Source organism: Sturnus vulgaris, chromosome W (assembly GCF_052056855.1).
Source record: "Sturnus vulgaris isolate bStuVul1 chromosome W, bStuVul1.hap1, whole genome shotgun sequence".
In the NCBI taxonomy this organism is placed as follows: domain Eukaryota; kingdom Metazoa; phylum Chordata; class Aves; order Passeriformes; family Sturnidae; genus Sturnus; species Sturnus vulgaris.
The window spans coordinates 45,846,349-45,975,028 of NC_142282.1; the positions used below are offsets into that span (position 1 = coordinate 45,846,349).

The following is a 128,680-nucleotide window of genomic DNA, read 5'->3' on the forward strand; positions in this document are numbered from 1 at the left end:
GATGGGTAACCAGGATGCCTGGAGGAGCTGTGCTTCAGTACCAGTCACCTCCAAATTGGCTCAGACACCTTCATAAGCTGCCAGCATCTCCTTTTCCATTGGAGTATAACAGACTTCAGATCCTCTGCATCCCTGACTCCAAAAACCTAGAGGTTGACCTCCAGTCTCCCCTGGTGCTTCTGACAGAGGCTTCAGGTAGGGCCATTCTTCCCAGCTGCAGTATAATGCCCATTTTTAACATCTTGCCCTTTTCAGACTGGCCCGAGAGCTACAGCATAAACTATCTCCTGCTTGATTTGTTCAAAGGCTTGTTGTGACTCAGGGACCCATTTGAAATCATTCTTCTTTTGGGTCACTTGATAGAGAGGGCTGACAATCAGGCTGTAATTTGGAATGTGCATTCTCCAAAACTCCACAACACCTAAAAAAGCTTGTGTTTCTTTCTTGTTAATTGGTGTAGACATCGCTGTTATTGTTAATGTCCATTGTCATCTAGCAACGTCCATCTTGCTATTTTATTCCCAAGAACTGTGCAGGTCCCTTGACCTTACTCTGTTTTATGGCAAAACAGGCTTTTAGAAGGATTCAGATTATTTTCTTTCCTTTCTCAAAACCTTCTTCTGTTGTGTTGCCCCACACAATGATATCATCAATGTATTGCAGGTACCTTGGAGCTTCACCCTGTTCCAGTGCAGTCTGGATGTGTTTCCAACACTGGGGCAGTTGATTCCAGGTATACTGGACACCCCTCCAAGTGAAAGCAAACTATGGTGTGCGCTCTGCTGCCAGAGAGATTGGGAAAAATACATTAGCGATATCAGTTGTGGCACCACTGGGCTGCTTTTGACTCTAGCTCACATTGAAGTTCCAACATGTCCGGCACAGCAGCACTCAGAGGTAGCATGACTTAATTCAGGCCATGATAGTCTCCTGTCAGCCTCTACTCAACTTTTGTAGGGGCCATATGGGGCCGTTAAATGGTGAGTGGGTCCTGCTGCTCACTCCTTGACTCTCCAGGTGATAAATTAGTTTATAGATGGAAATTACAGACTCTGAGCTGGTGCGATACTATTTTCGGTGCCCGGTTGTGGCACCATGTCTTGGTTTGAAAGACAGGTATGGTCTAAGGAAAGGCAAGAGCCCCTTTTCTGCTATGCAGAGTGCAACCCCCCTCCCTTTTAATTATTTTAGGTCCAATTCAGACACCTTCAGGCAGGAGATATGGGGATAAGAATAACAGTTCTTTACTGGTATCTAACAAAACAGAAAAACAACAACAGCTATAAAAATTGGCAACAGAAACAGTCTAGCTCCGCTCCAGTCCCTTCTGGCCGCAGGCTGTCTCCCTGTGCTGTTACCAGTGCCGTGGGGGCAGGGCAGGTCCCGCGCAGTTGAAGAGGGCTGGGTGATGGCAGCCACGGCCCAGGGATGAGAGGGGATGGGGAAAGTTACTCCCCCCTCACGGTGTCGGTCGTGGTGCTCAGCAGAGTGTCCGGAGGTAGTAGGGTGAGCTAGGAGAGCAGCAGAGCGATGTCCAAAGGCAGGGAGCGTGGATCTCAGTGCTGGGATGGCAGGGGAAGATGCCAGAGCAGAGCCCAGGTTGTCTTCCCACTCCATGAGCCAAGCGAGAGAGAGAGCCCAGCTCCAGACCCCCCCCCCCCCCCGTCCCACCTTTCCTTTTCCGGTTCCCCCCCCCCTCCCCCTCCAGCCACCCCCCTACGAGAGAACATTTATCTGTCGTTTTAAGGTGTAGCCACAATTACTTAGCATAACAATGGGAGAAAATTCCACTGAAAGAAAAGGGGAACAGTCCAACCCCCAACACAGCAATTGGCACTTTCTGTTTTTCAAACTTCAGCATTTCCACAACAAAACGGTCATCTGAGAGACTAGGCAAGGTAGACATCTGCTTAATTTCTTCTGTCTCCAGGGCAGCTATACCAAAAGCCCATCAATACCCTTTTGGAGCCTTGAAATATCCTCTCCTGAGACAATCTATGCCAAGGATGCATGAAGCCTCTGGTCCAGTCACAATAGGGTGCTTTTGCCACTCATTCCCATTCAGGCTTATCTCAGCCTCCATTACAGTCAGCTGTTGGGATCACCCATCAGTCCAGAAATACAAATGGATTCTGTACCTACATAGCTTGATGGCATTAAGGTACACTGTGCACTAGAGTCTACTAAAGCCTTGCACTCCCCTGGGGCTGCTGTGCCAGGCCATTGAGTCCACACAGTCCAGTAAATCCTGTTATCCCTCTTCTCCACCTGACTAGAGGCAGGGCCACTCTAATACTGATCACAAGGTTCCCCACTAACATCTTGTAGAAATGGACTAGAACTTCTCTTCATAAACTAGCATGATCAGACCTTCCATTCTGCTTGGAAAACTGCCCACTAGAGACTGGTATAGCAATACATTTCCTGGAAAAAACTCATTTGTGGTTGTTTTTCCCTGCAATTCCCGCACCCGTGCATCTGGGATCGAGGTAGATTGTCCATCCCACTTCCTCATATCCCTCCATGGTCCCTGTCGGGGTCTGATACTGGCTAAACACCAGGTACCCATGTAAAAAAACCTCTTCACTCACTCTCCTCTGCTACAGTTGAGCAGAGAAGGGGCTCATAAGTTGAGGTAAGGATCAGGAAGAAACACTTTAAGGGCAAAACAGGCACAAAATTTAAAATGTATAAAGAAAAATTTATTAACAGAATTAAAAGAGGATAATGAGAACTAAAATAAGGACAGGGAGAAATATTTCAAGGGCAAAACAGGCTTAACCTTAGTTGCAAAGTGAAATATATTACTAATAGAATCAGAGGAGGATAATGAGAAGTAAAATAAGTCCTTAAAACACCTTTCCTCCTCCCCCCAGCCCCTCCCTCCTTCCCACCAACAGAGCACAGAGACAGAGCTTGGGGGTTTTGGTCAGTTCATCACCGAGATTTTCTTCCACTGCTCTGGGAGAGGAGTCCTTCCCCTGTGAGGCCGTGGGGTCTTTTCCAAGAGAGCCAGTTCTCCTTGAACTTCTCCGGCGTGGGTCCACTCTCATGAGCAGCAGCCACAACACACCTGCTGCAAATGTAAGTCCCTTCCACAGGCAGACAGTCCTCCCAAAACTGCTGCGACATGGCTCTCTTCACACAGAGTGCAGTCCTCCAAGGACAGGCTGCTCCAGACTGGAAGCAAGGGCCCTCTCTCTCCACCGGATCTTCCACTGGATCACAGCCTCCTCCAGGCATCCACCTGCTCCAGCATGAGCACCCCCCCATGGACTGCGAGTGGATCTCTCCATCCCCCGTGGATCGCCATGGGCTGCAGGGGCACAGCTGCTTCACCATGGTTATCACCACGGCCTGCAGAGGAATCTTGGCTCTGGCACCTGGAGGACCTCCTCTGCCTCCTTCTCTACTGACCTTGGTGTCACCATCTTGTTGTCCCTCACATATTCTCACTTCCTCAGCTTCTCTGACTTTGTTTTGATTTTCTTCTTAAATATGTCTTCACAGAGGCCTTACCAGTGTGGGCCGTTATGACGCACACACACAGAGAGAAAGCAATCACGTACCTGACTCCAAGTTGGGTGAACAGGAAAAGAGAACTTTATTTACATGACATGTCTGTTTAAAGACATCTAACAATGACCGTGGATTGGACAATGCAGAAAGAACCTCTGACTCCAACTGGCTTGTTACAATGTCAGTCAATTTCTCTATCTCCAAAGAGAAATGCAAACAATCCACTGTTTATTGGAAAGAGAATGTGAGAAAATATAAAAGAATGTCTCAACATCAGAAGGCTAAAAACTCCAGGGCAACATTACCAGCCTCTCTCATTGGCCCAGTTTTGGCCAGCAGCATGTCCATCTTCAGAGCCATCAAGGACATAGTGGAATCTTCTAGCAGCTTCCTACAGGAGTCATCTTTGTGGCCCCCTTATTACTAAAAAACAGGCCATGCCAAACCAATACATGGGTCTGTGAAATACAGGGAGGTCTGGGGAAAAGAGGTAGAAGGAAAGTGAAGGGAGGATTGAGCACTGGGGAAAGAAACCTGTGAACACAAGGGGTATGTGAGAGCAAGGCTGGTGGAGCTATGGGAGGTGAAAAAGCACATGCCTGACAAAAGATGATATGGTGGGTGGGTGTACCTTGGCTGTCCAACAACTGCCCATCAAGCTTCTCTATCACTCCTCCATCAACAGGATGGGGGAGAAAATGCAATGAAAAACTCATGGGTTGAGATAAGGACAGTGAGATTACTTACCAATTACTGTCAGAGACAAAACAGACTCGATTTGAGGAAATTAGTTTAATTTGTGACCAATTCATTGTAACAGAGTAGGATAATGAGAAATAAAACAAAACTAAAAACACCTTCCCCCACGCCTCCCTTCTGTAGACTCAAATTCACTCCCAACTCTTGTACCTCCTATTGCCATACAGTGCAAGGGGATGGGGAATGGGGATTGCAAACAGTTAATAAAGTTTCATCTTTGTCATTCCTTCTTTCTCACACCCTTTCCCTGCTCCAGAGTGGGCTTCCACCCACAGGATACAGTCCTTCATGAACTTCTCCAATGTGTGTCCTTTGCATGGGATGCAGTCCTTCAGGGACAGACTGCTCCAACATGGATCTCCCAAGTGCCACAGGTCCTGCCAGAAAACTTGCTCCTGCATGAGCTGCAGCCTCCATCAGGGTATATCCACCTACTCTGCTGTGGGGTCCTCCACAAGCCATAGGGTAGATATCTGCTTCACCATGATTCTCCATGAGCTGCAAGGATGACACCCTGCATCATCACCATGGTCTTCACCATGGGCTACAGGGGAATCACTGATCCTGTGTCTGGAGCACGTCCTCCCCCTCCTTCTGCACTGATCTTTTTGTCTGCAGAGTTCTATCTCTCACATATTCTTACTCCTTTCTCCCAGCTGCTGTTGTGCAGTGTTTTTTATGGTTTCTTAAATGTATTATCACAAAAGCACTACCAACATTGCTGACTGGCTCAGCTTTGGTCAGTGGTATGTCTATCTTGGAGCCAGATGAGTTCCACATACCAGAAGCTGCAGGGCTTTTGTTCAGGGGCAGTCAGGTGAATTAAACACTTTTGGTTTCACATATAACAATTTAACTGTTTAACATAGAAATATAACTTAACTCTATAACCATAAAACTTTACACTTTTCTTTTGAAATTATAACTTAATATAACATTCAGTTTTAGAACTGTGCAAAATTCCAACTTGATAAAACAATTTGTAAACATTAAAACATTTTGTAAACAAACAACTCTGTTATTTTAGTGTCCCATAACTCTGTGAGGTAGATGCAATTTCTGTCATTTACTTTCTCAAGCAATGATACATGAGCTTTTAAGGTCTGATAGATGAACTGGGATTCTCACTCAGGCACTTTGCTTGCTTAACAGGCTGGCTGGGTTTTAACTTGTATCTTTTAGAAAAGTTGCAATATTTACTGCCATAAATCTTTTAAATTTAAATTTTTGTTATTGAATTTTATAAGCTTAGTATTCCAAATTATTGATGTGTTTGATGTATCATTGGAGTTGTGTTGTTTTTATTTAGAAAACTGTTAACATGATTTTCAGCTTGACATGTTACAGGCTCAATGCTTAATAACTACAGTGTTACAATTCAACATTAAACAAGAACCACTTAGTTCTAAATCATTAACATTTTTTAAAAACAAGAAACCATTTAACTTAAAACCATTTCGAATAAAAACATATGTATTTCCTTTATTCCTTACTCCCCTTTCTTTGTTTTATTTAAAAAACAATACACTAGATAACTTGAAACTGTTTCAATTAAGAACACATGTATTTTCTATCCTTTCTCCCCCTTTTTGTTTTTAGAATTTAAAACAAGAAGCAAAACATACACCTTTAAATTATTTCTATGTGGTGAGAATAATAATTACCGATATGTTATAATCCAATTTTTGTGTTTAATACTGTTGAGGAGTTTTCCTTTAAATGATAACTTAGGACAATCTTTTCCAGATAAGATTCTTCATATTTATCCCAAAGGAAGGAATTTTAGCTTTAGCAAGGCTAAATTCTATAGTCAAAATGATTTCTTTCCATTTTAAACTTAGAAATATGTGGATTTTCTAATTTTCTCTCCTTGTCAGTCAAATTCCAATTTGGCCACAATCGAAAGAGACTGAGAAGACTTTGATGATGCACATTTCCTTTTGCTTAGTTAAAATCCCAACATGGCCAGAGTTGAGACTTTTGACTAGGCAAAATTCTTTATTATATTTTAGAACAAACCTTTAATAAATTTTAAACATTGTAAACTGAAGTGGCAAGAGGTAGATAGTTTAGAAATTTTGCAGCTGTGATTTGCCAATGAAACATCTTTTACTAAACTGATCCATATAAATTTGTTCTGTAGAACTTAGAGTAAGCAAGATTTTCAATTCTTAAGATAGCTGATTGAGTATGATGCTATTACAATGTATATGAATAAAGTTAGCAAACATTCAACTGTGAACTTCAATACACACTTTAAAATTTGTAGACTATATTTGCAACTCTGATAAAATATTCCTTTAGCAATTGTAAGAAAATAGGTTAACAAGGCAAATATCAACTTAGTAAAACTTGCAAGATATGCAGGCTTTGCTAAAATTAAGTTGAAGGTGGATGAAGCAGCTGTTGAGCTTTGCTGAAGGTGAACATTGCTGGTTGCATTGCCTTGGTTAATGTAAGTAAGTTTTCTAATTTTCATTTTTACTGTTTGGGGTTTTCCACCTTGAATACAAGGTGAATTGAGGTTACTTTGTCCTCTAGCCACCTTTTGTAAGGCAGGATTTTTGGGACAGTTCGCTTTCATGTGGCTATGTTGTCTCCGATGGAGGCGATGTGCTCTCAGCTTTACTGCAGCTGTAATAGAGTTAACTAACATTTCTATGTCCAGAGCTGCAGTCCTAAATTTTTCACATGTATTAATCATTTCTTCTAACGATGGGTTTTCTTTGGGCAATGCATTTATGAGTTTTTTGCAGTCTTCATTTGCATTATCTTGTGCTAATTCTGGCAATACTAGATTTTTTCATCATTATTATCTACTTCCTTTTCTATGGTATCTTGCAATCGCTCTATGAACTGTGTATATGGTTCATTTGGGTTTTGTTTTATGTTTCTATATCCTGGGGTTGGCTCAGATATGTTTGTAACCTTATTTAGGGCTCTCATTCCTAATTGTTTTGCCTGGTTTAATATCACAGAATTTAAGCGTGCTTGTGTTTGAGGATCTTCCATGGGGTGTACTCCCAACAACTGGGGAACCCCTACCCCAAAGCATGGATCTTGCTGTGATAATCTCGAGTTTTGCAACTCTTGCTCCTCTGCAGATATTCTCCAGGTCGATTCAAATATCATATACTGTAGTGCAGTACAGAGTAACTTTGCAATTTGCTTCATATCATAGGGTGTTAACTCACTATTAGTTACGAGTTTAAGCATATTTATCACAGCAGGGGATCCCAACCCATGCTTAGTAGCTAACTGGCGTAGCTCTAAAATGATTTACCAATTGAAAGGTACATGTTGATTAGGTGTTGTTCCATTACTAACTGGGAAAGCCTCAACTGTCCCATCCCCCCGTTGCCAGCTGCCTGATGCTGTTGAACTCACTGGCACAGAAATTAATACAGCAGTTTCTATATCCCCACATTCTATCGCCTTTTGTTTTACCTCTGACCAGAAGATTACCGGGTCCCTGGAGGAGACGACATCTGATTTAAACATTAACGGGGCTGGAACTGCTGTTTGAAGGTTGGCTGCCGAGGTGCAGCTCGTGTTCTTTTCCGGGATGTGTTGGCTGTTTCTTTGTGCAGAGACCTCTTGGAGCTGTTCTGTGCTCAGCTCCTGGTGTGGAGAAACTGTGGATGCTGTATCTCCAGCATGATCGGGGCTGATTCTCTGTTCTGGAGTAGTTTTGGGGCTTAGGTGCTGGCATTTGCCAGTTCCGATGCACTTCCAGGTTTTTCTTGTGTCGCTCCTGGTGTGATGTCATCGCGGTGCGCTTTGGTTCGGGGGTCGGTGTGGGTTTCCATGGCGACTCGGGGCCCCGCCACGCCCTCTTGCCGGGGCGGAGACACGCCCTCTGGAGGCTGAGCTGGGGCCGAAACCCCTCCCCCTGGAGGCAAGGCCCCTCGGGGCCTATGCACGCCTGCTCGAGGCTGGCCTTGGGTCAGGACTCCGCCTTCCTGAGGTCGGACCAAGACCGCGGGAACCTCCCACCAAGGCATGGTTGGAGCTGGAGGCACATCCCACCAGGGCTGGGCTTGTGGTGGAAGTACGTCCCACGAGGGAGGCTGTGTTTCCTTTCTCCTTTCCCTGGACATGTGGCCACGGCCATTTTGGGATAGTTCTCTGATGTCTCCCGCGGCAGTTTGGGGTGTTTTTAGACTCTGGGCTGGCAACTGAGGAATTAGCGGCCAGTAAAGTCTCTCTGCATGGAGTAAGTACTTTTTCTTCCATGCTTTCGCTGGATAAATCAGCTTTTATCTCTTTTATCAGCTTTAAGATAGTTTTCCAAGGCTTTAAAGCTCTAATTGCATTTTTATCATTTTTTAAGGCAGCATTTAGTATTTCTTCTCCAGTTTTAGTCCAATAGTCTATATTTAATGCAGTTTCTACAGTCGGTTCCCCCCCCCTTTTCTTTTGTCCATAGTATTAAATCAAAAAGCAATTCTTTTTCATATTCAATTTCCCATTCCTCCAAAAACTCTGTCCATACCTCTATAACTGGATGCATGTTTGTAGAAAAGAAGCTCCCCATTGTTTTCTTGTAGCTTTTCGGCTGAAGTTTTCCTCTGTCTCTAGGATGCTCTGGCTGTGGTCAGGTCCTGTCTCCTCTCTTTTTGGGCGTCTTTTTCGTCTCTCGGACGTATTCCTGGCTCTGGCCAGTGTTCCCCCTGCCTCTATGGGCAGATCTCTGACTCTAGGCCAGAATTCCCCTGGCTCTCAGCCAGTATCCCCCGTCGCAAGGATGGCCCTGGCTCTTGGCCACTGTCCACCGTCTCTGTGGACGGTCTGTCTCCCCCGCTTGCGGCAGTATGGCTATGCCAGGTCACGTCGGGGCTCACCAGATGTTGAGTTCGAACGGCGTGGGATCCGAGACAGAAAAACCCCACACTCTGTGATCTATGTGACAAAAGCCTTTATTCAGTTCTGACCTCGCTTTTTATACCCCTTTCAATGTTCCCGGGCAAGCGTCTGTGATTGGTTCCCAGGTCGGGCTGCTCAGCCCTCTGACCAATAGCTCTCTGCAGCCGGGGCTGGAGCTCATTGGATTAAATCCTTGTCTGTCTCTATATCTTGTCCTATCTCTGTTCTTTGGGGGCTGTCCTTTTAAGCCAGGCTACTTATCCAATCAGTAGTCAGATTAACTGCCCAATACAGGCCAGCCTATAGTGTGACACAGACATAGGATTTTAAACAGACTATTTACTTGATGCCTTAAGTTTTAGCGTTCATATTTTCCTGATTCTATACTGCATCAGTATATAACTCTGAACTTCATATAAAGTATTAGCAAGTTCTCTTCACAGTTTAGTTAGACAAAACAATACTTTTCCAGCCTGAGAACCAAGGACACCATTGCAACTTCAGACCCAAAAGGTATAAACAACAGCGAATTGAGGAAAGCAATCTTGGAGCATGTGACTTCATAACCTGAAGCTGTAATTGGACAATTAACCCCAATATGTAAATGGACCAAAACTTATAAAAGTGTGAAAACTCAGGACTTGGGGTCCATCTTGAGTGTAGCCATGACTGGATTCTTTTACTGCCCAAGGTGTATCCTTTGAAGGTCATTTTAATAAATACCTACTTTATTCACAGAATCACATAACCACAAAATCACTAGGTTGGAAGAGACCTTCAAGATCATTGAGTCTAACCCATGCCCTAACACCTCAATTAAACCATGGCACCAAGTGCCATATACAGTCTTTTTTTAAACACATCCAGGGATGGTCACTCCACCACCTTCCCAGGAAGACAATTCCAGTACTTTATCACTCTTTCCATAAAAAAAAATTTCCTAATATCCAACCTAAATTTCTCTTGCCGCAGCTTAAGACTGTCCTCTCATTCTGTCAGTTGCTGCCTGGAGAAAGAGAACAATCCCCACTGCATTAAAGCCACTGTCCTAGGGTAATGTTATGGTGCTTGTGTGCCCAATCGTGTGTTCTGTTTATTCTTGGTATTATGTTCTGTGCTTTCAGGACAGACTCTGAAAGTGAAGGTTTGTTTTGTCTCGTTATCAGCCGGCTCACTTCCCCCATGGTCTGTGTTTAGGAGAGGCTAGGCTTGGCTTTCTTGTTTGCTGGCTTGCTTGCTCTCGCTCCTACTTTTTGCTTTTGCCCTTGCTTTTGCTTATTAGTTAGTTAAGCTAGGCAGTCCGATTTTTTTCCCTGGACTGATTTTTTTTTTTTCCCTTTGATGAATAACATCTGAACCTGTTCTGGACGGGGACCTGGGAAATACCAAGAAACACCGGGAGTCTGCATTTTCTGATCTGCAGCATTCATGCCCAGCGCCAGAGACTGATAACTGGGCAACCACTAGCAGGAGAGACTTTATGAGTTTGTCATCCTTTCAGAGCGGTGAAAGAGTTTTTATCATCTGGTGTTGTTCATATTTTTTGTGCCAGGGAACGGAGATTTTCCCCCAAATTTGCCCTAAACCAGGACAGATATTTTGGCGCCCAACTCGTGGCTCGAGAAAGTGGAAAAAAACCCTGTTCTAATAATAATTTGGTTCCAATTACTTTGTGTTGGCATAGAGCAGTTACTGGCTATGTTGTTTGAATTCATAATGTCTCTTGGGGTGGAGGCCTGCATGTGTTTCTGGTCCCTAGGGTTTTTTGAGGTCTTTATACCTCTATGGTCCCTAAGTTTATTTTCTTATCCAGAAATAGCTCCGGTATTGTCCCTAATATGTAGTTTCTGCAGCAGAGGGGCACTGACCAAAATATCCGTCGGGCTAGGCTTGGTTGTAATGGTTTGCAGGAGGTTTATAAAGGTGCTGGAGTCTGTTCCAGGAATGTATGGTTCATGGTTATGGTTGTGCACCCAGTTGGTTAGAGGAGAAGCAGGGGATGAGGCTTTTCAGCCTTTGTTTTCCTTCTTCTCCTCTGAATTTGTTACATCCTTATTAGAGAATGTTCATTTTCCCCTGAATGTTAAAGAGACCATCTTTCTGGTGTCTTTCTGGTAAGCTTTCTCTATACAGTCTGCAGTTTCTCTAGAAAGAGAGATGAGATTTCTAGAGGGACGGATGAGGCCCCGACCCAGGAGTAGAGCCAGGCATGAGAAATCCTGAGTGGTGTGGGAAATGGGAGGATATGGGCCAAATCTTAAAGGAATTTTCTGACCCTACAGCCTGGGATTTTCCATGTGAAGAAATTCAGAACCCAGCCAAGGTGGCAAAGTACCTGGAAGAGAAGTGCCATGATAATTCTAAGGAGAAGAAGATCATTGCAGTGAGCTGGGCCCTGGCATATGCTTATCGTACCCTGCTAGATACTGTAGGGCAGCAGACAGAGGAAGGGGGACAGGCAGATAAATCAGCCACTATCCCAGTCACTCAGGCTGCAGCCAACACCCCAGGCTTGAGGCCAGGAACTAAACCAGACAGTGGGCCTAAGCCAGCAGCTAAACCAGTCAGTAAGCCTCAACCAATGGCTGTTGCTACTAGCACGAGAAGCGGAAAGTGCGCAGACAAGACCAATCGACCAGCGGATGACGATGATGATGATGATGATGATGATGATGATGATGATGATGATGATGCAGGAGAAGGACCCTCAACGCCTCCTGACATAAAACCAGGAGTCCAAGCAACTGGTACAAGATCAGAGGCCAATATTGAGTCTTTTTCCCTAAAGGACCTCCATGGCCTAAGAAAGGATTACACCCGACGATCTGATGAGTCTATAATTAGTTGGTTGGTCCGTCTTTGGGATGCTGCAGGCGAGGCTACAATTCTGGACAGCACTGAAGCCAGGCATTTGGGATCCCTGTCACATGATCCTGTCATCGACCAAGAAATGATGAGGGGGCCTAACACTCACAGCCTCTGGGCACGGGTCCTGGACAGTGTAGCACAAAGATACCTGTGGTGCAGATGATCTTTATATGCAGCAGACCCAGTGGAAGACTATAGAATAAAGGATCCAACGCCTGAGAGAAATGGCAGTGGCAGACATTATCTTCTCAGATGACATAACAACTAGGAATCTGGACTTGGTACCATGTACATCTGTGATGTGGCTAAAACTTGTACAGCTTGGGCCACATGAATAGGTTTCTGCTTTAGCAATAATGAAGCGGGATGAGAGGGATGAGACCATGCTCAATATGGCAAAGAAGCTCCAAGAATATGCAGATGCTGTGCATGGCCCACACATGCCAGAATCGCAGCAGTGGAAACTTGTCTACAGAAATTAGAAGAAAAGATAGAGGAGAATCATAAGAGATTCAGGGAGGAGATTAAAGAGGACCTTCTCCAAATCTCGGCAGAACAAATTAGAGGCCCTGGTATCCAACGCAGACGTTCCCCTGATGGGGAGAGGAGGTACACCCCACGAGCTGAGCTGTGCTTCTTCCTATGTGATTGCAGAGAAAACATGAGGAGATGGGATGGAAAATCTACTGCTGCTCTGGGACAACGGGTGCGTGAATTGAAGGAAGGCAAGACACAAAGAGGAAGTTCCACCAAAAGGAGAGCAGCTCCAGTTGCCTGTAGCCAAACTGCCAGTATGATGATGATGATGATGATGACATGTCCGATCCCCTTGAAGGAACCTCTAAGACATATGCCCAAGGAAAGAAGGATAAACAGGCTTAGAGGGGCCCTGCCTCTAGCCAGGGAGAGGCAAGGGAAAATTGTGTTTTCTGGACTGTGTGAATTCGTTGGCCTGGCACATAGGAACCACAAAAGAATAAAGCCTTGATTGATACCAGTGCGCAATGCACATTAGTCCCATCAAGATATGTGGGGGTAGAATCTGTCTCTATTGCTGGCTTGACAGGTGGATCACAGGACTTTACCTTGGTGGAAGATGATGTGAGCTTGACTGGACATGAATGGAAAAAGCATCCTATTGTGACTGGCCCAGAGGCCCCATGCATTTTGGGCATAGATTACCTCCGAAGGGGGTATTTTAAAGACCCAAAAGGACTCAGGTGGGCATTTGGGATAGCTGCTGCGGTGACAGAGGGCATCCAGCAATTGAACACCTTGCCTGGACTGTCCGAGAATCCAACTACAGTAGGACTTCTGAAGGGAGAAGAGCAAAAGGTACCAATTGCCACTTCCACAGTGCATCGCCGACAATACAGAACAACTTGAGATGCTGTGGTTCCCATCCATAAGATGATTCGAGAGCTGGAGAGCCAAGGGGTGGTCAGCAAAACCCACTCACCCTTCAACAGCCCCATCTGGCCTGTGCATAAATCTGAAGGAGAATGGAGATTAATAGTGGACTACCGTGCATTGAATGAAGTGACTCCACCACTGAGAGCTGCTGTTCTGGACATGCTGGAACTCCAGTACAAGCTGGAGTCCAAGGCAGCCAAGTGGTATGCCACTATCGATATTGCCAATGCATTTTTCTCCATTCCTCTGGCTCCAGAATGCAGGCCTCAGTTTACCTTTACATGAAGGGGTGTGCAGTACACCTGGAACCTACTGCCCCAGGGGTGGAAGCACAGTCCTAGCATCTGCCATGGACTGATCCAGACTACACTAGAAAAGGGTGAAGCTCCAGAACATTTACAATATATTGATGATATCATTGTGTGGGGGAACACAGCAGCAGAAGTGTTTGAGAAAGGAGAGAAAATCATCCGAATCCTCCTGGAAGCCGGCTTCGCCATTAAGAAGTGTAAAGTTAAGGGACCTGCTCGAGAGATCCAGTTCCTGGGAGTGAAGTGGCAAGATGGACAGCGTCAGATTCCTACTGATGTCATCAACAAAATCACAGCTATGTCCCCACCAACCAACAAGAAGGAGACACAAGCTTTCTTAGGCGCCATAGGTTTTTGGAGAATGCACATTCCTGAGTACAGTCAGATCGTGAGCCCTCTTTACCTGGTTACCCACTAGAAGAACGATTTCCTTTTGGGCCCTGAGCGGCAACAAGCTTTTGCCCAGATAAAGCAGGAAATTGCTCATGCAGTAGCCCTTGGCCCATTCAGGAAGGGACCAGATGTGAGGAACGCGCTCTACTCTGCAGCCGGGAGCCATGGTTTGTCCTGGTGCATTTGGCAGAAGGTGCCTGATGAGACTCAAGGCCAACCATTAGGATTTTGGAGTCGGAGCTACAGAGGGTCTGAAGCCAACTACACCCCAACAGAGAAGGAAATCTTGGCCGCCTACGAAGGAGTCCAAGCCACCTCAGAGGTGATTGGTATAGAAGCACAACTCCTCCTGGCACCCCGACTACCGGTGCTGGGGTGGATGTTCAGAGGAAAGGTTCCCTCCACCCACCATGCCACCAGTGCTACATGGAACAAGTGGATTGCTCTCATCACACAGTGCGCCTGGATTGGAAAACTGAATCGCCCTGGGATTTTGGAAGTAATTACAAATTGGCCTGAAGGTGAAAGTTTTGGTGTCACAGATGAGGAACAAGAAGCAGTGATACGGGCTGAAGAAGCTCCGCCATACAACCAACTGCCAGCAGAGGAAACACGTTACGCTCTATTCACTGACGGTTCCTGTCGCATCATAGGGATGAATCGGAGGTGGAAAGCAGCTGTACGGAGCCCCACACAATGGGTCACGGAGGCCACCAGAGGAGAGGGTGGATCCAGTCAACTTGCTGAACTCAAAGCTGTCCAACTGGCCCCAGACATTGCAGAAAGAGAGAAGTGGGCAAAACTTTATCTCTACACTGATTCATGGATGGTAGCCAATGCTCTGTGGGGATGGCTGGAGAGATGGAAAGAGGCTAACTGGCAGCGTAGAGGAAAACCAATGTGGACTGCTGAAGAGTGGAAAGACATGGCTACCTGGTTAGAGAAACTACCTGTGAAGGTTCGCCATGTAGATGCCCATGTCCCCAGAAGTAGAGCTAATGAAGAGCAGCAAAACAATTAGCAGGTAGATCAGGCTGCAAAGATAGGGGTGTCAAAGATAGACCTTGATTGGGAACACAAGGGAGAGTTGTTCCTAGTACGATGGGCCCATGATGCCTCAGGCCACCAGGGTAGAGATGCCACCTATAAGTGGGCACGAGACCGAGGGGTGGATCTAACCATGGACAGTATTTCTCAAGTTATCCATGACTGTGAGACATGTGCTGCCATCAAACAGGCCAAGCGGGTGAACCCCCTATGGTATGGTGGGCGGTGGTCCAAGTACAAGTATGGGGAGGCCTGGCAGATTGATTACATCACACTGCCCCGGACACACCAAGGCAAGTGCTACGTGCTCACCATGGTAGAGCGTATGCAAATATCATTGTTTGCTGGATGTTACTACCATTGTCTGTACATTAGATCACACAGACATGAGACAGAAGGAAATGTGTGTCGAAGGTTTGAGCAAGTGAGATGGAAGGAAATGTGTTTGAGTAAGTGAAAGATGGAAGTTTTTACTTGAAGTTTTTACATGATGTTTAGTAGTATGTTCATGATATGGAGATATGGGGTGGAATGTCTTAGGGTGACGTTATGGTGCTTGTATCCCCAGTCGTGTGTTCTGTTTATTCTTGGTATTATGTCCTGTGCTTTCAGGACTGACTCTGAAAGTGAAGCTTTGTTTTGTCTTGTTATCAGCCGGCTCACCTCCCCCACGGTCTGTGTTTAGGAGAGGCTGGCTGGTTTTGTTTGCTTTTGGCTTGCTAACTTGCACGCTCGCTTCTGCTTATTTTTCTTTTCTTTGCTTTGCCCTTGCTTTTGGTTATTAGTTAGTTCATCTAGGCAGTCCAGTTTTTTCCCTGGACTGTTTTTTTTTCCCCCTCTTCCTTTCCTGGATACCATCTGAACCTGTTCTGGACGGGGACCTGGGCAACACCAAGAAACACCAGGAGTCTGCATTCTGTCACCTGTAGCAGTCATTCCCCAGTGCCAGAGACTGATAATTGGGCGACCACTCACTGGAGAGACTCTCTGAGTTTGTCATCCCTTCAGAACCGTGAAAAAGTTTTTTTGTCAGCTGGTGTTGTTTTTTTCTGTACTGGGGAGTGTTTCGCTTGTTAAATAAACAGTTTTTTTTCCACTCTTCTCTTAGGAAATTCTTCCCGAACCCGGTGGGGGTGTGGGGGGGTGGGGGGGTGGGGGGGTGGGGGGGTGGGGGGGGGAGGAATCGTGGGGGTTTGCTTTCTGGGGGCTCCTTCCGGAGGTTTTCCCCCAAAATTTGCCCTAAACCAGGACACCCTTGAGTACTCCCCACGGATGAAGACCCGTCCATTGGCTGGACCACGAGGACATCCGTCTCATCTGTTGGTAGCTATTCCCCATCCCCCTCTTTTTCTCTCTATACTCTCTGTCCCATATCTCTCCCCTCTATTGCAACTGAGTTGTTAGCATTCAATAAAAATGCGTTGCTGTGAGTAAACTGATTTTTCTCCCACTGTTTGCCTTTTGCACCTCTGAGATCCAAAAACAAACCATCACGACCCCTGCCCTGTGGTGGCAGATCGTGACACCATCCCCTTTGCTATCCATTCCTGATAGCTTTCCAACTTCCTCAATTTCTCTGATCTGTTTGGGTACCACTGTGAATTTTTAAGTGGGAAATAATCTTTCACATCCAATTGTTGGGTTTTACAATAGTCTTCTGCCAAATCCCCTGCCATTTTTATAATTAATTGCTTTTCTTTTTCTGTCAGTGCAACTAATAATAACTGCATATCACTCCAGTCTGGGTTATGTTGCTTTATTATATACCTTAAATGTTTAGCAGTATTTACCAGATCACTGGTAATTTTTAGCAACTTTTCCCCATGCTTCTAGATCAATCGTGGGGAAAGGTACTTTAACAAGTACTCTTTCTCTTTCTGGCCCCATGGCCTCTCTCAGGGGAAGTTGCAATGCACGTCCCCTAGTCTGGGACGAGATCGGGCTGTCATGAGGGGAAGGGGTTGGAATTGATGTTCCTTCTCAGTCTGCATCCTCTTCTTGTCTCTTAGGGGAAGGCTTAAGTAAATCTGTTAAATCTTTTTCCTGGGCTACAGCACGATGATCTTTGTCTAGTTTTGTACATCTTTGTCCCATACTGCATGCTGAACATCATCTCTTAAGTTTCCCTCTACTGCCTTTGTTCTCCTTTTTGACGGCTAGTACCAACGGATCAGAGGGGGCCCTAATTCCACAATCCCTTTGCCATTCAGGGTTATTTGAAAGGGAGAAAAACAGCTGCATATGAAACTTCATCCCGTTTACCTTCTCGTCTCAAGAACATTAGTTGTAACACGGTGTCATAATCTAAAGTTCCATTAGGTGGCCACCTCACACTACCTTCCAGCTTATACAGAGGCCACCAGTGGGTACAATATTTGATCATATTTTTCTTATTTTCTGTACCCCCAGTCCCTATGATTTCCTTATAATGGGCTAAAACACATCCTAATGGATTAGCTTGGTTATCTCTTTACTCTGTCCAGTTCCCATTATCTCTTCCTTCTTGTCCTATCCCGTTTCCACCCAAATCTCTCTTCACAAACGCTCAGTTTTTTTCCCAATCTTCCTTCCACACAAACACCCAAGTTGCAGGTACTAAATGTGATTTTCCACAAACAAACTTTAGAATCCTAGGTTCAAAATCGGCTTGATTAGGATACCTCAATTTACATTGAGGGCATAGACCCTGACGTTTCTCAGAGGAGCAATATCAGCATTTTTCACATGTCATACACTGTAACTACCTATGCAGAGTGCCACCCTCGTGATGCACCAAAAGCCCGGAAATGCTCGCAAAAACAGGCTGTCCCATTTACTCTCTATTGAATGTCCAGATCCTGCTGCGCAGGCTGTTCTCAGTCTAAAGCTACCAACCTTCCTGCTGAAGTTCTATATATTCCTTCCCTATAAACCTGGTCATTTCCTCTTTCTGTCCAATGATTCACCGAATTTACAAACTCCCAAGGACAGAGCCCAAACCACTGAGGGAGAGGGCTTCCTTCTATTCGTCTAGCCATGGTTAAAACAGACGCCGACCACCTCGCATTCAAGCACAACACTCCTCCATCCACACTCGCACTTGCATCACACTTAATCTGATTGCTTTGCTTTTCTCTGGCTGCCTCAGTCACCCAAGGTCGGAAACGCAAATAGAGCTCTGCAGTCGCTTCATATCGAAGGTACGTCTCACTCACTCATGCAAACCATCTGGACTTGGCAATCACATACAAGCACAGTTTAATATCAGCAATAAAAATAAAGATTCACTCAGCAATAAAAATAAAGATTCACTCTATCCACCCCTAGGACTGCTAGCAGTCACCCCATAGGTCAGCGAATCCCCCTCTACTGCTGCACCACCGGTCAGTGGTCTCTCCACCGGCCGCTATACCCGTCAGCGGCTGCTTGCAAGCCTGGATTTTACCATACCACAGGGACTATGCTTATGCACCAGATGTCTCTGAGTGACTTACCAGCAGCCCTGGCTAGCTAGTGTACGCCTTGGGGCCCCCCCTAGATTTGATACGTACCATTTCTCTGCTGGTCCAGCAGTCCATTGTCTGTCCCCACAGTGAGCGAGCTGAGAAGCGGAGTTCCTCCATGGAAAATCCCCCTGGGCCTGCCTCAGGACATTGGCCCCTCAGCCAATCCTGTGGCCAGGCAGAGCACCTCCTGGCTGGCTCGCCAAAATGATTCGCAGAAAGGACTCTATAACTCACTCAAAGAGTAAGATTATAAAGTAGGTATGTTTTATTCAGCTCTGGGCGCATGTGAGATTTCTCCACAAAGACATGTGCGCCTCCCGAAGAGCCCGACCCTCTATTTATTCTCTAAAATGTTACATATGCATCAAGTTTCGCAATATGTCTATGCATATTTATTCTCTAGCCCCGCCTAGCCCCACTTTGTATTACAATTAACTAAAAAGTCTTTCTGTGCTTGCGCAGTGCTCTCTGGTGGTCATACGGTGGTCATACAGGATGAAGTAAATAGTCTTCCTCAGGGTTCAGCTCTTCACCCCATCTCCTTGCCCATGCTCCTTGGTTCCTTGGTCGCAGTCCAGATGGCAAGGCTGGTTTAGGCCAGTCTATGGTCTGAGGAGCCCCTCTTATCTTCCACAGCTTCGCAAGTCTGGCATTCCTTCCTGTTGTTTTGGCCAGCAGTCTCTTTCCTTATCAGACATTGTCTCATTCTGTCTTTGGAAACACAGCAAAGGTTAAGCAACTATTCTCTAACCCCTAATCAATTACTTTTAACTTCTACCCCCTGCTTCATGTGGATCTGTGATTTTTTTATAGGTAGAGTCACATTGCTTGCCTTGTTCATTTCAGGATTAGATTTCTCTTGAAATCTTTTTGGATACTCCTCTTCAACAAAATTCATTTCAATCTACTCCATGAGACAACATTGTGCCTGTGAATTTGTGATTTGTGATTTGCAGTGGATCTCAGTTTTGTCCTAGGGCTAATTCCAAGCATTGGCTTTGTTTGATGATCTGAAATCTTCTTTCAGTAAATGCCTCTCTCCTCATGTGATCTCTTGAGTGTTTGCATTGGCTAAGGAACAAGATATAACATCTCTGGGTTTGGTGGAGAGAAAGAGATGCCTTTCTTTAAAAACTTTTAGTGAAGAGTCATGATGGTGGAAATTGCTTTAGGCCCTGTGGTATAATCTGGAGCCAACTTCTCTGAGGAGCATACAGAGTCTTATCGATTATAAAACCTCTTGGAAACCTAAGGTAGGGATAGGAAAGTCTAAGTGTTACGAAATATAATATATTTCTTTAAAAAGGAGCCTATGCAGAAGTGTCCTGGGTTACAATGTAAAGATGTGCCCAAAAGTATGTATTCTATCATCATCTGTTGAAACCAGGTGGGGCAGTTATCCTTATCTCTGTGGGAGATATCCTGTGCTAATGGGCCATCTGTTAAAAACCAGGTGGGGCAGTGTTCTTTATCTTTTCCACAACCCATCCTTCCTACAGGAGGATATCTTCTGTTAATGGGCCATTGAGTCTCACTGCATAACTGATAAAATTACATCACCACATTGGGAGATGCTCTAGCCAGGGGGAGGAGCAAAGCCTTTCCTACCTAGATAAAAACTGAGATTTGGAACATCAGAGCAGCCTTTTCCCACTGGATCCCAGAGGAAAATCAGACTTTTCCACATCATTGCTGGACCTTCAGAGGAAAACTGCACGTTCTACAGGACCACTGCTTCAACTGAACCACACCTGTCACTGCAGGAGGACTGCAGCCACCATTTAATCAGACTGCTACCAACACCCTGACTGACAGCGTGTCAGGTTGTATTCTGACTCTGTCAGTAGTTTTCTTTTGTACTGTTCCATGTATTTTATTTTTCTCTTTTTTCCTGTTAAATTGTATTTCTGACTTGGAGTCTCTCACTGGTTTTGCTTTCAAACCAATACAAGAAGTGAGGGAGAATGTTGGGAGTTTTATTCTGTGAAAGAGATAGATGCTAATGAATAGCCTTTGGATACTGCCCATGTGTTAAAAAAACAAATTAAAATTTTGGCTTGACACGCTTCAGTGCTCCCAGACCTGAATAGGGGAATGTTAGCATGGCTTGGGAACAGAGATGTACCATTGATAATGGCAGAATTTATGTGCCACTGATGCCTCAAAGAACCTAGAAATAAACAACACACTTTCAAGAAAATATTATTATAGGAGGTAATATAAAGTCTGGTCTTTATTGGATGAATCCAGGGGCAAATATGGAAAATGTCCAGAAAATGCCTCCCCTCCCCCCCCCATGGCGTGAATACAGTTTCTGTAAGTTTAGCAAATTAGCATATTTGACGAAAAAATCACCAATTAGATACATAAGAGGTGAGGCAATTCCACCTCCCGTCCTCCCGATTCAACCACTAAGTCTTCCCCCCATGATGGGAACTAAACTGTTTATAAAAATGTGTCTCGTTGAACTGGTTTTGACTTTGGTTCCCAGGAAGAACTAAGATAGGATAGGGGCATTGTACCCCTTGGGATTTGGAGCTCTGGAATATGTTTTGTCTTTCTGCCTAGGGAAAAGGTAGGCAAAAGTACTGGGGCTACGAATACAGTAATAGGCTACAGACATATGTGTAAAGAATATAGGGAATATATAAAAGAAAAAAGGCAAAAATCAATTTGGCATCACCACAAGGACATTTGGCAGGACCTCCAAGACAAGGAGGCAGTAACTGTGCTGAAATCAGCTCCAAGCGGGTAAAAGGTAATTCTGGTAGGGGGATCTGTAACCACCAACCCACAGACCACCAACCCAAGAAACCCCCAGACCCAAAAGAAGAGAGGAACTGAGCATGCTGACTAATTAGCATGAGATGCATGAGAATCATTAGCCTAATTAATAAGAGAACTATGCAATTTTTAGCCAATAACCACTATTTCCTTTGTTTGCTAAAATGTATAAATATTTTAAAGTTTTGATAACCGATCTACATGTTTTGTGGAGTATGGAAGAAGCAGAGACCCGAGAGAGGCCTCCCTGGAAAGTGATACCTTAGATAAGAAATTGCTTACTTAGAATAACTAATACTAGAAATATTTCCCCCATTTGCAAACCCCTGCTTTATCTCTCTGTGATTCTACCGGTCCATTTTCAATCCCTTAGATAATTGGTTCTCTTTTTACCTAAAATCTCTTGTAGATTGATTAATACCAGAATCCCCCATATTATTGGTTCATTTCCAAGACACCCTAATCCTACAAAATCCCCTGATTATACCCTGTCCAGTGGACTGCTGCCAGGAACCCTTCGAGGAAGAAATAGTGTGCAGCTTTCTCGGTCTCTTCTCTCTGCTGGCTAAGCTGAAACCTGCCTGAGACACTAGGAAAGGCTGTTTTATACAGAACAACCTATTCTGGGCTCATAGTGGCAGTTTGGGGCCAAAACCTGCTGGCCCTAACAGCTACAGTGGAGTGATCCCCATGTACCTCAGTGCTGAATAAAGTAATCTCAACTTTCTAACCTAACAAATTGGTTACAGAGTTTATTTCCCAGTTTTCAATGACACAAGCAGAAGTTAATAATAAATATCAGATCACTCCTTCATTTCTGTCTTATCTTTTTTATTTGCTATATGCTTTGAGCAAGAGCTAAGAACATCAATAAATGAAAGAAACATTACAATAAATGTGTCTTGTTTGTCAAATATCTAAAATTGCAGTTGAAAGATGTGATTTGTCCAAAAATGAGCATTTAATGCATATCTTGCCTATTTTTGCTGTGCCAAGCATGAGGGTGACATGAGTGGGTCATTGCAGTTATAAACAGCCCCAGTGAAACCAATAATTGTGCAACTGTTTGCATGCAACAGGCTGCAAGGTTAGGGCCACAAGTCCTGATTTGCATAGTTACACACAGGTAATTTTGCACCGATGAATGGTTTCCTTTATTTTTATTCCCTCTGATGCAGGGATCACAGAATCACAGAATTAACTAGGTTAGAAATGACCTTTGAGATCAAGTCCAACCTGTGACCTAACACCACCTTATCAACTAAACCATGGCACTCAGTGCCACATCCAGTCTTTTTAAAGCGCCTCCAGGGATAGTGACTCCACCACCTCTCCGGGCAGCCCATTCCAATGCCCAATCACTCTTTCTATGAAGAATTTTTTCTTAATATCTAGCCTAAACTTCCCCTGGTGCAGCTTAAGACTGTCCCCTCTTGTCCTGTCACTGGATGCCTGGGAGAAGAGATTGACTCTCACCTGGTGACAACCTCCTTGCAGGTAGTTGTAGAGAGTCATAAAGTCTCCCCTGAGCCTCCTTTTCTCCAGGCTAAAAAACCCCAGCCCCCTCAGCCATTCCTCATAGGGCTTGTGTTCCAGGCCCTTCACCAGCCTTGTTGCCCTTCTCTGGATGCGTTCAAGCATCTCAATGTCCTTCCTAAACTGAGAGGCCCAGGTCTGGACACAGTACGCAAGGTGCAGCCTAACCAGTGCTGAGTAAGTGGAAGAATAACCTCCCTAGTCCTGATAGCCACACTATTCCTGATACCGGCCAGGATGCCATTTGCCTTTTTGGCCACCTGGGCACACTGCTGGCTCATGTTCAATCGGCTGTTGACCAGTACCCTCAGGTCTCTTTCTAGCTGGCTGCTGTGGAGCCACTCTGTCCCCACCCTGTTGCACTGCATGGGATTGTTGTGACCAAAGTGCAAGACCTAGCATTTAGTCTTGTCAAACCTCATATTGTTGAATTTGGCCCATCTATCCAGCCTGTCCAGGTCCCTCTGCAGAGCCCTCCTACCCTCAAACAGATCAATATTCGCACCCAGCTTGGAGTCATCTACAGATTTACTGATGGTGGACTCAATCCCCTCATCCAGATCATCAATGAAGGTATTAAACAGGACTGACCCCAGCACTGATCCCTGGGAGACACCACTAGTGACTGGCTGCCAACTGGATACACCATTCACCACCACTCTCTGGGCCCGGCCGTGCAGCCAGTTCTTAACCCACTGAAGAGTGCACCTGTTCAAGCTGTGGGCTACCAGCTTTTCTAGGAGTATGGTGTGGGAGACAGTGTCAAAGGCTTTGCTGAAGTCCCGATAGACAACATCCACAGCCTTTTCTGCATCCACCAGGCAGGTCACCTGGTCATAAAAGGAGATCAGGTTAGTCAGGCACGACCTGCCCCTCCTAAATCCATGCTGGCTGGGTCTGATCTCTTGGATGGCCTGTAGGTGTCATGTGATCTCACTCAAGATTATCTGTTCCATAATCTTGCTGGACACTGAGGTCAGGCTGACAGGTCTGTCATTTCCTGGATCCTCCTTCCAGCCCTTCTTATGGATGGGCATCACATTGGCCAGCTTCCAGTCATCCAGGACCTCCCCTGTGAGCCAGGACTGATGATAAATGATGGAGAGTGGCTTTGTGAGCTCATCTGCCAGCTCCCTCATCACTCTAGGATGGATGCCATCTGGTCCCATAGACTTGAGAGTGTCTAAGTGGCTCAGCAGGTCTCTAACTGCTTCCTCCGAGGTTATGTGGGGGCTATTCTGCTCCCAGACACCATCTACCAGGAGGACGGTAGATAATTGTCTTCTTTATTTCATTTACATTCTAACTGCTAAGTTGCTTGTTATCTTTCAGAATTTGCAGGATCCTGTCCCACAGCAATAAAATAACAGAATTATTTAGTGTCACTGTTTCTTTTTTTCTTCATTGTCATCAGGGAAAGCGGCGGAGGTGGGGGAAGGGGACAGCTGGAGTGTGCGGCACCCCGAGAGGAGGAGCCGGGGGAAGGGGACTTCTGCCGAGAGGGCGTAGAGGGAATCTCCCACAGGGGGAGTGGTGATTCTTCCGCTCAAAGGCCCGTGAGCCTCCATAGCAACCCTGAACGCCAGGGAGCTGCCTCAGGAGATGATGTCATTAAAGCTAGCAGGGACACAGACCAGCTTCCAATACGGTGTAAATCTTGCTTGGCGCTTTCTATAATTAGGATTAGTGGAAACAGATCTAATACTGCAGCAGAATCTGCAGAGTTGGACAGCTCTTGCTTGGGTGATCCTAGGAGGAAGATGAAATTGATGTGATAATTGTAGCTCTGAGCAAGAGAAGGAGGGGAAAGATAGATAAAAAGACCGTCAATGAATGGAGCCCAATAGCGAAACGTACTAGATCAAAAAAGGAAAAAGAACAAGTTTTACAAGCCCCATTGTGACAAGCACTTGGCAACCAGGGGCCAATATATGTAAAGATTCCATACTCCCTTATTGATTTAGAGCAGTGGAAAACTACTATGGGGAAATATCAAGAGAACCCAGATAAGATGGTCACATTAGTAGAAAGAGCAATCAACTAACAAAACCCTGATTGGGCTGATTTGAACTCTATGTTAGACACATTACTTGATCCCACTGAGAGACAAATGGTCAATAAAGCCATCACAACATCAGTGGAGGCCAGCATAGCTAATGGGCTGCTTCAAGGCACTGTCACACAGATATTTCCCCTTGAAAACCCAGGGTGGGATCCAAATATGCTAGAACATATGGCGAGGTTAAAATTATATCAAAGCCTTGTGGTGTATGGGTTAAAACATGGTGTCCCTAAAGCTATAAATTGGTCAAAGATTTACACAATAAAGCAAAATTATAATGAATCGGGCACAGATTTTTTTAACAGATTAAGAGAAGCTGCAATTCAATATACAGATCTAGATCCCGAGTCAAATGATAGTAAAACCCATCTAGTTCTGTTGTTTATGGGTCAGGCTTCAGGTGATATAAGAAGAAAGTTGCAAAAGATAGACGGAGTTTGAGACATAGATAAATTGCTAGAAGTAACATGGAGGGTGTTTCGAGACGGGGCCCAACTGAAAAAGTTAAATCCCAATCTAGTAAGAAGGCAACTCAGGAAAAGTCATCCAAGAAAACTTCCCCTATGGAGAAGGATCAATGTGCTTACTATAAGAAGTGGAGACATTGGAAGGACTGTCCAGCACTGAAAGAAAAATCTTCAGTCCCCCAACTTACAGTATTATAAACCTCAAGTGGTTCAAGTTCCGAGTGTTAGGGACCAAAGGCTACTCCCCCCAGTGGAGCCTTCGGTTATAGCTAAGCTGGGGAAAGATGGCATCGACTTTTTAGTAGATAATGGAGTGGCATATTCTGTGTTAAATACCTTAGAAGGGAAACTGAGTCAAGATATTGTACATGTTGTTGGGATGACCAGGGTAAGCAAAACATGACCTTTCTCCCAACCTTTAAAATTCAAACTGGAGAAGGACTGGCTAACCCATCAATTCCTCTATATGCCGAACTCCCCTAAACCATTGCTGGGGAGGGATTTGCTAGAAAAACTAGAAGCAAAAATTAAATTTAAAAAGGGAGAGGGTGTAAGAGTGATAATTCCTGAATCTAAATTTGTCGAAGTTGCTGCACTTTTTATACAAGAAAAAAGTGGTGAAATTCCCATTGAAGTTGAAAATGTGGTAAATCCTGTAGTGTGGGCCAGTGATATCCCAGGAAGATCCAAATGAGCAGAAGCAGTGAGTATTGCCCTCATACCAGGAGCCACACCGGTAAGGCAAAATCAATACCCTTTGAAATTAGAGAACCATAAGAGATTGGCATCTATAATTGAAAAATTCCTGCAACATGGTTTATTAGCGCAATGTGAATCAAAATTCAACCCCCCCATTTTATCTGTTAAGAAAGCAGATGGTAAGAGTTACCAATTAGTACAGAATATAAGAGCAATTAACAAAATTACAGAGGTCATACATCCAGTAGTAGCCAATCCCTACACCCTTTTGACCACACTACCAGACGAATTAGGGTGGTTTACTGTTGTAGACCTGAAGAATGCCTTTTTCTGCATTCCTGTACACAAAAACATCCAAGAGATTTTGCTTTTGAGTGGGAAAATCCCGAGACAAGGAGGAAAAGTCAACTTACCTGGACAGTTCTACCCCAAGGTTTCAAGAATAGCCAAACAATATTGGGAAATCAGCTAGCAAAGGAGTTGGAGGACTGGAAAAGACAGGATCCAGAAGGAGTTATTCTTCAATATGTGGATGACATCCTGATTGCAGCCAGAAGCAGAGATGACTGCATATGATTTACTGTAAGTTTATTAAACTTCTTGGGACTGAGTGGGTACACAGTTTCTAAAGACAAAGCAGAGATTGCTATAGAAGCAGTAGTTTACTTGGGGCTTGAGATCTTCTGTGGACATCGACAGCTCAGCAAGGAATAGAAAGAAGACATCTGTGGACTCCCAGAGCCCCATAGAGTGAGAGAGATGAAAGTCTTCCTGGGAATGGTGGGTTGGTGCCGTTTGTGGATAGCAAATTATGGACTGCAGGTAAAACATGGACTGAAAACACTAGAGCAGCTTTTAAACCGCTGAAACACTCACTGATGTCAGCTCCAGCACTGGGACTGCCAGACTTGCTAAGCCTTTTGAACTTTTTACATATGAGTGACTGAACGTGGCTTTGGGGGTACTAGCACAGCACCCTGACAACCCACTGAGGGCTGTGGCCTACTTTTCTAAACAGCTAGACAATGTTGCCCAAGGCTGGCCAGGGTGCCTAAAGGCCATGTCAGCCACTTGATCCAGGAAGCCAAAAAACTCACCCTTGGGCAACACATTATAGCCTATATACTCCATGCAGTAACAGCTGTACTTGAATAAAAGGAGAGATATTGGTTGTCTGGTAACCAGATGCTTAAATATCAAGCACTGTTATTAGAGCAGGATGATGTTACCTAGAAAACAACTTCTGTTGTTACCCCTGCCATGTTTCTGTCATTCACCTTAATTGACAGTATGCCTAAGCATGACTGTCTACAGACAATTGAAGAAGTCTATTCCAGCTGCCCAGACCTGAAAGACGTGCCCCTGGAAAATCCAGATTGGGAGCTTTTTACAGATGGGACCAGCTCCATGAAAAATGGCACAAGGATGGCAGGTTATGCAGTAACCACACAAGACAAGGTGATTGAGGCAAAGGCCCTGGCAGCAGATGTGTCATTGCAGAAAGCTGAACTGATTGCACTGATGAGAGCACTAGACCTGAGCAAAGAAAAGAAGGTAAATATATGGACTGACGCTAAATATGCATTTAGTGTTGTCCACCCCCATGGAGCAATATGGACATGGACAGTGGGATTGAGAGCACCCTCAGCAAGTTTGCCAATGACACCGAGCTGTGTGGTGAGGTTGACATGCTGGAAGGAAGGGACACTATTCAGAGGAACCTGGACTGGACTGAGATCTGGGTCTGTGTCAACCTCAGGAAGTTCAACAAGGGGAAGTGCAAGGTCCTGAACCTGAGTCGGGACAATCCCAAGCACAAGTACAGACTGGGTGGAGAATGGATAGAGAGCAGCCCTGAGGAGAAGGGCTTGGGGGGGTTTGATTGATAACAAGCTCAATGTGTGTAGCAGGGCATTGGCCCTCACCACAAGAGTTTATCTGTTGATTTTTAGCTGGTGCAATAACTCAGGGCATCTCGCTCTCACATGAGCCTCACATGAGACTTGTTGAAATAATTCACTCAAGTTTACCTTGAAGTGAGTTATTTTGGTGCCATGGAATGGATGCTTTCAGCTCACAGTAAACATCTTGCTGTGGAAGCTAGATGTGGAAAGATCAAATGGAATTTCTGACTGACATTCCATTTTGCAGACTGTAAAAGCAACACCAAACTTTCACAAAGAAGAAGTCTTCTGCACATTGCCTGGAAATGTGTAGGGCCTTTTCCCCAAGGTTTGGGACTCCAGCCTTGCAGTTACTCTTCTGGAGGTTGAGTGAAAGGACTTTGTGTACACTGTTGTCATTTCAGTGGTAAATTACATTGACTCCTAATCTATACTATTTCTTTGCTAGCTTTAATATAGGTACCTCAATGTCATGCACTGTTTTATGTAATATACTAGTAGTTCTTCTTGGTTTTATACTGTGCAGTAACTGTTTAAGGCCTCTTGTCTGTTATCTCCTGTCTATTCAATAAATAACTCATTTTGTAACAGACCAAATTGGCCATTCTTAGAACTTGCAAGTTGGAGTGGTTTAGGTGCAGGCCACCTAAATTTAAGATACTGCCAAAAATCTGATCCTAAGACAGGGCTTGTCTGAAGCTCCCACTCTATCCATAACAACGTGACTTGGCAATGTGCATTTGGAGTAGAGAAAGCCAACCACATTCTGGGCTACATCAAAAGCATAGTGGCCAGCAGGTTGAGTGAGGTGATTTCCCCCCTCTACTCTGCCCTCTTGAGACCCCCACCTGGAGTAGAGCATCCAGCTCTGGGGTCCCCAACATAAGGACGTGGATCTGCTGGTCAGAGTCCAGAGAAGGGCCAGGAAGATGTTCAGAGGGCTGGAGCACCTCTGCTATGGAGACAGGTTGAGACAGCTGGGACTGTTCAGTCTGGAGAATAGAAGGCTTTGGGAAGATCTTATAACACCTTCAGTACCTAAAGCGGCTACAAGAGGGATAGAGAAGAACTTTGGACAAGGGCATGGAGTGATAGGACAAGGGGGAAATGGCTTTAAACTGCCAGAGGACAGGTTTAGATTAGATATTAGGAAGAAATTCTTTACTCTGAGCATGGTGAGACACTCAAACAGGTTGCTCAGAGAAGTTGTGGATGCCCCATTCCTGAAAGTTTACAAGGCCAGACTTTGAGCAACCCGGTCTAGTGAGCCCCATCCAACCCAGCCTTGAATGTCTACCATCCTCATTGTCAAAACTTTTTTCCTTCTATCTAGTCTGAATCTAGCCTGCTTTAATTTAGAAACATTACCTCTTGTCCTGTTGCTACAGGCCCAACTAAAAGGTTTGTCCCCATCTTTCTTATAAGCCCCTTTGAAACACTCAAAGGCCCCAATAAGGTCTCCCCACAGCCTTCTCTTCTCCAGGTTGAATAATCACAAGTCTCTCAGCCTGTCTTCATAGCAGAGGGGCTCCAGCCCTCTGATTATTTCTGTGGCCCTTCTCTGGACCTGTGCCAACAGGTCTGTGTCTTTCCTGTTCTGATTAGCTCTACTACTTATCACTTGCAAATCAATTAACACCTTAAAAATGTTCAATACAGGCATAGTTTTGTTCTATTATTGCATAAAGCTTTTTGGGACTAAGTGAAAGTATAAGCAATATAAAATGGTATTTAAATTATATATTATATATTTTTTATGGTGCAATTTGTTTCAAAATTCGTTTTATGAAAAATCCAAAATATTTACAATTTTTGTAAGATAAACTTGTGTGCTGTAATTTACAGTCAAATGTACTAAGAATCCATAAAAATTCAGATGTTTTAAAGCTTCGTTTACAAACTAATTTTCTTAGGAGTCAGCTAAAAAGGATAGTGCTGTATACAGAAGCAAGAACCAACTTGCTACATATGGTTTTCGCATCAGACACACATACTTTCTACATGTTTTTTAAATTTCTTTACAAAAAGTCTATATAAACTTGTATAGCTTCCAAATTGTAACTTGTACCCAATGCAAATATATGTATAATCACCTAGTTGAAAAGGGATGAAACAGAACTGCTTTATTTAACTAAGAAATTAAAATAATACTTAGCTAAAACCAGCAATACAGTTTTGAGGTTTCATTAATAAAATATTGTCATGTTAAACATGGTTTGATTGCAAAGCAGATTACAGTTAAGATTTCAGTAAAACGGCTGTACCATTTTTTATATGAGTTAGAAATTTACCATTCAATAAGATTAGCAAGTTAAGAGCCAAATATACTCTTCCAATCAAATCTACAGTACAGTGTGAATGCTGGTGAGAGACAGGGAAAACAGCAGTTTGAGTTTTCCCAAGCTACTCAAAGGAAAACAGAAGAGAAAAAATTAATAACAAAGTTTAGCACCTGGTGTTGTAGACAAGAAAGATGCGTGAAAAACTTGATGTTTTAGTAAAAGCATGTTTAGAAAAGGTGTTACCTTCCTTAAACCAATGAGCTTATTCTATCCTTGGTTCAGCAAACCAGTCTATAAAAATATGCCTACTCCTACAATAAATCACTTCTGCTTTCTGGATGAAGCCCGTGTTACTGTATTTTTTCGCCACTCCCTAGCCTTACAGCAACAGTACAGTACATGCTTAATGCTAATAATGGAACTCTTATCTGCAAAAGTGTGTAGTATATATTAGAATTTATGTAGCTTAATTTATTGTAAAGTTTCAGCAGTCCAATTCATTATTGGTTTTGCATGAATTAGTTAAAGCAAGTTTTATTGTTTTAATAGAAAAATTGAAATATACTGGTATTCAAAATGGTCATATAAAATTCCCACTTGTAGCTTATTGAATTATTTGCCCCAATACTTTTGATTTCATCATTAAAAAACCCCACTTGATAATAAACATGCATTAAAGATTTTCTAAATTAGTGACTTTCTTTGAAACACATTGCTTATGTCTCACTTCCCTGTGCTAAGGCTGTGGCAAGCAGATTAGATGCCAATACAAATACTAAAGATCATGGATTTAGATAAAAAATTAAACTAATAGAAATGGCAGTACTTGTCACCCTGCTGCTATAAAATAGCCTTCTAAAATGCTATTTCTTCCAAAGTACTATGTTTACATTCACATCACAGAACCCTCAAAGCATTTAAATGCCAAAGGCTTGCAGTCCAAGTAAAAGGAAATACTCTTTGCTTTTACCATCTTCTGTGATTTGTCAGGATTTTCATCTTTGGTGACATTAAAGTTACTATCTCAAAGTTTCAAAGTCCTGTATGATGCATCTCCCTTTACTACACCTGCACTTATTGCAACTACTCCATGAGGAAGTAAATCAGTATTTTAAACCTCTTTTTAAATAATCTCCAGTTTTGCAAATCTGCTTTCTAAATCCCAGTCAAAGGAATTTTTATAAAGTTGTATCTATTATACAAACACTTTGCTTTCTGGCTGAAGAGCCAAAATTTGAAAAAGGAATTGAGTCACATGAAAAACAAAGTGGGTAGGCACAGTTGTTTTTTTAAAGGCACAAATGTTATGCAATTCACATAAAAATAAATTAAATCTACAGCATTGATTCAAACAGTCACAACACCCATAAAATTTCCTAACTACACAAGTAAACCTCTTCTGTCTTTTGCAATTTTGTAACACATTGCACTTCAGAAAAAAAAAACAACTATATAATAATATATGATACAAAGGCAGTAAGCTACATTTTTTTATTATACTTCTCTAACTCAGCTGGTTTTATGGCCCGAGTGGATAGAAGAACTATGTGAGACTGCCTCTGCTTTCTTTTCAAACTGGAAGTGAAGAATCTGAAAAATTAATATTGCTTATGGAAAACTGAAATATTTTTTACTTGCTTTCCCATATTCTTAGGTTAAATGCTTATAGTATAACATACAATTTCATACTTTCATTACTACTGATTATTTTGACTTCAACTATAAATTTATTCATTATCATTTACAGACAATGTTAAAGTTAATTTCAGTGCTATTATAAAGTAATAAAAAGTTTGCAAAATTACTTTTAAAAGTGCATTTTCTGTTCTGATGATTAAACCTCAGAGGAGATCAACATTAAGAAAAAATAATGCATATTAAAATAGTGTTTGAAAAGTAGAGAGGGCAGAGCAAGCTTCTTGTACTCTTCTGATGCAATGACTTCCACATTTTAATCAGCAGTCTGCCATATATCGTCCTGAAAAATAAAGGTAGGATTTTTCAATAGATAAAACAGATATTTTCAGTAGTTTTATGCAAGCAATTTGACTAACTATGGAAAACAAAAAAACACTTTTCAGCCATATTTTTGAGGAAAATTAATTATTTATGCATCACTTATTAAACAGTTCCATAATGTATAATTTAGCACTATATATCATATTAATTTGAATATGTAAACACATTGGTGTCTTACCAGAGGCAAATCTCTTCTTAAGGAGAGAAAGTCGATAGCCAGTGCCTACTAGCTCTACATCTATTCCTGAAAGGGTGTTTCCTTCACTAACCAATTGCACTGCAAGTGTTGCTGGTTTACTAGGTCCTTCTGAAAGTTCAAATTTTGCTCTGAGGGATCCAGAACCTATAAAAATAACAAAACTGAAAGGCTGGTTGCTTTTCAAGACCGAGGTGATGTCCCAGAATTTTTAGTAGTAAGGAGCAGAACTAACATAGTGATCTTTAAGAGCTATTCCTAGTGGCAGTCCTACATAGATTTTCAGAAGAGATGAGAGTACAACTCTTTTTTTCCAATACTCTGTTTAAGACAGTGACTAGTGAATGATTTAGAGGAAAGCAATACACATTTCTACAAGATTATACTCATAGAAGAATGTGTATATCAGACAGCCTGGTAGTCTCCTACTACATTAAATACCTGATTGTTCCCTATACTAACCATTTATGCTTCCTGGTTTATCTTGTATGTAGTACTTTTCTTTAGCAGATTTTCAAGTACATTAGAATATTTAAATGCTGTCATGATTTGCCTGGATGAATGCACATGAACAAAACCATTGGAAGAAATGCAGCTGAACAGTAATTTGGCAAGAGGAAAGTAATTATCATTCTTATAATAAATGCAAGGTTTGATTAAATACATTTCCCAAAAACCAGTTGCTTTTTCATAGACAATGGCAAAATTCACTTCAGTGCCATTATAAAGTAGTAATAGTTCAAAATTGCTTTAAGTATACCTTTGAAGTCAATGTAAGACATAAAACCCCCCAACATTAATGTTGGTCTCATTTTCTAGTTCTTAAACAAGACTTGTTCTTGCAAAATATGCTGGGAAAAAAGATTTAAACAATGAATTAATGGAATAGTGCAAGTCAAGTATTTTTATTTATTTAAAACAGTCAGTAGGAACTGCTAAGTGAGGAGGAGAGCTAGTAACTGAAATGTTACTAGGGTAAAAGCAGGAATTGATGAATGAAATTGTTTTATGCAATGGTTTGTTCTTGGCTTAAAGTCCATTTCCTCAATAGGTCTGTCACAACTTGGATAAATTGGAACTTCTTTCCACTGTGTTGGGGGTTGAATGCTTCGCTTTTCTTTCTGTGGAATTTCTCCCATTGTTATGCTAAGTAATTGTGGCTACACCTTAAAACGACAGATAATGTTCTCTCGTAGGGGGGTGGCTGGAGGGGGAGGGGGGGGGAACCGGAAAAGGAAAGGTGGGATAGGGGGTCTGGAGCTGGGCTCGCGCTCTCGCTTGGCTCCTGGAGTGGGAAGACAACCTGGGCTCTGCTCTGGCATCTTCCCCTGCCATCCCAGCGCTGAGATCCACGCTCCCTGCCTTTGGACATCGCTCTGCTGCTCTCCCAGCTCACCCTACTACCTCCGGACACTCCGCTGAGCACCACGACCGACACCGTGAGGGGGGAGTAACTTTCCCCATCCCCGCTCACCCCTGGGCCGCGGCCGCCATCACCCAGCCCTCTTCAACTGCGCGGGACCTGCCCTGCCCCCACAGCACCGGTAACAGCACAGGGAGACGGCCTGCGGCCAGAAGGGACTGGAGCGCAGCTAGACTGTTTCTGTTGCCAATTTTTATAGCTGTTGTTGTTTTTTTTCTGCTTTGTTAAATACCAGTAAAGAACTGTTATTCTCATCCCCATATCTCCTGCCTGAAGGTGTCTGAATTGGACCTAAAATAATTAAAAGGGAGGGGAGTTGCACGCTGCATCGCAGAAAAGGGGCTCCTGCCTTTCCTTAGACCATACCTGTCTTTCAAACCAAGACAGATTTTGGCGCCCAACGTGGGGCATTGCCTGAGGGCATTGAGAGAGGGGTAGAAAAGGGGATAACAGTTCTTAAATTACCCAAGCTTGTGGTAGGTGACACCATGCTGTCCAGCTTACCCTGGATTGGCCTCCATGTGGTCACTGCTATATCTCTCCCATTTGCAAGCCCTTTTTTAAACATGAGTTTCATAACCAAGGTTACTGTGGCTATTATCCAGTTTATTATGTGGGTTGATCAGTTGAGGAATTCATGGATTTTTAATTTTCTCTGGAAGATGGCCACATGGATTCAGAGCTATCACACTCTAAGTGTGTGTTTCTGGGGCTACTTCAATAATGGTACTTACTGTGAGGAAGTGGCAGCAGGTGAAATTTTTTCTCAACCCATCACAGGGTTTTTGAAGTTCACCCCACCAGTCTTCAAGGGGTTCCAATCCACTTTAAATGCTAATGACATTATATTGTGGCTAGTGTTGCTTATATCCCTGTTAAACCTGTTCTATCTAACATTCAGAGATAAGGGGAGATTGACTTGGATAACAACCCTGATACCTACCCCAGGGATTAGTGATGTTACCCCAGAGCCTGATCCTGTCCCAGAGACTAGGGAGGTTACCCCAGAGCCTGATCTTGTCCCAGAGACTAGGGAGGTTACCCCAGAGCCTGATCCTGTCCCAGAGACTAGGGATATTACCCCAGAGTTTGACCCTGCTCCACAGCCCACCTCGGAAAGGAACCACCCAGAATGGGTGGGGGTGCTAGCAAAGGAGATACGTGAGATGGGCCAGATGCTGAAGGAGTACCTCTCCCCAGCTGGTGAGAAACCCTCCCCCTGCCTTAAAGAGGGAGACTCTGGTGGTGCAGCAGTGGGACCCACAGATGTTACATCTGTCCAGGTTCCAGCTGAACTGCAAGGGCACTCACAGCCAGCAGCAGTTGCCCCTGTGGAAACTAGGAAGTCTAAGATGAAAACAAGGCACCTAGATAATAAGGGTCAGGAAGGGGGCCCCTCACAACCAGCAGGGGAGCCAGAAGTTGAGATCATCACCGAGTCCCTGTCATACGAGAGTCTCCGTAACCTGCGAAAAGACATTGTACGACGGGGCCGTGAGGCTTTTACAACCTGGTTACTGCGGGTCTGGGACCTTATGGGTACAGGTGTGCAACTGGATGGTACTGAGGCAAGGAATTTGGGAGCCTTGACCCAGGACTCAGGTGTGGACCAGGTATTTGTAAGGGAGACAGGTCTCCTTTCCCTCTGGGAGCGACTTTTAATGAGTGTGAGAGAGAGATTTGTCCACAGGGAAAGAATGCAGGAGTACCACCAGAGAACACGTTGGAATACCCTTGAGGAAGGGATCCAAAAGCTGAGAGAAGTGGCAGTACTGGAGGTGCTCTTTGGGAGGGATGGACAGCATGACAATGACCCTGACAAGGTCAGGTGCACAGGGCAGATGTTGTGGAATCTGGCAAACCTGGGCCCATCTCAATATACCCCCTTTATTGCAATGATTGATGCTGATACCAACCAAGTGACAGTGGGTTCTGTTGCCAACAGGCTCAGGAATTATCAGAGTATGATGGCTGGCCCAGTGCAGGCTCATGTCTCTGCTGTGGCTAAGGACCTCAGAGAGGAGTTTAAGGAGGAGATGAAGGAGAAAAGGGAAGAGGTGAGGAAGATCAGTGCAGCACCAGTGAGAGTCATGGACCCCAAAAGTAGAGCCCAACGCCCCCCAGCTAGGGAGAGAGGGTACACCCCACGTGCTGACCTGTGGTTTTTCCTACGTGACCACGGGGAAGACATGAGAAGGTGGGATGGGAAACCCACTTCTGTCCTGGCAGCACGGGTGCGCCAAATCAGGGAGGGGAACACCAACAGAGGGAACTCCACTAAAGTGAGGGTAGCCTCAGCCTCCCATGGAGGTGCAGGGTATTACAGAAGGGAGGATGATCTGTCAGATCCCCTTGAAGGAACCTCCAGTATGTATGCCCAGGAGAGAAATAATAACCAGGGCTAGAGGGGCCCTGCCTCTAGCCAGGGAGAGGCACGGGAAAACCGGATCTTTTGGACGGTGTGGATCCGATGGCCTGGCACATCAGAGCCACAGGAACACAGAGCATTGGTTGACACTGGTTCACAATGTACATTAATACCATCAGGACATGTCGGAAAGGAACCTGTTTCAATTGCTGGGGTTACAGGGGGATCTCAGGAATTGACTCTGCTGGAGGCTGAGGTGAGCCTGACTGGGAAAGAGTGGCAGAAACATCCAATTGTGACTGGCCCAGAGGCACCATGTATCCTAGGCATAGACTTCCTCAGGAATGGCTATTACAAAGACCCAAAGGGACTCAGGTGGGCTTTTGGAATAGCTGCTGTGGCAGCAGAGGGCATTAAGCAGTTGAACACCCTGCCTGGGCTATCAGAAAACCCATTTGCAGTGGGACTCCTCAGGGTGAAAGAGCAACAGGTGCCAATTGCTACCTCAACAGTGCACCGCCGGCAGTACCGGACGAATCGAGATGCCGTGATCCCCATCCACAAGATGATCCGTGAGCTGGAGAGCCAAGGGGTGGTCAGCAAAACCCACTCACCCTTCAACAGCCCCATCTGGCCTGTGCGTAAATCGGAAGGAGAATGGAGATTGACAGTGGACTATCGTGCATTGAATGAGGTGACTCCACCACTGAGCGCTGCCGTGCCGGACATGCTGGAACTGCAGTACGAGCTGGAGTCCAAGGCAGCAAAGTGGTACGCCACCATTGACATCGCCAATGCATTCTTCTCCATTCCTCTGGCAGCAGAGTGCAGGCCTCAGTTCGCTTTCACCTGGAGGGGTGTGCAATACATGTGGAACCGACTGCCCCAGGGGTGGAAACACAGCCCCACCATCTGTCATGGGCTGATCCAGGCTACACTGGAGAAGGGTGGAGCTCCAGAACATCTGCAGTACATTGATGACATCATTGTGTGGGGGGATACGGCAATGGAAGTATTTCAGAAAGGAGAAAAGATCATTGAGATTCTGCTGGGAGCCGGCTTCGCCATTAAAAAGAGCAAAGTCAAAGGGCCTGCCCAAGAGATCCAGTTCCTGGGAGTAAAGTGGCAAGATGGACGGCGCCAGATCCCCAGTGAGGTCATCAATAAGATCACTGCAATGTCTCCACCAACCAGCAAGAAGGAAACACAAGCCTTCCTAGGTGCCATAGGCTTTTGGAGAATGCACATTCCTGAGTACAGCCAGATTGTGAGCCCTCTTTACCTGGTCACCCGCAAGAAGAACGATTTCCACTGGGGCCCTGAGCAGCAGCAAGCCTTTGCCCAGATCAAGCAGGAGATCGCTCATGCAGTAGCCCTTGGCCCAGTCAGGACGGGACCAGATGTGAAGAACGTGCTCTACTCTGCAGCCGGGAACCATGGTCTGTCCTGGAGCCTTTGGCAGAAGGTGCCTGGTGAGACGCGAGGCCGACCACTGGGGTTCTGGAGCCGAAGCTACAGAGGGTCCGAGGCCAACTACACTCCGACGGAGAGGGAGATCTTGGCCGCCTATGAAGGGGTCCAAGCAGCCTCAGAGGTGGTTGGCACAGAAACACAACTCCTCCTGGCACCCCGACTGCCAGTGCTGGGGTGGATGTTTAAAGGAAAGGTTCCCTCAACCCACCATGCCACTGACGCCACATGGAGTAAATGGATTGCCCTCATCACACAACGTGCCCGTATTGGAAACCCGAATCGCCCTGGGATTTTGGAGATAATTACCAACTGGCCGGAAGGGGAAGACTTTGGCCTTGCCGACGAAGAGGAACAGGAACAGGTGACCCGGGCCGAAGAAGCCCCACCATATAACCAACTGCCAGCAGATGAAACACGCTATGCTCTTTTCACTGATGGTTCCTGCCGCATCGTGGGGATGAACCGGAAGTGGAAAGCAGCCGTATGGAGCCCCACACGACAGGTTGCACAAGCTACCGAAGGAGAAGGTGGATCGAGTCAACTTGCTGAACTCAAAGCTGTTCAGCTGGCCCTGGACATTGCTGAAAGAGAGAAGTGGCCAAAACTCTACCTTTACACTGATTCATGGATGGTAGCCAATGCTCTGTGGGGATGGCTGGAAAGGTGGAAAAAGGCTAACTGGCAACGTAGGGGAAAACCAATCTGGGCTGCCAATGAATGGAAAGACATTGCCACCCGGGTAGAGAAGTTGCCTGTGAAAGTCCGTCACGTAGATGCCCATGTCCCCAAGAGTCGGGCTAATGAGGAACACCGACACAATGAGCAGGTAGATCAGGCTGCACAGATAGAGGTGTCGCAGATAGATTTAGACTGGCAGCACAAGGGAGAGTTGTTCCTGGCTCGATGGGCCCATGATGCCTCAGGTCATCACGGCAGAGATGCCACATATAAGTGGGCACGAGACCGAGGGGTGGATCTAACCATGGACAGTATTTCTCAAGTTATCCATGACTGTGAGACGTGCGCTGCCATCAAGCAAGCCAAGCGGGTGAAGCCCCTCTGGTATGGGGGGCGATGGTCCAAATATAAGTATGGAGAGGCCTGGCAGATTGACTACATCACACTGCCTCAAACCCGCCAGGGCAAGCACTATGTACTGACCATGGTGGAAGCCACCACTGGATGGTTGGAGACCTACCCTGTGCCTCATGCCACTGCTCGGAACACCATCCTGGGCCTGGAAAAACAAGTTATTTGGAGGCATGGTACCCCTGAGAGAATTGAGTCAGACAATGGGACTCATTTCAAGAACAGCCTTATAAACACCTGGGCTAGAGAACACGGCATTGAGTGGGTGTACCATATCCCCTACCATGCACCAGCTGCAGGGAAAGTTGAACGGTGCAATGGCCTGCTTAAAACCACCTTGAAGGCACTGGGTGGGGGAACTTTCAAGAACTGGGAGATTAATCTACCAAAGGCCACCTGGTTAGTGAACACCCGAGGTTCCACTAACCGAGCAGGCCCTGCCCAATCTGAGCCCTTGGGAATATCGAATGGAGATAAGGTTCCAGTGGTACACATGAGAGGTATGCTAGGAAAATATGTTTGGGTGAATCCTGCCTCCAGCAAAGACAATCCCATCCATGGAGTTGTATTCGCTCAAGGACCAGGTTGCACCTGGTGGGTGATGCAAAAGAATGGAGAGACCAGATGCATACCCCAAGGAGACCTTGTTTTAGGGTGAAATACCTATAGTACTGTGCCTATGTCTCTAACTGCATGTATGTATATATAATGTAACAGTTTAATTTGATATAGCATATTAGTATGGGAGAAATTCAGGGGTGGATAATGTTGGGGGTTGAATGCTTCGCTTTTCTTTCAGTGGAATTTCTCCCATTGTTATGCTAAGTAATTGTGGCTACACCTTAAAACGACAGATAATGTTCTCTCGTAGGGGGGTGGCTGGAGGGGGAGGGGGGGGGAACCGGAAAAGGAAAGGTGGGATAGGGGGTCTGGAGCTGGGCTCGCGCTCTCGCTTGGCTCCTGGAGTGGGAAGACAACCTGGGCTCTGCTCTGGCATCTTCCCCTGCCATCCCAGCGCTGAGATCCACGCTCCCTGCCTTTGGACATCGCTCTGCTGCTCTCCCAGCTCACCCTACTACCTCCGGACACTCTGCTGAGCACCACGACCGACACCGTGAGGGGGGAGTAACTTTCCCCATCCCCGCTCACCCCTGGGCCGCGGCCGCCATCACCCAGCCCTCTTCAACTGCGCGGGACCTGCCCTGCCCCCACAGCACCGGTAACAGCACAGGGAGACGGCCTGCGGCCAGAAGGGACTGGAGCGCAGCTAGACTGTTTCTGTTGCCAATTTTTATAGCTGTTGTTGTTTTTTTTCTGCTTTGTTAAATACCAGTAAAGAACTGTTATTCTCATCCCCATATCTCCTGCCTGAAGGTGTCTGAATTGGACCTAAAATAATTAAAAGGGAGGGGAGTTGCACGCTGCATCGCAGAAAAGGGGCTCCTGCCTTTCCTTAGACCATACCTGTCTTTCAAAGCAAGACACACTGTAAGTATGGAAACTCATATATTCAAGTGTTTCAAACAAACATTGCATCTGCAATGACTGCAAGGACTGTGACATCAACTGGACCTCAGGGAAAGGCAGTTGGGCAGAGGACAACTGTTGGTACATTACAAAATGCTATATAAATTACCACTCTGGAGTTGTACATGGTCAAAACAAAAAATAACAAAAATGCTGGTGAAGAATTGTCTATAGTTGAGTCTCAGTGCAGGACTTTGGATTTTTTTCTTTTCTCCAGTTCTTCCACTTACGTCTTTCTACTTTATCTCAATTGTTAACGTGGAAAATCAGAACACAGATATTAAACATTTCCTTTTCAATAACTGCTCATTTCCAACTAGCACTGATGTAATTATTTCCTTGCCCAGTCTAAACTCTTTTAGTGGCACTAGCTGCTTTCAAGGGGCTTCACTATTTTGCTTTTTATAATTAGTTAATATTTTTACATCTCACTGGAATCTCTCAGGAGGAATTTCATTGAAAAGGTGAACTGATAAACAAGATATGGCAAGTGTAAACAGGCATGTAGACATAGAGGCTAAAATGATTACCTTTTTACTGTTATCATTTGTCTGTACAAGAAAACAAAAGAGTTCAACTTGCCTCCATTCTCAGACTTCTCTGAAATGCTAGATATTTTCCAATAATCTTTCATCTGATCTTCATTCCTGTAAGGCAATGGAAGGTTACTTAAAAGCATCGATTTTTAGAATTTTAATTATTTATATTATTTTCCCAGATTTACACTGGTACCTTACAGACCATGCAGCACCTATAACCTACATCTCTCAATGGAGGTTTATAAAAATATTTCATCATTTTAAGGTGAGTTTGTGGGAATCTATACAAAGCAAACAGGAAAACAGAAGGGTATATCTGCATTACCCCTGAGCTTGCAACAGAGCTCAGACACACATAGCACCTTTTTATACAGTTAACACTGTTCTATGCCCAGGTTATGGCTCCACAACTAAAAACCCTCTGTGGTCTCAAAACGTAAGGCCAGGCCAAAAGTGCTGGAAACAGTTTAAAAGCTGGGTCTTTATGATGGTATGAGGGGGAGCACTATTGTTTGTTCTCCCCTATGTGAGACTCCTTGCTGTGTGAATTTTATTCCATTTCCATTCTAGTAAAACAAATTGGCAGAAGTGACTCAGAGTTTAAGCTAACTTCTGGTGCTGGAAAGGGGAAGAAAAGCAAAGGGAACCAAGAACCATAGTCTCTAATTTGACAGGGCATTTAAACTCTTTCAGCATTTTGCAGCTGTTCCATCAAAGGAAAGTCAACAACTTAAAGCTATGAGAAGCATGAAGTGATGATAGGTTTGAAACTGTCTGACACTGGTGTAGCAGGAGTGAAATGCTCACACAAGTAGCATAGATGGTAGTGGTTACTTGCAGGAGGTCGAATCAGAAACCATTTATTCTTAAAAAAAAACAAAACTCTACCATCAAACCCACTGTGACAATTGATAAAAGATTCGTGTTAATCACAAAAGCATTAGGGTTTGTATAAACCAGAATACTAAGCTCTAAAGTGAAGCATGGACACTAGATAAAGGAAATTATATGATTAAATAATTCTGTTTAAAATCACCTTGTTATATTATCTTGTATTATGTTACATTATAATATGTTATGTTATATTTTTCAAATAAGTTGTATTGGCTACCAGCTTGCAAAATTTGACTTCTCAAAAAGCCCTTCCTGCCTTTGTCTGATCAATACTGCCTATCCCAAAAACCAGACCTCCAGAACTTCCCTGGTGGTCATCTACAAGGACTGGATGGCTATCTGTGACTAATTATCACCCAAAGGCTTTGTGAATTTGTGTACAACGAGAAACCACAGTATAAGAAGAGGCTGCAAACCAAGGTTCGGTGGAGCGTGGAGTGGGCGATGACCCCTCACATTCCCCAGCGCGCTGCTTGCTCTTTCTATATCAAATAAAGCAATCTAAATTTTGCTGAATATCGAGACTTTTGTCTCTCATTTATAACACCACTAGACTAAGCATATAGTAGGAGACACATACTAGAGCTGCCTGGGACATGACTGTATTTTTTGGTCGGCTTTCAAGGCTCAAAATTCCAGCCTTGGGTAGTTGCCTAGGTAAAAGAGAGAATACATGGGGCTCAAGTCCCTTACTCTGATGAATCTGAAATGAAATTGTCACTAAGTTTTGAGTCTTTCTAGGTAACACTAAGTGTTCTGAGTGGACATTCCTGCCCTCACTCAGGTTTCATTACTGAGGGGTTTGTTGAAGAAGCCTGAGCAGGGAGGGAGGAGACTGGCTTCACCAAAAGTTCCAGTCAAGTTGAGGAGGCAAGACACTGAACCTGCCCTTGCTCAGAATAAACTTAAGGTGATCTGGTTAAAAGTATTGCTCCCTTGAAATACCAAGTCAAGAAAGATTCTGTCTTGGCAGGATTTTTTCAACTTAAAATGATATTGTATTCCCACTTTGTCCAATTGTCTCGGTTTGAAAGACAGGTATTTTCTAAGGAAAGGCGAGAACCCCTTTCCTGAGATGCAGAGTGCAACCCCCTCCCTTTTTTTTATTTTAGTTTCAAATCAGAGGCTGTCAGGCAGGAGATATGGGGATAGGAATAACAGTTCTTTACTGATATCTAACAAGGCAGAAAACAACAACAGCTATAAAAATTGACAACAGAACAGAACAGTCTAGCTCCGCTCCAGTCCCTTTTGGCCGCAGGCCGTCTCCCTGCGCTCAGTTACCGGTGCTGTGGGCAGGGCAGGTCCCGCGCAGTTGAAGAAGGCTGGGTGATGGCGGCAGCGGCCCAGGGGTGAGAGGGATGGGGAAGTGACTCCCCCCCTCACGGTGTCGGTCGTGGTGTTCGGCAGAGTGTCCGGAGGTAGTAGGGTGAGGTGGGAGAGCAGCAGAGCGATGTCCAACGGCAGGGAGCGTGGATCTCAGCGCTGGGATGGCAGGGGAGCTACTAGCTCGGAGCACGGGGCGTCCTCCCACTCCACGAGCCAAGCAAGAGCCCGAGCAAGCCCGCTCCAGACCCCTCTTCCCCCTTTCCTTTTCCGGTCTCTCCCCGCCCCCTCCACCCACCCCCTGCGAGACAACATTATAGTTTCTAAGGTGTAGCCACAACTACTTAGCATAACAATGGGAGAAATTCCACAGAAAGAAAAGGGAACAATTCAACCCCCAACACCAATTAACACATTTAAATGTATTGTCTCCAGAAACATCAGAACCTTTCTGATAAATACACCAGGCTTATTTTATTTCTGAACCTTTCTTTATAAGGCAAATATATCAATAAAAGTCTGACTTCCCAAAACTTGATATTCTTTGCCCTAGTAACCTTTACGTTGAAATGACCCTCTTGCTCCTATCGAAAATAAACAGTCCAGGAATTACATTACAGCTGGGCAAGTACCTATGTGCTGCCAAACCATAGGCACAGTGATTGAATTCTGTTGACCTTTTGCTCCAAGTATGTCACATTGCCTAGCCCTGCTATCCTCTGCTGTTTTCACAAACTTGTAGAAACAATTATCTGAGATGTCTCACTTTCAATTGCTGCTGTAAATGGTCTGCAGGCTTAGAAGGTGGGGCCAGGTAGGTGTGAGTCATATAATAAGCAGCATGACACTTGAATTGCGAGACAGTGCTACCTGGCTCATGAAGAGCTCCTCAGCTACTGAAGTTTGTTTTAAAAATAATTTGAATTATAAGCCAAGTTTTAAGCTAGAACCATCAAGAAATATGCTTAAGAACTGCATTTATTCTACTCTCTCTCTCTCTAACCTATATATATTGATATGTTTAATACATACACACACAGATATATATGTTTTTTAACCATTGTGCTGGTTTTCTATTAATTTCTTTTTTGATAAGGAACGAAAGGAACCAGTTATGGAAATAATTCCCTGTAAGGACCTTGGCAGCTTCCTTTAGACCTGACAAAAAAACAATCGGTGGCTGATTTTTAATATTGACACATTGTTACACCAATGAAAAAGTTAGATGCGCCTCTGTGAATGCACATGTAAAGATGAAAAACCCTGAGAATCCCTCTTTTGCTTCTGGCTTCTTAGCAGGTAACTAGTCTGGCTGGGCCTGGCAGGGCCGGGGCCAGGCCCAGCCGAGCTGGGACCTACCTCTGCTGCAGCACTGGCCAGGCCAGATTCCCCCCCCGCCCAGCTCAGCCAGGAGGGCCTGTGGTGCTGCTGAAATGCTGCCACTGCTGAGTTTCGCCAGAAACAACCAGGCAGGGGGAGGGAAGACCATCAGCCCACAGCTAGAACTGAATGCAGCAAAAGACAGAAAACTGTCACAGTGTAAGCTGGCTTGTACTGGGCAGTTAATCTGACTACTGATTGGATAAGTAGCCTGGCTTAAAAGGACAGCCCCCAAAGAACAGAGATAGGACAGGATTAGAGACAGACAAGGATTTAATCCAATGAGTTCCAGCCCTGGCTGCAGAGAGCTATTGGTCAGAGGGCTGGGCAGCCCGACCTGGGCACCAATCACAGACGCTTGCCCAGGAACATTGAAAGGGGTATAAAAAGCGAGGTCAGAACTGAATAAAGGCTTTTGTCACATAGATCACAGAGTGTGGGGTTTTTCTGTCTCGGATCCCACGCCGTTCGAACTCAACAGAAAACATTCATGCAGCCAAAGCAGCCACCACTGTTTCTTGCTGGTCCGCTGCTATCCAGGCCCAGCCCCCAGTGCAGCCTGAAATACTCCACTATGACTACTCTTGCCGCTGCTCAGGCAAGACATTTACTTTCAGTGCACAGATGAGACCTACAGACCTTCCATCCTCTCTCAAGTGAAAGAAAATGACAGAGTGAAGACACACAGAGAAACAACATGGAGACATCGAGTCGGAAAAGAAGGAAGAGTGAAGTCCCAGATGGGAGGGAATGAGGAGATGCCTTAAGCTGAAATTCTCTTGTAAGCTATGGTGATGGACTAGGATATATTGAATATCCCTATAAGTCATAGAAAAAGCATGGGGGGTGGAGCTTTCACATTGTAGACATGAGCAAAGGCATCCATGCTAAAGCAAGTAGATGTTGAAATAGCTGTGGTACCATGAGAAGCTTGAATGGAGAGAGAAGAGTGATGAAGACCCTTTGCCCCCAGGGAAGAAGACCTCTGTTTCCAGAGATGAAGATGATCTCAGAGTTAGATGAATGTGGAGGGAGCAGAAAACACAGAAGAAAGTTTCCCTGCATCCTCAGAACAAGCTCCTTGGAAAACCATAGCTTAGAGATAAGAAATGGCTTGTGAAATGGTGAATACAAAAGGAATTTAGCTTCCCCCCCCCCTTGGAAGACCCTCTTATCTATCTTCAATATTAGTGGTTCATTTTCTTTTAGTATCCATAGGCCAGCTTTGAATGCAAAATCCCACAGGGATCGGTTAGAAAGTAGAATTCCCTTGGTAATTGGTGCAAACTGTAAAACCCTCAAAAGATATAAAAACCCCTGTAAAACAATAGCGGTTGGTATATGCTAGATAGGATGCCTTCATAGAATAAACTATGGATTTATGCCTTTCTGCATATGCTGGTCTCTTTTCCCCGCTGGTCTCAGAGTTCACCGCGAGCCAAAATTCTATCTGGGCAAGGCTCGGGAAAGTGCTCCATCACTGAGGGCTGCAGAAGCAGTCTCAGGGAGCCCAAAGGGACCTCGAAAAACCCCCAACCAGTGACAGATTGTCAGGAAAATTAATCCACTAACACCAGAGGTTTATGTCCAAAAAGGAGACAGAGGAGTCCTTTTTGCTTTATTCGAATAAAGGGAGAGGCCATGGGACATTCCCCTGGGATCTCTCAAATTTTCGGAGGACGCAGCCTCCTTTTTATCCTATTTTCCCAGCCGCATTTCCCTCTCTCTTTCCCCATTGGCTTAGGTACTTGAGAGGCACAGACTTCCCAGAACGCCTGATACCTGAAATTCCCCTCTAATGTATAACCCTCCCTTTTAATTTTTAATTCTTACAGAATTCATAGTTTTCCCCCCCGTTGCTTCTTTCATCTTTCGATATCCAATTTCATTTATCAGCAGCCCTACAGTTTGTTTGTAAAGGCAAATATCTCTTTCCATTCATCAATCAGTGGAATCCATCCCATTGTTTCTTTTATCTCTCAGTGCTAGCCTTATCTATAGGCTGATCCACAACTCATTTGTAAAGACAAATTCAACATTCCTCTCAATCCCTCCTCTTTTATTGTTTAATAATTGTCTTTACAAACTTTAGCTATCATTGACTTAATTTCTTGTTCCTGAGTTCTTTTTGGTTTTGTAATTATTTGGAGTGACATCAATTTTTGTCCTTTTGTAACCATTTCTGGATCAGTAGGCGTGGCTATTACCTGCATCCCTTTGATCACATGTTGAATAAGTTGTACTAAGCAAGGTTTTTGCTACTTTTTCTCCTAAGGTCAAAACAATTATTTTCCCATTCTTGGCTCCAACCTAACTGATAATATAAAGGTAACATTATTAAGAGAAACATTCTGATTGTGTAATCTAATTTCCTAACTTAATTTTTACTTTCACGTTGTCTTTCACACCACTTGTGGCGAGTGAAGGCACAGAAACAGCTTAACATAAAGAAAACAATGACAGCAAGGGTTGGCCCCCAATGACTGGAGATCTGAGAGGAGGGATGCCCACACAGACTATTTCAGCAGGCAGTCTGTGGGTGGGCACACGAGGCTTCCCCCGATGTCGACGCACTGGCTGCTGCTCCAGTCCACTCCTGCGGAGTGTCAGTCGCGGCTTCCCGTCCTTCTCCTCCAGCTGAGATGTCCAAATCTCTGGGGCTGCAGAGACCTTGACCCGAGTGTGATGGGTCCACCCGTGTTCAGCTGTCTTGACGGCTGTTTCTGTGGTCAGCAACACCTGGAAAGGTCCACGCCACTTCGCCACTAGTGGTGCTTCTTTCCAATCCTTAACCAGGACCCAGTGTCCCGGTTGGATGTTGTGAACAGCAAAGTCCAAAGGTAGGGTCTGTGCCAGCTGAGCTTCCTGTCGAAGAGATTTCACAAGAGACAGTATCCGAGCCACATATTGTTTTAAATACACATCACTTATCTCTATCCCCGCACTCGGCTGAGAATTACAAGGGTAAGGAATTCCAAACATCAATTCAAAGGGAGATAACTGAATATCTCCCCTGGGTCTGGCTCTTATCCTTGCTAAAGCCAGGGGCAGGAGCCGCACCCATGGCATTTTAGTTTCTATCACCAGCTTCAGGAGATGTTTCTTTATTTCTCCATTCATCCTCTCAACCTGGCCCGAACTTTGTGGATGCCAGGGGGTATGGAGGTTCCACTGTATCCCTAAAGCAGTCATAACTCCTTGAAGAATTTTTCCTGTAAAATGAGTTCCCCTATCTGAATCTATTGCTTCCACCATCCCATATCTTGGAATTATTTGTTCCAAAAATATTTTAACAACTGATGCTGTAGTTGCTGACACAGTTGGAAATGCTTCTGGCCACCCGGTTAATTGACATACTATTACCAGAAGATATTTAAATCTTGCCACTCGAGGCATTTCAGTAAAATCCACCTGGCATCTCTGGAAGGGATGTACTGCCCAACGCCTCCCTCCCCTGGCCAGTTTCTTTGTAACTTTGTTGTTGGTTTTAGCACAAGTCAAACAGCCTTCAGTGGCTCGCTTTGCCAGGCTAAAGAGACCAACAGCAGCGTACATTTTGAGGAAGGCTTCTGCCAGTCCTCGGGAGCCCCAATGACTCCCTTCATGAAGCTGTTTTAACAATTGTAAGGCTAGAGCTTTTGGTATCCACTGCTTACCATCCCTTGTAAACCAATTATTTTCTCTTTTCTCTGCCCCACTCTTTTTAATTATCTCAAGTTCTTCTGGTGGAAAAGAGAGTTTCTCTGGCAGCGGTGCAGTTACTGGGAGCAAAGGCAGGATCTTAGAGACTTCTGGCAACAATGCAGCTTTTCGAGCTTCTTCATCAGCTAGTCGGTTTCCTATTGCCTCCTCCGACCATCCTGCCTGATGCCCCTTAATGTGGATTATCGCCACCTTTTTTTGGTAAATTTACTGCCTCCAATAGGCGAGAGATTAAGTTCTCGTGAGCTAATGTCTTTCCTTTGCAGCTTAATAAACCTCTTTCTTCCCATAGTTTTCCAAATGCATGTATTACCCCATATGCATATTTAGAATCAGTAAAGATATTTACTGTCTTGTCCTGGTATAATTCACAGGCTCTCACAAGCGCGTACAGCTCTGCTGTCTGAGCTGACCAGGTGTGTGGTAACCTCCCCCCTTCCTTTAATTGCTTCCCATTTACGATAGAGTATCCTGTAAATCATTTCCCTTTTACCACCTTGGAGGACCCATCAATGAACACATTCTCTTCCTCAGGCCAGGGAATATCCCGTAGATCTTCCCTAACCTGTGTCTGGAGGTCTATAACCTGGATACAATCATGGATTTCTTCCTGGCCCCCCTTTTTTCCAGGGCCATTTAAATAAGAGGCTGGATTAAAAATTTCCCCACCTTTAAATTCTAAATCCTCCTGTTTTATTAAACAAGATTCATACTGTAATAATCGAGCACTCGTCATCCACTTAGAGGCTCTCTCAGTTAGCAAAGCTTTAATCTGATGTGGGACTTGAACAATGAGATACCCTCCCCTTGTCAGCTTTCGGGCCTCAGCCACCATCAGAGCTGTGGCTGCACAGTTCTGCAGACAATGGGGCCAGCCTCTGGCCACCGAGTCTAACAACTTAGAAAAACAGGCAACGGGCCTCCGTGTTCCCCCATGCTCTTGCACCAAAATTCCTTTAGCATGACCCTGTTTGACATCCACATATAGCTGAAATTCTTTCTCTGCATCTGGAAGAGCCAAGACTGGGGCCTTAACCAATTTGTCCTTTAATTTCTTAAAGCTTTTCTCTCCTTCTGGTGTCCACACCACGACATTAGGACTGTTTTGAGTTAAAAAGTTATATAAAGGTCTGGCCACCACAGAAAAATCCTCGATCCATGCTCTACAGTACCCCACCAACCCTAAAAACTGCCGTAACTCCTCTTTAGTCTGGGGTAATGGTACCTGTAAAATCCCTTTTATCCTTTCTGGATCAATACACCGTAACCCTTCGGACAGAATGTGTCCCAAATATTTGACCTTCTTTTCTACCAACTGTGCTTTCTTTTTGGATACTCTAAGTCCCTTTTTTGCAAGAAAATTAAGCAGCTTTACAGTAGCCTCTTCAACCACCTTTTCCTGTTCCCCTGATAAGAGCAAATCATTTACATATTGCAACAACTTGACTCCTAAGGGTGGAGTAAACTCTCTTCATATTTTCTGCAAAGCTTGCCCAAACAGAACTGGTGACTCTGTATATCCTTGAGGGAGTACTGTCCATGTCAATTGTTGTTTTATTATTTTCCCTCCTTCCTCCTGTTCCCACTCAAAAGCAAAATACTGTTTACTATCTTCTGTGATTGGACACCCCCAGAAAGCACCCTTCAAATCCAGTACAGAATAATACTGATGTGAAGAAGGGATTTGATTTAGGATTGTGTATGGATCTGGAACTGTGGGATGCCTTGGTTTGACAATCGCATTTATTATTCTTAAATCCTGCACCATTCTGTAGGTTCCATCTGGTTTCTTAACCGGCAGGATAGGAGTGCCATAGGGAGACATACACGGCTCTAAAAGACCTGCTTTTCGCAGGGACTCAATAACAGGCTGTAACCCCTTCTTTCCCTCCCTTGAAAGAGGGTATTGCTTTTTAGACACCACTTGTCCTGGTTGCTTCAAAGTAATTTGGAGAGGCTCTATGTCCAGTTTCCCATATTTCCCTGGAGCTGCCCATACTTCTGGATTTATTTTAGCATAAGCCTTTTCAGACATTTTACACAAAGATATCACAGTTTCGGACTCCGTGTCACTTCGTACAATACTAATTTGCATTCCCATTCTAGCCATCAAATCTCTTCCCAGTAAATTACAATCACAATTAGGAACAAACAAGAATTCATGCAGTTCAAATCTGTCCCCCACATCTATTAACAGCGGTTGAATAAAATGCACTCGCTCATCCTTCCCGCTTACTCCTTGAATAACCAAGGATCTTTTTGACAATTTCCCCCCCTTAGGTATAAAATTTAAGGTGGACCGAGACGCCCCCGTGTCTACCAAAAAACACACCTCCTCTCGATCCGGACCCACCTTAAAAGTTATCAAGGGCTCCTGAGTGGTGGGTCCTTGGTATAATAGGAGCCCCCGACACCCCTAACAATCCATTTCCATTATCTTCTGGACTTCCTCCTCCTGAGGGTCCAGTTGGTTCTGCAGACTCTCGTTTTTCAAATGCCCTTCTGCCCTGCAGACAGCACACTGGTTCTTCCCCAGCCGTTGTTTGGGTCGGCTGTCCCCTGCCGAGGAGGGAATCCCTCTGCCACTTCCTTGTGGCCGACCCCGTTCCCTCTGTCGCTGGGGACCCCTTGGACCCTGCGGTTTATTCCTCCGGGGCTGCAAAAACTCTGCCATCATCCTTGCTTTAGCTTCTGCCTTTTGCTCATCCCTTCTTACATATATCTGCTGTGTTTTTCTAACCAATTCCTCTAGAGGCTTATTTTGCCACTTTTCATCTTTCTGTACTCCTTTCCTTATATCAGGCCAGGCTTTAGTAACAAATTGTACCTTAAGCAATGTGTTGAAGGCTGGCCCTTCAGGATCCATCCCCCCGTGCTTCCTCAAGGCATCTCTAATCCTCTCCAACCAATGAGAGGGGCTTTCCTGTTTCTCCTGTTCTAATGACATAGCCTTAGCTATGTTGTTAGTTCCGGGAGCTGCTGACTTGATTGCCCTAATCAAATAAGCACGGTAATCACGGTGAGCCAGACTGGCCTGGTTATTTGGGTCCCACTGGGGGTCTGCCTGGGGGATGGCATCATCCACCGTAGGTGCATTGGGTCCAGCCCCCCCCCTCCGCTGCTTGTGGATGTTCATCCTCTCACAGCTGCCGAGCTTTCTGCAAAATCATTCGTTTCTCTGATGACTCAAACAAAATTCCCAAAAGAAAATCCCAATCCTTCCATGTATAATCCGCATTTCCCAAATATTCCTCTATCTTTTCCCCCACCCCTATGGGATCATCCAAATATGGGGGTAATTCTTTTTTCAACCCTCTTATATCCTGGGTAGTGAGTGGTACAATTACAAACCCAAATCCTCCCCCTTGACCCCCCCAAAGGAACTTGACAGAGTGGCATCCGGTGTACCCCTATCTCTTGGGGGGCTTCTGATGCCTTAAACTGAGTTCCTCTTCTAGTTCTGGGGGGTGATACAACATGCTGCTCCGCTCCCCCTACACCATTATCCTTCTCAGGTGAGGCTGTAGGAATAATATTTCCCTGATCCCCTTGCTCTGAAAGTTGAGGATACAGACGACCTGCAGCTGGCTCTGAGTCAGCTAGCAACACTGGAGGACAAGACGGGGGAAGGTGCTGAAAAACATTCCAATCCTCACCACTTTCCTCTAAATACCTTCACAAAATTCGACACAAATGAATTTTATCTGTTCCATAAGTAGCCATATAAGTCCCCTTGCCAACTTATACTCTGGCCACACAAAATAAAAATATTTTACCATCATTTCCATAGTTATTTCTGGGTGAATATACAATCTCTCCCAAGACCTCAGCATTCACCCCAAGGGACTCTCCGGGGGTATTATGGGATCATCATCCCATTTTCCGGGGCCCCTTCGCGGCTTCACCTTTCCAACCCTCTCTGGGTGCCCCGTTTTACCTGTGCTACCCTCCATGGGTGCCCTCCCAGGTTTGTTCCCCGAAGATCCCATTTTACTCACCGGTGAGATTTTCAGTGGTCCTTCCCTGCGGACTCTTCACGGACCCCCCTGGTCCGCCACTCGTCTGTCTCCTGGACAGTCTCGGGAACCCAATCAATCGCCCGGTGCCAGCCGGCACCAAGGGGAGCTGATCACCCAAACTGGGTGAGACGTGCCTTCAGCTCCGCTCGCCGTCCGCCGCCCCGGACGGTGGAAAGATCCCGGACGAGCCCCCAAAATTGTCAGGAAAATTAATCCACTAACACCAGAGGTTTATTTCCAAAAAGGAGACAGAGGAGTCCTTTTTGCTTTATTCGAATAAAGGGAGAGGCCATGGGACATTCCCCTGGGATCTCTCAAATTTTTGGAGGACGCAGCCTCCTTTTTATCCTATTTTCCCGGCCGCATTTCCCTCTCTCTTTCCCCATTGGCTTAGGTACTTGAGAGGCACAGACTTCCCAGAACGCCTGATACCTGAAATTCCCCTCTAATGTATAACCCTCCCTTTTAATTTTTAATTCTTACAGAATTCATAGTTTTCCCCCCCGTTGCTTCTTTCATCTTTCGATATCCAATTTCATTTATCAGCAGCCCTACAGTTTGTTTGTAAAGGCAAATATCTCTTTCCATTCATCAATCAGTGGAATCCATCCCATTGTTTCTTTTATCTCTCAGTGCTAGCCTTATCTATAGTCTGTTCCATAACTCATTTGTAAAGACAAATTCAACATTCCTCTCAAGATGAAGAGAGCCTTCGCTTCTACACTGCTCAATCCTTAAGTGTACCCCATTAGCTGAAGAGTGAGCCTTCAAAAGCAGTTGTGGAGAAAGCTGTAAGTCGAAGGGAGGAACTTTTACACCGTGATCAGATTTCCATTCTCCTAGGAAGCTGATTTGCTGTGACATTGAAGCCACACAAGAACTGTTTTCTTGTGAAGGAGTCTCCATAGCATAACGAGAGAGACTCCTCTCTCTAAGTGAACTGGAGAAAGACCATTTTAGAGATCGTAAACTGACTGATTTGTTTCTGTACATTGTCAGTGTGGGAGAACAGAGAGTGTAGAGGGGAGGAAAAGTGTTCTGAAGGTTTTATTCTGATTCTTATTATTCTTTTAGTTTCTGTTAATAAAGTTTTTCTTTATACCCTTTAAAGTTTGACCCTGTGTGTTGGTTTGAAAGTAAAACTCCAAGTCAGTAATACAATTTAATAGGAGAAAAGAGAAAAAATAAAATACATGCAGTAATATAAAAGAAAAACCACCGACAAAGTCAGAAATACAACCTGACACCCTGTCAGTCAGGGTGTTGGTAGCAGTCTGTATAAATGGTGCCTGCAGTCCTCCTGGATGACAGATGTGATTCAGTTGAAGCAGTGTTCCTGTAGAAGGTGCAGTTTTTTTCCGAAGATCTAGTGATGATGTGGAAAAAAGGTCCGACTTCCCTCTGGGATCCAGTGGAAAGGACTGCCTTCGCGTCCCAAACCCTAGTTTTTTATCTAGGTAGGAAAGGCGTGTCTCCTCCCCCTGGTTGGACCATCTCCTAAGGGGATGATGTAATCTTATCAGTCACACAATAGGACTTAATGGCCCATTAACAGAATATATCTTCTGGAGGAAGGATGGGTTGTGAAAAGATAACGATGATCATCCCCCTGATTTTATCAGATGGCACATCAGCAGAGGATATCTCTCACAGAGATAAGGATCACCACCCCTCCCACATTTTAACAGATGGTGATAGAATACACATTTTTGCATTGTACCCCAGGACACCCTGCTTTGCCTTCCTCCTAACCCCATCTCACAGCAGGAAATCAGTGAATAATTCTAGTGGCTACACTGGCGATTTGGCCAGTACTAAACCCACCACAGCCATTAAGATATTTTTGTTTCAAATCATGTTATTTAAAATATCTATCCTGTCTATAGGCAAAAAGAAAGCAAACATTAGAACTTCGAGAAATGCTTCTATTCAGAAATGTTTGTATTATTACACAGTTGGAATTGGGTGCATATAATCTCATTTTAGTCTATGTGAATTGGCTGTACATAATCTGTTTTAGACCAGAAAATGTCCTAAAGCATTTTATGAAGAGGTAAAAAATTATCTGTTTCTTCTGATGACATTTTTCAGGCTGACACTAATGAATACTCTGAAGTGAATTTGAAATAATAAAAAGCAAAGCATTAATATTACAATTTTGCAGGTGGAAGTGATTGCATGTTTTTTACTCCTTCATCTACTGGTACCACAACCTGCACACTAGACAGCATACTAGTCACATTCATAGACTCTGGATTATATTTACAATCCACTCACGTTGAAATGAATAATGGCAAGGAGACCAGCTCCCGTTTTAATGCCTTTATTGAGAAATCAGCTCTAGGTGGAAGCCCGACAGGTCACGTGCACCACCGCTGCTCCCGATGGACGATCCAAAGGAGGAGGAATTCAGCTTTGCTGTACAGCAGAGCTGGGCCTTCTGTCCTCACAGGAGTCCCTCAGAAGACACCGGTTGGCTCGTAGTCCAGGGGTGTCATGTCGATCGGGTGCTGTTCAAGTCATGGTGACAAGGCAGAAGGGTCCCGGTTGGTGATTCCATCTTCTTCACTGTTTTTCTTACTTGGGAGTACCATTTTTGGTTTTCGATGTTATATTGGCTCGTTGTTTTTAGGGTTTTTTTATTACTGAGTTGTGTCCCATAAGTACTTGCGGTCTTCTCATTTGCCAGGCATCATTTTGGGAGCAGGGAAGGCGTTACCCGACGGGGGAGGGAAAGGGCACAATGGCAAGACAATTCCAGGGAGTGGGGATCAGAACAGAACAACAGCAACAATTAACATAAAAACAGGGTGTTTTCCACAGTTAACAGAACATTAACAGGACAAACAGGAGCTTGTTCTTAACAACATCAGTAGAGCTAGCATTACATTTCCAGTAAGTTGCAAGATTCAGGGGAGTAGACTGGATGCCATTTGAAGATACCTGTAAAAGAATAAACCATTGAAAATATCTTAATTAAAATATTCCTATTTTGGGCAGAATTAGGGAAAGATTTGTTGGGGGTTGGCTTTTTCCTTTCCTCTCTGCCTGTGGAATTTTTTCCCATTGACATGCTAAGGGACACTGATGGCTGGGTCCTTGAGACCTTCAGATGGGGGGAGGGAGAGCCTCACTGCTTTTTTGGGAGTTTCTCTCAGAGGGAGAGGAGAAGGAGAGGTTAGAAGATTAGAAGTAGATAAAGGAGGCTGGGAGGCAGTTGCTCTCTCGCTAGCTCTTGGAGTCGGAAGAGGAAGGTAACTGCTTCTACCCCCTCCCCCCCGCCATCCCAGCGCCGGGAGCAGCCTCTTCTGTTGGACCCCGCACCGCTGCCCTGCTTGGACGCCTTCTCACTTCAGCTTGCTATCTCCAAGCATCCTGTTGGAGCACTGGGACCGACGCTGTGAGCAAAGTCTCTACTCCATCCCTTTCCCATCTGGAACACCGCCGCCATCACCCCCAGCGCCCCTGCAGCTGCACGGGATCTGCCCCTGTCCACCACCAGTAACTGAACCAGAGGGAAGGGTGCCTGTGGCCAATAACGACTGGAACTGGGTTACTGTTCTGTTTGTTGTTAATTTCATAGTTGTTGTTGTTTTGTTTGTCTTGTTAGATATACTAGTAAAGAACTGTTATTCCTATCCCCATATCTTTGCCTGAGAGCTCCTTAATTCCAAAATTATACTAATTCAGTGGGAGGGATTTATTAGCTCAATTTTGAGGGAAGGCTCTGCTCTTCCCTAGCACACACCTGTCTTTTCAAACCAGGACAAGATCGTAATGAGTATAACTCTAAATCCTGACAAATGACCAACAAAACAATTGACCTCTGTGCCCTTAATCTTAGAATTCTGAAGATTGTTGTAGCATAAAGTAATTCCTGTTTTTTTTTTTTTAATTATTTAAATAATTTTAAAAATATTTAAACTCCCTCTGGCCCACAAGTCTCCTTCCTGTTCTGACTTTCATAAATTAAACCAGTTTTTTTTTTAGTCTTCAACTAGGCCTTATGACACTGACCATCATCCTCTGGGCCTGGTTGTTCAGCCAGTTTTAAATACCCCTTGCTGTCTACTAATCTAGCCCACATTTCATCAGCTTCTCTATGAGAATGAGTGCCAAAAGCCTTCCTGAAGTCTAGGTAGACAATATCCACTGCTCTCCTCTCATTTACCAGGCCAGTCATTTCATCACAGACAGTTATCAGATTGGTCAAGCATGACTTTCCCTTGGCGAAGCCATGCTGACTACTCCCAATGACCTTCTTGTCCTTCATGTGCCTCTAAGTGGTTCCCAGGATGAGTTGTTCCATTATATTGTGAGAGGTGAGAACATTATTGTGATAAATGTGATTCGTGCTAATTAAATTGTAACTATATTAGCAAAATTGTATTTAGATCAATAGAAGACCATTGTTACCGAGTGAAAGGGGGGGAGATGGGTGAGACAGGACAAAAGTAATCTTCCAGATGTTGGGAGTCGAAGAAGCAGGTTGGAAGAAAGTCAGATAAAAATAGTAGAAGGACGTAGGTCTGATAAGCAGCATCTAGAAATACATCTTCAACCTTGAAATGGGCAAAAATGGAATGATTCCAAGCATGGGACTTAATTAGAGTCATGTTATGGAAAACATCTGCTCAGTCACACAGGGCGCCTGCGCTACCTGCAGGTCATACCTAGGTCACTGATGAAGATGATGAGCCTTCACCGGAAATAAGACCCTCAAAAGGATAAGAGACCCCCTAACCCATTAGTAGAGCATGCGCCGTGCAGTATAGTTATGTAGATTTTAGGAATAGAAACTAGGAGGAGCTTCCTAGAAACTTTTGTAGCCTATAGTATATAAGTGGGATTGTTAGCCCAAATGCTTTGGTACGAGAGGAAGGGCAGGCCCCTCCCCGTACCCCCAGTCGGTTTTGCTTATGCTTTATACGAACCTCAATTATACTAAAACACTTACTCTCAAATTTTATCCATCCCAAATTATACAACTGTAATACTTTACTTGGATGGTATTCAGTTTCAATAATTTTTGTAATCATCTTTAATACTTCTGATTGTATTCATTTATAATTGTTACTATTAAAAATTTGTTGTTACTTTTAATCTTTGTTGTTTGTTTAATTGGAAAAATAGAAAACCATTCATAACATTATGCATCCTCATATATTACAATTGATTAGTTACAGCAGTCAAAAAATATGCAATTACAAAATCAGAATACAATTACAAACTCAAATCCCAACCAAACCCCCTAAATTTAAGAAAAAATTAACTTTGTTAACAAATAGTTAAAAGTGCTTGAAGCTTACACACATTAATTGGATCAAAGTGTGAGCAAGCTGAAACAGGTCATGAATGAACAGGGAATGTCATGAAGGCATAACATGAATTCACTAAGCCTTGGCAGAGCCCAGACACTGAAAACAGTGATGTACTCAGAACTGGCCTAAATGAGAGATGACAATTCATCTGCATGTGTCACAGTTTTGATTCATGCAAACAGGCAAAGAACAATTCTTATAATTTCTGTATAGGCCAGACTTCCTTAAAAAATTCTAAAGAGAAAAAAGTGTTTACCTGATATTTTAAAACATCCACATTATAATAGGATGCAGATGGATTGTGTTCTGATAATTTCTTGAGGTAGACAGTTATGGCTTGCATGTTCATCCAAAAATCCTTTAGTACTAGAGTCACTTTGTGACTGATCACTACAAAGAAAAAGAAAGGTAGGAATCAAAAATCAACACTGAGTTTTATTATTTCTTATGTCTAAAAATTAAGACCAGATATTTCCCCTTCTTCACTGTTCCAAGCAAGAATTTGTTCTAATGCTTTTTAACACATAATTGTATCTTCCTAAATATTAAGACAAATTAACTGTTTGTTGTAGCTCGAAAAACTTCTCGTTCCAGGTTGTAGAGCAGTGAGTTTCCTGCACTGATGATCTGCTTCACAAGATGGAGTGAATGCCAAATTTGGATTTTACATTTAATAAAAAACAATTTTAATACAGTCAGGTGCAACGAGAATGTGTGGGAGGTGGGAATGAAGGTGGTGTTTGAAGAGGAATGTTATCCAATTTGGAATAAATCCTATAATCATAATTAGCTTTTGTTATGACAGCTTCACTAATGCATTGAATTAAAATTTGTGCTGTATGTGTTACCACACTTTCACATATTTATAGAATGTAAACTTTCAAAATATTTTCAGTTAAAAGTTTCTCAGATTCATATAGTTACATTTAATCTTAGTAACAATTTATTATATAATTTCTATATGTAGCTAAGAGTGCACATGACTACAGAAGCAAAATCCTGGTTGGGAACTACTGGACCACGAAAAAGTGTTTTGCAACTCAAGAATATTTTCAGTTCTGGTGGCATCAGGTTGATTTTTTAATAAGGATGAAGCTTTTAAGAAAACTGATTCAGAAGCAAAATTCAAATCACTTAAGAATCAGAGCTCCACAGATCATCTGTGGATACGTAGAGGAACTGCACCTGATGCTTTGGAGTGGCTACCTAGAACAGGCTAGAGAGAGTTAGAGAATAAAATAGGTATTTATTAAAGGCTTTCAATAGATACACCTTGGGCAGTGCAAAAGTCTTGCAGAGATTACACCCAAGATGGACGACGGTCACGAGTTTTTCACGGAGAAATAAGTTGGGTCTATTTGCATATCAGAGGTTATTTGTCCCAGTATAGCTTCATGTAATGAAGTCACATTCCCCCAGTTTGCTCCCCTTCAATTCACTTTTGTTTATACTTTTCGGGGCCTGAGACAGATAGTGTCATTGGTTCTCATGCCTGGAAGGATTGTTTTGTCTGACCAAAATGTGAAGAGAGCTTACTAACACACTATATGAAGTTCAGAGTTATACACTAATGCAGTACAGGATCTGAAAAATATAAAAGCTAAAACTTAAGGCATCACACCAATCCCCAAAGAGGCATGCAGAAAGTGCATGCAGAATGAAAGCTGAAAAGAAGCACCTGGAACAGAGTAAATATGACTGCAATGGGTTGAATGTGCCAGAACAGTGATTTACATACCAGTAGCCTGTCCAATTTACTTAGAATTTGGTTCTCAATACAGTGTTGTCATTCATGCAATTTCCATTTTCAGTAAAATATGTAGATAAACACTTAGAGGCCTTCCAAAATGTAAACAAATGAAACCAGTAGCAAAATCCTTGTTTTCTCCTTCAGAATTTCTGATGTCTCCACAAATATCAGTCACATTAAAAAGTTTCATCTCTATAAATACTAAGCAAATTAGTCATTGCAGTACATGAAATGTCAAATTATTACCATATAGGTTTAATTTCATAAATATCCAGTACATGCATCCTTTCCAATTAGACGTGAAGTGTTACAGTACTCAGACAAGAATACTAGACAATTTCACTTTTTTCCAAATTATAGTTTTTCAGTATAATTCACTGCCAGATACAGCTCTGTTGACATTTCAGTTATAAACTGTCATGTCAAAGAATGAAAAATTTAATTTTGTATTAATCATTCCTTACATTAAGTATGAATTATCACAATAAAATTAATACAAAAGAATGGATACATGTGGTTTGATTGTTTCAAATAATTTTTCCAATAAATGAAATGGAAAGTGCTCATCTGAAACAGATATCTGCTTTTTATTTTTTTTAAAGGTGTCCAAAGAATTACTTCATTATTCTACTCAACCAGCAGCTTTTCTTCTTAAGAATTCTCCTGAGCATGCTGCTATTCACTTGAGAGATATAGTTTTGTAATGGATCTGCTCTACCATAGAAATGATACACCTTAAAACCTATGCTAATAACTGACGAAACCATTGTTATTATTGTATAAAGAAACCCATATGACAATGTGTCCTATTTTTGATAAGTTTTCTCTGTAGTTATATTAGTTATATTGTTCATATAGTTTGATTAGAAAAATGGGTTTTGTTTTGTTGTTTTTAAATAGTTTATTAAACCATTTTATTTATAAAACGTGTAAAAACACAGCTAAAATTAAAAACTATTTTAATGTTTCCTGGTATATTCAGCATAAGTTTCAAGTCCAGTAATCTCAAATTTTTAATGATAGCAGTGAAAAGAAACTGAGCTAAACAAGATTAGTTCAGAAAATTAAGTTATGTATAAGCAAATCAAGACTGTAGAGAACTCTGATTTACATATACAAAAATTCATATTTTAAAATTAATGTACTTTACTATTATATTAAATAAAAATACAAAACCTGTATACAAGTTGTGAATTTGGAAGAATCTGCTCTAGTTTGCTTGTGTTCTTTGCCCTGAAGCAGAGCACTGCTGGAGATGGATTGCTGATAAAGACTTTAATAATCCCACTTGGGAATCATAATGTCTTATCACCAGTGATCTTCACAATACATCTAGAAGAGAATGAAAATATCAATTTTATTGCAACTCATTAACTGTCTAGTTTTAATACTAATTTTAAATCAATCATACTTTTACAATCTGATGAGCTGATTTCAAAGCAGAAAATAGGCAGACTTGGCAGTGTGCACTTGCATATCCTGGGCTGCATCAAAAGAGGCATGACCAGCAGGTCATGGGAGATGATTCTGCCCCTCTACTCCACTCTTGAGACCCACCTGAGTACTTCATACAGCTCTGTGACTCCCAACACCAGAAAGACGTGATCTGTTGGAGCAAGCCCAGAGGAAGCCATGAAGATGCTCTGAGGGCTGGAACACCTTTGCTATGAAGACAGGCTGAGAGCTGGGGCTGTTCAGCCTGGAGAAGAGAAGGCCACAGAGAGACCTTATAGCACCTTCCAGTACCTGAAGGGGTTCCAAGAGAGCTGGAGTGGAACTTTTTGCAAGATCATGTAGTGATAGGATAAGAATGAATGGTCTTAAGCTGAAGGAGGGTAGGTTTAGGTTAGATATTAGGAATAAATTCTTTACTGGCAAGATGGTGAGGCACTGGCTCATGGGTCAGGCACAAAGGATTATAGTAATGAGGTAACATCAGCCTGGTGACTGGTCACTAGTGAGGTTCTGCAAGGCTCTGTCCTCGGCCCAGTGATCTTCAACATCTTCATTAATGACTTGGGCACAGGACTCAAAGGAATACTAAGTACATTTGCCAACAACACTAAATTGGGAGGAGTTGTCAACTTTCATGAAGGCAGAGAGGCTCTGCAGAGAGACCTTGACAAATTAGAGAGATGGGCAATCACCGACTGTATGAAGTTTAACAAGGACAAGTGCTGGATTCTGCACATGGAACAAGGCAACCCTGGTTGTGTGTATAGACTTGGGAGAGATGCTGGAAAGCAGCACCATAGAAAGGGACCTGGGGGTCCTGCTCTATGGCAAGTCGAATGAGTCAGCAGTGTCCTGGCAGCCAGGAGGGCCAACTGTGTACTGAGGTACATCAAGCACAGCATTGTCAGCCAGTCAAGGGAGATGATTGTCCCACTCTTCTCCGCACTGGTGCAGCCTCACCTTGAGTCCTGTGTCCAGTTTTGGGTGTCACAATATAAGAAAGATATTAAGCTTTAAGAGAGCATCCAAAGGAGGGCCGTGAAGATGGTGAAGGGCCTAGAGGGGAAGCCATAAGAGGAGCAGCTGAGGTCACTTGGTCTGTTCAGCCTGGAGAAGAGAAGACTGAGGGGAGACATTGTGGTCTTCAACATCCTCACGAGGGGAAGTGGAGAGACAGCACCAGGACAGGACCCGAGGGAATGGCCTCAAGTTGTGTTAGGGGAGGTTTAGGTTGGATATTAGAAAAAGGTTCTTTACCCAGAGGATGGCTGGGCACTGGAACAGGCTCCCCAGGGAAGTGGTCACAGCACCAAGCCTGACTGAGTTCGAGAAGTGTTTGGACAATGCTCTCAGGCACATGATGTGATTCTTGGGGTGGTCCTGTGCAAGGCCAGGAGTTGGACTCGATTATCCGGATGGGTCCCTTCCAACTCAGCATATTCTATGATCTTTAATGTTCCTTCCAACCCTAACAATTCTATGATTCTATTATTCTAAAATCAATTTCAAATGAGGGTAATGTGGCACAATGACAATGACAATCATTTTCAATTTGGAAGTCAGGTGATATAAGAAAAATGTTTAGCTGGTTAAGCATACAGTAGTATGGGTGGTTAATTTTCAGGCTTTGAAAACATAGCAGAACTATGCTTAGGCAAGACCTAAGTAGTATATCAAGCAGTGTGACAGAGGGAATGAGGTACTTTTAAGCTGTCCAAATTTACATGCAGCACCTACCTGACTGTAGTAGAAACCCTTCTTATTTTTGTTTTTCTTACTGAACACATTTTTGTAAAGCAGGGATATATGAACTCCTAGTCAGATGCAGGCCAATAGAAAGTGATAAGTCACTGATGTCAGTTATATCAGGGGGAAAATCCCTGTGAATCTGCCTTCTAATATATATATTTTCCCCCAAAATATTAAAAGTACAACCAGTGCATTCTTTTATTGTAACTTATTACATTCAAAACAATTTACTATTTAACTAACTTTGTGGGATCTGCTCCTTTAAAGTAGGCGTTAACAGATTCAGTAAGGGCTACTGCAACAGGCACGATGTCCTGGTTTCCAAGTCTGACAGGGCTGGGACCACGTGAAATACCTAGAATTTATACAATGTATAGGTTTAATTTTCAAAAAGCTTAGCAATAGATTTCAGATTGGTTGACTGCACCTGTCATTTTTACAAGAGGTTACTACCATCATGGTCACAGCAGAGTCTGAAATATTACTTGAGAAGCATGTCTAAAAATATAAGCATAATACAGCACAATCACACCATCAAAACATTGCTTAGCAGCATAGAAAAACAAGACTATCAATATGACATTTTGTAAATGGACAGATAAGGAAATACAGATGAGATAGAGGAACACTGCATTAAAATGGCTACTGATGAAGCTGAAGTCAACAGATCCAAAGAAAATTAGATGTTAACTACAATACTTTTTAAAAAGTCCCTACTGTATGCTTATAGTATGGAAAAATGTATGATAAAATAATCACAGAATTTAGTTGGGGTATGTATAAACATAAATGCACATACATTAATATTACGCCACATAAGTGAACTGTTGAACATTCTTTTAACTATTTTGGACAACAAAGATTTCAATTTCCAAATAGAAATTGTTGGAGAAATATTTTGCATATTTTCTAATGTTTACCTAGTAACGATTCTGGGAGTGCCTTGGAGGTATGTGGAAATATGTATGTTTACAAGAAAAATAATTACCAGGCCAGTGTCAGCCTTCACGTGTCTGTGCCTACACAACAAAGTTACAATGCATAACTATAAAAAGTAACTCAGACCTCAGCTAAAGCTTTTTAAAATGACTGAAATGTCAAATGCAAATTGACAAAAGCATTTGTCATGGGGTTTTACTTTTCAGTAGTGTTTTATGTGTACTGACTATAAAAGACAGTACTTGAAGTTCTATCTTTTTATTAGTGCAATAGTGTAGTAGAAAGCATCTTATTTTTTTGTACCACTGATGAAATAGCCTGTATCAGATGCTTGCTGCAAGTTCTCAGGACAAGATGTCAAAGAGCTGTGCCAAGGTGAACTCATGGTATTTTAGGGTGCAGTCAAGATCACAGGTCCAGTTCTGAGATCTTCAGCAGCACCAGCAAATCTGGCTTTAATGCCCTGCCACCTGCCTCATCTCCAACCACCGTTAACAGCCCTTCAGCTGTGCTAACACAACAGCTAATGACACAAACATGCAAACAGTTGCATTGACACACTCAAAGAGGTTGCCAAAGCACAGAATAAAAGACAGCATCATTGGCCATAAAAAGAGCAAATAAAAGTCTGATCACATTGTTTTAGTGCAGTTTAGGAACAATGATTCAGGTAATTTTAAGATTGGTTAAATTGCTTCCATAAAAATGAAATGCATTTTTAAAATATTATCTTTATTATTTGTATCTTCAAAGCCTTCTGTTATTTAGAAATACAGAAATGGTTTTATCTCCTTGTCTTATGAGAATAAAGACTGTCAAAGTAAAAATATATTTCTTTTTCTTCCAATAATGTAGTAATGAAAAACTGCAGAATCAAGAGAGACCAATTTTCAGCTTGTTGGTGGGGGACGGGGGAATAGATGGAAAATTGTGTTGTATAAAAGTGACTATATCAAGTTTTGGTGACTTCAGCAACATATAACTTATGTATTTGAGCTTTCAAGATACTTGTATCTGCCAGACACCAGAAATAGCTGGAGAGATTTGTTTCAAAATAAATACAATATTATTAACTATAGTGCATTAGGATGATTGGTTAACATGTAAATCTGCTTCTAGTACAATACCTGGTGGTGTCTCACAAAGCTTTTCAATTGTAGGAAGTGTTCCAATCAAAAGATCATGCTCTGTTGCACATAAATGAAACAAAACACGGCAAGAAAACAAAGTATTTTAAGAAAAAAATAGATGTTAGAGGTGTTAAACAATTTAATAAATAAAAAACTTCATTGCAAATGAAAACAAGGCTAAAGCATAAAAGAAATTCAATTATGCATGCCTACAAGTTCATTTGGAACAAGATAATTATAGATAACTCTCAATTACTCAGAACAAATGGGGTAAGAGAAACACTGGATTGTGTAAAAACCAAAAGAATAGACAGTAGTGCAGAGTATATCCTTATGCCATTGTCTTGGTTTAATTTTGATTTTCCGGACAACGCACCAAATTAATGTTTTCGTTTTGAGTTGCTAATTTAAATAAACTTATTTTTCCTGTTGTGAGACAGAACCAGGAGCAAAAGAGCAAGGCAGGCCTAAAACTTGAGAGAGTATAAAAGAAAATTTATTAATTACACAAACAAAAAGAAAGGAAAAAAATCAGAATAAGATTTTTCAGATCACTCCTTCCCTCCCTCTCCCAATCTTCATAACAACAAAACAAACATATAACAAATACTTTGGTCAGTCCTTAATTTAGTCTTTCTCAGTTTACTTCTGGAGAGAGAAGCCTCTTCTTGTTGAAGTTGTAGGGATTTTTCCCACAAGAAGGAAAAAGACAGTTCTCTTGTGGTTTTATCTTTCACGATTTGCATCCGCCCGGGAACCTGCAACCGTGACACTTCTCCCAACTCTACAGCCGTCCCAAAGTTGTAGATGTGGGCCATGTCTGTCTCATGGGGTATTACTTTTAAGAATAAAATGTTTGACAGCAAAGATTCTCTCTGTTTCCTTTCTTTCTGCTCAGGTTTCATCTTCAGAAAACTAAAATCCCCTTCTTTTTTCAGGGCAGAAATTCTCAACACAGGTGCTTTTTGGTCAAATCATCTATTAAATGGAACATTTCCATCCCCCCATGTCTCTTTCCATGGTTTATAGGAATATTTAGTACATCAGTTCATTTTTACAATTTCACAAAAAGATTTTCAGCCATTTCAGTATCTTCTTATTCTCCTTCCATCTTAAAAACTTAGCTTTTACATCACTGACTTCAGAAATCTTCTTATTCCCTTTCATATTCAAAGGAAAGGCTGGAGGCTTTGCAAATCTTATCTGAACACTAAAGAGTTAAAGTTTAACACAACTACAAAAGTTGGGCCAGGCTCAGGCCGTGCTGGGGGGGGGCAGCTGAGGTGTTAATCACCCTTTCTGGGGCTGGGCTGCAGCCCCACACTGCTCATGGCCACCCGGGCAGACCCGGCCTGTCTGACAGCAGCAAGAATCGGCCTCCCCCCACGCCAGAGCCGCAGGCCCGTGGAGGAGGAAGCTGTGAAGGTCTTATCACACAACTTTTTCTCCCCCCGGCCATCGGGTCCCCCTCGTTGGCAAACGGGGCCCAAGCGGCCTCCTGAGCCTCCCCCCCTGCATGGGGGAGGGGGAAGCTCGGGTTGATGTTACCTGCTCAGCCGCCGAAAAGACCAAGAGGCTCAGTTCTGGATTACCTTCCTCAAAATGTGTGTTCACGGAGCGAACTAACTTTCTCTAATTGGTTGTTGCAGGTATCCCAACCCCCACAGAGGAAATTCCCTTAGGAAGAACCTCTTCTGAGTTTCTTCTTCCTAAGTCAACCTATCACATTGACTTTTATATAGACTATGAAAATTGCAAAAGGACATAACATATAATGAAGACAACTTGAAATCTTCCACTTATATCCAGATAATAGCCAATTTCTAACACATGTAACTTTTTGCAGAATCATACTTTATAGCAGAACTGTGTTGATTTGTCATGACCTGGTTTTTTGGTAGTGGGGGAGTGCCACAGAAGTTGCTTCTGTGAGAAGCTGCTAGAAGTTTCCACCATGTCTGACAGAGCCCATCTCTGATGGCTCTGAAGATGGGCATGCTGCTGGCCCAATTAGAGAGGTTGGTAATGCCACTGTGATGAAATATTTAAGAAGAAAATCAAAACAGAGCACACGCAGTTTTTTCCAGGGGTGGCAATGCCGCCAACATCTCAGTGCGGCCTGTGGTGAGCCCTGCCTGCCTGGCTGCCCCTAGCAAGCCGTGCCGAGGGCAGAAGGGCAGGGTCAGCGGTAGCAGCTTCTCCTTCCCAGCACCCTGCATGAAGAGAGTTGTTAAATAGTGCCAACATTGCAGTGGCCGCCACTGCCCATGTGGTGGCAATGGGGCCACCTGGCCAGCAGCAGAAACATAGTGAGCGACTCCCCAACGCACAACCTAGACGAGATCAACCTCTCGGCGCTGTGGGATCCTTCAAGAATCTTTGAATTGGTGGAACTTGTTGGCAATGGCACCTATGGGCAACAGCTTTTCTTCTAGTCAGAGAAGAGGACGAAGTGAGGACATGTGAGAGAAACAACATGGCGGTACCAAGGTCAGTGGAAAAAGAAGGGGAGGAGGTGGTCCAAGTGCCAGAGTTGAGATTCCTCTGCAAGCTGTGGTGAGAACTATGGTAAAGTAAGCTGTCCCCCTGCAGCCCATGGAGATCCACGGGGAATGCAGAGATCTACCTGCAGTCCATGGAGGAGGTGCTCACGCTGGAGCAGGTGGATGCCTGGAGGAGGCTGTGATCCAGTGGAAGACCCGGTGGAGAGAGAGGGCCCTTGCTTCCAGACTGAAGCAGCCTGTCCTTAGAGGACTGCACCCTGTGGATGAGCGACCCATGCTGCAGCAGTTTTGGAAAGACTGTCTGTGGGAAGGACTCAAGTTGAAGCAATTTTGGCAGGACTGCTGCTCGTGAGATTGGAGCCATGCTAAAGAAGTTCACAGAGAGCTGTCTCCAGTGGGAGGGACCCCATGGCATAGCAGAGGAAAGACTTCTCTCCCTGAGGGAACAGGAAAAGATCTCGGGTGACGAACTGAACAAAACTCCCATGCCCTGTTTCTCTGTGCTGTTGGTGGGAAAGAGGGAGGGGCTGGGAGGCAAAAAAGGTGTTTCAAAGGCTTATTTTACTTCTCATTATCCTCCTCTGACTCTGTTAATAATAAATTTACCTTATACCTTTTAATTTGAACCTGTTTTGCCCTTGGAATGTTTTCTCCCAATCCTCATCTCAACTCATGAGCCCTTCATTAATTTTTTTCCCCTCTCCTCTGCCCAACTGAAAGTAAAAGAGAGTAAGCAAACGGCTTTCATGCATGCCTGATGTTTGGCCAGTGTCAAACCACGACAAGAACAATACCAGCTAAATTTTTCTCTTTAATTCTGATGATATCAAAAACAGTTTTCTTGGTTTAAGAGCAATTACAACAATTTTATACTGGAATTAGAAGACAATCTCAAAATGATCCCTACTCTGACCTTATACCATAACAGAAAAGCAAAAGAGTTGAACAGTTTTTCAGTTTTGTTAATGCATAAGACCAGTTTTTTTTCCATAATGTGAATATGGTGAAAATATCTTGCTACTTTGAAAGACAAGAAGAGGATCTTACCCCAGTAAAATTTTACCATCAGTAAGTCAAATGAAACTGTCCTGGGTTACAATGTAAAGATGTGCCCAAAAGTATGTATTTTATCATCATCTGTCGAAAACAGGTGGGGCAGTGTTCCTTATCTCTGTGGGAGATATCCTCTGCTAATGGGCCATCTGTTAAGAACCAAGTGGGGCAGCATTCTTTATCTTTTCCACGACCTGTCCTTCCTCCAGGAAGATATCTTCTGTTAATGGGCCATTGAGTCCCACTGCATGACTAATAAAATTACATCATCCCATTGGGAGATGCTCCACCCAGGGGGAGGAGCCAAACATCTCCCATCTAGATAAAAACTGAAATTTGGAACACCAAGGTAGCCCTTACCCACTGGTTTCCAAAGGACAAGAGCTACCAGACCTTTCTATAGGATCACTACTTCAACAAGACTGCTTCATCTGGACTGCTACCACCACCCTAACTAGCAGGGTGTCAGGTTATATTCTAACTCTCTCAGTGGTTTTCTTTTGTACTATTGCATGCATTTTATTTTTTTCTCTTTTTTCCTATTAAATTGTATTTCTGACTTGGAGTCTCTCACTGGTTTTGCTTTCAAACCATTACAGAAACCCAAAGAATCACAATATTCATAGAAGAGATTAAGCATGGCTTGGCCAGATATACTGTCTGGCTATTTGCATTCTTTGACACATTCCTTATCAGCAGATGGACCTGCACTGCAAGGAGTGAGCAGTGATGAAGGTAACTTGCAATGTCTCACTAGTCAGATGGGCAGCTGCTGCAATCTGCCACCACCCTTCTCTACCAACTAGCACCAAGGGCAGGGTGAAGTCACAGCAGGGCTACTTGTATACACATGACTGATAAAGATCTACTCAATCCCACTCATTCCCCAAAGCTTTGGTGATATCCCGAAATCAATTGAGTTTTGTTTATAATTTCAGTAGTATTTAATATTTTGAATATTTTAATCCTACACATATGCTATCCTTTAATTTTCCAGCTATTGATTTGTTCAATTAAAAATATTCATCTGATACAAAGCTTATGTTTTGGACCTTTCAAGTTCAGTTAAAAATTATTTTGTTATACTAACATGTTTATCATTAACAACTTCATGCCTATCCAGCAATAGTGAAAATCTGAGTATGTGATTCCCTGAGCATTGTCTAGAAAGTAACTCCACTGTAACAGTGTGTTGTGGTTTAACCCAAACTGGCAACTGAGTACCACGCAGCTGCTCCCTCACCTCCCCGCCCTCAATGGGGAGGAGAATAGGAAAGGAAAGATAAGCCTCACGGGTTGAGATAAGAATGTATTGGATTTGTGTGACAAGGTTTTGATAGTGATGGGGCTACAGGGGTGGCTTCTGTGAGGTGCCACTAGAAGTTTCCCCCATGTCTGGCAAAGCCAATGCCAGTCAGCTCCAAGAGGGACCTGCTGCTGGCTAAGGCCAAGCCAATCAGAGATGGTAGTAACGACTCTGGAGTAACATATTTAAGAGGGGAAAAAGTTATTGAGCTGAAGAAAATTGCAGTCAGAGAAGAGAGGGGTGAGAATATGTGAGAGGAACAGCTCTGCAGACACCAAGATCAGTGCAGAAGGAGGGGAAGGAGGTGGTCCAGATGCCAGAGTAGATTCCCCTGCAGCCCATGGTGAAGACCATGGTGAGGCAGCTGTGTCCCTGCAGCCCGTGGAGGTCAATGGTGGTGCAGAGATCCACCTGGAGCCCATGGAGAAGACCCATACTGGAGCAGGTGGATGCCAGAAGGAAGCTGTTACGCCATGGGAAGACTGCACTGGAATAGGCTCCTGGCAGTAACCTGTGGACCCATGGAGAGAGAAACCCACACTGGAGCAGGTTTGCTGGCTGGACTTGTGACCCTGTGGGGTGTTGCATCTCCCTAGATGTATCGGAAATGGTAGATTCCGTGACCCCTGCAATGTCCTGTGGTCTGGTCCCTCTCCCCTCCTGGCCATACCTAGCTGGCCGAGATCCAATTTCTTCCCGCCCCCCTTTCAGACCCTAGAAAAGACCTGTGCCCCCTGACCTCTTTCTCTTTCTCTCTTTCCCTCTTTCCCTCCATCTTTCCCTCTTTTCCCTCACTCTTTCTCCCTCTTTCCCTCTCTTTCCTTTTTTCTCTCCTGTCGCTCCTGGGGAACCACAAGAAATAAACCCCTGCAACCTCCCCAGGGGGAAAGAGCCTCTTTTGTTATCTTTTATTCACGTTCATGTGGCAGATCTGGAAGTCTTCACCCTAACATCTGAACTAGTCCGGAGGAAAGGGTAAAGACTCAAAGGGTCAAAGCCACAGTGGGGGACTCAACACTGGAGCAGGCTGTGCCTGAAGAACTGCACCCTATGGAAAGGGACCCACGCTGGAGCAGGGGAAGGAGTTCTCCCTCTGAGGAGGAAGGAGAGGCAGAAAGAACATGTGATGTACTGACTGTAACCCTCATTACCCATCCCCCTGTGCTGCTGCACGGGGAGAAGGTAGAGATTCGGGGATAAAGTTAAGCCCGGGAAGGAAGGGGAGGGGGGAGGGTGGTTTTAAGATTTGGTTTACTTCTCACTATCCTGCTCTGATTTTGATTGATAATACATTCAACTGCTTCCTGAAGTCGAGTCTGTTTCTCCCATGATGGTAATCAGTGGGTGATCTCTCCCCATCCTTATCTTAACTCATGAACTTTTCGATATATTTTCTCTCCCCATCCAGCTGAAGACGGGAGTGATAGAGTGGCTTTGGTGGGCACCTGGCATCCAACCAGGGTCAACCCAACACAAAAAGCAATTTAATAATGGAAAGAAAAAAAAGACAAAACGAATATAATAATAATAATAATAATAATAATAATAATAATAATAATAATAATAATAATAATAATAATAATAATAGCATTAGTTATAATGATAGTAAGATGGGAGGAGACAGAGAGAGAGTGACAGAAGCCAAGAGAAACAAGTGATGCACAATGCAGTTGATCACCACCCAGTTACTGATGACCAGCATGTCCCCAAGCTGTGATTGGCCCCTCCTGACCAACTGCCCCCAGTTTATATACTGGACATGATGCTCTATGGTGTGGAATATCCCTTTGGCCAGTTTAGGTCAGCTATTCCAGCTGTGCTCTCTCCCAGCTTCTTGTGCAGCTCTTCACTGGCAGAGCCTGAGACACTGAAAAGCCCTTGACTCAGGGTAAGCACTGCTCAGCAGCAACCAAAACATCAGTGTATTATCAGCATTATTCTCATACTGAATCCAAAACACAGCACTGTACCAGCTACTGAGAAGAAAGGAACTCTTATCCCAGCCAAAACCAGGGCATAGTGTAAATGATAGATCTGAAATTGAGTACAACGGAGAATTTAAAAACCCAACAATCAATACATACTATTTCATTAATTCCACTAAGTTTCCTTGTAGACAATTTTGGTGTTGAAGCAGGCTTTGGAAGGGGTACAATGGTGCCTATGGAAAGAGAATTTGTGGGCTTTGCTGAAAGAAAGCAAATTTAAGAAAATCAGTATTAGAAAGGTCACACTGAAAATAAATATGTACTCACTTGAACAGAATAACTGGAAATTATGCTTCTATTAAAAGTTCCTATTTTACAAGCCTCATTTTGTAAAATTTACCACTAATCATAAATGTTTTTAAAATAGGGCTGTGTGCTATCTGGAAATGTGACTCTAAAAATGGCATAATGGACTTTCTCATTTCTCTTGAATGATTTTATAACAACTATTCACAGACATTTGTATGTAAGAAGATAGTTTTACCTAAGTTCCCTTTTGTGTATAGTCTATATGGATTCACAATATAGGACAGTTTTTCATGTCTAACAACAAATGGATAATTCAGTGAAAATTCATATTTGGTCCTGGCTGACAATGGCATAACTGCATCAAATTATACCCTCTGAAATGCCACTGACTTCAATAAGTATACATCAATATAACAGATAAATTACTCTGTTGATTGCAAAAACACAGTAATTGCATATTATCTCTTAACCAAGCTATGAGAAGTAAAAAGCAGTTAAAAAAATACTGCCCTTGTGTAACCTAACAGACAGAACTTATAGATGGTGGCAATAGTACAAAAATGCCACTTTTACACAGTGACTTTTCTTAATAGAACCATACTTCAAAACAAATGTTAGAAACCAGCTAATGAGCATGACAGATCTAAAATTAATTTCAAAATAGACTGAAACCCTAATATATGACTATGCCGTTGCAGCACATCCTATCATCTCATTTAAATTATTCTGGATGGTTCTTCTTCAATCATATCACTTAATATTATTTTAAAATGTAACTTTTAAGTATGGCATTTTCTCAGGCATTCAGCATAACTCTGCTATCATTCAAGCACTGGAGTTTCATCACTGACTCGGGAAGAAACAAATTAGGCTAATACTGACCACATCTACCTTAAGAGATGCAAACTCAAATGTCCCCAAGTAAATTCACTTCTGAAACATCAGTCGTTCCTTTGAAATTTGTCTTATGCCCAGGAAGACATGCATACTTGTCTTGGTTTGAAAGACAGGTATGGTCTAAGGAAAGGCAAGAGCCTCCTTCCTGAGATGCAGAATGCAACCCCCTCCCTTTTAATTATTTTAGGTCCAAATCAGAGGCCTTCAGGCAGGAGATGTGGGGATAAGGGTAACAGTTCTTTACTGATATCTAACAAGGCAGAAAAACAACAACAGCTATAAAAATTGACAACAGAACAGTATAGCTCAGTTCCCGTCCCTTTTGGCCAAGGCCCTCTCTCCCTGCGCTCAGTTACCGGTGCTGGGCGCAGGGCAGGTCCCGCGCAGTTGAAGAGGGGCTGGGTGATGGCGGCAGCCCAGGAGTGAGAGGGGATGGAAAAGTGACTCTCCCTCACAGTGTCGGTCGTGGTGCTCAGCAGAGTGTCCGGAGATAGTAGGGTGAGATGGGAGAGCAGCAGAGCGATGTCCAACGGCAGGGACCGTGGATCTCAGTGCTGGGATGGCAGGGGAGATGACAGATCGGAGCCCGGGCTGTCCTCCCACTCCACGAGCCAAGAGAGAGAGAGTCCCCCGCTCCAGACCCCCCGTCCCACCTTTCCTTTTCCGGTTCCCCCCCCTCCCCCTCCATCCACCCCTCTACGAGAGAACATTATCTGTAGTTTTAAGGTGTAGCCACAACTACTTAGCATAACAATGGGAGAAATTCCACAGAAAGAAAAGGGAAGCATTCAACCCTCAACAATACTAAACATTAAGAAGTCTGCTGCAGTACCACAGGTATTCAGTGAGCTATGGCCCACTTGCCCAAAGGCACTTTTCCTTCATCCTATAAGTATGTAGCATTACCACATATCATCCACACTTCAAAACACTGTGTGTTAAAAAGAAAAAAATTTCAAATCGAAATTAACTTTATTTAATCTGAAAACATACATTCCTATTTCTACAAAAGCAAAGCTCTCAACATTTAAGAAAAGGCAATGCTTTTAATTATATAGTTTGAATTTTTCTTATTTCAAGCTGAATATTTACTTCATTGTCCTAACTTTAAATTAAGTTGGTGCTAACAAGTAGTTTAATATATTTTTAGAAAGAATCATGGAATCATTTATGTTGCAAAAGACCTCCAAGATCATCAAGTCCAACCATTAACCTAGAACTGCCAAGTCCACCACTAAACCATGTCCCCAAGTGCCATATCTACACAGCTTTAAAGTCCTCCAGGGATGATGACTCCAGCACTGGCCTGAGCAGCCTGTTCCAATGCTTGAGAACCCTTTCAGTGAAGAAATTTTTCCTGATATCCAACCTAAACCTCCCCTGGTGCAACTTGAGGCGATTTCTTCTCATCCTGGGAGAAGGGACCTACCCCCACCAGATCCCTCTAGGGAGCCTTCCTACCCTCCAGCAGATCAATACTCCCACCCAACTTGGTGTTGTCTGAAAACTTGCTGAGGGTGCACTTGGTCCCCTTGTCCAAATCATCATTCGAGATATTAAACAGAACCAGCCCCAATACTGAGCCCTGGGGAACCTCACTAGTGACTAGACGCCAACTGGATGTAGCACCATTCACCACCAGCAGAGTGTACCTGTCCAAGCCATGAGCCACAGCTTCTGCAGGAAAATGCCATGGGACATAGTATCAAAGGTTTTACTAAAGTCTAGGTAGACAACATCCCCAGCCTTTCCATTATCCACCAGGCAGGTCACCTGATCATAGAAGGAGATCAGGTTGATCAAGCATGTCAGGAAAATTAATCCACAAACACCAGAGGTTTATGTCCAAAAAGGAGACAGAGGAGTCCTTTTTGCTTTATTCGAATAAAGGGAGAGGCCATGGGACATTCCCCTGGGATCTCTCAAATTTTCGGAGGACGCAGCCTCCTTTTTATCCTATTTTCCCGGCCGCATTTCCCTCTCTCTTTCCCCATTGGCTTAGGTACTTGAGAGGCACAGACTTCCCGGAACGCCTGATACCTGAAATTCCCCTCTAATGTATAACCTTCCCTTTTAATTTTTAATTCTTATAGAATTCATAGTTTTCCCCCCCGTTGCTTCTTTCATCTTTCGATATCCAATTTCATTTATCAGCAGCCCTACAGTTTGTTTGTAAAGGCAAATATCTCTTTCCATTCATCAATCAGTGGAATCCATCCCATTGTTTCTTTTATCTCTCAGTGCTAGCCTTATCTATAGGCTGATCCACAACTCATTTGTAAAGACAAATTCAACATTCCTCTCAATCCCTCCTCTTTTATTTTTAATAATTGTCTTTACAAATTTTAGCTATCATTGACTTAATTTCTTGTTCCTGAGTTCTTTTTGGTTTTGTAATTATTTGGAGTGACATCAATTTCTATCCTTTTGTAACCATTTTTGGATCAGTAGGCGTGGCTATTACCTGCATCCCTTTGATCACATGTCGAATAAGTTGTACTAAGCAAGGGATCGTGCATGGTAAAAAGATTAGAGTTGCTACAGCACATAAGAGGAAAAAAAAGTAATTGTTTAACCTATAGTCCACCAGGTAGCCAAGAAAACATGTCCCATTCTCATAAAGGTTTTTGCTACTTTTTCTCCTAAGGTCAAAACAATTATTTTCCCATTTTTGGCTCCAACCTAACTGATAATATAAAGGTAACATTATTAAGAGAAACATTCTGATTGTGTAATCTAATTTCCTAACTTAATTTTTACTTTCACGTTGTCTTTCACACCACTTGTGGCGAGTGAAGGCACAGAAACGGCTTAATATAAAGAAAACAATGACAGCAAGGGTTGGCCCCCAGTGACTGGAGATCTGAGAGGAGGGATGCCCACACAGACTATTTCAGCAGGCACTCTGTGGGTGGGCACACGAGGCTTCCCCCGATGTCGACGCACTGGCTGCTGCTCCAGTCCACTCCTGTGGAGTGTCAGTCGCGGCTTCCCGTCCTTCTCCTCCAGTTGAGATGTCCAAATCTCTGGGGCTGCAGAGACCTTGACCCGAGTGTGATGGGTCCACCCGTGTTCAGCTGTCTTGACGGCTGTGTCTGTGCTCAGCAACACCTGGAAAGGTCCACGCCACTTCGCCACTAGTGGTGCTTCTTCCCACTCCTTAACCAGGACCCAGTCTTCCGGTTGGATGTTGTGAACAGCAAAGTCCAAAGGTAGGGTCTGTGCCAGCTGAGCTTCCTGTCGAAGAGATTTCACAGGAGACAGTATCCGAGCCACATATTGTTTCAAATACACATCACTTATCTCTATCCCCCCACTCGGCTGAGAATTACAAGGGTAAGGAATTCCAAACATCAATTCAAAGGGAGATAATTGAATATCTCCCCTGGGTCTGGCTCTTATCCTTGCTAAAGCCAGGGGCAGGAGCCGTACCCATGGCATTTTAGTTTCTATCACCAGCTTCAGGAGATGTTTCTTTATTTCTCCATTCATCCTCTCAACCTGGCCCGAACTCTGTGGGTGCCAGGGGGTATGGAGGTTCCACCGCATTCCTAAAGCAGTCATAACTCCTTGAAGAATTTTTCCTGTAAAATGAGTTTCCCTATCTGAATCTATCGCTTCCACCATCCCATATCTTGGAATTTTTTGTTCCAAAAATATTTTAACAACTGATCCTGTAGTTGCTGACACAGTTGGAAATGCTTCTGGCCACCCGGTTAATTGACATACTATTACCAGAAGATATTTAAATCTTGCCACTCGAGGCATTTCAGTAAAATCCACCTGGCATCTCTGGAAGGGACGTACTGCCCAACGCCTCCCTCCCCCGGCCAGTTTCTTTGTAACTTTGTTGTTGGTTTTAGCACAAGTCAAACAGCCTTCAGTGGCTCGCTTTGCCAGGCTAAAGAGACCAACAGCAGTGTTCATTTTGAGGAAGGCTTCTGCCAGTCCTCGGGAGCCCCAATGACTCCCTTCATGAAGTTGTTTTAACAATTGTAAGGCTAGAGCTTTTGGTATCCACTGCTTACCATCCTTTGTAAACCAATTATTTTCTTTTCTCTGCCCCACTCTTTTTAATTATCTCAAGTTCCTCTGGTGGAAAAGAGAGTTTCTCTGGCAGCGGTGCAGTTACTGGGAGCATAGGCAGGATCTTAGAGACTTGTGGCAACAATGCAGCTTTGCGAGCTTCTTCATCAGCCAGTCGGTTTCCTATTGCCTCCTCCGACCATCCTGCCTGATGCCCCTTAATGTGGATTATCGCCACCTTTTTTGGTAAATTCACTGCCTCCAATAGGCAAGAGATTAAGTTCTCGTGAGCTAATGTCGTTCCTTTGCAGCTTAATAAACCTCTTTCTTCCCATAGTTTTCCAAATGCATGTATTACCCATATGCATATTTAGAATCAGTAAAGATATTTACTGTCTTGTCCTGGTATAATTCACAGGCTCTCACAAGCGCGTACAGCTCTGCTGTCTGAGCTGATCAGGTGTGTGGTAACCTCCCCCCTTCCTTTAATTGCTTCCCATTCACGATAGAGTATCCTGTAAATCGTTTCCCTTCTACCACCTTGGAGGACCCATCAATGAACACATTCTCTCCCTCAGGCCAGGGAATATCCCGTAGATCTTCCCTAGCCCGTGTCTGGAGGTCTATAACCTGGATACAATCATGGATTTCTTTCTGGCCCCCCTTTTCTCCAGGGCCATTTAAATAAGAGGCTGGATTAAAAATTTCCCCACCTTTAAATTCTAAATCCTCCTGTTCCATTAAACAAGATCCATACTGTAATAATCGAGCACTCGTCATCCACTTAGAGGCTCTTTCAGTTAACAAAGCTTTAATCTGATGTGGGACTTTAACAATGAGATCCCCTCCCCTTGTCAGCTTTCAGGCCTCAGCCACCATCAGAGCTGTGGCTGCAAAGTACTGCAGACAATGGGGCCAGCCTCTGGCACCGGGTCTAACAACTTAGAAAAACAGGCAACAGGCCTCCGTGTTCCCCTATGCTCTTGCACCAAAATTCTTTTAGCATGACCCTGTTTGACATCCACATATAGCTGAAATTCTTTTTCTGCGTCTGGAAGAGCCAAGACTGGGGCCTTAACCAATTTGTCTTTTAATTTCTTAAAGCTTTTTTTCTTCTTCTGGTGTCCATACCACAACATTAGGACTGTTTTGAGTTAAAAAGTTATATAAAGGTCTGGCCACCACAGAAAAATCCTTGATCCATGCTCTACAGTACCCCACCAACCCTAAAAACTGCCGTAACTCTTTTTTAGTCTGGGGTAATGGTACCTGTAAAATTCCTTGTATCCTTTCTGGATCAATACACCGTAACCCTTCGGACAGAATGTGTCCCAAATATTTGACCTTCTTTTCTACTAACTGTGCTTTCTTTTTGGATACTCTAAGTCCCTTTTTTTGCAAGAAAATTAAGCAGCTTTACAGTAGCCTCTTCAACCACCTTTTCCTGTTCCCCTGATAAGAGCAAATCATCTACATACTGCAACAACTTGACTCCTAAGGGTGGAGTAAACTCTCTTAATATTTTCTGCAAAGCTTGCCCAAACAGAACTGGTGACTCTGTATATCCTTGAGGGAGTACTGTCCATGTCAATTGTTGTTTTATCATTTTCCCTCCTTCCTCCTGTTCCCACTCAAAAGCAAAATACTGTTTACTATCTTCTGTGATTGGACACCCCCAGAAAGCACCCTTCAAATCCAGTACAGAATAATACTGATGTGAAGAAGGGATTTGATTTAGGATTGTGTATGGATCTGGAACTGTGGGATGCCTTGGTTTGACAATCTCATTTATTATTCTTAAATCCTGCACCATTCTGTAAGTTCCATCCGGTTTCTTAACCGGCAGGATAGGGGTGTTATAGGGAGACATACACGGGTTTAAAAGACCTGCTTTTAGCAGGGACTCAATAACAGGCTGTAACCCCTTCTTTCCCTCCCTTGAAAGAGGGTATTGCTTTTTACACACCACTTGTCCTGGTTGCTTCAAATTGGAGAGGCTCTATGTCCAGTTTCCCATATTTCCCTGGAGCTGCCCATACTTCTGGATTTATTTTAGCATAAGCCTTTTCAGACATTTTACACAAAGATATCACAGTTTCGGACTCCGTGTCACTTCTTACAATGCTAATTTGCATTCCCATTCTAGCCATCAAATCTCTTCCCAGTAAATTACAATCACAATTAGGAACAAACAAGAATTCATGCAGTTCAAATCTGTCCTCCACATCTATTAACAGCTGTTGAATAAAATGCACTCGCTCATCCTTCCCGCTTACTCCTTGAATAACCAAGGATCTTTTTGACAATTTCCCCCCCTTAGGTATAAAATTTAAGGTGGACCGAGAGGCCCCCCGTGTCTACCAAAAAACACACCTCCTCTCGATCCGGACCCACCTTAAAAGTTATCAAGGGCTCCTGAGTGGTGGGTCCTTGGTATAATAGGAGCCCCTGACACCCCTAACAATCCATTTCTATTATTCTCTGGACTTCCTCCTCCTGAGGGTCCAGTTGTTTTTGCGGACACTCGTTTTTCCAATGCCCTTCTGCCCTGCAGATAGCACACTGGTTCTTCCCCAGCCGCTGTTTGGGTCGGCTGTCCCCTGCCGAGGAGGGAATCCCTTTGCCACTTCCTTGTGACCGACCCCGTCCCCTCTGTCCCTGGGGACCCCTTGGACCCTGTGGTTTATTCCTCTGGGGCTGCAAAAACTTTGCCATCATCTTTGCTTTAGCTTCTGCCTTTTCCTCATCCCTTCTTACACATATTTGCTGCGGTTTTCTAACCAATTCCTTTAGAGGCTTATTTTGCCACTTTTTATCTTTTTGTACCCCTTCCGTATATCAGGCCAGGCCTTAGTAATAAATTGCACCTCAAGCAATGTGTTGAAGGCTGGCCCTTCAGGATCCATCCCCCCGTGCTTCCTCAAGGCATCCCTAATCCTCTCCAACCAATGAGGGCTTTCCTGTTTTTCCTGTTCTAACGACAGAGCCTTAGCTATGTTGTTAGTTCTGGGAGCTGCAGACTTGATTGCCCTGATCAAATAAGCACGGTAATCGCAAAGGCGAGCCAGACTGGCCTGGTTATTTGGGTCCCACTGGGGGTCTGCCTGGGGGATGGCATCACCCACTGTAGGTGCATTGGGTCCAGCCCCCCCTGCTGCTTGTGGGTGTTCATCCTCCCACAGCTGCCGAGCTTTCTGCAAAATCATTCGTTTCTCTGATGACCCAAATAAAATTCCCAAAAGAAAATCCCAATCCTTCCATGTATTATCCGCATTTCCCAAATATTCCTCTATCTTTTCCCCCACCCCTATGGGATCATCCAAATATGGGGGTAATTCTTTTTTCAACCCTCTTATATCCTGGGTAGTAAGTGGTACAATTACAAACCCAAATCCTCCCCCTTGACCCCCCCAAAGGAACTTGACGGAGTGGCATCTGGTGTACCCCTGTCTCTTGGGGGGCTTCTGATGCCCTAAACTGAGCTCCTCTTCTAGTTCTGGGGGGTGATACAACATGCTGCTCCCCTCCCCCTACACCATTATCCTTCTCAGGTGGGGCTGTAGGAATAACATTTCCCTGATCCCCTTGCTCTGAAAGTTGAGGATACAGGCGACCTGCAGCTGGCTCTGGGTCAGCTAGCAACACTGGAGGACAAGACGGGGGAAGGTGCTGAAAAACATTCCAATCCTCACCACTTTCCTCTAAATACCTTCACAAAATTCGACACAAATGAATTTTATCTGTTCCATAAGTAGCCATATAAGTCCCCTTGCCAACTTATACTCTGGCCACACAAAATAACAATATTTTACCATAATTTCCATAGTTACTTCTGGGTGAATATACAATCTGTCCCAAGACCTCAGCATTCACCCCAAGGAACTCTCCGGGGGTATTATGGGATCGTCATCCCATTTGCCGGGGCCCCTTCGCGGCTTTACCTTTCCAACCCTCTCTGGGTGCCCCGTTTTACCTGTGCTACCCTCCATGGGTGCCCTCCCAGGTTTACCTGTGCTACCCTCCATGGGTGCCCTCCCAGGTTTGCTCCCCGAAGATCCCATTTTACTCACCGGTGAGATTTTCAGTAGTCCTTCCCTGCGGACTCTTCACGGACCCCCCTGGTCCGCCACTCGTCTGTCTCCTGGACAGTCTCGGGAACCCAATCAATCGCCCGGTGCCGGCCGGCACCAAGGGGAGCTGATCACCGAAACTGGGTGAGGCGCGCCTTCAGCTCCGCTCGCCGCCCGCCGCCCCGGACGGTGGAAAGATCCCGGACGAGCCCCCAAATTGTCAGGAAAATTAATCCACAAACACCAGAGGTTTATGTCCAAAAAGGAGACAGAGGAGTCCTTTTTGCTTTATTCGAATAAAGGGAGAGGCCATGGGACATTCCCCTGGGATCTCTCAAATTTTCGGAGGACGCAGCCTCCTTTTTATCCTATTTTCCCGGCCGCATTTCCCTCTCTCTTTCCCCATTGGCTTAGGTACTTGAGAGGCACAGACTTCCCGGAACGCCTGATACCTGAAATTCCCCTCTAATGTATAACCTTCCCTTTTAATTTTTAATTCTTATAGAATTCATAGTTTTCCCCCCGTTGCTTCTTTCATCTTTCGATATCCAATTTCATTTATCAGCAGCCCTACAGTTTGTTTGTAAAGGCAAATATCTCTTTCCATTCATCAATCAGTGGAATCCATCCCATTGTTTCTTTTATCTCTCAGTGCTAGCCTTATCTATAGGCTGATCCACAACTCATTTGTAAAGACAAATTCAACATTCCTCTCAAGCAGGTCCTGCCTTTCCTAAACCCATGCTGGCTGGGCCCGATCCCCATGTTGTCCTGTACCTGTCACTTGATGGCACTCAAGATGATCTGCTCCAAAACCTTCCCTGGCACTGAGGTCAGAATGACAGGCCTGTAGTTTCCTGGATCCTCCTTCCAGCCCTTCTTGTAGATGTGCCTCACATTTAATAAATTCCAGTCAACTGGGACCTCCCTGGTTGACCAGGACTGCTGATAAATGGTTGAAAGTCACTCAGTGAGCACTTCAACCAGCTCCCTCACTACTCTTGGGTGGATCTCATCCTGCCTCATAGACTTGTGTGTGTCTAACTGGTGTAGCAGGTCACTGACCATTTTCCCATAGATTATGGGAGCTTCATTCTGCTCCCTGTCCCTGTCTTCCAGCTCAGGTGGTGGGTACCTGAGAACAATTAGTCTTACTATTAAATATATATTAAAAATATTTTAAAATATTTATCTTTAAATATGTTACAAAAGTGGATTGAGTAGCCAATAATCTTATCTGAATACCTGAGAAAGATACAATCTAACGAATTCCATAAGCTACATTTGTTATAAAACATAACTTTTAAGGAAAATGAAGTGGAGGAATAAGTTGCACTTAAAACCCTAACGGTTACATAGCAATGTTGGTTGCTACTAAGAGGACATTACTAAAGCCAAGAAGAATTAGCACTAGTTGAATATAATTCTCCTATTGATAAATGTATTCTTTCTCACTCTTCTTCAATCTGTATGAGCAGGTACAGATGAAAACAGAAAGCCATGACTGTGAACAGTGAACGTATTTTTGGAAAAGGAATACCCAGCTAAAAGAAACAGAGACCACTTCCTTTCTCATGCACATGGGAGGAAGTCTCTACATTAAGACAGTAGGGATTGAAGAACAGATATGCAGTAGGCAGACCAAAGAGAACTATGAAACAGTGTCCGCTACTGTTAGCAAATAGTAGATTCCACCTTAAATCCCCTGAGATAATCAACATAAATAATTTAATTGAATAATTTTAGTAAGCAGGTTCTAACATAGCACTATCTGGTTTTGTTTGTATCTCCTTCTTTCTTAACTAGTTTCTCAACATCTCCTGCTCTGTCTCTTCAACACATGTAGCCGCTTACATGCTATTTTGCCTCCCTCTCCCTTACTGCCTTTTGAATGTAAAAATCAATATTGCCTGTTTCTGTAAACTCCCTCCCCCTTCAAGACCAAGTTTCAGGAAAGCCTGCCAGTATCCTGCCCACACTAATATACTCCAAAAACCTGCATCCAAAATTCACACTCAGTTTCAGCCCCTCCACCTCCCATATTCCTCAGCCCATCTTCTTCCTCCTAATACACCTACTCTCAGATGGTGCCAAGAACTCCCCCATAGTTCCAAACTCACTTCTGCCATTTTTCTCCCCCACACACCTCCTAACAGATTCATGGTTTCCTACAGGAAACAAGTTCATCACAGCAAAGCTCCACAGTGGCTTTGTGCTGCATAGGTCAACAGGCTTTCATGGAAAGAAGAAACCCATCCCTATTCACAGTGCCAATTCAGCATCTCAGGTGCTGTGACAACCTCCACTTAATTTACCAACTTTGTAAAAATAGGATTCTATTCTTCCTCCAGCATAGATGATGATTATTTTTTGTAATGAGAGAATGAGAGAAAAAAAAGACAAAAGCAAGATAGAATTTTCCTAAGGTTTCTAGTGTTCCCTCTTCCCCCTTGCTCCCTAGCTTGAACACCTGGCATACTGCACTCCAAGTTGTGTATATTCATAACATAGGATGCTGCTTTGCAAAATTCTTTCATTTCAATAGTCAAAGCATATCTCCTTGCAATGACTAAAAAAGCAAGAACAGAACATCCCACAGAATATGCAGAAAACCTTTTCTACTATCAAATATTTTACCTGAGGAAGATGAGGATACCAAAGAGGCTTGTAGAAGAAGATTCAGGAGAATTGCTAAAGAGTGGATCCCATGCCAGAAAGTCACTGTTTCCCTTTCTATAGTAAGTGTTACAATTAGAATATTAATGAAGTATGTATATACTCATAAAAATATAATTACAACTTTGGTAATTCATATTCAGTATTAGTTAGGTTTTGCATTCAAAAATTAAAAGTACTTACAAATTGTAGGTCAAGGAACTGATTTACACATAAGGAAACTATTCAAACTGGTAATTGGTGGGAGTCTGTATGTAGATATATTTCATAATGTCAGTAAATTATTTTCATTTTCAACAAGGCGTACATCTACAAATCAATTTGTTTCAGTATATACATATATGAGCAATGTATATAGACTTATCCAAATTTGGGACTTGTAATCTTAAACATTTTACAATGGAACAGTATAAATATGTCAGAAAGTAAATCCATCCTATAGAAAACCTGAAATTTTAAGCAAAGCCAATATTTTGTAGTCACATAATTATAAATATCACTTGAGACAGATCAGAACGAAGCAAACACATTAGAAGGGGAAAATGAGTGGATAGAAATCTCCATTGTTACATACTCATTAACTCTTACAATGCAATAAGCGCCTGGCTTAAAATAGCAGTCAACTGATATTGCCAATGAGTCTCAGAGTCTTAAATCAAAATAAGACCAAATTCCCCCAAAATTATACTTGATATAATTTTAAAAGTTGAACTTACTCATTAGCTGGAGCAGAAAGCTTTGATTTTGTTAGCTCTTCACCTAAGGAAAAGACACAGCATTATCATCACTCTAAAATAAAAATCTTTCAGCTTCATTATTCTCTGATAATATTAATTCAGATGCTCCCGAAATACCCTCTAAAAGTAGAGGACTAAACAGAGCAATGCATTTCAGGAAGAAGTGCTGGTCACTTGAAATTTCTTCCTTAAATTATTCTGTTTACATCAATATTATTCTTCAGGAAAGCTGGTTTGGTTTCACATTGAGAAAAACACTAGAGACTAATGCTCTGTCCTCTATCTCCATGGCCATATTTTGTGGATGATACTAAACATGTGCAGATGGAAGGGTTTTAACAACTTACACAAGAGTTATTTCCATGGATATTCCCCCATACACACTTTGGCTCTTGGACTTGTTTGTCATCACTGTCACAGACAGACTCATCTGTTTCCCAGAACAAGGAACAGCTGAGTATACAAAAAAAAAAAGAGGTCTTTGACTGGCTTCTACTAGCTGCTTTGAAATTTTGACCAAATAACTTATTTTGTCCAGTGAATTTATTGTGAGTCATTAAAAAGCAAATATCATGAAGGTATCTAGAACTGACAATAATTTTTTTCTACTTAAAATACAGAGTTAATAAGTTTATTTCTTCAATAATAAATGTTTTCATGCCATGTTAAAAAAACTAATGTAAATAGACTAAAATTTAAATATTCACACTTAGTAGATGCATTTTGATTAGTTTGTGCCTGAAACAGAAAAGAATAAATTCTTTTACTAACTGTCAAATAAAACATTAATAGTCCCAGGGTTCTTATTTTGACTCAACTTTCCATGTGTTATTTTGCTTTGAATGCCAGGGAGACCATTTTGGAGCTTGCAGAAGACCAAAACACGAGCCAGGACAGAGCAGCTAATGCATACCCACCACACACAAAAGGCGGGAATGAAGACTAAAGAGCTGACAAAGGCAACAGCATGACTAAACCCTTTGACAGGCTGGGCCAGTAAAATTAAACAGCTTTTATATCACATAGTATGCCTGAAAGGTAAGCATAGAAACATTCCTAAGGTTTTCCCAATAACTTTCTTACATATTACACTTGCTTGGTTTTAATCTAAAAATGTGAATAAAAAGCCATTCTTTACTTACAGAACTGTGTTTCTGCTTTTATAATGGGGAGGGAAGACAAAAATAATTATTAGTATTTTAATATGAGTAATATTTTCGTTAAAATCAGTCATCCATATTGTGATGTGACTACTGTACTAGCATACTTTAAGACTATTTATTTGCAATATCATCCCACAGTATAAAGGATCATTCTGTGGTTTGAGAGAATACTTACAATAAAGCTGCACTGTAAAAGTTATATGTATCCACATTATATGATCTGATTTTAAGGTTTGTATTTTACTGAATATGAATTAGTAAATTATGTTAAAAGCCATGCTCAGCTAACTCCATATGTATTCAAATGTCTTGTGGTGGCAACAGCAGAAGGACAAGGACTAAGCACTCCCAAGACTCAAAGTAAAGTTAAAATCTAAGAAGGGGGAATTACTTAGCATGAAATTGCAATAAAGCATATCAAAGATGACCTAGTCCACAAGAAAAAAAAATATTGAACTTGAATCTAGAATAAATTCTGAACAGTAAAATATATGTAACACTAACAATTCCTTGCCACTTCTCATTAAAAATACAAGGAACAAAATTACTTACAGATATTGCTGGAGAAAGAGCAATGTTCACTATAGATACTTTCAATTCATCCAAGGAAGGCATGGTATATTGAGAGGTATTATATGATTGGATGGGTTTTATTTCTACATGGAACCTCCTGGGTTCATCTTCTTCAGAGTCAGAATCACTGGATGAATAGAAATGGTTCTTTTTGGTATGTTTTTTCAGTTAAGGTAGAAATACTTCAAATTCATCTCTCTGCTATGTTTCACAATTACTCTACAAAATGGTCATATTAAGTAAACACCACAGATAAACAATGCTGCCTAAGCTCTTTGTGTACTTATACAGACACTTCAATTATATAACACTGTTCAAAATACACAACTCAGAGTTAAAATTTAGTTTTTACATTCCATTCATTTTCATGACGGTATTCTGTTATCCAAGAAACAATATTATATAACTGAGCAACTATGTATTTGAAAGTATCAAGATATGATGATTCTGCAGTAGCAACACTTCTGTATGTTAAATTTATGATTTCCAAGATTCAGTGAGGGATCCTAACGCATACATGAAAAATGTATGCATGGTAGAAATCCTTTTAAACCAAGTGAGGAAAAGTCCTAGCCTTTCTAATTAGCAGTGAAATGCCCATCTATCCTTGTTACAGAGAGGAGGGCAGTTTAGTGCTGTGTGGGTGTGACCAAGGTGTTATTCTACATCATCTACATCATCACTGTGGGCTTGGTTTCAGCAGGAAAATGCACTTGCTCATCCTTCCCGCTTACTCCTTGAATAACCAAGGATCTTTTTGACAATTTCCCCCCTTAGGTATAAAACTTAAGGTGGACCGAGACGCCCCCGTGTCTACCAAAAAACACACCTCCTCTCGATCCGGACCCACCTTAAAAGTTATCAAGGGCTCCTGAGTGGTGGGTCCTTGGTATAATAGGAGCCCCCGACACCCCTAACAATCCATTTCCATTATCTTCTGGACTTCCTCCTCCTGAGGGTCCAGTTGGTTCTGCAGACTCTCGTTTTTCAAATGCCCTTCTGCCCTGCAGACAGCACACTGGTTCTTCCCCAGCCGTTGTTTGGGTCGGCTGTCCCCTGCCGAGGAGGGAATCCCTCTGCCACTTCTTTGTGGCAGACCCCCGTCCCCTCTGTCCCTGGGGACCCCTTGGACCTTGCGGTTTATTCCTCAAGGGCTGCAAAAACTCTGCCATTATTTTTGCTTTAGCTTTTGCCTTTTCCTTATTCCTTCTTACATATATCTGCTGTGTTTTTCTAACCAATTCCTCTAGAGGCTTATTCTGCCACTCTTTATATTTCTGTACTCCTTTCTTTATATCAGGCCAGGCCTTACTAACAAATTGTACCTTAAGCAATGTCTTGAAGGCTGGCCTTTCAGGATCTATCCCTCCGTGCTTCCTCAAGGCATCCCTAATCTTCTCCAACCAATGAGGGCTTTCCTGTTTCTCCTGTTCTAACGACAGAGCCTTAGCTATGTTGTTAGTTCTGGGAGCCGCTGACTTGATTGCCCTGATCAAATAAGCACGGTAATCACGGTGAGCCAGACTGGCCTGGTTATTTGGGTCCCACTGGGGGTCTGCCTGGGGGATGGCATCATCCACCGTAGGTCCATTTGGTCCAGCCCCCTCCCGCTGCTTGTGGATGTTCATCCTCCCACAGCTGCCGAGCTTTCTGCAAAATCATTCGTTTCTCTGATGACCCAAACAAAATTCCCAAAAGAAAATCCCAATCCTTTCACGTATAATCCACATTTCCCAAATATTTATTTATCTTTTCCCCTACCCCTATCGGATCATCCAAATATTTTTTTTTTTTAACCCTCTTATATCCTGGGTAGTGAGTGGTACAATTACAAACCCAAATCCTCCCCCTTGACCCCCCCAAAGGAACTTGACAGAGTGGCATCTGGTGTACCCCTGTCTCTTGGGGGGCTTCTTATGCCTTAAACTGAGTTCCTCTTCTAGTTCTGGGGGGTGATACAACATGCTGCTCCCCTCCCCCTACACCATTATCCTTCTCAGGTGGGGCTATAGGAATAACATTCTCCTGATCCCTTTGCTCTGGAAGTTGAGGATACAGATGACCTGCAGCTGGCCCTGGGTCAGCTGGCAACATTGGAGGACAAGACGGGGGAAGGTGCTGAAAAACATCCCAATCTTCACCACTTTCCTCTTCTCCTTTTTTTTTTTTTTTTAATTTCTCTAAATACCTCCACAAAATTCGACACAAATGAATTTTATCTGTTCCATAAGGTGGCCATATAAGTCCCCTTGACAACTTATACTCTAGCCACACAAAATAAAAATATTTTACCATCATTTCCATAGTTATTTCTGGGTGAATATACAATCTGTCCCAAGACCTCAGCATTTTCCCCAAGGGACTCTCCCGGGGTATTATGGGATCGTCATCCCTTTTGCCGGGGCCCCTTCGCGGCTTCACCTTTCCAACCCTCTCTGGGTGCCCCGTTTTACCTGTGCTACCCTCCATGGGTGCCCTCCCAGGTTTGCTCCCCGAAGATCCCATTTTACTCATCGGTGAGATTTTCAGTGGTCCTTCCCTGCGGACTCTTCACGGACCCCCCCTTGTCCGCCACTCGTCTGTCTCCTGGACAGTCTCGGGAACCCAATCAATCGCCCGGTGCCAGCCGGCACCAAGGGGAGCTGATCACCGAAACTGGGTGAGGCCCGCCTTCAGCTCCACTCGCTGCCCGCCGCCCCGGACGGTGGAAAGATCCCGGACGAGCCCCCAGAATTGTCAGGAAAATTAATCCACTAACACCAGAGGTTTATGTCCAAAAAGGAGACAGAGGAGTCCTTTTTGCTTTATTCGAATAAAGGGAGAGGCCATGGGACATTCCCCTGGGATCTCTCAAATTTTTGGAGGACGCAGCCTCCTTTTTATCCTATTTTCCCGGCCACATTTCCCTCTCTCTTTCCCCATTGGCTGAGGTACTTGAGAGGTACAGACTTCCCGGAACGCCTGATACCTGAAATTCCCCTCTAATGTATAACCCTCCCTTTTAATTTTTAATTCTTACAGAATTCATAGTTTTTCCCCCCCCCGTTGCTTCTTTCATCTTTCGATATCCAATTTCATTTATCAGTAGCCCTACAGTTTGTTTGTAAAGGCAAATATCTCTTTCCATTCATCAATCAGTGGAATCCATCCCATTGTTTCTTTTATCTCTCAGTGCTAGCCTTATCTACAAGCAGATCCACAGCTCATTTGCAAAGACAAATTCAACATTCCTCTCAGACCAGATGGCTATCTCTAACTGATTATCACCCAAAGGCTTTGTGTAAGAATGTTTATTCAACCTACCACTGCTTATGACAACAAAAATCCAAAAAAATTTTTGACTACAATAAGAAACCAATAAGACCAGGCTGCAAACCGAGGTTCGATGGAGCGTGGAGTGGGCGGTGACCGCTCACGTTCCCCAGCGCGCTGCTTACTCTTTCTATATCAAATAAAGCAATCTAAATTTTGCTGAATATCGAGACTTTTGTCTCTCATTTATAACAATTTGGTGCCGAAACCCGGGACGTCCTTGGAGCCCTGAGAGGCACTGCGATTTCGGGGAGGCGCCCCACTGCTGTGGCCCCGGTTCGTCAGTGATTCTCGGGACCCATCGACGTACCTCACCATATAGACTGAGCAAGGAAAATCTCCCCGGAAGACCGCGGCAAAATCACCTGTAATTCTCGTGCACGAAGACACAGACAGGAGCATCAGACTGTGAGTATCTGTCTGGTTTGGTGGGGATGACTGTGTGCTTGCCTAAATGAGATGTGGCCTTTGCTGCGATGTGAGAGTGGAGTCCTTCTATCTGCGTTTCCAGCATCCCGCGTGGGACCTGGCCGGTGACCGGACAAAGCGAGTGAGCACAAAGGGAGAGACTGATTTTCTTGTCCTAGCCCAGGTAGAGGCTAGGTCCTTCCCATCCTAGTCCAGGTAGAGGCTAGGTCCTTCTCATCCTAGTGCAGGCAAAGGCAGGATCCAGGGAGGGGGGAAGGGGGAGGAAAAGAAAAACAGATTGCAACACACCAGTCACGGAGGGAGAAGGGAAAAGCTGCTTTTCCCATCCCAGCCCAGGTAGAGGCGGGTTCCAGTCCATCCTGACCCAAGGAGAGGCAGGAGTTCGGACAGAACACATCGGGGAGTACAAACAACTTAAGACAGTCCCTTGAGGTAAAAATGGGACAAAGAGGGTGTAAGATTCTGAGTCCCAAGGACCCATGAAGAAGTTCAAGTTCATTTGGTCCACAAGGAGACCGGGAAAATAAAGACAAGACAAGTAGGTTGCCAGAAATACCACCAGGCAGTCCTTTGGGAGTAATATTAAGATGTTAAGACACAGGGGCAGTATACAGAGGAAAAAGTAGAGAAAAATTGATTCAATATTGCATGGTGGAATGGACCAAAGAAATGATCCGTAAAGATAACCTATACTGGCCCATGTTCAGATCATTTGAGGGTTGCATTTGTCGGGTATTAAACACATACGTGGCTTGTAAAAAACCCTTTAACAGAGAGGAATGTGATCATGCTGCCCTGTGGGCAAAACAGTCCAAGCCATCCTTAATATATACTTTAAAAGAAAAAGAGAATGAGGATAAAAAAAGGTTACCTGGGAACCCCTCGATAATCTCCCACCTCCGTATAATACAGAAAATACAGGAGACCTCCCCACGCACCCACTTCTCCTCCTGGTACTCCCATAGCTCTAAGAACTCGTTCCACTCAAAGAAATACCAGGAGAGATAGTATCACCAGAGAGGAGGGACATAACTACACAAAGGGTCGCCTTTACCCCCTGAGGGAAGTGCCATTAGCAGGACAACAGGCTGGATTAATTGGATTTGTAAACGTTCCCTTGAACACAGGGGAAGTAAGAAACTTTAAAAAAGAAATGGGAAAACTATTAGAAAATCCTATAGGAGTATCGAAGAGACTAGATCAATTCATCGGACCAAGTATGTATACTTGGATGGAATTACAATCTATATTAATTATCCTATTCACCACGGAAGAACGAGAAATGATCAGACAGGCTGGAATGAGGGTATGGGACCGGGAGCATCAGATTGGACCTAGGGGAGACCAGAAATGGCCATTAAATAATCCTAACTGGGATAATCAAAATGATGTCCATCGCCAGAATATGATGGACTTAAGATGGATACTCGTTAAAGGTATCCGAGAATCAGTTCCTAAAGGACAAAATATTAATAAAGCCTTTAGTGAACAACAAAAAAAGGATGAATCCCCGACTCACTGAGGACAGATCTCCAAATGTACTCCGGGATAGACCCTGATACACAAGTGGGTCAGGCACTCCTCAAAACCCAATGTGTTGCTCGATCATAGGGAGATATTAGGAAGAAATTAGAAAAGTTAGATGATTGGCAAGATCGAGGGTTACAAGAATTGCTAAAAGAAGCACAAAAATTTTATGTAAGAAAGGATGAAGAGAAGCAGAAAGCAAAAGCTGAAATCTTTATAGCTGCAGCTTGTGAAACACAGAAAGAAATGCAGCATAAAGGGGGAGGGAAACCACGAAAACCCCCACCGAAACAAGGAAATGAAGCAGGAAATAATTCACCAAGGCAAACCTACTTTTACTTTAACAAGAAAAGTCATATAAAGAAAAATTGTAAGGAACGGATACAGGATGAAAAAATGTTCCAGGAAGACGAATAGGGGTGTCAATGGCGGTATGTATTAGGGACCATACCATCTAAAGACCCCTTGATAAAATTAGAGATCGGTCCCCAGGGAGAGGAGGTGGAATTTTTAGTAGATACAGGAGCCGAAAAATCCACAATTAAACACCTACCAAAAGGCTGTAAACCTAGTAAAGAAACGGCACTCCTGGTTGGAGCAAAAGGTAAACCATTTCGGGTCCCTATTATTAAAAATGTGCGAATTGAGACCCGGAACAAAATTGAATTAAAAGATCTGCTGTTACTGCCAGAGGCAGAAAATAATTTATTGGGGAGGGATTTAATAATAGCATTGGATTTGAAAATTGAAGTATCCCAAGGGCAGCTTAAAATTTTTGCTTTAACCCAAAAGGACGAGGAGCAAATATGTCCTGAGGTGTGGTACACCCCTGGAGAAATAGGGAAGTTAAAAATGAAACCTATCAAAGTGCAAATGACTAATCCCGATTTACCTATCCGAGTTCATCAATATCCAATATCACTGGAAGGGAGACGGGGCCTTAAGCCTCTCATAGAAAACCTTTTGCAACAAGGGGCTTTAGAACCATGTATGTCCCCACATAATACTCCTATTGTGCCTGTCAAAAAGACAGACGGGAATTACAGATTGCTACAGGATTTGAGAGGTATAAATCAGCGAACTGTTACCAAATTTCCCATAGTAGCAAACCCTTACACTCTCTTAAACCAGTTGTCTCCTGACTACACTTGGTATAGCGTAATAGATCTAAAAGATGCCTTCTGGGCATGCCCATTAGAGGAAAGTAGTAGAGATTGCTTTGCCTTCGAATGGGAAGATCCTGATAAAGGCAGGCAACAACAACTGCTTTGGACAGTATTGCCTCAGGGCTTTACAGAATCTCCCAATCTCTTTGGACAAGCCCTAAAAGAATTAATGCAGTCTTTTGAGTCACCAGAAGGGCTGTGATTGTAGCCCGTTCATTAAAAAAAATAAGGTGTCCATATTGTACTGAATTGTGGTGGTGTCATTCCTATGGTGGGTATCCCCCATTCGCATTATGTGTTCAATGTAGAAGAAATAAATGTAAAGAAACTATTAAGGTACTTAATACCCTATCAGCACAAGGAGAAATCGAAATTAATGATCATAACTAGTGAGAGTTATTTAAGAATGAAACAAGGAAAAAAAAAAACAACCCAGAGCAAAAGTATTGGCAAAAGAGTGTCAGAAGGGTTGCGTATACCGTGCTGTTGCTACTGTACCTCGTATTGGAATATTAAAGCTAAAAGCTGGAAGAAAATTAAGAAACACTACCAAAAGAGAAAGACAAAGTGGGAGACCCCAGGACATATTCCCTGCTGCCAAGAAGATCAAACAAACCTCGGCTACTGGCAGCAACCCCGTAGGCCTTGAGGGAGGCAGAGAGATAAAAATGGTCATGGGAGTCATCCTATTGCGAATGATGATAAAAGGAAATAGTGCTGATGCTTGTTCCAAGTGTTACCAGATGATTAGGTACGGCGGACGGCGGACGCACTGTATCCACCCTTGCCTTCCACACGCACATCAATTCAGCCTGCTATAATCAGCACAACTTAGAAACCTGCACTATTATGGGAAGAAGTTACTGGGTAGCCACCAATTTGAGAAAAGGAGGGTGGGCTCCATCGGCATACCAAAGTTGCCCAGTAGGAGAGACACACCTCTGCTTCACAAAAGAAGGTATGTGGGGATATTCAAATCAGGGAGGAGCGCAAGATCACTACAAGGAGAAATTGATTAAAAAAATTTATAACTAAAATGTTCAAAGGAACAAAGCAAACCGTAGGAAAAGTTTTAACTTGTATGAAAAAAATAAAACAACAACTCAGTGAACAGCACTTACTCACCTTGGGAAAAAAAATTATTTGTAGAATTAATGAAAAAAATTACTGCTGAACTTAACTCACTGTTGAATATGTAAAGGAATGCAGATGACTAAACAATGGCCATGCAGGCCAGAGAAGGATTAAGGCCAGAACGGTTGTTACAGTGAAATCAAACAGAAATATCGAAGTGGAGTTAGTGAAAAGTTTAATAATTGTGAATGCTGCTTAGAAATTGATGATAATAGTGAAGTAATTACTAAAATTGCAGAAGAAATAAAAAGAATAGCCCATGTACCTGTACAAACCTGAAACTCTATGCTTAATGACAATTGGTGAAATAACCTGTTAGGGGGAACTTGGTAGAAGAAATTAAGGTTTATGTTAACATGTGCATTATTAGGACTACTGTTCATCCCTTGTCTTGTTCCATGCTTCATTCGACTAATCCAGTCGGTGGTTCAAGGAATATAAGTTGCTACAATACCAATAGACCCTACCTGCAACATAAGTAGCAGTCTAGGAATGCCACAAAACTGTTATATCCTCTTTAATGGATTTCCAGGTGAGTGGACTAGGGTGGGAGTAGAGGAAGGCTTCTCTCTGCTCCTTTGGGCTAAGCAATATGACTGAGCTGTTCAGTGAGGTAGTGTGAGCATTATAGGGTACAGAGTATCCATTGCAATTGACTCCTTTTCTTGAGTAGTGGAGTAGCTGACAGTCAAATCTCTGCTCCTAAGATGTGCCAGTGACAGAGAAACAGTGTACTGTGCCTGTTGTGGGTTTGGTTTTTCTGTGAATTTTTTCCTATTTGTTACCTATAAAGTGGGACACTGAGAAAAGGGCAGTTGATGCCTGGGGGGAATGAATGATGGACAATAAAAAGTCAAACGACGTGGCTGAGTGTTTTGGCATACCGGTAGAATGGTTCTGGGGGACACGGGGGAAGGGGAGGGAGGGACGGGACGGGGACCTCTCCTGCGCAATTAATCTTTTTCAACACTGTTGTGGAGCTCTGCCTGTGGTCGGCTTGTGAGCCCGTCGCTTGCAAGAGAGAAGCACTGAGAGACAAACACAGTCCACCTGGGTGTCTGGGGAAGTTGTCCCTTCCCCGCTTCTCCCCCCACCCAGAGCCACCAAGTGGAGGGCTGCTTGTGCTGCCCGAAACCCCAAGTAAAACACAAACTAACAGAGTGTCAGTTTATGCGGTGCTTTATTCAGGGCCCGGGGACCTGCGGACTCGCGTCCCAAGTCAGGATCCCACTGGTTCCCTTTTTAGAGGGTTTTTTATACCCTTTTTACAAATGGTTTATGTGCAGAAGTACACATTCTTCTATAGATACATTCACCTTGAAGATAGCATTTTGCGTCATAAATCTTACATGGTTGCTTATCTTAGGACTATAGTGTTTTCCCCCTCAATCTCCCTCTTACGCCACTGCCCACCACCAGTACTTTATTTATGTTTATACTTTAACCTTATCACTAACGGTTCTGCATGCTCTCAGCACAGCACATTCCTAAGTTAGTTTCCCAGGGCCTACTCTGGGAACTGCAGTCTTCAAGCCTTAGCATTACTACTACTATTAAGGTTTATACACTTTATATTCTAATATTCAGGATTTCTAGTCCATACGGTAACACTTGGAGCCTGAGCAACACCCCTGTCGTACCTTTTCTCTGTAGGGTAGTGCAACATCGTGATAAAGCCCTGCCTCCCTTCCCAGCGTGTATTGGCTGCTGTTAGTGGTGCCGAAGACCGATCACGGCTCACGTGGGTGCCGGGGGGAGTCGACCCTTCTTCTCCCTCATCTGAGCTGCCATCACCACCAGGGAAGTCCCAGTCTTGCATCAGAGTGCCCCCTGAAGCTGTGAGGGAGGTACTGCAGTCCCTCTGCCTCAACAAGAGCCAACAGAGCTCCTTTCTGGTTGTGGTCGTTAATTACACCAAAGGGGAAATTGCTTGACGAGAGGCAAGAGGCTGTTACTGGGTTTTCCTTTTTGTTTTGTATTGTTGCTGTTTGTCTGTCTTGTTATGTGTATATATATTTTCTAGTAAAAAACTGTTTTTCCTTTTCCCATATCTTTGCCTGAAAGCCCCATAATTTCAAAGTTATAATTTGGAGGGAAGGGCTCATCTTTTCCATTCCAGGAAGGTTCCTGCCTTCCTTGGAAGACACCTGTCTTTTAAACCAGGACAGTTTCCTACCCTACTACCTGCTTATAACCCTTATTTTGAAAACAGCATTATAGAACCCTGTAGCATGGTAGTTAGTCACTGTAAATCTTGCAGAATGTTCTCTTAGAAGATTTAGTGTCATTCAGAGCAAAATGTATTTGTTAGTGTTTCAGTAGCTATATATGAGAAAGAATTTGATTGAAAATGCTCACATATTTAAAATGTTAAATTTGCAAATAGTATCTAAGACTCTAGTGTATTTTGAGAGAAAACGTCTCTACTGAAAAGACTATCCTATGAAATACGATAGGGGAACTTGCATTATATTGCCCATTTTCATAGGCCTTTGTTGAACTCAGTACAGTATGTCAATGTCTCTCTTGTGTGGGGAGTCCAGAACTGGACACAGGGCTCCAGGTGTGGCCTCTTTTTCTTTAGGCTAACTTTCAATATTATATGTATATGTGCCTCTGAGGTATAGCAGCAGTGGTATAGTAAATCTGAATGAGTAATAGCTTGCTCAAAAGGTTGAAGTACATTTGAAATAAATGTTCCATTTATAAAGTAAATGTGGACAGGATCCTAAAGTTTCTTCATTAGAATCTGTTTTTCATTTAACACATCTGCAACAGTCCTTGTTTCCCATCTCATGATAATTGTGTTGCTGAACACAAAATCATAGAATCATAGAATATGCTGAGTTGGAAGGCACCATGATCATCGAAGTCCAGCTCCTAACCCTGTACAAGACAACCATGAGAATCACACCATGTACCTGAGAGCATTGACCAAACACTTCTTGAACTCTGGCAGGAAACTATTCCAGTGCCCCCAGGACCCCCAGGTCCATTTCTTCAGTACTGCTCACCAGTGTCTCAGTCCCCAGGGTTGTCCCATTCCAGGCACAGAATCCAGTATTAGACCTTGTTAGAGCTGTGTTCCTTTGATTCCAGGAGATCAAAATATTGAAGGGATCTGGAATCTCAGGGAGTATGTTGTATCTCTGGGAAATATATCTTTACATTGATTTGTTGATTTAGCATCACCCATTACCTTGAACGTCCAAGTGCATCCCTTTCAACCAGGAGATTGGGTGTATCTTTGAACCTGGAATAATGAACCTTAAAAGGAAAGGTGGAAAGGATAATTTCAAGTTTTGTTAACGACCCACACAGCAGCCAAGCTTGATGGAATCTGTCCATGGATTCATTACAGCAGACATAGTAGCACTGAAGTCTAAATGGAAAGTGGAATCAACTGAACCTCTGCAATTAAGTTTGATAAGATCCCACATGAACTGTATGTGGGAGGACTTACTGAGTAATTGGGAAATAATGTGTGAACAGTGTCTTGGTTTGAAAGACAGGTGTCTGCCAAGGAAGGCGGAAGCCTCCTTGGAATGGAGAATATGACCCTCCCTCCCTCCGAATTATAACTTTGAAATTAAGGGGCTTTCAGGCAATGATATGGGAAAAGGAATAACAGTTCTTTACTAGTATGTAGATAACAAGGCAAGCAAGCAACAATGGCAGCAACAACCAAAAAAAACCAGGAACCCAGTAACAGCCTTTTCTTGGCTGTCAAGCACTTTCCCCTTTGGTGTAGTTACTGTCACAGTCAGCAGAGGTGCTCGTGGCTCCCTGACTGGGTAGGGCAGGTGCCGTAATTCCCCTGTGTACATATAGATCAAACTCAGAAAGTGTGACTTATTTGGAAACAAGTTAGAGTCTTACAAGAAATACAGGAAAATATCTCTTGGGGATTTCAGGATGTCCCGGTTCCAGCCCAGATCAGGAGGACGGGGTGTGGTCATGATATTATATTATTCGATACAACTTTATGTCTGTTATAAACAACTCAGACACCAAGTGGGAATGAGTTATAAAAATTTTATTGAGAAAAATAAAAAAAAATTTCACAAAGCAAAAAGGACAGCACTGGGAACATGGCTGACTGCCAGAGGCTCATCCACAAAATGGTAGCTCCACCTTTTATACCCCTGGTGTTGCATCAGCCAAATACATATTCATAAGCAGTCATACATATTCAAGCATTTTCCTTATATATATCCCTGGCCCCTCCCAAAGCCTGCCAGTTAACTCTTCTTTGCCATCCACTGTTATAACAGACCAGCCAGGACTCAGTTTCTTCATGCAGGGAAAAAGCCAATTCTTTATTCACATGACTCATTTTTATACAGTTTTCACAGATCTCATGTTTAACTCCCATTGGCTACTAGTTTTCTTGCCACGTAACTCATTGGTTAAAAGGTGTTTTGTGTGTACACTCTCACTCAGATGTTTACATATCTTCTTCACTGATTGTCATAGGACAGATCTCTTGTTTTTCACAGGTGCAGACTGTTTTATTTATCAGAATAGTTTGTTGTGTTAACTGGCTTTTCGTTCCTGTGAGAAACGACTCTCACTTTTAGAATTTCAAAGGTTTATTAAACTTTAACAAAAAATATGACTGTCCTGGGGTACAATGCAAAAATGTGTATTCTATCACTATCTGTTAAAATGTGGGAGGGGTGGTGATCCTTATCTCTGTGGGAGATATCCTCTGCTGATGTGCCATCTGATAAGATGGGGGGGATGATCATCGTTATCTATTCACAACCCATCCTTCCTCCAGAAGATATATTCCGTTAATGGGCCATTAAGTCCTATTGTGTGACTGATAAGATTACATCACCCCATTGGGAGATGCCCCAACCAGGGGCAGGAGCCAAGCCTTTCCTACCTAGATAAAAAACTGGGGTTTGGGACCCGAGGGCAGACCTTTCTACTGGATCCCAGAGGAAAGTCGGACCTTTTTCCACATCATTGCTGGATCTTCGGAGGAAAACTGCACCTTCTACAGGAGCACTGCTTCAACAGAACCACATCTGTCATCCAGGAGGACTGCAGCCACCATTTATACGGACTGCTACCAACACCCTGACTGACAGGGTGTCAGGTTGTATTTCTGACTGTGTTGGTGGTTGTTTCTTTTATATTATTGCATGTCTTTTATTTTTTTCTCTTTTCTCCTATTAAATTGTATTACTGACTTGGAGTCTCGCACTGGTTTTACTTTCAAACCAACACAATGACAAAAGACTGAATAAAGAAAAAGGGCAGCACTGGGAGTCACCGTGACTGTCAGCCACGTTTGTTTACAAATGGATGCTCTGACTCTTATATTCTTAGTCCCTCCCAAAGTTTTGTCAGTCAACTCTTTCTTTGCCGTTCATTGGTGGATATTACTTTCTTATATCTTGATTGGAGGTCAGGTGTCATTATGCTGCACCTCCTAGTAACAAGCAAGTCCTCCTCAAATGCCCCAGTTACCAAGGCTATACAAGGGGGAGGGGAAAGAGGACTATGGGAAGACATATTATAATAACATAACTATACATCTAAAAAAACTTCTCTTAAGATACACATAATATTCATCTCTTAATTGTGAGGGTCAACCATAACATCACCCACCTATAACAGTTCCCAAGTTTGCTTTCGCATGGGAACTTACAAGCTACTGCTAGCTTAGCTAGAGTAGCAGGGCCTAAACCATATTTTATAAGACCGTTCTTTTATAATATCTCTATCTGTCTGCAACAGTCCATTGGTGGAGACCTTGCAACTTGACTGGAGGTGAGGTGATGTCATGCCAAATCTCCTCAGCAACAAGCTTCCCCCATTCCTGGCTGCCTCATGCAAGGGGCACATGCACACACCCTTGTGGTCGTGGTGTCGCACACAGAAAGAGAGAGAGACAGACACACCTGACTCCAAGTTGGTCGAGCAGGAAAAGAGACTTTTATTTACATAACATGTCTATTTATAGAAATCTAACAATGAGCACGGATTGGACAGTGATGATAAGACCTCTTACTCCACAGGTTCATCACAATGTCAATCAGTGCTCACTTCCTCCAAAGAGGAATGCAAAACATCTACTGTTTATCAGAAAGAGTATGAGAAAGTGTAACAAGAATATGTCAACATCAGAAGGCCAAAACAGGTGCAACACACCTGTTGTCTCTAACAACGCTGACAACCAGGGTTGTCTGATGGCAACAATACAGAGGAGAGAGGATTAAAGGGAGAACAAAACAGGTCCAAAAACAACCTACAACAACAGTCACACATCAAAAGAACTTTAAACCTTAACAAACATTCTTTTAACACACATGATATCCATTCCTCATTTGCGAGAGCCAATCACCACACCACCCATCTATAACATGTCATTGTCACGGGCGGGGAAAAGGGACTCTCACTTCTGAGAAGAAAGGCATTCTTTTTCCAGTCAGGAGAAAGCATGGTATGGTGGGGAAGATGTCGCTGTTTGGGAGGACATGACATACAAAAGGATGCACTACATTTCAGAAGGCTAAAATCTGTTTATTACAACAGTCAGCTGTCTTTTATACCCTCTACAAAGTTTACACTTTATTCATTGGTTACAATAAATCAACATAATGTTCATTGGTGCAAAACCATCTCCACCTCTGTTTTTCACAAAACTTTTCTAGAAATACTTTTCCCAGGTGCAGGTTTCTTCTTGCTTATCTTCTCCTTCTTCTCTTCTCGGTCTCCATACCAACGGCCTTGGTAAAATTCCTTTCAGAAGTAAACCTTATCCATTAACTCTCTCTGTCTCACAGACCAGCTGTAAGCCCCCTTCCATAGGAAGAGCCAGTCGGTATTTTGTCATAGGCTTTCCATGTAAATAGCTTTTTTGTTATACCTTTTGATATTAATATTGTTGCTGTTACTGTTAATTTTCTTATCTCATTGCTGTTTCCAGTAAATTGTTCTTATGTCAACCCATGACCTTTGCCTTTTGTGCTTCCAGCTGGTGGGGGAGGGTGAGTGTCCAGGTGTGTGTTAGTTTTTAGCGGGACTACTAAATTGGAGAAAACCATTCCTAAACCATAACACTGGAGTTGCTGAAAAAGATATCATCTTGGTTCCCAGACCTAGCTCAATGGGACAAATGAATTATAGTGACTGTGCTGATGGTGATTATAGTCTTTGTACGCATTTATACGATGTTGCATTGTATAATTACGTGTATAGACATGATTTTAAAGGAACTAGAAGAATGAAGGTGGAAATGAGGCTTCCAAGAAAGAATCTTGAAATCCTACCTTGGGGTTTTAGGAATTCTCCTTTTGTGTTTGGGTTTTTTTTTTCCCTCTTAAGGGATTTCCCCCCATATGTGTTGCTAGGAGACAATAACGACTGGATACTTAACAGAGACATAAGAATTTGTCAGCTCAGGGGAGGGGTGCAGCTGCCTACTCTCTCTTTACCTGAAGTTTCCCCTGTATGGCAGAGATACCGCGAGATTTGGGACTGGGAAAAATGGGGTGGGGTGCAGCCCCTATCTCTCTCTAGTGCTCTCTCTCTTGGCTTTGGAGGAGGGTCGGAACTGCTGCTTGGGGGAAGGGAATTCACTGCCATCGCCATAGTCCAGCCCAGTCCTGCTTCTTCTGCTGTGGGGTGAGCCTCTGCTCTTGAGAGCAGCCACTGAACTGGGACCTTATTAACACCTACCTCACTAAAAGAGGGACTTTTCACCATCTGCTCATGTGCCCAGGATCTCGAGCCTGCCTCTCCCTGCTCTGCTTGCAGCCGGGCTCCTGCTGCCTCGCCCCCCCGCCACTTCTTCAGCACTGCTCTGAGCTCTCACTACACTGTAACTCCACATCCCCAGCCTACCGAGACATCCTGGGATTCCCAATACAGTTCCGGAGTTTGATACATCTCCACCACCATCCCAGGATTTTTGCTCATTCCTGCTGTTCCAGCTTGCTGCTTCTGAGAGTCCTGCTGGGGCATCGGGATCAGCTGCCTCAAGGGATTTGTGAAGCAAGCCGCTTTTCCATCCCTTCCTGTCTTGGTCAAGCTGCCTTTACCCGCATCCTCCTCAAGCTCGCGCCTGAGTGCTCCCTGCAGCCTCGGGAGAATCATCACACCTGCCCTTTCCACTGGGAGCCTGTCAGCACCCCTGCTGGCTGAGACCGTAACTACACCAAAGGGGAAAGTGCCTGTGGCCGAGAAAGCTGTTACTGGGTTTCTGCTTGTGTTTGTTGTTAATGGCATTGTTGTTGTTTGTTTGCCTTATTATACAGACTAGTAAAGAACTGTCATTCCTATTTTTATATCTTTTGCCTGACAGCCCCTAATTTCAAAATTATAATAATTTAGAGGGAAAGGGTTTACATTTTCCATTCTAAGGGAGGCTCCCGCCTTCCTTGGCAGACACCTGTCTTTCAAACCAAGACAGCCTCAAAGGGGGAAATTTTTGCAAAATATGGAATATGTGAAATTTTCTTAAGAAAGGATGTGCTTTGACGTTTGATCTTTGTATACTTTCAAGCCTAACCAGAAAAAAGGAAGCTTTAATCCATGAAAGAGAGAGCAGTCAATGAGCTGTAAGTGATGTCCAGGTGTTAAAAAAAAATCACTTGTCAATAAATTGCCCAGTTAAGGTTTAGGACTGGACAAACTTCAATGATGTTAGACCTTGGGGGAGGTTAACAAAGCTTGGAAAGTATGTACCACTGATGGTGGACACAAAATGCAGAATTTATGGGCCACAAGGACATTTGGCAGAACTCCCAAGATAAGGAAGAAACTGCAGAGAGCTATTGCTTGTGAGATGGACTCGCATTGGAGAAGTTCACAGAGAACTATCTCCCATGGCAGGACCCCATGGTGCAACAGGGAAATGACTCTTCTCCATGAGCAGCAGGAGAAACCATGGGTGATGAACTGACCATAACCCCCACTCCTGTGCTCCTGGGATAGGAGGTAGAGCTGGGAAAGAGGGAAGGGTGGGGGAGGGGGGAAGGTGTTTTTGAGGGTTTATTTTACTTCTGATTATCCTGCTCTGATTTTGTTAGTAATAAATTCAATTCATAGCTCTAATTTGAGTCTGTTTTGCCCATGATGGTATTTGATGCGTGATCCGTCCTAGTCCTTATCTCAACCCATGAACCCTTTATTAAATTTTCTCTCTCCAGTCCATCTAATTGGGGGAAGTGATAGATGTTGTATGGCTTTCCTTTTAAAAAGAAATTGGTTTTGCTCATAGCAATCTAGATATATACCCAGTCTGACACCTATTTCTTAGGCTTTATTTCCAAGTAAATGGCTTACATGATGATGCAGTAAGGTTATGTAATGAACAAGAATGAAGTTATTGCATCCATCCTTTTTTACCCTAAGCCAGCTGCTGAATAATGCTACAGAGACTCTCAATGACCTCAAGCAGAAACACAGTGCCCAAGCTTTTGGGAAAAGCACTGGGCAGATAAAGCCTATTTCTACATTTCTTGCTAGCGTCTCCTTAAAAGTTCATGGGTTTGTTCATCTTTTAGAGCTGTTCTAGATGTCTTTGTAGTTTACATGTCCTAAATCTACTATGTATTGCTTTAATGCCATCCTAATAGATTTGAAGTTGGCATCTATTCAGGCTTCAATGTCTCAGAAGAAGCAACGTTGATTCTTTGAATTATATTCTCTAACGTTAGAATGATACTTATGTATTTAATTAATTAATTTAATCGAATTCACTTAAATGGAAAAATTGTCTTGTTCATGTAGATTTTAACTTGGGAAACTGATATTTGAGTTATACTTTTCGTTGTTGTTGCTTTTCTTTATTCTTTTATTGCACAGACAGCCGATGTACTGACCAAGTATTCTGTGAAACTGGAGGAAATGTCCTTCCTCTTGGCAGCTGATGTTCACAAGCTCATTAACTCAAAGGCCATGGTAAATGTTTTACCTGGGGCAAGATAGCAGTCTGAATATTCCTAGAATGTCTTTCCCAAATGAAATGCATTTTTTTCTGCCTATCAATCACTGAAATATAGAAGAAATTTCTACTTGGCAGGGTATTGGTTATCATTTGTGTTCTCCCCTTATTTTCTGTAGAAGACACAGGGTCTTTTTTGTTTTTGCATGTTGTATGCTGCTTGTACTCCTTTTTTGTTTTTGCATGTTGTATGCTGCTTCTACTGTTGGTTTTATTTTTTAATACACAGAATATAAACAGAGCACTGCTGGATAATGAGAAGGCAACTGCCAAGCTACTCTTTAATGAAATCAGAGCTTGAGAAAGAAAAATTGCATCAACTGAAATGGCAAGGGAGAGTCAAGGACTGGAAGCTCATCCAAAAGAACTGTGTAGTTCATAGTTCCAGGACAGAAATTTGGCAGTCTTATTTTGGACAATGGGTAACACAAAGTGGCTAGTGTTCACTTTTGGTTTCCATAAAAGTAATATTGATCAATTTTTCATTATACATATCTTGTATGATATCACATATATAATGCTTCCATTATACATATCTATTTTCCATCGTGCAGAGAATTTAGGGCAAGTGAAGAAATACAGAATCCCCCTACTGTGAAAACTAAAATGGTGATGCGGCCCGCCTTCTCCACCCTGCACCGACTCGCCCAGCTAGCTCCTGAAGGCGAGACCAGCGCCGAGAGTGGCCCACGTCCAGGATTCAGGGGAACCCGGAATGTGGGTCGGGCTCTGAACCCTAACGGCCGTACACGCGTCTGGGGAGGAGCAAAGGATCGAGAGAGAGTCCTTCTGAGGTTCCGGGGAAGCAGGATTTATTGAGGGAGGAAGGACAACTGGGATCGAGGGAAGGGAACCACAAAAGGCAGGGAACACAGGCGTGCAGCAACGTAAATAGGGGCCCTCCCCCAAGGGAGGGTACAATACAGCAACCAATCGCTACAGTTTGGGGGTGTAACATAAGGTGGGGCTGATTATACATACAACCAATAGGGGGAAACATAGGCGGGGAAATACATGTAACATCAAATCATATGCTAAGAAGGGGATGACTGATACAGAAGATACTAGAAGGATAGGAGGGGCTAGGAGGGATTGACAATCTCCGGGGCAGGGACTAGAGTGAGGGACAGGGAAGGTTCTGGAAGGTGGGTTGGGACTTGGGTTGATTGATCAAGGGAAGGCGGGAATTAGGGCAACTGAATTATAACGGGGGGGGTACAAACAATGGAACAAACCATCTAATAACAATAAAATAACGCAATACAACAAAATGGAAAATATGATAAAGGAGCAGATGGTACTCAGTGAACAGAGACTGAGGGTTTTGCAATATATCGGGTATGGCAAAAGAGGGTATAGCATAAAGGAAAACAATTGTTGCTGGAGTTAATGAAGGACTTGGCTACAAAATGCACTTTGCTTCCTGTCAATGTGTGATTGTTAAATGCAGCAGTAAGGCAGGGACTAAACCTATTTTTGTACAGCTCTTTTTAATGGAAAAAATGCATTCTTGATTTTCAGTGCACCAGATACACTAAATAGCTGGTGATCAAGGGCTAAAAATGTAGGAATGCAAAAGTAAATCTTGAAACATAGTAGAAATGGGCAAAGATGGGTGGAGAACTAGAAGTTGGTGCTTATGTCAAGATATTTTTTCTCCATGGCATTAGATTATATTTGTGTAATAAATTAAGTGAGGAGTCTGGATAGAAATCTAACACTGCTACGTTTGAATATCCATGCTGAACACAAGAACCATTTTCAGGTGCAATGCATTACAATATTTACAGGGAGGTTTTTTATGGTGGATGTAGGAACAGTTAGTTCCTTATCAGGCAGTAAACAGTTGGCCTTGAACAACAACAATCTCTGGTTTATTTTCATTGTCAAGATGGATGTAAATAAAAGAAATCCCAGAAGTATGGATATTCGGATTCATAATTTTCTATTTGAAGTACTGACTGGTTTGTATTTTAGGATACTTGACTCTTGTTTCCTACTTTGATAGCACCTTGTTGCCTCCAACACGTGCCAAATCTGATGGAAACAAATGGTGCAGAATTCTGGAGAATTGAAACAAAAGTCTAGGTAGGTCGGGAAATCCTAAGAACAGTCTGGAATTCAAGCAATATTTTCTTTTCTCCTGGGCAACGATGAGTCAGACAGTTGCTTTGAGAGTGCATGTTTGCTCTATTCTTTGTTCCGTGTGTTCCCACATACCTTCTCAGTTGCTTGGAGGTGGCAGTAAGAGCCAAAGAACTGCCTGCGGCATGGCTTTCCTTTGGCCAGTACAAACACCTGTGCATGGTGAGATCTAGCAGGAACTGGCTTGGTTAGAATGAATCTGGGGGAAATCAAAAGTTAATTTTGACATGGATCCCTTCTCAATCATACAAAAATACTCCTTTTTAACTCTTGGGGAAGTATTGGAGATACTTCCTTTCTCTGTGTCTTTGTAGTATGCCTTCCCTCTCTGTGTCTGCCTTCTCTTGCTCCAGAGCACATCCTGCTGGGATGTTTGTAGCCTGTATGGTAGCAAAGAAGTTGGTAGCGATTGTAAGTACCTTGCTACTTTGAAGCATAATGATAAACAGCTGTGTATGAAAATGTCTTGATTTGTTTGATTGGTAGTGTCTGGTGTCTGTAGGCAAAGGTCTGTAGGCACTGCTGGGATCTGTTCCGTGTGCTGAGATTCAGCACATGGCCTCTGTCATGTTTCCATGTCACACTGCACTATGAAAGATGGGAATTTTGACTGTGGTCTGTTCCATATCATTCAGACATCCCTAATGTGGAGTGCGTGGAGAAAATGAGCATCCAGTATGAGCTGGTCGAGGGCAAATGTCAGGAGAAAGGGCAGATGTGCAAGTTGAGTGTCACAGCTTTTGGCTGTGATAGCCGTGGTACAATGTGTCATTAGAGTAAAATGAGTCTGAGGATCCACCAAACATTGAGATAACAAGTGGAATTCCTTTTTAACCTCTGCCTTACTCTGTTCAAAAAGTAAGCCATCCGTTTGGTTTCACAGTAGTAGTTGGTATTTGTACTTGAAATGTGGAAAAGCCGTAACAAATGCCAGTAATGGAGTGCTGTCCTACATTTATGTGGAAGATGCAAGGAGCCTCAGCCCTTGTGCTTAATCTGTCTTATCTTGGGAAAGAAATTCCACCTCTGCCTCAATTTCTCCCTTTGTATCCAACCAGATTGTATTGTTTACTAATATAATATGGGATGTAGGATTCTGAATCTTTCTCTGTCCATCACAAGAAAAGAAACACTATGTTTAGCCAGGCTCTCTGAAAGCCACACAGTATTTCTTCTGTGCATGTCAATAATTTGTTCTTCTTTTCCTTCAGATGACCCTGTTGGATATGAACATTTGCACAGCAGAAGATGCTGAAGTTTTGCACTCCAACATGCTTCAGATGACTGAGAAACTAAAATGTAGATTTGAAGAAGAAGTGGAGCACATGGATGTACGTTTATTTTATTTTATGACATATATTTTCATCACTCCTTGGGATTAGTCTGTTCTTCCTGTGCTCCCACCTGCAATGCCTTCTGCATGGTACGCTATTGATGTCACCTTAGAAAGAGGTCCATAATGTGAAAAAACACTACAAAGAAACAGTTTGGTGTGGAAGAGTTTCATGTGGAAGTGTTCATAATTATTGTGTTTATTATTTGTAATATAAATTGATTATATTTTTATTATCATTTCTATCTGAAATACATATGAGAGAGTTGAATGGTGTATGGCCCAGTGTGCCTAAAGTCAGACTTTAGGAGTAGCTTGAAATGATCTCCCAAATGTCTTCTAATCTTTTCTATACATAAAAATGACTGGGCAGTTGTTCCTAAAATTATTTGTTCCTAAATTATAGAATGCGATTTGGTACTTTATGGAGCCAGAATAAACAGAAGTTTTGATAATCCACATTCTTACCCAGTTTACTTGGAGATTGATTTTTTTTTGCTCTCCAGATAGAAGACATCATGTTGAATACCAGTCGTATAATTCCAGGCAGCCTTTTATCATGTTACATATCCTCTTACTCATTCATTTCACCTTCTAGCAGGTTTTTAAAACTTGTTCACTTGAATGTTTTTCTTTAGAGTGATTTTAAGGAGACAGCTAAATGGCACAAGAAGCATTGTCAAGGCTTGTACACATGTGTTCAGGAGGCCATGGGTCTCTGGCATGTCCATCAGCTCCAACTGCCCCAGCAGGAAGATGTGCTTCAAAAAAAAAATAGATGAATGCAGATGGGAACAAGATAACATAATACAGATATAAACATAAAAACAAGGGTGTGGTATAACGACAGGACTTCTTAATACAAAGAATCCTCTTAAATTCAAAATATTGGCTATAAAATTAAAAATGTAATCTTTGACTTTTAGATGGGAATTTCTACTCTTCAGTTTCATTCTGTCAGGTGCATTTTTGCTAACTGCTTGATTCACGCTGAATGGACAGTCCTGTCTTATTCTTGGTATGGCAACAGTGATAAAGATCACTGCTGCTTTCTGTAGAAAGTGGCTGCAAGTTGCTATGACGAGATCTTATGCAGGTATAGAGTCTGATTGGATGTGAAGTTCTCATAGTTACAACAGCCACCTTGGGGTGGCAGTGTCAGAGATGTTCATTATCTAGGAAGATTTTCATAGGTGATGAGTTTTGCTGAGGTAGCTTCCCTTCTGGGTGTAGAATATATGTACATAATTAACTTACTTAAATCCTAAATAGTTGGGGAGATTTTGTGTATATACAAGACTATTTTTACTAGCTTTTTAATGTGGCTTTAGATGATGAAAGTAATCTGGATATAATTTTAGAAAAAATGGAAATGGCAAGCTGTGAAGAAAAGCTGAAGGAGTATTTGGAGAACACCCTTTCTTCTTGTCCTAGGGTGATGTTATGGTGTTTGTATCTCCAATCGTGTGTCCTGATTATGTTTGGTATTATGTCCTGTGCTTCCAGGACTGACTCTGAGAGTGAAGCTTTGTTTTGTCTTGTTATCAGCCGGCTCACCTCCCCCATGGTCTATGTTTAGGAGAGGTTTTAGCTCGGCTTGCTTGCTTGCTTGCCTGCTTGCTCGCTTCTGCCTCTTTTTCTTTCCTTCGCTTTGCCCTTGCTTTTTGCTTATTAGTTAGTTCACCTAGGCAGTCCAACTTTTTCCCTGGACTGTTTTCTCTTCCACCCCGTCCCCTCCCTCTCCTGGATACCATCTGAACCTGTTCTGGACGGGGACCTGGGAAACCCCAAGAAACACCGGGAGTCTGCATTCTGTCACCTGCAGCAGTCATTCCCCAGCGCCAGAGACTGATAACTGAGCGACCACTCGCCAGAGAGACTGAACTTGTCATCCCTTCAGAACGGTGAAAGAGTTTTTTTTTGTCAGCTGGTGTTGTCTTTTTCCCTGTGCTGGGGAGTGTCTTGCTTGTTAAATAAACAGGTTTTTTCTCCCACTCTTCTCCGAGGAAATTCTTCCTGAACCCGGTGGGGGTGGGGGGGGGGGGGGGGAGGAGTCGTGGGGTTTGCTGTCTGGGGGCTCCTTCTGGAGGTTTTCCCCCAAATTTGGCCAAAACCAGGACACTTCTTGAGATCAAATTAGAATAAAGTATGAAATTTGTATTGTAAACTCAAAAGGTAGAGCATCATTGAACATTGGTTGTACTACTTAGGCCTTGTTTTAATGCTGTTGTGTGAAGGTATGGAAAAAGAGTGCTTTTCACTTCATGTAAGAATATAGAATAATGTCCATACTGAACACGGTTAAGGTAAATAATGCCCACGGTTTAGGAATGGGACAAAGGAAGACTGCTATCATTCAAAAACCATGGCACATCAGTATTACTGTGCATACCATCACATCCATGCCTTATTCAGAAGGTCAAAGTAGTAGTGCAGATTCTTGGATCACCGGAATCAGAAGTTGGTCTGCACCATCATCTCTTCACTCACAGATTTGATATCATTCAAAGTTCTAGAGAACGAAGATGTTTAAGATAGCCAAGCACTTGCAACTTTAAAAACCATCTAAAAATTGGTACAATACCGCTCTCCTTCCTGAAGATCTTCGCAGCAGCTCTGAAGCCATAGAGGAAGCAGCTCTGTTCACACACTCAGGAGGTCTTTTCTACCTGCTCAATCAGAGGCCCATTAGAAGAGCAATATGGACCTGAGGGGCAGATGCACATACCTTCACACACCTCACAGTGGGACTGTGGTTAGAGCTGGAGGTTTGATACTCTTCCTAATAATTTGAGCAGTTAAAAAAAAGCCAGAGGTAACAGACCAAGTGAAAATACAATGCCAGGTTGCGGAAAGGGAATGTTCCCTATCTGAACATCTGAACACATACATAAATTCCCCATAATTCTCTTCGTTTAGGAGCCAAAGCAAATGTCAGTGTTGTCTTGGTTTGAAAGACAGGTATGGTCTAAGGAAAGGCAGGAGCCCCTTTTCTGCGATGCAGAGTGCAACCCCCCCTCCCTTTTAATTATTTTAGGTCCAATTCAGACGCCGTCAGGCAGGAGAAATGGGGATAAGAATAACAGTTCTTTACTGGTATCTAACAAGGCAGAAAACAACAACAGGTATAAAAATTGGCAACAGAACAGTCTAGCTCCACTCCAGTCCCTTCTGGCCGCAGGCCGTCTCCCTGTGCTGGTACCGGTGCTGTGGGGGCAGGGCAGGTCCCGCGCAGTTGAAGAGGGCTGGGTGATGGCGGCCTTGGCCCAGGGGTGAGAGGGATGGGGAAAGTGACTCCCCCCTCACGGTGTCGGTCGTGGTGCTCAGCAGAGTGTCCGGAGGTAGTAGGGTGAGATGGGAGAGCAGCAGAGCGATGTCCAAAGGCAGGGAGCGTGGATCTCAGTGCTGGGATGGCAGGGGGAGATGCCAGAGCGGAGCCCAGGTTGTCTTCCCACTCCCGAGCCAAGCGAGAGAGAGCCCAGCTCCAGACCCCCCGTCCCACCTTTCCTTTTCCGGTTCCCCCCCCTCCCCCTCCAGCCACCCCCCTACGAGAGAACATTATCTGTCGTTTTAAGGTGTAGCCACAATTACTTAGCATAACAATGGGAGAAAATTCCACTGAAAGAAAAAGGAATAATTCAACCTCCAACAAATGTAAATGAAAACAAGTGTGAATATTGATTTTTCTTGAATCAAGACTCAGCTTTATGTCGAAGTCAAAGGAAAATAAACCAGAAAGTTTATGCTGCGCATAGTGCAGAACTAACATGGAAGACAGTAATTTGACCTCTTATGTAAGCAGTGTTTGAATGGTTCCCCATCCAAAAGGAAAGATGTAAAATGCTTGTTTGGAAATATTTTAACTTCTGTGCATTTCTTTCTTTGTAATGAACTTATCTCTAACAAGCCAGGACGTGACTGTATTCAGTATAAACAGATCAATGGCAACATTTAGCCTAAAGGTTTTATGAGATTGATCAGGAAGTTAGATTTAGATTTAAAGGCACTATAGTCATATTTAATTTTATTTCTATACATACTTGAGTCTCTTAAACAGGGACCTTAAATTTGACAGGAACGAGACACTCAAGCAAATTGTAATGGATGACGTAATGGCTTACCCGGAAGCATTTTGTGGGAATTGATTTCTTATATATATCTATCAGCCAGCATTTTAGTGTGAAGGAAATCTTCAAACAGGTAAAACAATATTTCCCTTTGGTTTAAAACCTTACTGGTATATTAATTTTTCACTTTTGAGAAACTTTTCATTACCTTTAAAATTCAGACTATATCAAGTATTGTTTCAGCCATTGAAGAAAGTGCTTTTGATAGAGACAGGAGAGGGAAACCAAAACATTTCTCAGAGCCACACTTTTAACTCTGTCCTTGTTACAAACAGCATTTTAGCAAATTCATTTGCCTTTGGAACAGAAAATGACAAGGTAACAGGCTTATCATTATGGATTTGAGTGTTACCGGTTCTTTAGATAGTAAGTGATCTATTCAAGATGATCTCTTACTGAAATAGATCCATTTTGAGAAGGGATATGGATTTCTTATATGAAAGCAAATCCATATGTTAAAATGGTGTGGTGGGTGTTTGTTGTTGTTTTGCTTTTAAACTTGCAAGGCACGATAGACTTCACAGTTCAAGATCAAAATAAGACCAAGACATTCCAAACCGGTGTTTCTTTTTGGTTGTTTTTCAATCTGTATATCTTTGGATTGTAACCGGTAGAACTCTGCTTTAACTGTAAATAAGTAGTGGAGGTTTCAGAAGTGGAACATACAGTGGAACAGTAAGTTGAGAGCATTGTGCAAGGAGAGGAAAGGGGGGAAAATGGTTAGAGTTTCCTGAGTCGGAAGGGACCCCTAGGGATCGTCAAAGTCCAACTCCTGGCCCTGCACAGACACTCCAACAGTCCCTCCCTCTGCATCCCTGAGAGCATTGGCCAAACGTTCCTGGATCTCTGGAAGCCTTGGGGCTGTGCTCATTGCCTGGAGAACCTATTCAGTGCCTGACCACCCTCTGAGGAAAAACATCTTCCCGTGATACCCAGCCTAATCGTCCCCTGACACAGTTCCTGGCATTCCCTTGGCTCCTGTCCCTGGTCGCAGAGAGCAGAGACCAAAGCTGTCCCTCTGCTACCCTTGAGAGGAGCTGAGAGGTCCCAAGTGAGGTGTGAGCTCAGTGTCCTCTCTCCAGCTGAACCAAATGCCCTCAGCCACTCTTTGTATGGCTTCCTCTTCAGACCCTTCACTCTCTCTGTGTCCCTCCTTTCGGTATTTCTCTAATAGCCTGAGGTCTTTCTGACGTTGTGGCATCCAAAATTGCCCCCAGGGCTTTAAGTGAGGGCAGTCCCAGCTCAGAGCAGAGCAGGACAGTCACCTCTCTCGAGCGAGCGGTGCCACAAGATAGGGACAGTTGTCAAAAATCAGCTGGAGAAACAAATCTAACAGAGAAACAGGTGATCTTGGCACAGGAAATGGAAGAAGCAGAGGAAGAAGAAGATGAGGAGAGGATTCCTTGTAAAAGTGAAGAAAATGAGCATGCAGAACAGGGACTAAGCATTATGCAGGTAAGTGAGCAAGAGAATAAGTTTGAAAGTGAAGGCAGTTTTGACCAAAAGAAGGAGGAATAGGAAGTCTTTTTGCTGAAAATGAATAGAAAGTCTTTTTCTGTTTAGTTTGTATACAAAGCACACAGGGCTCTAGATCCTTTTGTGGGAAAATGGAGTGTATAAAATTCTCAATCTTTTTGGAGTGAATTTGGAGGATTTTGGGGTCCCAGGTGAATTTTGGGTTGAATTCTGGGGATTTTGGGGTTCCCAGGTGAATTTGGGGGGGAGGATTTGGGGAGATCCAGGTGAGTTTTGAGGGGTCCCAGGTTGATTTTGGGGGAGAATTTGGGAGATTTGGGGGATCCCGGGTGAATTTTGGGTTGAATTTGTGGAATTTTGGGGGATCCCAGGTAGTGAGGTTTGGGGTGAATTTGTGGAATGTGGGGAGTCCCAGTTGAATTTTAGGATGAATTTGTGGAATTCTAGGGATCTCAGGGGAATTTTGGGGTGAATTTGGTGAATTTTAGGGTATACATGTGAATTTTAGGGTTCTCAGGTGAGTTTTGGGGATGCCAGGCGGATTTTGGGGTGAATTCTGTCGATTTTGGGGTATCCAGGTGAGCATTTGGGAGTCCTGGGAGAATTTTGGGATGAATTTGTGGGGATGCAGGTGGATTTTCCGGGGGAATTTTGGTGATTTTGGGAGTCCCAGATGGGTCTTGGAGTGAATTTGGTGGATTTTGGGGTCTCCGGGTGGGTTTGGGGGGGGATTGGAGGCATTTTGGGGTGAATTTGGGAGGTTTTGGGGGTGACTGGGTCTTGGGGGTGATTTGAGGGATTTTGGGGGTTGCAGGTGGGATTTTTGGGTGAAGCCCTGGGATCTGGGGGTCCCCCGTGAATCTTGGTGGTTTCAGGTGAATTTTGGGGTGAATTTGTGGAATTTTGGGAGTGTCCAGGTGAGTGCTGGGCATCCCAGGTGGGACTTCGGGGTAAATTTTGGGGATTTGGGGTTTCCCAGGTGAATTTCTGAGGTGAAAAGGTTTAAAAAGGTTTTTCTGAAAACAAGTTAAAGCCAGAAGGTTATTGAAAATTAATAGATGTGATGCAAGTAGGTAATATGCAGACAATACACAGCGAGACAAATCATGGGAAAAATACAGTGGTAACACATGAGTGTGTGAGGATGGGATCAGTATAGCTAAGGCTCAATTGAAGCTGAATTTGGAAAAGCATGCCAAAAATAAGAATAATGAAGGCACCTACAGGTATTTCAGTGGGAAAAGGAAGATGAAAAGAAACCTATCACACCTCCCCTATTCCCCCCCACCCCCATGAGCCAGATAGGACTAGTGACAACAGAAAAGAAGGCTGAGGTACTCAACAAGTGTTGGTCTCAATTTTTACTGCCAGTCACTATTTGCACATCTCTCAGGTTATTGGACTGGTGGACTTGATTCTAACCCATAGTAGCTGGTCAGGTTTCAGACCACCTGAGGAACCTGAGCATGCAAGACCATGGGACCCACCCATAGGCATGTCAGGGCCCTGAGAGAACTGGCAGCTGTAGTTCCTAAGGTGCTCCCTCCATCATATTTGAGAAATCAATGCAACCAGCTGAAGTCTCCAGACATTGTGTTGTACTAGCACAGAAGCCAATTGACTCCAATACTCTTGGTCTTTTTTATAAATCTTAGAGCTCTGAGTCAATTTCTGCAGAGGATTCCCAATGCAGTTTCAAAAATGGAATCTTTGTTATTGGTTCTCATGTTGATCTTGGATATTTCCATTTTCTGCACTCCTATATTTTCGAAACATTTGTAATGACTGAAAAGAAAGTTGAGATGAGGCATTATGCTCTTTCCAGTGGTATAAATGGATGGTCAAGACCAGTATTCTTTTCAGACAAATATATTTTTGCTATGTCTAAGCACATGTGCATACCTGTGTTTGATTTATGTGTCCAGGTTTTGGCAATGGGGCAGCCACAGGGCCATCCTGTGACAATGGCCCAGGTGCTGCCCTGTCCCATTTGCTTCCAACTGGCTCCACTTCAGGATGTCCTCCCAGCAGAGAAAAGAGGCTGGGACAGAACCTTTAGAAATGTGACTTTCTGATTTTTTATTTTTTTTAAAGTTACTCAAAACCTTCACCCTGATTTTTTGAGGTGTTTGGTTTGGTTTTTTTTTTTTTTAGTTTTGGAGGGGTTTTTTGTGTTGTTTTTTTTTTGTGGCTTTTTTTGTCTCTTTGGGGTTTATTGGTTGGGGGGTTTTGTGTGTTTGTTTGGTCTGCCTTTTTTTTTTGTTTGTTTGTTTTCTTTTTTTGTTACTGTTTTGTAGAGTTTTTTAAGCAAGATTGATTGGAAAACTGAACAGTCCTCCACTATATTCTCCTGGATTCACCTGAGACTCTTCCTAGGCATCTCTCTGATCCTTTTTGCAAGGAGTCCCACATCATTCTCCTGAAGAAACTGTCTGCTCATGGTTTGGATGGGTGGACTGTTTGCTGGGTGACAAACTGGGTGATGGCCAGGCCCACAGAGTGGTGGGAAATAGAGTTCATCCAGCTGGTCCCCGAGGCTCAGTCTTGGGCCCAGTCCTGTTTAATATATTTCTCAGTGATCTGGACAAGGGGATAGAGTACACTCCCAGGAAGTTCACAGATGATGCAAAGTTGGCTGGTAGTGTTTTTTTCTTCTGGAGGACAGCAGGCTCTGCCTCTTCCTCCTGTTCTGAGGTTGCTGCTCCCTCTTCATCCCTCATTAAGTGTGCTGATTTTGTCACTTGAATGAGAAAACAAACAATTTTAGCAACAATACTAATGGCAGGGTACAAGAAAGGAAGAGTTCACATGAATCGCCCCCCCAACAACAGACAATATCTGATGGCTCCTCTGCCCAGCTTACTGACTACACCGGAACCCATTGTCCCCCAAAGATACTCTCTTCTCCCTGCCCCTAGCCATGATGTGAGATGGTATAGAGTAACTAGGATAAGATTCTCCCTATGTAACTCCATCATACTTAGATTCTGGGAAAAAAAAATTCTTGAAGTTCTATCATTTCAGATAATTTGAATTTGAATTTGCATACTAAAAGTCTAACCAGAAACTCATGACTATGCATGACAATATGAATAGTCCATTCTAGAATGTCCGAGATGATATACACTTCTTTCAAGAGAATGTGATACCTCACATGACTTCTCCAGAATTTCAATGAACAGCGGGAGTAGTCTACAAGATTCTTGCTGCCATCTGGATTTCCTGGTATTTGGCTGGTCTATGTAAGCCAACCAGTTATTCAGCAGAGGGAATATTAGTGTGATACTTTATGGCATGTGAGATGGAACACAGTAATTCATGGCTTTTTGCATAGTGATGAAGCTGTAAAGAAAGCTCCATAATGCTCAGACAAGGAGGCTGCAGGACTTCAAGCAGCAAAGGCCCAAAACGAACCAGTGAAAAGCTGTCATTGAAAAAAAAAAGCCAGGTGGGGAGCAAAGTGATACTTAAGGGCAGTTTACTGAAAGAGGAAATCTAGTGAAAAAAAAAAAAGTCAAAGAGTGAAGGAATAACACGGAAAATGAAACTAAGGAAGGAAATCAATCTCAGCTAATCATTTCAGAAGCTAACAAGTTGGAATTGCAATGACGTATAAAGTGACAAATAATAAATATGTCTGTGCCAAAATCCAAAATGTGAACTTTATTGCATTCTGTCTTTCACAGAATCATACAACAGTCTGTGATTAAAGATCATCTAGTCCAACTTCCTTACCAGGTAGATCTTACAGTAGATAAAATTTCTCAAGACTAGTGTCCTGGTTTAGGGCAAATTTGGGGGAAAACCTCCGGAAGTAGCCCCCAGAAAGCAAACCCCCACGACTCCTCCCCCCACCACCGGGTTCAGGAAGAATTTCCTCAGAGAGGAGTGGGGAAAAAAACCTGTTTATTTAACAAGGGAAACCACTCCCCAGCACAAAACAAGCAACACCAGATGACAAAAAAAACTCTTTCACTGTTCTGAAGGGATGACAAACTCAGAAAGTCACTCCGGCGAGTGGTCGCCCAGTTATCAGTCCCCAGCGGTGGGAGATGACTGCTCCAGGTCACAGAATGCAGACTCCCGGTGTTTCTTGGTGTTTCCCAGGTCCCCGTCTGGAACAGGTTCTGATGGTATTCAGTTTCAAGCAAAGCAAAGCGAGCAAAGCAAGCAATGCTAAACGAGCAGCAAGCAAAGCCTCTCGTAAACACAGACCATGGGGGAGGTGAGCCGACTGATAACAAGACAAAACAAATCTTCACTTTCAGATTCAGTCCTGAAAGCACAGGACATAATACCAAGCATAAACAGAACACACGATTGGAGATACAAACACCGTAACGTCACACTAGGACAACTAGCCCAAGTGATAATGAGCACTTTCAATGATGGGACATCCACAACTTCTCTGTAACACCCGTTTGAGTGTCTCACCAGCTTCATTGTAGAAAAGGTTTTCCTTTTAGCCAATCTAAACCTAGTCTCAGTTCGAAAGCATGGCCCCTTGTCCTGTCTCTGCAAACCTTCCTAAAAAGTCTTTCTCCATTTGTCTTATACCCTCTTTACATATTCAAAGGCCACAATACTGTCTCTCCAGAAACCTCTCTTCTCCAGGCTAAAAGATCCTACTTTTCACAAGAACCAGGTCATAAACTAAGATGGAAGACATCTCAGGAGATCAGATCATCCAACAGCTCAGCATAAGAATAGCTCTGAAGTCAGATCAACTAGCTTAGGTCTGTGTCTGTTTGAATTTTGAAAATTACCAGGAATTGAAATGCTTCAAGGAAGAGAACTCTGAGTGGCTCCAGAAACAGCCTGAGAAACTCGAGCAAACTCAAAACCTCAGAAACTACCACTGCTTTCTCTCCCTCAGCCCAAGCAGTCACAAAGAAGAAGTGTTCCCAGCAGGCTGGGATAGCACACATACATACTACATACACATTACAGGCACCTCCAGCAGCCACATCCTGCTCCCTTCTGTGGCTGGGAAGAGTGAGACTGGATGTTTACATGTGGGAAAACTGGGTCCCTCCAGCAGCTCAGACACTCAGCCTGCCCAGTGACCCCACTGAATTCCAGCATTCGCAGTGTCCCAAGGCCACAGCACTCCTCCGCTTGCTGGCACAGACCATCACACGCCTCCTAAATCAGTCAGGACTCCCCTGGCCCCACAGCCAGCACCCCACTTGCTCTCCCCCAGGCCACTGCCATTGTTCACCAACTTCTCCACTTTGATCTTTGCTGGTGCTCTCAACACTGGCACACCCAGATGTTCTGCAGCTGTTGTCTCCTGGTGGAAAGGACTTGTAAAGCCATGTTTCCTAACAGGACTTCCACAACCTTTCAAAGCAACCTTTTCTGGGGTATGAACAATCTCATTCAAATGTCAACATTTCTTTTCCCATATGTGAAATCAGAATTTCCTTCTTCCGGGCATGCCCAAAACAAGGCACAAACTACATTGTGCCTTCTGTTTCACATGCTGACTCGTTTGTAAACAATGCTAGGAGAATACCTGTTTTGATCCAAGCTAATCTCTGGCCCTTATAGTGCTTTCGGTAGTTAGTTTTGCTTTGCTATTTACTTGATGTCCCATTGAATTGTTGAATCATAAACTGTCTGTATAGCAGCATAGCAGTGATGAATAAATGCAAGAGAAGGAGCAAGGTGATTGTTTGCTAGACTCTTCCTAGAAACTGAGAAATCTATTACTTGATGCTGACCACAGCAGATAGAGGAAGCATCCTACATGATGCCAAAGCAATGAAACTGTAATCACTTTTATGATTACAGCCAAGGCACTGCTTTTGCCACCATAAGTGGAGTGCAGGGAATCTTAAAAGACAACACTGTAACTGCTGTCCATGCTCACTGAGAAAATAATGCTTTTACAGCAAAGCAGGTCACACTGCAGGTAAATCATGGCTTCAATGGTACACCGCCTTCAAAAAACCCCACAAAAAAACACAAATGAAAGGATTTGGAACCCAAAGGAATCTCGGATTGTGACATCAGCTTTCTTTGCCTTTTTCCAAATTCTGAATTCCATTTCCGTCTGAGCCAATTATCCCACCTAACCTGAGATGTAATTTATGGTTTTCCCACATCTAATTACCTTAGAATTAGATTGCCACTATGCAAAAAGACAGAAACAAGCTGTTAATTTCAGACTGAAACCCACAGTGTTTAGAACATCAATACTTGGACCCAACAATTCTTAAAAACAAAACTTTAAAGACTAATCCATGTATTTTTGGAGGAGGAAAAAGTTTTACATCCAAAAGTCCCTAGGGAGCTCTCACTCATCACAATGCCCCTGGAGAGATGCTCTCGCTCGTCTTTCAAGGAAGGATTTCCTCACAGCAGCAGCAGCAGCACAAGCTGGCCGACAAGAAGGTGCAATGAAGAACACGTCTCTGTCCTGGCACATTTTTCGTGTGCGACATGTCCCTCCAGGTCTCTCTGCAGGGTGAAGACGAAAAGCTTTCCTTTTCGATTCTCACTGCGAGAGAGGCAGACTGTTGCACGGAGCTCTGAGAAGAAAGGTGCACTCCCCAGGTGTGCTTCGGCAGAAGCAGCGTTCTCGAGCGCTTCACTGCCGGCACACTGCTCACTCTGTGCCGCCGCTTCAGGGGCTTCTGGCCGCCGGGGAATCAAAGCGCCGCCAGGCGTGGGCGAGGGCGGTGAACGAAGCTGCACAAGTACCGTGCTTGTGTGCACCACGTTACAGGCTACTAGGAGAGGAAGGTGGCTGCCTCTCGCTTGCCTTCCCAAGTTGCCTTAGCAGTCGGACCGTGCAAGTTCAAGCACAGCTGCTTGTGCTGCTCCTTGCTTCCCTTCCAGCCCTCTGTGGAAACATAGGCAGTCACCTTTAGGCTCCGAGTTGCAGAGAGCCCCAAGGTAAATGCCTCAGAGAAGGGAAATACAGAGTGCAGCGAGGAGCTGGAGGTGGCTACGTGCAATAATTAGAAGGTGAACCTAGGAACTGGCTCTTCAGTCTGGACCCCTCTGCTGTGGTAGAAACTTCTGGAAGTCTGCAAGGGACCAGCCAGACTGTAAAATGGAGGGGAGTTAGACGCCATGTATTGTGCGCAGTTTTAGGGCTGCTGACAGAGGGCTACATTAAGAACGCCTTCTGCTTCCTCGCGTCCTTCTCGCTTCGCTCTAGCTGCATGGAGTACACCACAACGAAGGAGTGAGGAAGCGCATTGCCCCAAGTTTTGCCCAGGGGCACAACTGCTGCGCCTTTACCTGCACACCAGAACAATGGCATTTCTTACCCTCAAGGCAAAAAAAGATGTTAGTCTAGCCTCAGGAATGGCAACGGCCTAGGCATTAAGTTGAGAGACCACGTGTGAGGGAGTCCTTAGAGGTTTCTTCCCCCATGGCGCAGGTGTATTCTCCTTCCCGTGCTGAGATGAAAGGTCCGGGCATGGGAAGTCTGGCCTGCCTTGTGCAGAGACGAACACAAATGTGGGGCTATGATCCTCAGTTCCGGAGCTGTAGTTCCCGGGTGTGTGGGTGGCCATGAGCCCGCAGCAGCCACCGAGGACAATGTGAATTGTGGATGAGGATGGGCTGGCCCCCCCACCCCTCGTGGGTCTGACAGTGTTAGGAGTGGCTCTTGGTGCGTCCACGTCCGAGCGGGATCTCCTGAGGGCCCCATGGGGGGTGGAGAGAGACCCGGGAGCGACCCCGAGCAACACCGGAAGCGATATCCATAGGGCCTGGAAGGCAAACGGTCGACATGGAGTTTCACCATTAGGGGTCTCGGGGAGGCTGTTAAGCTGCTTTGAAGGCTGGAGCTCCTCTGCTCTAGGACAGACTGGGAGAGCTGAGGGTGTCCAATCTGGAGAACAGAAGGCTCCAGGGAGACCTTAGAGCCCCTTGCAGTGCCTGCTGGGGCTCCAAGATATCTGGGGAGGGACTTTGGAAAAAGGGCCTGGACTGGCAGGACAAGGGGGAATGGCTTCAAACTGCCAGAGGGCTGGGGTAGATGGGATATTGGAAAGGAATTTTTCCTTGTGTGGGTGCTGAGGCCTGGCACATGTTGCTCAGAGAGGATGTGTGGGTGCCCCATCCCAGGAAGTGTCCAAGGCCCGGTTGGACAGGACTTGGAGCAACGTGGGCTAGTGGAAAAGTGTCCCTGCCCATGTCAGAATGTGGGAAGAAGATTATCTATCTCTAAGGTCCCTTCCAGTCCAAACCATTCTGGGATTCTAGGATTCATGGAAGGCCCTTTTCCAAGTGAAGTGTTGTATCTCTTGGCTCCCAGCTTGTAGTTGCCAGTTCTTCTGGAAGCAGGCCTGGCCAATCAGCTGTGATGAGCCATGGGTTCTCAATAGGATGAGTGTGATATATTTGCAGAGAGGAAGGCTGCAGACAGATCTTCAAGGCCCAGGTAAAAAAAAGCAAAGGATGGAATAAAAGCCAAAGGTTGGTTGTGTTAGCCAGTCTGCTGGCTGTTGAAATGGCCCCAGGTAATTTTCAACATTTCTGGTTTTGATTTGTTTAAGTAAAAAATGAATGTGTTATCTCCAGCATAGGCTCTCCAATGCATCTCCATGTGTTCCCATCTCTGTTGTATATCAGGTTCTATTAACTGAAGACAGAATCATAACACAGTAGTAAAACATTTAGAGGTGTAGTTAGCCAGCTTCAGGAGTTTTCAACTCTGCTGTTGACTTTTCTGGTAACTGTAGGCAAGGCAACACAATCCAGTTACTCCACTTTTCCTCTCTGAGGAAAAGATAATTTTTTTTTCTCATTTTGAAAATAGCCTTAAATGAAGATGGTTATGCATGTGGCATGTAGGGTTCATTATTTTACCTTTCTCTTCTGCTGTCTTTCCCCTACTATTTTTTTTTAAGATATTTTGTCGCTGTTCTCCATTCAGTAGGTTTGAAGGAATTCTAATTGTTGATATGACGGTTCTTTGAGGGCTCACTTAGCCCACCTTTTGGGTGAAGGAAAGAAGAAGACAAGGACCTCTAAGAAGAGTAAAAAGCGTACTTTAAAGAGATATTCAGAGATATCTGTTGATGCCATGCTATTACCATGTAATCAGCAGAAATGGGTTGGAAAAACACCCATCAGTGACTTCACAAGAAAGCCACACTCAGACAGGTAAAGAACAGAAGCATAAAACCGCAATTATATGTTCATAGCTAAAGGTATGAAAGGGACAGATTTTCATTGGGAATGAGGAACTCCTGAATTCTTGGTTATAGAACTAAGGACTTATAATAAATAATTTGTGGAATGTGGAGGTTCCCAGGTGGAATCTGGGGTTCCAAGTGGAATTTTGGGGTGAATTTGGAGGATTTCAGGGAATCCAAGCTGGATTTTATGGTGAATTTTGGGGGATCCAGGTGGAATTTTGTGGGTCCCAGGTGAGGGTTTGGGGGATGCAAGGTGGAATTTTGGGGGGGGGGGGATTTGGTGAATTTTATTTGAAATTTGGGAAGTCCAGGGTGAATTCTGTGGGTCCCAACTGAATTTCAGATGGAATTGTGGGATTTTGGGGGGCCCGGGTGGATTTTGGGGTGAATTTGGGGGCTTTTGGGGCATGAACATGGGTTTTGGGGGTATTTGAGGGAGTTTGGTTCTCCCAGGTGGGCTTTGGGCGTTGCTGGATGGGTTTTGGGGGAGATTGGAGGGATTGTGGAGGATCCCAGGTGGATTTTGGGGGAGTTTGAGGAATTTTGGAGGGTCCTTGAGGGGTTTCGGAGGGGTGTTGGAGGTGAAATTCAGAGAACAGCTTAATAATTCAATTTAAAAGCGCTTGAAAACTCCCACCCCGCGATACCCAGATTTCTCTTTTTAAAAGCAAAAACTGCCTAAAATTGCTCTCCACGGAGCCTCGTAGCACCTTAACTGATCGCCGCGAGCACCCCGCCACTAATTAGGTTAATTAAATTAATTTAATGAAGGAATGAATGGCTCAAAGCACGCAAGAACCGCCCAGCCTCGATCACTGCTAACGCTGGACTGAGGGTGAGGAAGGCTTGGGATGCCTTTTATCATCACAGTAGCCTCACCCCCTTTGCCTCCCTTCCGCCAATCACGATGCCGCCTGCCTCAGAATACTCTGCCCTTTTTCCCGCCCTGTTCTTTCCCGGTCAGTCAATCAGCCCACGGGTCTGCCCTCGGACACAGGCGCTGACCAATCAGAGAGCGGTATGGAAAGGGCGGGAAATGCTCAGCCAATGAGAGCACTGGGTGCCAATCAGAGTGTAGCGTCCGCCAGATGAGAAGGGAGTAAAATGGCGGCCGAGAGCAACTGGGGGAGCAGTTGGAGGGGTTTTGGGGGGTCCCAGGTGGGATTTATGGGGGATTTGAGAGATTTGTGGGCTTCTGGGTGGGACTTTAGGATGAACGCTGGGAATTCGGCAGTCCCAGGTCAATTGTGCTGGTCCCAGGTGAATTTTGGGGTGAATTTGTGGAACTTTGGAGTGTTCCAGGTGAGGATTTGGGGGATCCAAGGTGGAATTTTAGGGTGAATTTCTGGAATTTTCTGGGACCGAGGTGGGACTTTGGGGGGGATTTTGGGTTTCCCAGGTGGATTTTTGAGGTGAATTTTGGAGTCCCAGGTGGATTTTGGTGTTCCCAGGTGAATTTTGGGGTGAATTCGTGGAATTTGGAGGGACCCAGGTGAAATCTGGAGTTCCGTGTGGAATTTGGGGGATTTTGGGGCATGAGCGTGGGTTTTGGGGGGGATTTGAGGGAGTTTGGGGCTGCCAGGTGGGATTGGGGTGTTTCTTGTTGGGTTTTGGGGGAGATTGGAGGGATTGTGGCGGGTCCCAGGTGGATTGTGGGGTAAGTTGAGGAATTTTGGAGGGTCCTTGAGGTGTTTTGGAGGGGTGTTGGAGGTGAAATTTTAGAGAACAGCTTAATAATTCAATTTAAAAGCATGTGAAAACTCCTCCCCCTCCACCCCCTCCCCATGCCCGGATTTCTCTTTTTAAAAGCCACATGTTGGGGGTTGAATTTTCCCTTTTCTTTCTGTGGAATTTTTCCCATTGTTATGCTAAGTATTTGTGGCTACACCTTAGCAGCAATAGTTTTCTTTCGCAGGGGCGTAAGGGAGAGGCTGGGACCAGAAAAGGAAAGGTGGGACAGGGGCTTGGGGCCTCTCTCTCGCTCTCTCACTCATTCATGGAGTCAGAGGAAGATGGCCAGGGCTCCTACCTAGCAACTTCCCCACCATCCTACTACCTCCGGGCACTCTGCTGAGCACCACGACCGACACCGTGAGGAGGGAGTTGCTCCTCCATCCCTCTCACACCTGGGCCACCGTCATCACTCCAGCACTCTTCGACCACGGGGGACCTGCCCTGCCCACAGCACCAGTAACTGAGCGCAGGGAGAGAGGGAGCCTGTGGCCAAAAGGGAGTGGAACTGAGCTATACTGTTCTGTTTTGTTGTCAAATTTTATAGCTGTTGTTGTTTCTGCTGTTTTGCCTTGTTAGATATGTTAGTAAAAGAACTGTTATTCCTATCCCCATACCTTCTGCCTGAAAGCCTCTGATTTGAAACTATAATAATTAGAAGGGAGGGGGGTTGCACTCTCCATCTCAGAAAAGAGATTCTTGCCTTTCCTTAGAAAATACCTGTCTTTGAAACCAAGACAGATTTTGGTGCCCAGACGTGAGGCGTTGCCTGAGAGCATTGAGAGAGGGGTAGAAAAGGGAATAACAGTTCTTGAGTTACCCAAGGTTGTGGTAGGTGACACCATGCTGTCCAGCTTACCCTGGATTGGCCTCCATGTGGTCACTGCTATATCTCTCCCATTTGCAAGCCCTTTTTAAAACATGAGTCTCATAAACAAGGTTACTGTGGCTATTATCCAGTTCATTTTGTGGGTTGATCAGTTGAGGAATTCATTGATTTTTAATTTTCTCTGGAAGATGGCCACATGGATTCAGAGCTATTGCACTCGAAGTGTGTGTTTCTGGGGCTACTTCAATAATGGTACTTACTGTGAGGAAGTGGCAGCAGGTGAAATCTTCTCCCAACCCATCACACGGTTTTTGAAGTTCACCCCACTAGTCTTCAAGGGGTTCAAATCCGCTTTAAATGCTAATGACATTATACTGTGGCTGGTGTTGCTGATATCCCTGTTAAACCTGTTCTATCTAACATTCAGAGATAAGGGGAGATTGACTTGGATAACAACCCTGATACCTGCCCCAGGAAATAGTGATGCTGCTCCAGACCCTGACCCTGTCCCAGAGACTAGGGATATTACCCCAGAGCCTGACCCTGGCCCAGAGCCTGTCCCTGCCCCACAGCCCACCTCGGAAAGGAACCACCCAGAATGGGTGGGGGTTCTAGTGAAGGAAATAGGTCAGATGCTGAAGGAGTACCTTTCCCCAGCTGGTGAGAAACCCTCCCCCTGCCTTAAAGAGGGAGACTCTGATGGTGCAGCAGTCGAACCCACAGACATTACATCTGTCCAGGTTCCAGCTGTGCCGCAAGGGCACTCACAGCCAGCAGCAGTTGCCCCTGTGGAAACTAGGAAGTCTAAGATGAAAACAAGGCACCTAGATAATAAGGGTCAGGAAGGAGGCCCCTCACAACCAGCAGGAGAGTCAGAAGCTGAGATCATCACTGAGTCCCTGTCATATGAGACTCTCTGTAACCTGCGAAAAGACATTGTACAACGGGGCTGTGAGGCTTTTACAACCTGGTTACTGCGGGTCTGGGACCTTATGGGTACAGGTGTGCAACTGCATGGTACTGAGGCAAGGAATTTGGGATCCTTGACCCAGGACTCAGGTGTGGACCAGGTATTTGTAAGGTAGTCAGGCCTCCTTTCCCTCTGGGAGCGACTTTTAATGAGTGTGAGAGAGAGGTTTGTCCACAGAGAGAGAATGCAGGAGTACCACCAGAGAACACGTTGGAAGACCCTTGAGGAAGGAATCCAACAAGTGAGAGAAGTGGCAGTCCTGGAAGTGCTCTTTGGGAGGGATGGACAGCATGATAATGACCTTGACAAGGTCAGGTGCACAGGGCAGTTGTTGTGGAATCTGGCAAACCTAGGGCCATCTCAATATACCCCCTTTATTGCAATGATTGATGCTGATACCAACCAAGTGACAGTGGGTTCTGTTGCCAACAGGCTCAGGAATTATCAGAGTATGATGGCTGGCCCAGTGCAGGCTCATGTCTCTGCTGTGGCTAAGGAACTCAAAGAGGAGTTTAAGGAGGAGATGAAGGAGATAAGGGAAGAGGTGAGGAAGATCAGTGCAGCACCAGTGCGAGTCGTGCACCCCAAAAGTAGAGCCCAAGACCCCCAGCTAGGGAGAGACGGTACACCCCATGTGCTGACCTGTGTTTCTTTTTGCGTCACCATGGGGAAGACATGAGAAGGTGGGATGGGAAACTCACTTCTGTCCTGGCAGCACGGGTGCGTCAACTCAGGGACGGAAACACTAACGGAGGAAACTCCACTAAAGTGAAGGTAGCCTCAGCCTCCCATGACCAAGGTTCAGGGTATTATAGAAGGGAGAATGATCTGTCAGATCCCCTTGAAGGAACCTCCAGTATGTATACCCAGGAAGGAAATAATAACCAAGGCTAGAGGGGCCCTGCATCTAGCCATGTAGAGGCACTGGAAAACCAGGTCTTTTGGACGGTTTGGATCCGATGTCCGGGCACATCAGAGCCACCGGAACACAGAGCATTGGTTGATACTGATTCACAATGTGCATTAATACTATAGGGACATGTGGGGGAAGAACCTGTTTCAATTGCCAGGGTTACAGGGAGATCTCAGCAATTTACTTTGCTGGAGGCTGAGGTGAGCTTGACTGGGGAAAAGTGGCAGAAACATCCAATTGTGACTGGCCCAGAGGCACCATGTATTCTATGCATGGACTTCCTCAAGAACGGCTATTACAAAAACCCAAAGGGACTCAGCTGGGCTTTTGGAATAGCTGCTGTGGCAGCAGAGGGCATTAAGCAGTTGAACACCCTGCCTGGGCTATCAGAAAACCCATCTGCAGTGGGACTCCTCAGAGTGAAAGAGCAACAGGTGCCAATTGCTACCTCGACAGTGCACCGCCGGCAGTACCAGATGAATCGAGATGCCGTGATCCCCATCCACAAGATGATCTGTGAGCTGGAGAGCCAAGGGGTGGTCAGCAAAACCCACTCACCCTTCAACAGCCCCATCTGGCCTGTGTGTAAATCTGAAGGAGAATGGAGATTGACAGTGGACTATCGTGCATTGAATGAAGTGACTCCACCACTGAGTGCTGCTGTGCCGGACATGCTGGAACTGCAGTACGAGCTGGAGTCCAAGGCAGCAAAGTGGTACGCCACCATTGACATCACCAATGCATTTTTCTCCATTCCTCTGGCAGCAGAGTGCAGGCCTCAGTTTGCTTTCACCTGGACGGGTGTGCAGTACACCTGGAACCGACTGCCTCAGTTGTGGAAACACAGCCCCACCATCACTCATGAACTGATCCAGGCTACACTGAAGAAGGGTAGAGTTCCAGAACATCTGCAGTACATTGACGACATCATTGTGTGGGGGAACATGGCAATGGAGGTGTCTCAGAAAGGAGAAAACATCATTCAGATTCTGCTGGGAGCTGGCTTTGCCATTAACAAGAGTGAAGTCAAAGGGCCTGCCCAAGAGATCCAGTTCCTGGCAGTAAAGTGGCAAGATGTACAGTGCCAGATTCCCACTGAGGTCATCAATAAGATCACTGCAATGTCTCCACCAACCAGCAAGAAGGAAGCACAAGCTTTCCTGGGTGCTATAGGTTTTTGGAGGATGCACATTCCCGAGTACAGCCAGATTGTGAGCCCTCTTTACCTGGTCACCCGCAAGAAGAACGATTTCCACTGGGACCCTGAGCAGCAACAATCCTTCGTCCAGGAGATCACTCATGTGGTAGCCTTTGGCCCAGTCAGGACGGGACCAGATGTGAAGAATGTGCTCTACTCTGCAGGCAGGAACCATGGTCTGTCCTGGAGCCTTTGGCAGAAGGTGCCTGGGGAGACGCGAGGCCGGCCACTTGGATTCTGGAGCTCAAGTTACAGAGGGTCCAAGGCCAACTATACTCCAAAAGAGAAGGAGATCTTGGCCGCCTATGAAGGAGTTCAAGACACCTCAGATGTGGTTGGCACTGAAGCACAACTCCTCCTGGCACCCCGACTACCAGTGCTGGGGTGGATGTTTAAAGGAAAGGTTCCCTCAACCCACCATGCCACTGACACCACATGGAGCAAGTGGATTGCCCTCATCACGCAACATGCCTGTATTGGAAACCCGAATTGCCCTGGGATTTTGGAGATAATTACCAACTGGCCGGAAGGTGAAAACTTTGGTCTTGCCAACAAAGGGGAACAGGAACAAGTTACCCGGGCCGAAGAAGCCCCACCGTATAACCAACTGCCAGCAGATGAAACATGCTTTGGTCTTTTCACCGATGGTTCTTGCTGCATCGTAGGGATGAACCAGAAGTGGAAAGCAGCCGTATGGAGCCCCACACCACAGGTCGCACAAGCTACCGAAGGAGAAGGTGGATCGAGTCAACTTGCTGAACTCAAAGTTCTTCACCTGGCCCTGGACATTGCTGAAAGAGAGAAGTGGCCAAAGCTCTACCTTTACACTGATTCATGGATGGTAGCCAATGCTCTGTGGGGTTGGCTGGAAAGGTGGAAAAAGGTTAACTGGCAATGTTACCGTATGGACTAGAAATCCTGAATATTAGAATATAAAGTGTATAAACCATAATAGTAGTAGTAATGCTAAGGCTTGAAGACTGCAGTCCCCAGAGTAGGCCCTGGAAAACTAACTTAGGAATGTGCTGTGCTAAGAGCATGCAGAACCGTTAGTGATAAAGTTAAAGTATAAACATAAATAAAGTACTGGTGGTGGGCAGTGGCATAAGAGAGAGATTGAGGGGGAGAACACTATAGTCCTAAGGCAGTGGCGCCAGAGAGAGATTGAGGAGGAGAACACTATAGTCCTAAGATAAGCAACCATGTAAGATTTATGATGCCAAAATGCTATCTTCAAGGTGAATGTATCTACAAAAGAATGTGTACTTCTGCACATAAACCATTTGTAAAAGGGTATAAAAAACCCTCTAAAAAGGGAACCAGTGG

The 128,680-nt window shown here is 43.8% G+C and overlaps 1 pseudogene; it reads right to left on the bottom strand.

Moving 5' to 3' along the window:
• Nucleotides 1–32,350: 32,350 nt before the first annotated feature.
• On the bottom strand, nt 32,351–101,616 carry LOC148220240 (F-BAR domain only protein 2-like; annotated as a pseudogene).
• Nucleotides 101,617–128,680: the final 27,064 nt, after the last annotated feature.